The sequence below is a fragment of the Dermacentor variabilis genome, chromosome 5 (assembly GCF_050947875.1).
Source record: "Dermacentor variabilis isolate Ectoservices chromosome 5, ASM5094787v1, whole genome shotgun sequence".
Classification (NCBI taxonomy): Eukaryota; Metazoa; Arthropoda; class Arachnida; order Ixodida; family Ixodidae; genus Dermacentor; species Dermacentor variabilis.
The window spans coordinates 123,671,516-123,793,411 of NC_134572.1; the positions used below are offsets into that span (position 1 = coordinate 123,671,516).

At 44.0% G+C, this 121,896-nt stretch overlaps 3 protein-coding genes and 1 pseudogene across 7 annotated transcripts in view; 1 reads left to right on the top strand and 3 right to left on the bottom strand.

The window, feature by feature from the left end:
* Positions 1-16,743, bottom strand: part of LOC142583129 (hormone-sensitive lipase-like) — a 50,792-nt gene extending 34,049 nt beyond the window's left edge. Inside the window, exons 1-4 of one of the 2 annotated variants that reach the window (XM_075693458.1) lie at positions 16,010-16,742; positions 5,593-5,829; positions 4,810-4,995; positions 904-1,020 (exon numbers count right to left, since the gene is read on the bottom strand). In XM_075693458.1, coding sequence (XP_075549573.1) covers positions 904-1,020; positions 4,810-4,995; positions 5,593-5,829; positions 16,010-16,615 — 1,146 coding nt within the window. In that variant the 5' untranslated portion in view covers positions 16,616-16,742. Of the gene's footprint in view, positions 1-903; positions 1,021-4,809; positions 4,996-5,592; positions 5,830-16,009 lie in introns of both variants that reach the window. The other variant, XM_075693459.1, reaches the window with a different exon arrangement.
* Positions 16,744-22,948: 6,205 nt separating this feature from the next.
* Positions 22,949-54,598, bottom strand: Hsl (hormone-sensitive lipase). The gene is made up of 8 exons (XM_075693460.1): positions 53,627-54,598; positions 52,843-53,079; positions 41,497-41,679; positions 37,276-37,386; positions 32,008-32,152; positions 30,154-30,372; positions 29,015-29,685; positions 22,949-23,818 (listed from the first exon to the last, which is right to left on the bottom strand). The coding sequence occupies exons 1-8, from the start codon at positions 54,134-54,136 to the stop codon at positions 23,615-23,617; spliced, it is 2,280 nt and encodes a 759-aa protein (XP_075549575.1). The 5' UTR covers positions 54,137-54,598; the 3' UTR covers positions 22,949-23,614.
* Positions 54,599-54,701: 103 nt separating this feature from the next.
* Positions 54,702-117,719, top strand: LOC142583131 (DDB1- and CUL4-associated factor 8). Of its 4 annotated transcripts, none has more exons than XM_075693465.1 (14): positions 54,702-54,844; positions 55,973-56,329; positions 60,854-61,074; positions 62,965-63,315; positions 68,950-69,090; positions 80,988-81,082; positions 83,458-83,565; positions 83,713-83,779; positions 89,010-89,067; positions 99,407-99,514; positions 99,701-99,831; positions 101,608-101,727; positions 113,413-113,532; positions 116,993-117,132. In XM_075693465.1, the coding sequence occupies exons 2-14, from the start codon at positions 56,014-56,016 to the stop codon at positions 117,020-117,022; spliced, it is 1,866 nt and encodes a 621-aa protein (XP_075549580.1). In that variant the 5' UTR covers positions 54,702-54,844; positions 55,973-56,013; the 3' UTR covers positions 117,023-117,132. The 4 variants fall into 4 exon arrangements, with proteins under 4 accessions (XP_075549580.1, XP_075549577.1, XP_075549578.1 ...); XM_075693462.1 differs by having other exon boundaries at positions 54,703-54,844; positions 117,025-117,719; XM_075693463.1 differs by having other exon boundaries at positions 54,842-54,939; positions 117,025-117,719.
* LOC142583798 (U2 spliceosomal RNA) lies at positions 111,734-111,868 on the bottom strand (annotated as a pseudogene).
* Positions 117,720-121,896: the final 4,177 nt, after the last annotated feature.

Below are 121,896 nucleotides of genomic sequence, written 5' to 3' on the forward strand. Positions count from 1 at the left end.
AGTGAAACTAAAGCCATTCCCAATTATAATTTGAGGCGTATGTTAATAACAATGGTCATGCTCGCTTGGAGCTGGCTAACTTTTTTTTTTCATACTCCTGAGGAAATCGTACAGGCATATTTCTTATTGCTTCCAGAATGTATGTGCTAAATGAATGAAAAAGAAAACGAATCAGCAGAAAACTATACCAAAAGTACCAGTGATGGTAATGCTTCACACAAACCGTGTAGATCACTCTCTTAAGTAGCATCTCGTCACATTTGCAATTCAAAAGTGTTCTTCACTTGCAAGAGACCTTGCAAGAGACCTTGCAAGATGTACGCCAACCTCATGTATTCACATTCCCTGGTCTTTGCTGGTTTTTCTCCGACTAGTTCTCCTTGTGGACCCACAACCAGTGCTGCTCTAAGAAAGGTGAAATGGTGTTTTGTAAAATAGTGATGAACTGTGCCAGCCGATTATTTTTAACAATTCCTTATCGTGAGTCCTAAATAAGCCCGGCATGGTGCATAATGAGATGAATAATTGAACCACATGTGTTAAGCATTTTGGCTAGGTGTAGCACTTTGTCAACTAGGAGACACATCAAGTTATAGATTTTATATGCTCAGAAAAACGTTTTTCTTTGTTACGGTGTTAAACATCCCACCATAAATATTAAGAAGTAAGTTTCCCTTACGATAGTGAATAGGGCTAGAATTCTCTGCCTGTTCTCCTGTTACCTTTTTCTTCCCTTTTTTTTTTCAGAAGAGCATATTCTCTAAAGATTTCCTTCATGCTTTTCAGGTATTCTCTAGGGGTAGACACCTTGTTCTGATTATTCAGGTCAAAGATGCGACTCACAAAGAAATTTCAAGTCCTGCTGGACTGCATTCAGTCTTAATATGTAGTCTCTATACACACCTCGTGGGACTCAGCAGATTGGGCAATGAAGCCACCACCATGAAAGTGCAATATGAGACCATGAGAAGGTGGCAGGATATCAGACGAGCTGACGAGGTTGCTTGGCAGCAGTGATTGCTGAATGCAAAAGAGAAAAGGAAACAAAATTAAAGCAAACAAGAAAGAAACAAGGTTTTGGGCATGACCTTCAATTCCAGCCAAGCAAGCACTATTTATTGCAGCAACAAAAAAAAGCGAAAAGGCCATAAATAACAGCTCTTTCAAGCGCTAGCCTTGCCCTGGCTTGAACTAGAACCTCTTTAACAAAAAAAATGGTAGTAACCTATAACCAGGATAATTACGCTCGAACGCTTCTCTGTATGCTTCTGTCTGCTTTACAAGCTCTAAAAGTGCACAAAAAAAATGTATTTGTTTATTTGTACAAAAAATCATTTAGATAAGCTACTACATTCATGCATTTTACAAAAACAAGGCAAGAAATTATGTAAATTCCTTGCAATGTGAGAATCGATATTATGCAAAGCACTTTCCAGGAAGCTGCCTATCCAGAATCATTGGGGGTTTTACAAAGTTGTACCATGTGATCTAGCATGTTTGTGCAAGGTGTACAGTTGTGTGTTTGTGTTAATAGTGAGTGCTGACAGCGACAAGGCAATGATGGCGGTGACAACGATTGTGTGACGACGACAGCATGGTATGTACTCTGGCCACTCAACCTGACTTTATGACATGCCAAGTGTCGGGTTCTACGTAGTGGACGTTCACAAGCGAGAGAAGCGCAAATTGTGACATCATCTGCAACTAAGCGCTATGCAATCATGCCTACCTACATCTACGTCATGTCCTCTACATTAAAGCAACAATTGGATCTGTACTCCAGTGAAGAAACATTAAAACCTATTCAACCTGGAAGGCGGTGTAATGTCGTACAGCCTAATGAGCTGCTATAGTATTAGGACAGGACTGGAAATGTGGGCCAATGCCCAGGACAGTGCAGTCTAAGGCAGCATCTCAAAGCGCTAGCTGTCACAAGAATGTGAAATACTGGCATATGACACATGTGCCAAACACTTCAAATAGCTAAGTCAGCTTTGGCACGAGGGATGTATATGTGCAAATGTGGTCTAATGGTTACACTGCTGTGCTGGAAGACAAAGGTTCAATTCCAGCGTAGGTCATGCATTTATTTTTATTGAACATACTTGGAGTGTAGTGACGCAGAAAGCTACCTGCCCCAAATTGTCTCAATGAGGCAAAGAATGCTTCACTATAAGGAGTTTTAATTGAACTTAATTTTGGAGTTTAATGCGCCAAAACCACAATTTTATTATGACGCACGTCATAGTGGGGGGGATCAGGGTTAATTTTGACCACCAGGGGAGCTTTAACATGCCCCCAATGCATGGGACAAAAGAAAAGATTTTTTGCAAGCATCAGCTCTTTAGAATAGCAAGCTCTTGGGCTAGTTGGTCTGACATGGTTTTTGCAAAATTATGCGCAGAAGCATTGTGGAAAAATGGAGACCTGGACAGGAAAGACGCTTACTTGCAACAAAGTATATTTTCAGAAGCAAACCACCAGGAACATTGTTTACAGAATTTTTAAAATAAATTTTATACAATTTCTTAATAGAAAAATAGCAATTTTTTTTTCACATTTCTCGATGGCAGCGCATGCGCAATAACATTCTTGGTGGTTTGTTTTTGAAAAATATACTTAGTTGCAAGTGAGCATCTTTCCTGTCCAGGTCTCCTTTCTTCCGCAATGCTTCGCGCCCCCCTTTGCAAAAATCATCAGCGCTTTGTCATCAGCACTTCGTTATTGCTGCTTGCACTAACCTCTTTGACAAATGGTGAATTTATGCACACGTAAAATGCTTCACAAGAGCTACCCATGCTTGCGTCCAGCTAAGTGCACATGAGAGAAAATGAACAAAGCTTTGTCATTTATACTTCGTGGAAGGTTTCCACAGAAACTCATTCATGGAAAATTAGTTCTGTGGAAGCCCGCAAGGAGAAGGAAATAGGTTTCATTTGTCATGCTACAATTCGGGTAGATGTAAATTCTTCCCTTTCATGATACTCGAGTTGTCGGTTCATTTGCCCTCGCTTTGCGATCTGCTGATCTCCTGGTTAGCTCAGAGGGTAGAGCGACCACCCCGAAAAGGCGTTGGTCCCGGGTTCGAATCACGGACCACGACGAAGTTTCCTTAAACTATGAGGCCTCCTTTCCGTATGGGTTTCCTTTGTAGCTTCATGCTACAATTCAGATGCATGTCAATTTGTCACTTTCGGAAACTCATTTAGCAGAATGTTATGCAGCTGCCAGTTAGCCTTGAAGGTTGAACCCTTTATCTCCCATAGACGATTTTGCACACCATCTGCTGTGGACAAGCTGAGCTAATCCACGGTGGAAAGAGTGCCAATTTGTGGTAGCCCGAGCAAGTCCACACAGTTGGTTATGTTTTTCTGTCACAGATGGTGCTGCAAAAATTTGAAATCACGGTGGAAGCAGTTTTAAAATTGGCAATAAGAAAAGTGGTGTTGGCAGGCAGCACGCAAAGTAAAGCCATTAATACAGACCACACTAAATGAGGCTTTCCTATATGACTAAATGTGATCCCACGTGGCAGTCGGCTGTGCCACAACTCTCATGGAATTCGTTTCTGGGATGTTCACTTTTTTTTTGCTACATTATTGATGCTGTAAAAGCCAACTTCAAGCAGTGGGGTGTAGCCAACTTTCTTAAAGGGCCCCTCGCAAGGCCCCATAGCAAATTTTGGTTACACACTGGAAGTTGTTACACGTCCTCTGAGAAGCCTACTGCCGCAAAAAATTTTCCAAATCGCCTCATTAATAGCCAAGAGGAATATCTCGGTGCCGCGAACCCATAATTTCAGCAGGAGGGCTCCACTGCCAAGCAAGGCACTCTCTCCACTCGCCCCGTCTAGCCTACATAAGCAAAATGCGTTCTCCCATACCAGACCCGCCGTCACGAGCCCCGCCTTCTTCTTCTTCTTCTTTTCCTCTTTTTTTTTCTTGGCGCTACGCATTTGCACCAATGGCGTTGCGCACAAGCTGTTGTCTCGTTCGCACAGTGCACGATTTTGTGCACTGTACACAAGGAAACATGACTAGCAGTACATTCAGTGCTACACGAATACTGAGGCAGAACAAGTGGATCGCAGAGCATGATCACGCGCTGAAACACGGTAGAAAATGGCATAGTTTCGGTACCTGCGCACGGGACCGCACAACCGTGGGAACAAGCAGATCATGCAGAAGTACATTTCTCCTGCTTCGGTGCGAAGTAAAACAAAAATACACGCAGACATTCCGTTTCCGTGTTATATTATTTCTCTAAACTTCAATTTGTCAATTCAAGCAAAAGATTGCACAGATAACAGATGTTGTCTTGACTAATTCTCAAAGTCACGTGTCACCATGAGCGACGTCACACTGCGGACACGACTACATAGGCACAGGGGCACGACTACGTCCGGCCTGGACATCCGACTTGAAGCGCGGCGGCCGCGAGGAGAAGAAAAAAACGGTGTTTGGTTTGAAATTTCAAATATTTCCACGTCGCATAGCAATGTAATACATTGCAGACACGATAGTTGCCATGCAATGTATGCTCTGCGCTTGTCAGCTCAAAATGACCAGACCTGGTGAGGGGCCCTTTAAGCATTAAAAGAAACATTAATGTTGTTCTCCAAATAAATATATCGCTGTGAATTTGTTTTTGGCATTTATTTAATATGCCGATTCCATCAGGCATTTTTTTAAAATCAATAATGTGGTAACATTTTCTTCAAAAATAATTCAGGAGCCAAAGGGTTAAACACTTACTCACACTGCTACAACTCATTACGATGTTATGGCATATTAAGCAGTCACAGCTTACCATTCCATCTCTAACTGCAGATGACAGTAACCGGCATCGTACAGGAGCAGGGGGACCATGTGCTGAGGGAAATGGGATCTCTACAAGAGTGGACGGGTTGTCGATCTTTGGCAGGCCCAGACGTTCAATAGGAACCACCACATCGCAGCAAACTTGCAGCGATGAAGAAATAAACTTGTTCACTTTCTATAAGCAGGAAATAAAAGGCAGGTATGACACAGGGACAAGCTTCTTCCTTCTCTTGACAAATAAAAAAGTTCAAAGCTAGCGCAAATTGAACAAGGCAAACACTATAGTGAGAGTTTATTCTGTGCTGCCAAAGCCTTCTTGTCCTAGAGACACACTTCAAATGTTGCAAGTGACAACAATGTTTCTGTGCCTTGCATGATAGGCTCTCGTGCAATACTCTCGTATAAAAGATTCAAGGAAAGGGGCAAAGCTCGGCAGATGCACAATCTCACTGAAGGAGTAACATTGATTTACCTACATTGCATAATTAGAACACAACTTTAGAGTAAATTGCACTGGTCAACTTGCAGCAAATTTTTCCTACTTTATGGATGAAAATGAATACTTGTGTGATTGATTAGAAGTGCATTAAAACACTTAGTTTCCTATCCTACATAAGCTCTTAGATATTTTAAAATGATTAATAGACAAAGTATTTGCCAGAGTCAACTTTCTACTCAATTTAACTATCAAAGAGGGCAGTTGGAAGCAAAGGCTTAAAAGTAAAGTTGAAAGTAAAACGCAAAACTACTGGAGTGAGGTAGGAGCACATACCTTAAGAAGAACCTGCTCATTGAGTGACCACATAGATTTGAGAAAATCGGTGTGGACATTCTTGCGCATCTCCACCATCTGCTTGGCGCGTAGTTCTGAATCCATGCTGTACTTTCCGAACCTCCAGATCAATGTTGTGGTACTTCCAAAGTTGCTTCCAGTTTGGTAATAGTGGTCCCTGTAGGCTGACAAAACAGCATGGCCTTTGCGTAGTGTACGCCTGATAGCATCGCAAAACTGAAAGGGAGACAGAAGTCCAGCCTTAACACTGCTATATGCATCAGTGGGATTTGCACAGGATAAATGAATTCACAGATGACTTACTACAAAAGCTACAATATTAAAGGGACAAATTAACTGCCACCTCTCCTGCCCAATCCTCCAACACCCTCTAACCCCAACCCTTTCTTCCTGCCACAATGAAAAGCTTATCATAAAAAGCACTAAGTCCTCAGCTTCATGAGAAGCCAACAAACAATGACACCAAGGACCACATAGGGGAATTACTTGAACTTACTAATTGAATTAAACAAATTATACATTAATGGCAATGAAAGTGGATGAAACAACAACTTGCCACAGGTGGGGAACAATCCCACGTCTTCGCGTTACGCATGTGATGCTCTAACCAACCAAGCTACTGTGGCGTCGTTTCCCCATCCACTTTCTTGGGTATTTATGTGTTACTGCTAGAACTAACCTTGGGAGTGTTAGCCAACACCACCACTCACAAAACTTGGCGGCAGATGTGGAACATCCGCCGCCAAGGTTTCACAAATAGAAAACACAAGAACGGGCTTGAATGGAACACTGTGGCAACAAACAGAAGTACTACTTGTTTTGCTTGTTTCCCAGAAAATCAAACTGGCCAAAGTCACATTTACTGCCAGGTGTGTTTCTCAACTTCGCTTACTAAATTACACTGGTAGCCAGCAAGAAGATCATTACAGAGAAGCCCTATGATCCAACCATACAACCATATTATGGAGTAAGCTAAGGTAAGTAAGATGTTTCCAATACATGGCTGAGTACAACTACTATAGTTTATCGTATTGTTCATTGAAGTTCAATCAACAATGCTGCGTGTTTGCCTCACAACACTTCTTTAGAACAGTGACATTTTAACGACTTTTTTCAGCAGATATGCTACAACACACAGCGAAGTACGTGTTTTGCTAACATTAGATAATACTTGGGCAAGAACACTCAATGTGGGTAAACATCTCTGTTATATGAAACAATTAATTTTAAATATTTTGCAATTATTTTTTTCTACAGAGTGGTGGCACTCAGAGGCTAACTAAACTCAACACTTGAATACAACAAACTTGCAACAACAAATTCACTAAGAGGCTAAAAAAACGTCATGTCATGACCATCAACTTAATTTTTCGTTACAGCTAGAAATGTGCTCATTTTTGGTGCAATTGTGCAAGACGTAGTAGTCGCAATGTATACTGCAATGCATAAAATTACATCCTGATCACTGATGCTTTGAATGGATGCATAGCCGCAACAATTACTTGGACAATTCTTCAGAATTCTTATGTCAAACATCAGAGAAGCATCTAAAAGATAACAAATGAAAGCAATAATTTGCTATTTTTTAGTAGAAGTACTGAAAAACAAAATTGAAATATATAAAACATGCACCTGGTTCCTAGTTCCCAGCTTTTGTAAGTCAGATCGTGCAAATACGTTATTATGAACATTTATTGGCGTCAATACTAGCTGTACCCACTGTGGTTCTTTGGTGTTGACTGCTAAGCAAGAGGTCGCGAGATCAAATCCTGGCCATTTTGGCCACATTTTCATGAGGGCAAAATGCAAAAACACCTATTTAGATTTAGGTGCACATTAAAAAACCCCAAGTGGTCAAAATTATTCTGTAATCCCCCACTACACCCTGCCTCATAATCAGGTTGTGGTTTTGGCACGTAAATCCCCCTAATTTTTTTTTTTTTTTTAGTACTAGCCAGGCTGATGCTCATGCTATACAGGAAAGCAGCAGCTTCACAAATGTGAAAAGGAGCAAGTTCCTATTGTACAGGGAGCACTTGGTTTTACTCATAGCAGCAGGCAACTGGTTTGTTTTTCACTCCATTCTTCACGCTCGTGATGCAATGGTTGTCAGGTCAAGAAGCATGCAGAAGCCTCTTCATACTTGATACTTCAATATTTCTCATACTCCTCACACTTCAATCAGCATTTCTGTGCAAGCAAGGTGGTCTGGTGTGCATTTAACTGGCGTCGGAACCTCCACACGCGTTGTACAGTTCCTGCATACTTGTGGACAACTTTCTGTGGCAATGAAGGGAAAGCTACGGAGGCAAAGCGTGCACAAGTGAGAGCGCTTCTGAAAAGAGTCTCGTGTTTTCATCCACATTAGTTTAAGCTGGGGAAAAGAAAACAAAGACCTTATCAGTAACACTTAAGTAAGATAAAACACAGCACTGAATGTAAACGTTTACTTATTTTGCAGCTTTTCCCTTCCGCATCTGGGCAAATGCGAAACCATTGCACGTGGAATCTGCGTCGATTCAGCGTTTGTTCTGGACAACCAAAAGCACTGTCAAACGCTGGCGGACTACTTGGCAGAGTAAGACATGTGCAGTAGCTCCGCCCCCGTAGCTTTCCCTTCATAGCCACAGAAAGTTGTCCGCAAGTATAGAGGGCTGTACACTAATGCTGAGTTTTGCATGCTATTGTACAGTAATGAATAAGGGCCTTTGTACAGACAGGGTTCTATATGTAAGAGTACACAACTATAGTCAACCTTCAGTAAAAGGTCGGTCTGAAATCGACTGCTTGCTCTTGTGTGAGTGAAAACCCCACACAACAGGAACGATTGCTCCTAATAATTTGTACATTTGCTGCCTGAGCCCTGATAAATTAAAGCAACCCACACAGGGGAAATGAAGTTGCTCCTTGATATAAGTCGAACACAATCATCAAAATAGTACTCACTCATGAGATACCGCTGCTTTATACATAGAGCAGTTATACGTTTAATCGGAAAACTGACGACTCGAGAGAAGCTTCTATCTTCACTGCTGCTATCATTTAAAAATTATGTTGCCAAGTGGACCAAAGCACAAGTCTTGCATCTCTCTATTTAAGAAGTGCTAGGAGCACTGGAGGCTAGTTTCAACGATACCTCCAGTGAAAGCTTTATTTTTCCTTGACTACCCAATCTCCTACAAATTGTCAAATCTGACAAATGGGTAAAGTTATGTCATCATTACAGATGGTTTGTGATGTTGCTAACAACAGAATTCCAACAGAAATCTTTAGCAATGCGTAAAAGAACTGTTGATCAAATTGGTCGATTTCTATAGTCACGGTAACAAAAGAGTTGCTTAGTGCAGGACAAAGGCCACTCCCAGACACATGCAATTCTGCGTGCCATGCATTAAACCCACCCTACACCCTCAAATTTTCTTATGTATTTCAGTAGAGTCGAACCTCACTAAAAGGAAGTTGGATCGGACACAAATATACCTGTTATATTCACATATGTTATAAATATACAGACTGATATTGGAAAAAAAAAAAAAGAAAGTGACTGTGTCCAGGCAAGAGAAATGCTTTATGCCTTCGACAGGCCAGCAAACAGTGTTGACGGTGATGATGGCCCATCGGTGACTTGCTGAATTGATACGCAGCATGTGAACAACGCTAAATGGGAAACGTGTTCTGCAGCATTGTTAACACTCAACCATGTGATCAGTAGCATCCCACAGGATTGGCGCATAAGCAGAATGTGCCATTTCGAGTTGCTCTTGCTAGATATCTGCCATTTTTTGCTATTAGAATAACATACTTTGAGCTATAAGTGAACAAATAGCTGCCTTGCTGTAACCAATACCTCAGATCTTGAATTTTAGTTTTGTAATAGCAGTAGGATACTATGTGCAATTCCACATGACCAACCACATTCAAATTTTATGAAAATTTCATTATATCTGACAATTCGCTATATCCACATTAGCTCTATCGAGATTCGACTGTATGTCAAAATTCTTTACCACCCTGACCATTTCTCCCTTCCCTTGACACCTACTCTAATAAAGCACCTTTTCTTTTCCTTTATGCATGATCACCCACTTCCCAACAATTCGACCTAAAATATCACCAGCTCATATTTGATGTGTCATCCATAAAGCTGCCTTCATATCTGTTAGCATTAAGTCTAGTGCTTTCTTTTCAATCACCTGTATTGTGGTCCTTAGCTTGTTTTCAAGTTTCTGTTTAGTGCTGATAGCCATTTAGGAGATTTTAAACAGATTTAGGATTTGTAATGTTACAATAAAGGTGTACATATTTGGATAGATGATTCATATAAAAGAAGCTACCAATGTCAGTGACTACAGTGGCTACCTATAATGTTGAATGTAGCAGAAAGAATAAATTGCAATGAAAAAAACATAAACAAGGAAAACATGGAATGTGAAATGGTAAAGCACAACTGCAAGCATAAAGGCAAAGCACAACAATCAAAAGCTTAGCGAGAAAAGAAGTAGGCACAGACATGTTCAAAAGATGATAGGCTAATTAAAACCACAATAGAAAAAAAGGTTAATGTGTAATATATATAAAGAATAACTACAATAAGAGAGCAAAATATATTCCATGTCAATAAAACATGCAGCAGTTAAAACATTACTTCAGCCTCCATTATTAAAAGTTTCTTAGTTTTTTTAAATAAGTAAGCAGACCAATGATTTGATAGAGGAGGTAATAGGTTCCAAAAATAAAATAATGAAGGAGCTGTCTGCCGTGTTTAGCACTTATTTTTGGTAGAAAGATGTTATTAACTGAAGCAAGAACTTGTATTACCTATTAGTATTGGCCAGATATGCTGTTAGAATCAATGCAATTGAAACTTCATTCTTGAGCAATCTGAACGAAAGTATACCGAGACTGTAACTACCTAGCCTATCAACTGTAAGAATGTATTTGTCAGGGAGAAGTTGTTTACTGTTAGTATGGAAAGGATATGACATAAGCAACCTTACAGCGCCATTCTGTAAGGTTTGCAACAATATCAGCTGTGAGCTGTGTGTAAGGGGTATTCACAAAGTTTGTACTACCAGTACTATAAACAGTTATATAAATAAAGCACGCATACACGATAGGCATCAAAATAAGCACATGTCTAGTTTTAGCAGAATATAAAAATTGTGTTCTGTGTACAACGGAACGTTGTGAGTGTCTCTTGTATTTCATCAAAATCATATACCGTAATTAACATAAGAGTGAACAAAGGTGTAATAGAGATAAGCGTAGAGTGATTAAAAAAGGCCGAGCTTTGATGATGGCCTGGATGCCATACACTATGTTATCTTTTTTTTGTGTGTGTCATGTGACTGATACTTCAGATTACAATCCAGTTTAACACCAAGAAGTGTGCAGTGGATGTTTGCTGGCACACAGTCCATACTGAGAATATCCGTCTGCCAGTTTGTTCGTCATCAAAATTGTCACTGAGCAATAAACAGGTGTGTGTGCGTGCGTGCGTGTGTGTGTGCGTGTGTGCGTGCGTGTGTGCGTGCGTGTGTGTGTGCGTGTGTGTTACACACGCGTGCGCGCGTGTGTAATTGAACTAAAGGCATGATAAATTAATAGAAACAAAAATGGATCAAATAACAACTGGCCACAGTTGACCAGTTGCCTTCACCCAAAATGATCACATACTCGTGACACCTGCAGCAAAAAGGATGATCCGCTGCCAAGGTTTGCAAGTGATGACGTTGGCTAACACTCCCAGGGTTAGTTCTAGTAGTAAAACACAATTACCCCAGAAAGTGGATGGGAAAACGGCACTGCAATAGCTCAATTGGTAAAAGCATCGCACGCGTATTGCGAAGACGTGGGATAGGTCCCCACCTGCGGCCATTTGTTTTTTCATCCACTTTAATTTCTATTAATTTATCATTTCTTTAATTCAATTAGTAAGTACAAGTAATTTAATATATATATATATATATATAAATATATATATATATATATAAATATATATATATATATATATATATCTTCAGGCCTTGTTGTAAAATATTAAATTATGGGGTTTTACGTGCGAGAACAACAACCTGATGATGAGGCACACCATAGTGGGGGGACTCCGGATTAATTTTGACGACATGGAGTTCTTTAATGTGCACCTAAAACTAAGTGTTTTTGCATTTCGCCTTCACTGTAGTGTGGCCGCCGTGGCTGGGATTTGATCCCAGGACCACATGCTTAGCAGCGCAACACCAAGGCCACTAAGCAACCACGGTGGGTATAAACCTTGTTGAAATGAAATTGGATATAACAAAATAATGGAAATAATGAAGCAAGCAACAATTCTAATCCAACTCTGTTCCTTCCCACACTATGGCAGTGGACTGCACAGCACCTCTGCCAACATTACCACCGGGATTGACCAGTTGTGAGCAAATGATGATAAGCAAAGAATAGCATTGTCTCAAAAGGAACCCTTACATTATACCTGGCCTGGTGCTACAACAGTAGTAATGAAGTGATGCGACAATAGGAACAAACTTGGAAAGCATATTTAGCGCCAGCAAACAAGGACAGAAGGGAGACAACACCACAATGCGCTAGAGTTAGCACATTGTGGTGTCTTCTCCCTTCTGTCCTTGTTGGCTGGCGCTAAATATGCTTTCCAAGTCTAGTTTACCAACACGCCCAACAAATGGCAATGCTGAACGTGAACAAATATTATGCTGCTCAATACAAGTGCAGCGATGCAATTAAACTTGCCAATTTGTGGATGACTAGAGCCTGAACTTGAAAGCATGGGGAGATTATGTATGATCCAATGTGAGCATTTCACATGCTTTGCAGCACAGCTGATCAGATGGACCCTTTCGGGCATGCTTCGCAGGGGAGAGTATGGTGTTGCTGTCACAGCTGTAAGCACAGTGAAAAGGCAGCTTTCTCTGCTTGTGCAGCCTGATTCCTCGTGCAATGGATAATAAACAAGATACTTGTCAGGGGGTAATAACCATGAATGATCACATGTCATAGTACGGTGGCAACCAATTATTGTAAATAGAATAAATACGTCAAAAGCTTGTGCGAAGATATTTACCAGTGGAAAGCCAGGTCCCCTCAGCTATTGCCATTACATGTCATTTGCGCCCAAAAGCAAAGAGTCTTATGTTTCTTTAGCTTCCCATGTCTTTTCCCATTGGTCAGTGGTGGTAGAATACATCGATTATATATACTTTTCCTTTTAATATCAGGGAACTGCTTTTAATGACTTGAAGAATGTCCATTAAATGCACTCCAATGTATTTTTTTCTCCTGCGGGTTTCCAGCTCATGATCATGCAGGGTCACCTGTGACTACTTGGCCTATATAAGAGTTCTCTTTCACTACATCTAGAGGCTAACTACAAATTTTAAGTGGTGTTTCATAACAAGACTATTTCACATTAGTTTTTTCATATATAGATCTTCCAAACCTATCCTTAAATTTTGCCATTTCAGATACTCAACTGCTGTAAGGAATGTTGTTGTTGTTTTTTAACAGAACGATGTTATCTGTGAATTGCAGCTTGCCAAGACATTGTCAGTTGATCCTTACACCTAATCCATTCCCAATCTAGTATTTCAATTACTTCTTGCAAGCGGGTTGTGAATAAGACAGAGAGATTGTATCCCTCTGGACTGATATTCTTCCTCTATTTTGTGAAACTGTGCAATTCCTGGATATATAGTCTGAGACATTCCTACATTCCTCATCCATACCTTCACCACAAAATGCCTGCACAGTTCCTTTTATCTGTACTAAATGAAATCAATTTTTATAATCTACAAATGCCATACAATGGGATCCTTATCATATTCTGGAGATTTCTCAGCAATGTGATTAGGGACGTGAATTTGCTGCACAATGTACCTAAAAATCAGCCTGTCCTGTGTGCTCAGTGACATTAAATGGTACTCCAATTTTACTCAAAATTGTCTATCAATTTAGTGAATCTTATGGCTTCAATTTTTTACTTCTTTGACACACACTTTCTTTATGAATTATAATGTCAGCTCTTCATGTCTTTGCATGGTGCATTTGTAATCATGAGGTACCATGTACAAAATGTTGCATAGTGTTTGAACATAATACCCCTGTTGTTGCTGTTGTTTTTTTATCACTGTTACTCCCTGATCTCCTACTATTTTTACTCTGGACATATCTTGTAGGGCTATTCTATCTTAATCTTCAGTTACACTTGGGATTTCCATTTCATTCTTACAACTATTTCTTAAGAAATGTACTGCGTGTCATAACCTGTGCCAGTGTAACTACAATATCTATGTAACACACAGACGCTAGTTACAGGTTTCCATTTCTGGTACAAAGTTCCATAAGCACCCATGTCGTCAAGTTCCAGATACTCAAGCATGTTACAACTTCTCAAATTGTCATTAATGCGTTAGGTGCACATTTCTTGTGCTTTCGTTCAAATTTCGCTTTGATCATTTTGTTCATAAAAGTGCAATGCCTGAATTCAACTTCAGACATTTCCAGCATTAGGGAGAAAAGGAACATCTTATACCAGTGTCACACGAAGCACTTTCCACTGCTATCGAACTGAATCGGGATCGAATTTTTCTATCACAATTGGTTCCTTTGTGCAAGCTGCAGAAGGGAGCCAAGTGCAATCAAGAAATTAGATCCCTATCCCACTTACTTGCAATCAAAAGTGCCCCATGTGACTGAGGCATTACAAGAAAGAAAAGACAGGGCAGGAAGGATGCTGGTCTTCAGCTTATTTTACGGCCCCCAAAAATGCATTTAAAAAGTCCTGCAGCAAAACATGTCCTTCCTGCATTGTTGTCTTTTCTTACTTTATATAAGGCTTTTTTTTCTCCCCTAAGCATTGGAAACACCTCCAACGTCAAATGCCCACTAGCCTAGTTTCTGCCTTGAGGGCCTGAGCACATCTCTGAAAGAAAATAAAAAATCAAGAATGACACTTACATCTAAACATGCGATCTTTTACTTCATGAATATGTCTAAGTATATCATACAAATAATGATCTTAAACAAGTGCATATGTCTCCGCAATTGTGGTTTAATGTGTGATTTTTGTCATGAACTTGGGCATACAATGGCTAGTACAATGGCTAATGCCGAGTATACTGTGCAGGCAAGAGCTAGTCGACTACACAGTGAAATACAGGTGTACTCTCATTTGAGATTGTTTTAACTTACGACTACAACTCAGCAACACATGTAGTCACGAAACGTACAGCCGTAACACTTGACCTATGCATACGAAGTCTAGTATTGACAAAATATTTCATATTGGCCATTTTGGAAGCTCAATAGCCTCTGTAGAGTGTACAAGTGTCATTTTTAATGTTGAAAACTGTATTATCACACTGCAACCACTCTATCTTCAGTAAGTATAGTACTTCAGTATTGCTCTGCTGAGACAGGCAGGCAAAAGATAAAGGTAAGCTGACTTTCATAGAAAGGGAGAGAGGATGGAAGAAGCACATGATATCAAAGAAACATACAAGAAAAAGATGTGAACATAGTGGTACCACACATTTCCTCTGATAGTGTCACTCTCTTGCAATACAATGGATATCAAGTCGACAATACAAAATGCTAGCTTTGCAACGGCAATACCCGCTAGCCAATACACAGGCATGCAGTTATGAAAACTGCATGCTTGAATGCTACGGCTTGCATTTTATTGCACCTAAAGCAGCACAGGTGATACGTACAGCTGGCCCTTTATGGCTGCTGGACAAACAGAAATGAAAAGCCATTCATCACACAGTCTTGCACCAAACATAACAACCCGCACAAACTCTATACACATGAGGAAAGAGGAAAAAATCAATGAAGGAAAACTCTGCCCGAGTGCAGCAATAATGTGTTCTCCTCTGAATCACCTTGTTGTGTGGGTTTCTAACATGTGACTATCACTGAGTATATATATTTTTAACAGTATATAAAAACATTTCATAACTCAATAGGTATGCATCAAATATGTCTATATACACATAATGTACTAAGTTAAAAATTTACCTCTGCAAACTACACGCACCACAGGCATAATTATATTATATCACAGGTATAAATATATTTATTTGGCTGCGCTTTATGCCAGTGACCGTTAGTTTTCGTTCAGGGATGACGAATAAGAAAGCTCCAACAGGAGCCCAGATTTATGCATGAACAGAACAATTAGGCACAGTTGTTTACCTTCGGGTTTGTGACTCTGTGCGTGTGTCGCTGGCTGTGTCATTTACTTCGAACGAAGAATACAGCGAAGGCAAATCGAACCATGCCTGCTGTGATATACGCTTCTGTAAAATTCCTAGTGAGTATAAGTTCGACATATTCAGCTGGCCACTTAAGCTAATTAACGAAGAACTAATTCACTTACATAAAATCCCATGCAGCGGCCGTAGAAGCTTGTGGGGTCAAAATTGTCAAACTCCTTGAACAAGTCCTGAAATTTCATGTTTTCATCCACGAACAGACTGCCTTTATCTGTGTGCTCCATCATCTGCTCCAGTATGGACATGCCGACTTTCAGGCCGCGCAAGATGCCGACGTGGTCGTCTAATTCCTTCGCGAAACTCTCCCCTCGAAAAAACGGTGAACCGCGCTTCATTTGCAGCGCTCTGCATAGTTTGACAGCCAAGATGATGAACCGATCCGCGACTGTGATGATGCTTCGAAAGCCGTTCGCAGGCGTCTCCGAGTCGAAGTCAAACAGGTGCGCAGAACTCAAGATTCTGTAAGCAGAGTCTTCGACCCAATGCAGCAGTTCTTGCATCAAGTTCAGGTGCGCGAGTATTTTACTTCCCGTCTCCGTCTCTACTTCTCTGAAGTACTCGATGTTCGCACGGATCATTGTCGTCAGCATCTCGTAGAGGCCGGAGCCTGGCCTCCCGATACCTGACATGTTCACCAGACTGCAGTTTCCTGGCGCCGAGTCTGGCCTGCAGTCCTCAAGGCTTTCCGAATCGCTGCCACAGCACAACATTTGCTTGACATGACCAAGTTGCACGCAGCTCAAAATCCTGTTTCCTCCGACCGGAGACGGGGGGAAACGAAACGCACAGATAGAAAACGTGAGATGCGTAGAGAGGAAGGGGAAGAAAGATACAGAGAGTGAAAACGGAAAGGGCGGAGAGCGCGACAAGCTTCCCCCTCGCGGCAGTTTGCAAAACTAATCATAGAACTAATTCCTAAATGCATCGATCTCGCCTAGAAATAGCCCGGGCTGATGAGAAGGGGGGGGGGGGGGGCGGAAGAAAGAAAAAAAATAATAGCGCTTATTTCGCCGTGCTAATTGACTTTGCAGTGCCAGCCTGCCTGCAGCTCCGAGTTCTGGCGCCGAGTATCGTACATAAAAACAACCAAATTGTGCACAATTAGCGGGTTGGGACAACAAGCCCCCTGTAGCATGGGAAGTTTCTTGCACCCCTGTGTGCCTGGGACAAACCCACATAAATGCAAATAAAGTACTGGCATAGCAGTGGTCGAAACTTAATCCCCCCACAGCATATTAATTTTCTTACACTTAAGTTAATCAACAACACTCAAGCATTATTAACACTTTACCATTACCTGTGTGGGCACCATACATATAGTTACAACCACATGATGAGGAGGCTGGAAAATGAAGAAAATAAATTTTGTTTAAAAGGAACGCAAAGTAAGGTATAAAATATACACTGTCACAAAATGAATAATATGTAATGCATATGTAACATACATGCAGTGACCAGTCGATCGTTGCACCTAGATTGCTTTATCCAAAATGTCAGTTTATTTAATGCTTTTTGGAGTTCCTACACATGCAGGTGAAAATTTCCAACCGAGATCGAACTAGTCTCAACTGGAATCAACAGATTCCAGCTGGTAACCAACTGGTCCCAGTTGCACATCAACTTTGCAGAGCATGCATTTTAGTGAGATAACTTTATTTGGAATCCGGCGATTGGGAGGCCTGGGCTTGGGGCTGCCCAGACCTCTAATATTTAAAGCACAGTGACGCGGGACTCCACTCAGTAGTATGGAAGACGAAATGAGTAATCCACATGGGACTGCATGGTGCAGCATATATGTGGTGATCAGCCCTTTGTGTTTCTTCGTATCAACCTGGCAAGGACCACAGTGAAGGTCGCTCCACCAAGCAGCAGCAGCTCCTTGGGCTTAAATAAATGACGTGATGATAATTCACACAGGCAAAAGGCAACTGCTCACGAGCATAAGCAGAAGTTTTCCATTATCGTGTCCTTGTGCACTTCCGAGCGTTGATGTGTTCCAAAGGGGTGCACGAATAGTAATGTTTTTAGACCGAATCAAATCATGCCAGAGGTGAATCGAATTGCATATAAAATACATTTTGAATAATGAGCAGCCAAATTGTCACAACTAATGTAATTATGTTGATGTAGCTAGTTAGCTACAACAGCTAGTTAGCTAATTAGCAATGTAGCATAGCATTAGAAAGTTTATTAATTCAATTACAATTAAGCAGTCTGTAAGCATTCACAGGACTCTTCAAAGAATTCAAATGATCACTATAATGTCGGTCAAGTCTGGCTCCCTGAATATGATGTACCCTGCTCTACTATGCAAATTCTCAAGTACCAAAACTATAACGTTCTTGCTCCAATGTTATGTTTGATCATGCACAGTTGATGTAAATATTCTAAATGCATTCAAAAAAATATCGGTATAGTGACCATTCGATTCGAAGGCTGAATCGAATAGGACACTATCTATTGGTTATTTGTTAGCATTTGCACACCCTTATACTTACAAGCTCTTGCGCTGTTATAGTCCATGTGCTGCCTTACACATGAGTGATCTGCCCTACATCACAGTCTTACGACCCTTTCCTCATTTACCAAAATGCCACATATAACAAATAACATTTGCTATCACTGATGATATCATTAAAACAAGGGTTTGCTCAACACATACACAAAAGTGTACTTCGCAGTTCCATTGTCAAGAAGCAGAGTATGTGCCTTTGAGCGCTACACCTATTGGCCATAGGACTAGCATTTCTTTAAAACCTATTTTAAGAGTTAGTTGTCAAGCTTTAAAGTCTTTAGTTTGTACATACATTGCATCAGTCACCTAGTGCAATACATGTTTAAACTAAGTCATGGGAACTCTGTGTGTTCAAACAATGCAGTGTGCACTGCAGCTGCTCTTCCCATTCTCCTAAAGCTAAATAATTGAGGAGTCAAGAGTTTCTCTCTTCCATTCATTCTGCATTCATCTTCTGATAAAAGTAATATTGAAGCTGAATGTCGCAACTCTTCCTGGTTTACACACAACCAGTTTCAGTCACCTGGTCCCATGTACAATAAAAATGTTTTTTTCACATGGCTCCCGTACCTTGGAAACACATACTAAGCATGTTCAATGGCTTTTTGTGTTGACAATAATGTTTTGATAGTCACATCTGGTGGTCAGAAACTGGTTACTTCAAGCCAATAAATAATCAAGAAGCTTTGTAAGACAGAAGACAATAAACTACTTTGACAAGCTACCACATGCAGGGGAAATCCCTTGAGGCTGTACAGCTAAAATCAAATTTGACTGCCGTTGATATACTGCATCTTATATCGCAAAGCAGGCGCACAGACAACCAGCATACGCAGAAGGAAGGCATAATATCATGCTTTGTGTACATTCTGCACCGGCAAATTTACAGTCAATTATGCTGTTCATCATGAACCTTGCCCACCTTCTCACCTCATTCCTCTTTTCATGGCTGCTAACAATTAAGCAGACTTAGTATGAAAGCCTACATGTTATTCCAGCAACAATTGTCTCAGTTTGTGAAGGAACTTAAGTGACAATAATTTAATGAGAGAGAAAACTGTCATCCACCCGAGGAGGAGGAGATTTTCTGTTACAGAAAGCAATTAAAACAAATTTGCAGAAGGCAATGTCCACCTGTCTACACACGAGGCATGAAATTTTCTTCATAAGCCTCGTGCTATAAAGAAAACCCAGACGAGCTCTTTGCAGGTAAAAAAATAAAAATTCCTGCTGCTCAGGAAGGTTGAATCGAGGGTCACTATACATTTTCAGCACAGTCGCTTTCTAGCATACAGTAATGCAAGAGCAAATTGAACAGCAGCTCAATGGATGGAGGCAGTTTCTGTGATAAACAGCCGCCTTTTTTGAAATATTGGCTCTAGGCTTGTTTGGCTACTTTTGATCACTTTGTCTAGATTTTCACTTGAACCCTTCCTGCTTTTGTGAGCATTAAAGAACTTTGGACTAGGGTACCCAAGCATTGGGAGGTGCTAACTTTGTTGTAGGCCCTTTGCATTCTTTTGTACACCCGGCCGTTTACACCCCCAACGCTTCAGCAACCTAATCTAAAACTCTAATATCTAATTCGTGAAGCCTTGCAGAGCTTCACAGAGCTTATCTGCCAATTAAACATCAAGTTTTGCTGACCAAGACTTAAAGTAGCACTGGTGTATATTGGAACTGTGGAGTAACAGGCAATAAACTTGTTTATAAATGTGATGAGGTGGACTGTGGCGTGTGGGCGGGATAAGACAAAGCGTTGGAACAGCCAGCTTGGAGTGATGGTGATTGTGTGGCATCAAGAGGAGAATTAATGATGGCGATTACGGAAGAAGAAAGGAAGCGGCGTGCGAAGCGCATTACTGTGCGAGAGCGAGCAGGAGTCTTGCTGACCGGCGGTTGAGTCTCAGGTATTGGCGGCCGGGTGTCCTGCTACCGTGCAAACCTATCTCACTCACGGCTGTGCTCTCCTGCGCACCAGCGCATGCCTTTTATGTTACATCTTCTCAGATTTAAATATTAAAAGTGCAAAACAACAACAGAAACCTGAAAATGATGTAGATAATATTTTTTATGTGGCTGTGTACTCTCTGGGATCGGAACACGCAAGAGGCTACGTTTCTACCAGAAAGCGCATCTTCATGCATAGTGTTCGCCACCAACGTTTCCCAGTAAACATTACGGTTACATAAGCTGCAGCTGCCGGGAAGCGCAAGAAGTAGGTGGGGATCATTGAATGCTATTGCATTCCACTCTTAGAGGTGAAGCTTAAGCATCCTCCAAGTTTTTTTTACCCGCCGTGAGCCCATAGATAGCACGCAAATAAATGCGCACGAATGTCCAGGAGTGATCCCTGGGTACTTTAGCATGCTTGAATTGTAGCTGTTGCAATTAAACGTGTGTTTTTGTGCAACTCTGCATTATCTCCATCAGCAACACTGAAATAGGCACGAAATTGGTCTTTGACAGATCCGGCATACTCTGAACAACATGCGCCCCCATAAACAAACAAAAGAGGACCACATGAGTGCTACAGACTTCCCCAACAACTGTAAGATGCACTACATAGATAAAGCGAATCGCAATGCTAAAACTAGGAAATAAGCATGAGGTTGCGCAATCGAATCCAGGCCATGATGGCCTCATTTCGATTGGTGCAAAATGCGAAAACACCTGTGTGCTTAGATTTAGGTGCACATTAAAGAAACCTAGGTGGTCCAAATTTCCAGAGTCCACCACTATGGCATGCCTCAAAATCAGATCATGGTTATGGCACATAAAACCCTGTAATTCTTTTTTTTCTTTTTTTTACTGAAACTTATGTCAAACCAAAGTTGTTTCTGTGGGATGAAAGCTTCATGAGAAGTCAAGCCTCCACAATGAGGCATGGCCACTTTCCAGTTGACAGAACAACTAAAATGAAATAAATAAGTACAACTGCGAGTCGGCCTAGTTGGAACAGATTCATTTTTAAAAACACTTTGAGTGCAAAACAAACAGGGACGAAGAAAAGGAGCAACACAAGGACGAGCGCTTTCTAACAGCTGATTTTATTTTCGAAGAACCATCTGCTTAAATACCTACAGGTCTACATGATCCAGTCAACAGAACACGCCGATAGCGCATATAACAGCACTTTTGATAAGATGCCGCAGATCAGCACTACCCGGTCAACATAAAAACAGCTAAGCGTATAAAACAAGGTCTTAAGACGAAAATACGTTAAAGATATGATGACAGGAGCGAATTCTCTTTGTCTAACAATGAAACAGAAAGACAACTGATGCATTTTTCCTTTAGTTTTTCAATCCAGTGAGCTTCCACAATTTCTCTCGCGGTTTGATTTCCATGCCTAAACAGCATGTCAGTGCTTCTAAGACAAGGTGAGCACGTATGTTCTTGACAATGCATTGCCAAATGCGTACTAGGGCGACCTTTCAGACAAGGCAAGTGCTCCCTTAGTCTTGTTAATGCATCTCGCAGTCTGCCCTACGTACACATGACCACACGTCATTGGAATTTGATACACAACATTCTTTGCGCAATCGACAAATTGGTTCTTATGTGGATGTTTAATACTGTATTCTTTCTTTGCATCATCCTTACTTTCGAACTTACTTTTTACCCTAGAACACACACTACCTGTTTTGTTTTTAGCTGAAAACACCACTTTTACTTCACAACTCCCAGCCACCTTTCGAAGTCTGTGTGAAAGGCCGTGCACATACGGAATCACTGAAACCTTGGAAGCAAAATCTTTCTGCCTTTGATTCTTTGTGCATAGTTCTTTATCCTGTTCTAGTTTTTTTTCATTAGTCTAGTGCAGGACGCCAGCATCACAGCAAGTGGGTACCTAGCCTTTCTCAACCGATCAACCTCCTCAAGAAATGCAAAGTTTACAGTGTGGCAACATGACTTCAACAATGCTGACCGGAAACATGAAATGACTACCATTCTTCACAAGCCTGGAATGGTTTGAGGCATAGTCCATTAGCGATTTTCCAGCTTGGGGCGAGAATGACCAACACACGTTCTGGTAGTGTTGACGGGATCGCCCAGATCTGTGGGTATTTAAGCAGATGGTTCTTCGAAAATAAAATCAGTTGTTAGAAAGCACTCATCCTTGTGTTGCTCCTTTTCTTCATACCTGTTTTGCGCTCCAAAGTGCTTTTAAAAATAAATAAGTATGTTAGAAGTTGGGATACCCTTATTATACATTTTTTGAAAGCTATAAACATGCACTATCAAAAGAAGACAAAATAAAAAAATCTACATTTGGGACCAAATAGTCTCACCTGACCTTAATTCTAAGATAAGCAACACTGGCATCATGCTTTTATCACAGCACAAAGCCTGATTTTGTCACTTGATTAAAACTTCATCTATCTAATTAAACACATTTCAGCTCTACTTCTAAGACCACATGCCAGTGCAATCACATGACTCTTTTGATGTCCTGCTTCCAAATGCAATGTCAGTATCATATAGCACTCTAGTTATGAAAGAAAGCACCACAAACACGAAACACTTCATTAAAAGAAAATTTTATTTTTGTACCATTTTAATATAAAAGCAGCCGCGCCATTGTAGCTAGTGAGGTAGACAAAAGGTAGCAATGGGGCTTTTGTTGAATTCAGGGATGACATCAAAAAATGGTAATGTGCTTAACTAATCCGTAAAAATATATTTCTTCCAAGGAAAAGCGTATGAACATAAAAGAAGCCAAACAACCTTCTATTCAAACTAAATATGTCACTTGGCAGCTGTCACAACAGCTCTATATTTCCATAGAAACAGCCTCTCAATAAAAAATTCCCAACTTATGCTCAAAGAAACAAAACACCATATAGCAGGTTGTTCAGTTAAAATATGCTTAGAACTCTACATGATGTATAGAAAAATAAAAGTGTACCAAGAGCCAGCCTGGTATACTTGTGGTACATTGTACCTGTTCTTACTAGTAACATTAATATAATAGGTCATATGATAAATTAAAGTGATAGCTGCAGCCCATTAAACTAAATAAGAGGGAATGTTACACTCTGTAGAAAACTTGCATCACGCAGTATACAAAGCAACAACGCTATAGATCCATCTTGATCCCTGGGAATGCAAGAAGCAGAAGTCTGTAATGCACGCGACTGTACACCATTTTGTAGGATTACTGTGAGCTTAAGTTAAACATCACTGTACATTATGGCACTTTGATACAGAGCGCTTGCTTGATCATCTCAACACACTTCTTGGAACCTTCGTGAGCTTCTTTGCTAAAGGGCAGAAAATTCAGAAAAGCATGTGGGAGGTTGTCCAATATTTCAAGTTGTACATAGTTGTTTGCCGCCTTCAACCTTTTCGACAGCATGACAAGATCATCCAAGGTGGGGTCCAGGTGAAGGCCCTGTCCAAGAAAGCATTGAAACAAAAAAAATGTATATTATAGTGCATACTGATGATTAAAATGGAAAACAAACTGTATGCAAATGTGTAACACACACTAAAAAACGAACACATGCGCAGCTTGCACTAGTGGCGCAAGGCTGGAGTCAGCAGCGGAGCTTGTGGTCACCTAGCTTTTATGTGGCTTGCCTAAGTTTGTAGATTTTGCGAGGTTATGCTAGGTTTTGCTAAGTTGGCAGGCTTGGCTAAGTAATTTCTAGGTTTTGCAAGGTTATGGTAGGAAAAAGAACACAGCACAAAAAAGACAAGGACATGAGAGAGCAACACGCACCCTTTTTCCAATGAATCACCAACAAGCCCAAACTTCCATGCTAAGTTACTGTAGGCTTGGCTAAGTTGTTAGAGGTTTTGCGAGGTTATGCTAGGTTTTGCCAAGTTGTTGTCTCGGTGGGCTTGACGCAAAAAATCTTCAAGCAGTTGCAGGCCAGGATTGCTTTCTCAGAGATGTTGAGCATTCAGGCACCAACTCTCGCGTTCCCTGGACTGAAACTCGGGATCCTCGACTCGGCGTCGCCTCTTCTCAGCCGCAGCTTCGGCGTGGTGTTTCGGATCAACTCGGCGGCAACGCATCGTTTCTCGCTTGGCAGTACGGCGCTCTTCCTGGTAAGCCACTTCTTCTTCAGATGTCCGGACTTTCTTCGGTCTCCCCATGCCAGCAGCACGTACGCATGGAGTAGAGTAGGTGAGAGGTGTGTTGCTGTGCCAGCTGTTCTGAGCTTTTAGTCACCTGTAACATCACGACTCCGCCCTATGCGCATGGGGTGCGAGGAGGTCACGTGGCTCGGTGCTCTCGCAGGTGGTTGCTAGGCAATGCGAGGCGGTGCACAGCTGGGCTATTTTCTGGTAATACTCCACGGTGGAACTAAAAGCTTAAACAGCTCCACTGTTAAAAAAATGAGAACTGTATGGCTGTGCTAGCCAAATTTACATACCACCAAGTGAGAATGCCGAGCAAATCAATCACTTCTTTTCTTTGAGAATACAGTGGAAACTCGATGATACGAATCTCACGAGGTCTCGAAAAATATTCGTATTAGCCGAAATTCGTATCATTGAAACACAATTAAAACTAGCTAAATTAAAGAGTCAGAGGTGAACTCACTCAGGCACGTACGTAAAAAGCATTTATTTCTTGAAGAAAAAGTCTCTAATGTCCTTCTGCTTCTTTTTATTTGTCTGGCCACTTAGCAGACTTTCTTCAAATTCATAAAAACGCATGCACATGTCGTCGCTGATTTCATCCGCGGGCATAGCACGCCTCAGAACGGCGAGCATGTGCAGCATTTCAGCCGCCGGTGGTGATCCTTCACCATCACCCACGTCTATGTCATTGCTATCATTGCTACAATCAGCAGCCTCGCATTTGGCCTCTTTGACAATATCTTCTACCGTGCGCGCACCACAGGTGACGAGATTGTCATCTGCTGTGCAAAGGTCATCAGCTGTGCACTCAACATTAAGCCGTTCCCAATCCTCAATTGGATCTTCCGGCTCTGGGGGCACCTCTTCTGGACTCCCGAAGAAGCCGCATTTGCTGAAGCAGTTCACTACGGTAGCCAGAGTTACCTGATCCCATGCCATAGCTATAAAATGGATGGCATCCAAGAGGCTTATTCGCAGGCCGCCTTCATCCTTTTGATCAATTTTAGCAAGTAGGCGGCACACAAGAAGGCTCTTGAAATGGTGCTTTGCGTTCTTTATAATCCCAGCATCAAGGGGTTGCAGGTGCGTCATCGTGTTCGCGGGTAAAAAGACAAGTTTCACGTTTTGATGTGTTACTTGCCACTGGTGGGCGGTGCACTGGTCAAGAAACAGAACAATCTTCTGATTCTTGCAAGCCATCCACCTGTCAAGTAGAGACAGAAACTCTTCGAACAGCGCCGACATCATCCATGCCTTTTTGTTTACGTGATAGACGCACGGCAAATGACTCTTGCACTTGAAGCACTGGAACTTTTGAAACTTGCCAACTTCCGTGAGCTTAAGTTTCTCCAATTCGTCGGCGTTGCAGCATAAGAGAACCGTAACGCACTCTTTGCTTTTTTTTGCCTCCTTTGCATGCTTCACCTTTTAAACAGAGGCTTTTCTGGGGTTGCAGGTTAAAAAACAGACCTGCCTCATCAGCATTAAAAACATCACGAGGCTCATACTCCGCAATGAGTGACGGCAGCTTCGCTAGCCAGTCACTGACAATTGCTCTCGTCAGCTTTTTTCGCTTCGCTGCAAACGCTTTTATAAACGAGACTGTTCCTAGTCTTAAAACGCTGCAGCCACCCACCTGAGGCCTGGAATCCATCGATGTGCAGAGCAAGTGCAAACTTGTCGGCTCTCTCCCGCAAAGCTTTACCGTCAATATTTACACCAGCTGCGGTTACTTCTTTAAACCAAGTCAGGAGAGTCTCCTCAAGCTTCACGTGCTGAGCGGTCTTCACTTGCTTCGCGTTGACATTGAACGAAAGCACGCTTTTCATGATAGAGTCTCGCTATGCAACAATTGTGCTCAGTGTTGACGTTGCGAGGCCTAGCTCCTCAGCCAACTCCGTCCGCTTCCTCTTGGGATGCTCATCGACCTTTCGAAGAATGTCTAATTTCTCTTTAAAGGAGAGCGCTTTCCGCTGGCGAGACATAGCTCACTGCGACTAGGCAAAATGGGGTGAACGCAAAGAACGCGGCCCGAAGCACAGCAGCCACTCCGTCCGATGGCATGCGGAAAAGGAAGAAAAGCACAAAAGCAACAAAAGCACCACCGCTTCAAACTCTTCGCACCTAGTTGTGGCCTTCGCGCTGTCGGGCGCCGCATCCGCGCCTCAGCACCAAAAGAGAAAAGGAGAAATCGCGTGACTGCGCGCTGTTCTCTTTCACGGCCGTCAGTGGGGCGGCGTTTATTCGTATCAACTGACGCGGGTCGAAAATTGATTTGTAACAACCATTCTATAGCACGCTGCAAAGTAATGGGGCTTGGCCAGGACCACAGAAAAATTTGTATCATCCGAAAATCCGTATTAGCCATGATCCTATCATCGAGATTCCACTGTATGCACAGGCTGGTGTAATAATGTAGGTTGCATTAGTAACGTGTCTGCTTATCCTTTCAGCAGTAAACACCAGCTCTTTAATGGGGTGTGTACCGTATTTACTCAAATATAGGCCATTCGCAATTCTAGGCCGACCCCCAAGATTTGGAAGCTCAGAAAAAAAGAAGAAGAAGAAGAAAAAAACTTTCCTCAAATGTAAGCAGAACAGAAAATGGCATTCGGCTGCAAAAAAAGAACGTGCAAGCTCATCGAGATGTCATACTTTTGGAATGTATGCGTAATCAGATCAGCCAGAATTTTATCCCAAGCTGCGAGACCCAGTTCTACATTTGACTAAGCCAACTAGACATATCGATGCGGCACCTGAAACATTTGTGACTTTCTTCGCCTGATGATCTGCGTCATTATGGACATTCTCTCTTTTCTATGTGTGCTGATAAAATCATCAACAGTCGGTAGCTTTTGGCGGTTGCTGCCAAATCGCATCCTCGAATCTAAGGATGACTTCAGACTTTTGTACATTACTCTTCAAAGAAAAGTATTGGCCTACAATTGAGTAAGTACGGTAGTTGAATGCTGTACACATGCACATGTATTTGTCAAGCTTCGACCTACATATAAACTGAAAGTCAGATGTCATTCTGACTTTTTCTCTGTGTCCAAAATCTGAATCTGCAGAATCTTGTGTAAGGACCACACCTTTTTTTCCTTTCTTTTCTTTTTTAATTTTGGTCCAAATTTGTTTGGTACGGTCCATACACTAGTGAAAAGTAAATAAATGTGTAGTATACATTTCCTCAAGAATTGATATGCTCACCACTGTATGTGATGACATTGGGAACACTTATTTTACCTCTGAGAGCTACCTATCTCATTATTTAAAAACTTTTTGTGCGCAAACAGACAGGGACAAGGAAGAGGAGCAACACAAGGAAAGCGCTCATCCTTGTGTTGCTCCTTTTCTTTGTCCCTGTCTGTTTGCGCAAAAAAAGTTTTTAAATAATGAATCTGTTCCAACTAGGCCGACTCGCAGTTATGCTTCAGTTCATTTCTGTTTCATTGTTGCTGACACTTAACCACAGAACTGGAACAGCTGGAGTTCTGTTCACTGGAACCAAACTGTTTAAAGGTCAAGCTGTCGTCGGACACAAGTGCAGATGTCACATCACATGTAAGGTTGCACGATGAAAAAGGCACTAGAGTTTTCAGGCATGAAAAGTAAAAGGAATATTACAGTACACCACTATGCATCTCAGTTATTGCATTAGTGACGAAAGTTCCCTGCATAAACATACTTACAAAGCACTGAAAATCTGAGTGCATAGGATGTACATGCTCAGGGTGGCACATACAAAGACGTGTGTCCAGGAGAAAAGTGTAATGGGACACATCCAGTACCAGATACAGAAATGCAAAAAAGAGGAGGAGGGAGAATTCTAAGGCCAATAGCTCCTCGTAGAACTCCAATGATTTATATCTAACTGAAAGAGGCCCCTTTCCTCTAATGACAGAGATGGGGCCCTAGAACTGCACAATATTTAGCCCACACTTTAAATGCAGCAGCTGACAAGATCTGGCGCACTAAGATACTAGTTTCTTGATGGCACCAATGCTTAAAGTATATGAGTTTGCAATTATTAGCCCAGCTATACTGTAAAACCAACAAACAGATCAAACAAGCTAACAGAAACCAGATATAGCATGTGATCCACCTCTGTGAACTGTGCAGATACTGCAAGCAGATACCACAGCACAAGCCGCCCAGTCACAGATGACAAGTGCGGCTCATGTACAGAAAATTTCCGAAATGGTCCAAATTCGTGGTCTTTACACAACTTAGCACAAGAATTTGCCAGTACATGACTTATCACATCACAATCAACTCTACCACCAAGTTACACTGAACCATTACGTGCCCAATCGAAGAATGTTGTCCAAAGACTTAGCACAGAGATAGAGAGAGAAGAGTGGTAAAAAAAAAAAAAGGCAGAGAACTTAACTCTAGGCTGGGCCCTGTTAAGCTACTCTGCATCAGGGAAGGGCACAAGTGCAACAGAAAAGATGACTTGGTGCAGAATTAGAGCTTGACCATGGGTACCCACCACAAAGTAGCAAGGAGGCATCCTCTGGAGCATCCAGCCAGGGGCGAGGTAGGGCGAGATGAAGGGGTTACTGGCCAGAATCTTCATGGTCTGAAACTTGCGGTCAAAGCGTGAGGCCCTCCGGAACCACGGAACGGCCAGGCCTTTTCTCTTCTTGCCATTTTGGCCGCACAGCAGCTCCCAGTTGGCCAGCACATGCCTCTGGTACAGGTGGCTGGCACTGAGCACGGTCACCAGCGCCCGCACCCAGTGCGTAGCCGCACGACAGCACCGGTTACGCACCGGGAAAGTCAGGTCCACAGGCATATCTAGCACTATGTGTTCGTCCGCATGCTGGTCAGCTTGGCACGAAGTGTTTGTGTCGTTGCACTGAGATGCAAAGCGGCAGAGATACTGGCTAGGCAGTTCTCCCGCCACTTCGAGCTCCACCACATTCTTTGTGCGGGTCAAAGGCATCTTGGCCTTCGTCGCTGGTGAGGTGCTCATAGGGTTACTCATCTCTACCTCACTCTCCTGTGCAGGCTGAGTACTTGAAGCACAAACGCTGTCTGTGGGACTGTGACCGGAATCTGACATGCTGTTTTCTGTCACACTTTCCCTACGGGCCGGCTTCTCTGGAGGTGCTTTGGCACACAGTCTGATGTCTGCCTCAGTGGCACAGCCAATGTACGCTGCAAAAAGAGAGACTTTGTTACAAAGCATACTTAGCAGTACATAACTAGGCATGATTCATCAGCAATTTAAGTTGTCTGTGACAAACTGGCTCTCTCGCATAGCTGCGCCGGCAATCCTAGAAGGCATTGCCAGGCATTGCTGCATGTTTTGAGACAGAAGGCTACGCAGAGATGATACCAGAGTTCCTGTGTTGGCCAAACTGCATTTTCTTTTAACCTTTTTCTTGTCAGTTGAGTACTACTGAACACAAATATAAAGAAGCCAAATTAGTACCATCCCTAGATTTGGTATCACATTATTCTTCGCTGTGTTAGTCTTCTTTTTTCTCTTTCTCTTACAACACCACTGTTCTCAGACAATATAATGCTTTTTTTCAGTTTGACTTACATGTCACTTTAGCATCTCTTTAACAAACAAGATGCAATACTCCTTTAGCAGGTGAAGAGGAGATGTCTAGTGCCTACCATGAAGACAGGTCAGCATGAAGCCAAGAGGGAGCAGAGGATCCACAGCACACAGAATCCTTGAGGGAGACGGTGCCATGCTAAGCATGACAGGCGTGTATGCTGCAAACGCTCCGCTGGGTCGCCGAATGTTGAGCTCAATGGTCTTTAGGCAGAGGGCCAGCATCAGGTTTCCTCCGGCACTGTCACCAGCCACACAAATGTTTTCACCGGTCCAACCTACAGAAAGAAAGTGCGAAACAAATGCAAAAGAAAAGCAGGCCATATATATTTTGCTGAAATTAAGAAACTATACAAAATAATATAGTATGATATATAATAATAAATAACAAATTACTTTTGAAAGAACAGCATGGTATAGGGCAATTTAGGCAATATTATAAGGCTACAGATTTCGACGAAAGTTGTATGATCTCTCGAGCAATTTGGTCATTTCAGAGACAGGGTACGACTGAAAGTTTTGTAGTTTTTCTGCAAACTAATCCTAAAGACTGGTGTGTGCACACACAGCATGTACCCTGAAACAGATTTCTACTGACCCCCTGTCTTCACCTGTTGTGACATCAGCATGGAAGTAGCAATGGTGCTGTCACCTTGCAGACCTGTCTTCAAGCAAATTGTGCACAGGAATAATTGCTTTCCACTTATCTGCTAGTGCAAAGATTCTCAAGACAACTTAACCTTTATAAAGCAATCTTTCTATTTTTGTTTATTTATTTATTATTATTTCTGCAAGAGAAGCTGTATAATGTTTACAATTAACCATAGTTGAGGATACTGTCTCCAGATGTCATTATTCGCAGCCCTGTGCCCAGGATGTGTCTGTTCTAACATTATTTCGTGACAATCAGATGTCTGAGCTGTCAAGATGTTTCAGTTTTGATGAAGTGTTTCTCACTTGTCTAAAATTATCTCTGCATATTCACGCTAACTCAACTATCCATCATGAAGGCGAAGCACACACTTTGAATGAAGGGGATAAAGAAGAAGAGTAAAAGAAGAGGTCTGGTGGACGACCAACTTTCTGTTTTCTGGCATATCTTAAGGGTGACAGCAAACTCGGAGAAAATGAAACAACCACCTACCTGACATGATAAAGAATCACCAATGGCGCTCTTCAAAAAGGACCAGTTTCCAAGATGTTCGTCACAGCTAATTCCGCGCGATGAGCATGATGACAACCACCATTCAAAGCATGTTATGTTGTTCCATAGTAATAGGTAGACAACTAATGGCATTTTTGGATGGTCGCTGTGATCCTCTAAATCTAAGCAGACAGATTCTGGAGCCACTCTGTATCCAAGAAGAATATATTTTGTGCCAACCGAAGAGCTGGCTACTTTTCAGGACAGTGAGAAGGAAAGAAGTGAAGGGTGTGGGGAGCTTTCGCTAACGCAGACAGTGCCACCGCTGATGATAATTGTCGTCGCCCTGAACAGAGCCAGAGTCGCCTTTTGCAGTCCAACCACAGGAAAGGACAGGGTCACATGATCGAAAAGCAACCAGATTCCTCAGTTGCTCTGACAGCAACACTGGGAGAACCTGTGAGCACTCTGATCTGGAGTCGGGCGACCAGAAAGAACCATCCAAATGTAGCCAAGGCACCTATCTTCGATCATGTAAACAAGATTGACCTTTTGGGAGCACATTAGAGTGCTCAAAAATGAGCATCCAAAGATTCCATAAGGAAAGGCAGCATGCAGTAATAGCAGAAACGTGTACCAGAATGCAACAAAATGTATATAACAGCCACAGTGCTACAGAAAACATCTTGCAATGCTGCAATCAATCACGGCACCCTTCCTGTTGGACTCAACCCTAGAGAATGGCATCTAGCAGATGCAAACAACTTACCAAGCTTTTTATGGTTGATGAGAGCCCAGGCATAAACATGTAACACCTCCTCAAGGGCTCGAGGGAACGGTGCCTCTGGGGACAGGGAATAGTCCACTGTCAGGATGGGCACGTCAAGGTCCTTCGCCCAGTCCCTCAGGTAGATCTGGTGCAGTTCAAACAATGTGAGGAAGCAAAAACAGGGCACATTGTAAACGCTCTGCACTGTTTTATCCATAGTTATTCGCAGTGATCATTAAAGGTGCATGAATATTCAACATTTTTAATACGAATTGAATACAGTCGGGCGACCAGAAAGAACCATCCAAATGTAGCCAAGGCACCTCTCTTCAATCATGTAAACAAGATTGACCTTTTGGGAGCACATTAGAGTGCTCAAAAATGAGCATCCAAAGATTCCATAAGGAAAGGCAGCATGCAGTAATAGCATGCTCTTGTTACAACGGACCCTGATAATTCGACAAAAAAACGTCTGTTTTATCAGAAGTCTGTAATATCCGAAAATGCTCACTTCCGAAGCTTTCATTGCAATGTTTAACAACTTTATTGCAAAGAAAGAATAATGAACGTCCAAAGGGAAAAAGAAACAAAAAAGTCACAGTATTGCTCGAAAGGCGAAGCATCGATTGCAATAGCAAACCAAGCAAGATAAGTGCGGCAGCAGCAGCGAGCAAATTGACCTCCGTGCTGTTTCTCGCTTCAATGCAAACTAAATGCTGAAAGCACAGCCCATACAAAGCTACCGGCACTGGGCGCACTTTGTCCACATCGCAGATCGTTTTGAAGATGAGGCGGCTGTGCTGTAAGCAGCAGCCATCAGAGCATAACCCGCTCTCTCAGAGCAACTACGGGCTGTCCAGAGGGCCTGCGACAGGGCGGAGGACCACGGTCTTCCTACCCCGACGTGGGTGCGGCCCGCGACGGCTACGGGGACTCCCTGAAAAGGGAGGTACCCTAACGCTGTTCCTCAGGACCATTAGTAAAGTTCTTTGTCTGTCTGTCTGTCTCTCGCCTAGCCTCCCCCCCCCCCCGACACATGCCTCGCGGGCGAGAGAAGACAGCGCATTTTCGCCCTGCCTTCCCCCATTGCGTGTGTGATATTGAGTACCAATGGCTGGCTGACTCTCACAAGTCAGTTGTAAGCCCATTTTGCCACGGCCAAAGTCCACTTTATATGCCCGATTATGAAAATATTGCCGCTAATTTTGTCCGCTGTAGCGAGGTCTCCCAACGATTGTTTCCAAGGGCGCGAAACAGTTCGTGCCGCACGGCTTTTTGTTAGGTTAATAAAATAGGTAGACAAACTAATGCCAAAATATGGTCCATTAAATGCGAAAGCCTGTTGTACGCGGGTCCGTTGTAACGAGCGTAGACAAGCGTATACGAGCGTGTAACGAGCATAGACGTTGTAACGAGCGTCCCTGCTATGTGATTCACAATTGGTAGAGAAATCACTATTAGAAGTTGTCAAATATTCATTTAATTCGAATATAGCATTCTAAGGGGGACAGAAAAATGGGTGTGAGAACTGTTCAAAATGATTCTGCTGCAGGATAGCTACAGTTGTAGCACTCAGGTGCCAGTTCCTGAGTGAATGCGCAGGTCAGACTTCTGCTCAATAATCTACAGTCATTCATTAAGTGTGGCTCATGTTTTAGGCAACCTATATATGAATGTGTTCCAATTTATTATTGGGCCAGTCCCACTATGTCTGCAACGCTTTAAAACAATGTGCGGTGCTGTAGTGTAACACCTATCCTTAGTGAACACAACCCTGTAGTATGTGGTTATGTTATGTAGTATGCATGTAACATATTTGGTACATGCATCCCTTAATGTTTGATTACTGTCATTGTCATGGTCCCCAGATAGTTAAAGCAATTGCTTATCACCTACATGCTCCTCAGTTGTCCAGACATCTAATTGTGAACAGTATTACATGCACATGTGCATGTATATAAGCCTGATTTCTATTTTTACCAAATGGACTCCACCTGAACTTCATAATTCGTGTTGTTTAGAAATGAGAAAATTTTATGTTTGATTCGATACTCAGTAATCTTATCTTTCTATATTCTTATTCGATTCAATTAGTAAATTTCACTATTTGAACACCCCTAGTGATTATCTTCACCATGAAAGAAAATAGAAAAACAAGAAAGAACACTAACTTTTACCACAGCTAAGGATGTGACCAGCAAAGCCTCCTTTGCACATATACCTACAGATGTTTTTACTAACAGCTGCATAGCAATTTTATGTTCATTATTCAACACATCTTGATTCACTACCTTACTAACAGCTGTGCACAGGCACCATATCATGTATGACAAAATGAGTGACCAACTACCAGACCAGTTAAAAAGTTGGAGCACTTGAAAGCTAGCGAGATAAAGGAAATGGAAAAAGTTGCTGTAGATCCGCCATTGCCTTGACACCCCCAAAGCAGAATGTAGACAGTCATCGCAGTTCTGGAAATACTAGATATAGTGAACTCGAAGGAGATTGTGATATGATTCAATGTATCGATATTTGAGATATAAGATATGCTCATCTGAAGCTTACCTAGAAACACTGCCTGTCTTGGAACAGTCTTCTGAGATAGTAACAAGCAGAAGCTTACCGATTTCTTACTCCAAGGCTATGTCAAACTAATAGAACTACACTTATTTATTTTATTTTTTACATATGAATGTCGCAAGTAACTCGCACTGCGACACAATCTTCGATGCAACGCCAACTTTAAGAGCCTGCGTCACCAGCCACATGGGATCTCGGTGCATGTTGCATGTGACAATGTGATTGTTGTGCATTTCTATTTTGGATAAAGTAAACATGCACGCAGTAAGGATACAAACCAGCCTTCATGAATATGCACCATGCCTGAGTCAGTGCACCTGTACCACGAATGTGTGTGAATGTGCCAGGCATGCCTATTGCTTTATGCCGCTAGAAGTCACGTATCCGCAGAAAGCCGACCAGGTAGACGCTGATAGATACGAAAGTGGCTCTCAGTTTGTGCAGAACATCGGAGTAAATTCCAGGTCAAGCGAAACGCGACCACCATGCGATTCCAAATGAAATGTGTTCAGCGCCGCATTCGCACTGCTCGCTATTAATACAGTCGAACCCGACTATATCGAACCTGTTTACATCGAATTATTCTGTATATCAAACAATTTCTGAACACAGTATAGCTACAATGAGTATATATAGCAAAAATTACGTTTACATCGAACAAAAATAGCAGCAACTCCCGATATAATGAACGACAAGCGGCGCAAAAGTGCCCCCAAAAGTTGGCTTTCTCTCGCGGTGCAGCTTCATCCAACCGCTCTCCCTACCGTGACCGCGCTGCATCGGGCAAGCCGTCCCAACACACCCCTGCAAAAAATAATCCTGGCCCACCCGCAGCGCTTGCTCAGACAGCCAATCAGAGGCTCTTGCGCCCTCGTCATGCAAGATGGCGCAAGTGCGGGTTGTCTCGCTGCCTTTCTGGTTCGTTGTTTTTGCGCCTTGTGGGCCTTCTCCCGCAGTGTTGCCGTGATGAAGCGGCAGAATTTGATTTTCACCGTGATGCCTGAATTCATAAATCGGGTCGAATGCGGTGAGAAGTCGGATGACCCCGCAGTGTGCAAGATTCCGAGGAGCACTCTAAGCACAATCTTGAAGAATAAGGGGGAGATTAGGGCTAGAGCGGACAAACTCATGGCCCCGTGCCCGTGGTGCCTGACACGTACGCACAGCCATGTACAAGTGGTTCATCAAAAACTGCTTCAGGCGTGCCGGCTTCCGTGTGCGCGGTGGTAACTGTAAATTCTGATTAGTGCGACGAAGCCGTTGCCGATGTTGCCGAAGTTTGCAGCAAGCTGTCAAAATTTTCGGAAGCTGTTGATGAGTCAACGGCTGACGAGTTTGTGAGTGAAAATGATGGTGTCGTGACCATGGGAGCGCCTGAAAACGAAGACTACATTGCTGACATCGTACCGAGTACAAGTGAAAGCGGGCACAAAGAGGAAAGCAACGATAGTCCTTTGCCCACATCCTCCGAGGTGATTGGTGCACTCGCACTAGTCCGGTGCTTCTGCACAAATGTGGAAGGTTGCAGCCTCAGCCACTACGACTCTTTAGACAATGTGGAGAAGTGCGTGCGTCGCAGGCAGCGAAATTGTCCAAGCAGAAGAAAATACAGAACTATTTCATGCAAAACTAAGCTAGTTCCATCAATAAAGTGGTTTTATAAATGATATGTGCTCTTATGATGTCCAATTCTTTAGCAGGCTTATATTGAATTACGCCCTATATCGAACTTATCGGCGCTTTTTTGCAAGTTCGATATAGCTGGGTTCGACTGTATAAACATTCATTGACATGTCCACGTTTCATATACCGGAGATTTACTGCATAATAGTTTATTCTTTCCTTATTAATTTCTTTATTCATATATTTCCCCACTTTTCCCAAAGGCGCTGCTACAGCAGGGGGGTTACAATCTTGAAAAACATACATCTTCGTTCGCACTGCACACATCCTCAGACGTCAGTCGATTCCACTGAGCAATAGTTTTTACAAAAAAAGAATTTGCATACAGGTTCGCCCTGACCTGGTATGTATTCCCTAATTTTGTACTTGTGGTCAGTCTGTCAGTTGCGCAAGCTCTGGCTGAAATCAGCATCGAAAGATGGTGCCAACAGCCTTACTGCTAGTGTCTGCTATTGATGTTTCCTAAACGATATTACCTATGCAGACAGGCTAAAACTCTTAAGTCACAGAATTTCTTAACGAACTCTTTCATCACTTCACTAAAGCCTACATACATTCATTCAACTCTTTGCCTACCAGTGACAATTGTTGCCATTACTGTAGGTAACTTTGACAAAGCTTAGCATGACAGTTTTGGGATCATTTTTGCACTTTCTTGCTAATCCAAATTATTTTCAAGCTTGTGGAACAACTCTACTATCAGACGCCTGACAGGCGCTTCTTGGGAAACTAGATATTTCATTACCTTGACATGGTTAAAAAACTTCCGGAGTTGCCCTTTAAAGAAACATGCAACCTTGTTTCCCTTCATAAATATATAAAAGAAATGAGAGACGAAAATCAGTGTTTTCAGTGGCATCCTTATGGGAAACAAAGGATTATTATCATAAATATTTATACTTTAACAACGACATTCTTCTTTACTTCAACCTGGTAACAGCAATTCTCAGCTGCACAGTACCACTGAGGAGCAGCTATGACAGGCATAGCCCAGCAAGCACTCACCTCATGAGAGTCGGGAGTTTGGGACACAAACCCACCACCATGGCAATGAAGTAGCAAGCCCTCAGATGGAGGGGATGGACTAGAAAACCACCGGCTCCCTGTGACAGCCTCCTGCAAACAAAAGCATCACACAGCAACATCAGAATAAAGATTTAACAGCAACACAAAACAAAGCTGCAATCCTAGTTTGTTTCCTCATCAGGGTATGAAGTTTGAGCTCGGAAAAAACAAGGAGACAGTTTTTTTGAAAAGAAGCACCTTAGTGCACTATTGACTAAGGGCACTTTTAAAATGGCCATGTTTACAATTCACAAACATTTTATTCGGTAGCTCCCTTGGCCAATGGCAAAATACTGTGATCAACAGCACAGCAAAAATTTCCAGACCTCCACATTCACTCAGCATGTTCTCTTCTTTGCAGGGAAACAGTAGGCTTGAGAAATATCTGAAACTTGGTAACTACACAAATTAAAATAGTTGCCATTTCTCTGTGGTGGTCCTGAAAAGAAAATTTGGCAGCAGCTATCCAAGCAATGTGTAGTCAAGCAAACTTTTGACGCTTCTGCTTAATAACAGATATTCAAACAACGCAATCAAATTCAATAGAATATGGCTATTTAGATAATGCAGGCTTTTTATAGAGTACTGAATATGAAACATTTTCTTCCTTCCAAAGATAATAATAATAATAATAATAATAATAATAATAATAATAATAATAATAATAATAATAATAATAATAATAATAATAATAATAATAATAATAATAAAACACGGGGAGAAATTTTAGTACAAAAATTGGCAGTTTTACTCGAAGGGCAAAGTATTGACAGCCATAGCAAGGTTTGGAATTGTGTGTTATGCTTAAGCTGCTCAGACAGCATCCTAGTAATACATGCGGGTGGCATGTTGGCACATCTGAGCATGCAAGGCGACCACCGCTGAGCGGCAGAAACAATGCTACTCTGGCTCCGCTGCAGAGTTTACTGAGCTAAGCACGATGACGCATCCACTTAGCTTCATAGTTTCTGCAGCCAGGCATGCTGCATGTTTCCAGAGACATTCTAAACCTCCGCACAGTCAATAACCACAGCTTCTCAGCTTGAAAAGGGGGAAGGCGGGAGATGTAAATTCAAGACGAGTAAAATGAGAGCAAGGTGAAAGCAGGAGCCAACGTTTCAACAAGTGGACTTGTCTTTTTCAAGGCCTTGAAGAGGACAAGTCCACTTGTCGAAACGCTGGCTCTTGCTTTCACCAAGCCTTGAAGAAGACAAGTAGACAAGTCCACTTGTCCAGACATTGGCTCCTGCTTTCACTTTGTTCTCGTTTTGCTCAGCTTCTCAGCTTGCAACTCATGCTTCATGTAGCCAATGGGCCATTTGACCGAGCCTTTTTTTTTTTCATGGCAGGAAGGCTCTGGTTGCTCCAGTAACTCAATACCCAGCCATAACCCCATATTCGACAGAATTGAATGCGTATCAAACTAGTGAATTGAGTAGGCTCTTTTTGAAAAAGGGTAGTACTATTTGGCTAGTAGGTATGTAAATTTCCGACATTCAGGCACCCCTATATGAAACCAGCTGTGAGGACCACTTGACCTCTCCTGCATCCGCTTACATTCAACTTCCTCACATAAATCCCATGTCTCAAGACGTTTGGCTTCCCCGTATGATGCATATGCGATGGTAGGGTGGGCACTAGTGCTGCACTCGCGCAGCTATGGGAGACGGCACAAATGTTCTGAGGCAAGCGCTAACTTAGGGAATTGATAATGTGGGCGTGAGAGAAACCTGTTTCCTTGACTTTGGCTTTGAGATGTAGGCGCATATGGACTGACCGCACACCTTTCAGTGCTCCCTGCGGGACTACCTATGAAAGGCTTCCCATTCAGTTTCGGAGTGCAGCACCAGCATGGGCAATCACAATAGCATGTGCTTCGGTTCACAGAACAGCATTCGTGAATTACTGATGCAGTGATGCGTAGGTAAACATCTGCTTGGCAACCTTGCGTGGCGAGTCCAACTTCCTTGACTTTTCAGTGATATCAGGAAATATTCCTTGAATGGATTTCAGCTAGCTGGCACTGTTGTGTAGAATAAGCAATAAGTACCTTTTTTTTTTTGGATTGCTTGCACTGGCTTGTGCCCTGTCCTTCATTACTAGGGGCACTGCAATACCGCAAGTTAACAGGTATTTAGCACGAAAGTACTCACAACAGTGGTGGTACTAAAATGGGCAAAGCCTAGAAGTGAAAACCATCAACTCCTACACTTATAGTACTTCTTTCAGTAACTAAGAGCTGTGCTATCACTCCACCCAGAAGTCTGCAGTGGTGAGAAACCCTAGCAGAACACGTGAGATATGCCTTTGAATGATCTTGTGGCCATGCTGCAGCCCACATTCATGAAGATCCTCTTATCTGCAGGTTTTCATGTGGTTCCATTTGCTCTGCAGTTTTTCTCTAGCAGAATCAAATAAAGTGTCACACATATTATTGTTATTAGAGTTGTACACAGAATACCTTTAAAAAAAATTGTTATTTCTTACAATTCTTTATCTTTTTTTTTTTAGTACCACATTATTAAGAACTCCCGCACCTCTTCCTTCAGCAAAAAAATCCCATGGATCTGAGTGAGAGATCTGAATGAAACTGAGTGAGAAAACCTGAAGAGCCGAAAAGGTGTCAAAGAACAAAGTTTCTCAGCAACTTTTTCTTTTTGTGCATTCTTTTATATATAACATGATAAAGCTTTAAACAAGGAAGTTTTCGAACTTGTTTCATCATCAATACACTTGTAATAATATCCTACTTACATTTTGTGCAAGCGTGCATATTGTTTTACTTCAACATATTATTGAGGCCAGAAATGAAGCTTGCAGCACAAAACTTCAACTTTCCAGCTCATTTCAAGACCTCCATATACCAGCATAAATGAAAAAAAAAAATGGGGCTTTGATACTTTTTACAGTCTGCTCGTTTTCGTCATGGCAAGAAAACACAAGATTCAGAACTGTAAATTGTGCCATCAGAGCCATTTTACCATGCAACATGCCACTACACAGCAACTGTGAGTTTATTTTGATTGGGCACATCTTACAAATGTTGGTGGCAAACATCTGAAAATATAAGGACGTTAGTGTTAGTTTGTATGACAAGTTGTTCTATAATTACTACTGCAAAGTGAGAAAGCATAGAAAGTTAGAAATCGAGAACGATTAGAAAAGTGACCAGGCCATTATATTGAACTGTTAATATACCAGCCACATCTCAGTGCGCCCCCACCCATCTCCTTTATGTTGTTCCTATTGCACTAAAAGCTGTGCTGCTATGCCAATGCACTGCTCCAACACATCCTTGTGCTAAACTCTGGTATTTGGATGGCCTCTGAGATTAGGCGATGTGATGACCTGAGATTGGAAGCCATTTCAGATAGTATTGTCCTCCACCACTACACAGTTCTCCACCACCTTATCAGTAATGACATTTTCTCATTTTCGGTCCTGCCAAGAGGTGCTCTCTCAATCATGACAGCTCAAGGATTCCAGCCTATAGCTATCATACTTATTGGTCTATCAGAATGTGCACGCAAGGTGCCGGGGATTTCGAGAAGTTTAAAGAATGGGTGGCTGGTCTTTTGACCAGAACTGCAGGCACCCTGCTCCTTGTACTGGAATAAATATTTAGCTCAGATGTGCATAAGTGCATCACCTACCAAATAGGCAAGCTTACTTGCCCCATTCAAAAAGTGCTGACGCATACTTTCAATGTTTTAGAAACTCTACCACACTCTTCTTGCACATCGAAAAATTGAGCTTAGCAAGTATGAAGGTAGAGAAATATTTATTTGATAATAAAGTTGGCCATGAAATGCGAGACCTACTGTCATGAATATTACTGCGACGTCGTGACACAGAGCAGAGTTCTCTGATGTCATGTAGCAATAAGGCTAGGTAGGTACGATGATGTTGCTTATGTGTGGGTGCCTCTTTTGGCTGTGCTTGTATTTGTCACTCATGACACATCCACCTCCTGGGTACTGGAATTGAGGCTGGTTTGTAGGAACCAGCATTATGGCAAATTATTTGGGGTGCTCCGACACTTATCATTATTTTTCTTTTCAGGATTAAGAAGGCTTGTACTTTCTTTGAACGCAAGTAAATGACAAGTTGAAAATGTCACTTAGGTACTCCTTCGAGGAGCAGGCAACAGACAAAACTCGCCTGTCCTTTCCTCCACCGATAGGAGAGCAGCCGACAGCGAATAGGAGCCCTTGGCAGATGAGAAGAGGGCACAGGGATGTCGACCCAGGCCAGTCCATTTTCAGTGGGCAATGTCTGCATCTTTTCAGGCACGGTCACCACTTCGCACACCTCCAATGAGGGACAGATCCACTGGGGCACCCGCTGCAGTGAGACAAATGTGCGAGTATAGCAGGTGGATCAGCAAGGCTTCTTTCTGGGCAAGGTCATTAACTACAATTACGAAAGATCAGTGAGAAAAAAAAGGGCAATTATGCTGATCACACACAATGTAGAAATCAATGTTATACAAAGCATTAGCAATGAGGACATGGGGCTGCAAAACCCACTGGCAACTAAATCACAAGTGAATCCCGCCGCCCACAGAGCAATGTTTCCAAGTGTCTGGGAAATTTGACCATGACTTGTAGCCAGAAAGCCAGACTCAAGAAACTGGTGTGTGCATGTGCGTGCGTGCGTGCATGTGTGTGTGTGTGTGTGTGTGTGTGTGTGTGTGTGTGTGTGTGTGTGTGTGTGTGTGTGTGTGTGTGTGTGTGTGTGCGTGCGTGTGCGTGCGTGTGTGTGTGTCCTTTCACTAGGATCATCACACTTAAGCTATTTCCTTTGCCTCTGAACTCATTCACTATAACAGCAGCAGGTTCTCACAGTAGACACCACTATCTTCTCAAGACCTTCTGGTTTGCGATGTACACATACCATTATTAGTGGCACTATTACCTGGTGTGGCCTCTGAGATACATGCCCACACACCATCACCCTATCCTAATCTAAACATGTCCTCCTATCTAACTACATGTAAAAGGAGAATTCATTTTCTTTTTGGCAACCACTGTGCCAAATTTGGTGAGGTTTGTTGCATTTAAAAGAAATTAAAATCTAGAGACAGTTGGTTTCCAATTTTTTATTTAGGCCATCAATATTTTATTAAATATTGGCAAAAATTTTAAATTTTCATAGAACGACACTAGCAAGTTTACAGTTCTGTAACTCAGCAATGAAAAATGATATCACAATTCTGTAAATTGGATCTAATAGTACATCTAAAGCGGACAAAATGGATATGTTACACATGAATCTCAAAAAATTTTGTATTATGAAAATACAGCTCTTGCAGAACACTTGTACACAACGTAACAAATTCAGGTAAGATATAAAATGACGTATTGAATTGTCTGCTTTCAATGATCTAATGGGTGCCATTTACAGAACCGCGATATCTGTTCTTGATGCAGAGCTATTCATTTGTAAACTTTGTGCTTCTATTTTTTTTCAATCTTGCGAATTTTTGAAATTCTTTATAATATTCAGGCCCTAAACTGAAATTCTGCTTCCAACAGTCACTAGAATTAAACTTTCTGTTTCAACTGCAACAAATTTCATTAAAATCAGTCCAAGGGTTATCTCAGGAAAACATTTTTTTGTTTTACACGTATTTGAATAGGCTGCGTCGGACTTGGGCTCGAGCTAAAGCTTCCTCTTAAAGCCATTACCATTAAGAAAGAAAGAGAAGAAACACGATGTAGAACAACTCTATATGAATGCACGCATGTCGTTAGAAAATGCGTCTTGACACGGTTGTTGAGTACCAGATTGTGTCCTTGTTCATGTTTCGCTTGAATGAGAAGCTGTGTTTTCACTTTCCTGTCCTTGCAACAACAGCCTATCGGGAATGACAAATCGACAGAGGGACGGACACAAACAGTTCGATTTTGGGCTTTCAACTGCTGGTCACAGCAAAAGGAAAGAAAGAAAAAAAGAAAGAAAGGAAGAAAGAGAAAAATTGACAAGAGAGGAGATGAACAAGAAAAGAGAAGGAAAGTGCGTGCAGAAGGAGATAGAGCCAAGTGCAGCTATCTGCGGCAAGAGATGCATGTATATGCGGCAACAGATTTGGGTATCAGTTCTTCTGTTGGGAATGGTATTTTTCTGTCTAGCAACAGGCAGCTACAAGTGAGCTCATGGTAATCATAGTAATCATGGTAATCATGAACTCATGGTAATCTCCTTTCTTGTGTGTGGTCATCATATTTTAATGCAGAGTTCCTTAGCTACTTGACTACCTATTTTTGCAAGACCTTAAGTAAGGTTAGGGTGACTACCCTAGTCAGAATGTTTGCTATATTTTCAATTTCCAGATCAGAACAATGTCTTTCTTTATCTATGAAGTTTATTCTAGAGGTCTATGTATGGGTTCCCTTTGCAGCATTATGCTGAAATCAAATCAACACCAAGCTTTCCTTTTATCGAGCCATTTAAAAAGCTTCCTTCTTAGACTAAGAATTTTGGTTATGTTATCAACAATACACTTAAGTGTACTTAAAAGCTATTCCGTGCATATTAAAAAAATGTAGTAATGTCGAACTGCGTGAAAACAAAATTACAATACAGTTCTGTAGCTCTTCCACCTTACTCTGTTATGCAGAAAAAATGAGTAAATATTACACATATTTTGCTTCTTGCTCATCATTATATTGCAACTTACATGAAAAGCATACTCAATAGAGGCATGGAAGCTCCTCTTAAAGAGGCCCTGAAACACTTTCCTAACTAATCATAGAATGATAGAACTACTCAATTATGTCCCCTCACGAATTTCCTGCTGCAAAAATTATCTGAATCCTTCAATCACAAGCGAAGTTAGACATAGTTATCGGACTGTTCAGTGGCTTTCTGTCTCCATTTCCACTGGTGCGCTGGAAATCACACCGGAGAGACGGCAAGGGAGCACACAGGGGAAATGCTCCACTGGCCCTGGCCGAAGGTGGAACACGCGATGGCTTGTGCCGGCACTCCATGGCGGTCTCAGTATCTACGGTGATCTCAGCAATGTGTAACTGCAGTGTTTAGGCCAGCAGTGCAAATAGGGAAATGTTTCCTCTGTTTTTTGAGATTGCAGACATATATTTTTCATTAATTTAACTCGAATGAGCAACAACTGTATTCCTGAGAGCGTTCTCACGATCACGAAATCAGCTAACAGTTGTTGCGAGTCCAGCCGCTTGCGATGACACTGCATGACGACATCGTGGAAATGAGAGAAAGGGATCTTTCGCTGCTTTTGAAACGAGATCGTAAATTCTCTACTGCATGCAGTGCAATAATATTTGGCTCCCATGTTCACAGGAGCCTCATTACAAGATCGCCAAGGTATAGTTGTGATGTCCAAAAAAATAAATGCATCTAAACAAAAAAGTAAATTAATTTGTTGTATCTTTCACGCACTCTCAATCAACGCAAGAGCAATGTACGCTACTGCAGCCGATTATGTCTTTGTGTCGTGCTACCTCTTGCCATTAAGTGCCAGCCACTTGCAAGCTCTTACGCACAATAGCTAACTGTAATGGAAAAAAAAAAGCAAATCCAACTGCTAAATTATTCAAGTATGTTTCTCCAGTGAAAGCTCAGTGTGTGCTTCCCCAGCCAAAAGGCACATTTAGCACAGTGCTACTAAACACTTAAACCTCACCCCAGCCAGCTGCACATGCCATAAAAATAAAAGTTAAGCTGCTCAATCAGTAAACCTCTTTACACAGCAATGACATGCTAAAAACTAGCACCACAACCAATGCCAGAAAGTGAGAGAAGGAAAACAATGTAGAAGTACGTGAATGCAAGCATGTTGTCAGGAAATACAATGTGACATTGTCACAGAGGTCAGAGAATATCAGGAGTGTCCTTACTTATACATCACTTGAAACTGAAATGTATTCATGTCCACCAGTCAGCCAACATCACAGTCTGCTTATACAGTTTTATTATTCTCTATGCCTTCACGTACAATACATGTATGCTTCACTCCCGTTGAGCATACACCTTTTGTCAAAAGTTTCCAATCTCTTGCACAAGCAAAAAGTTTTGCTGCCAGGCCCTGTTGTAGGCCTCCAGTAGCATGGCTGGTTACAAAGCTCAGGAGACTGAAGAGCATCTGTCCGATTCAATCTCCTTACAGGTTCATCTTCCCACACACACAAAAAAAAATTACAGAAAGGCAAGACAAAACACAAAAAGGACACAAGAGCAGGAAGAACACAACATGAGTACGCAGCACATGTTTTCGTGTTGTGTCCTTGCTGTCCTTGTGTTGCGTCCTTTGTCGCAATCAAATTGCTAGCTTTGTGTTGTGCCTTCACATTCTGTTCTTTTGTTGTTTCTGTCTATCCGCCTTTCTTTCTTTTTTAATGGTGCTATAAGTCTGTAAAAATGTCATGCTGACAAGGTCAAACCTCAAACATTTAATTTCTGATTTTGGAGGGAAGCTTTACAGGGTCCTCAATGCACAGCATAATAAAAAATCAAGAGCATTGCTTGAGCACTCATGAAAGTGAAATGTGCTGAAAGGCATCAGAATCGGAAAAAGGCATCACAACAAAATCACATTCCTTACGAAGGCTCACTCATTCCATCCCTCTGGGCCTCTGTTCTATGATGCATTATTTACCTTGCACACGTTGCTGCTACTGCATACAATGTTTCTTGTTGATTTGTTGATTTTTCCCTTTCCGCATTCAAAATGCATTAGGAGCACACTTCAAGCCAAAAGTAAGGTCATGAGACGTCACGATTTAGGCGGGACATGTCCTGTGTTTCCGCCATGGCCCCATTGTCCCATAGCTCACTTATGGGATAGTGTTTTGTACTGCTTTTCCCTCTCCAAACCCTGAAATGCCTGCCCTGTGGTGCCAAATTGGCTGTTGATTTTCTCAGGTGTGGCATCTCTACCTCGAAAAGTACTCGTGAGGTGAGTGGCAAAGTGAAACACGGCCAAAATTGAGGCAGCAGCACATATAGTATTAAAAAGGTTCGGAAATTGAACTGCTCGCTTTCTGAATTAAAATAAGATCGCACCTCTCCAGCACGTACGACCACTTATGCCTCGTATGCTTTCTCAACCAAACTGCAACGAAATTCGCAATGCACTGGCTAACGAACTCCACTCACCCCACTCACCCTCACCCCACTCACCCTCACCCCACTCATACTGACCCCACTATCTTGCTTGTCATGTATGTAATGTTGGAAGCACATGAAATAACATTGAAACTCAAGTACAAATTTACTGAATAGCTTTAAAAAGAGCTTTCCTTCCAATAAATAAAACTTGGAATAAACATTGCATATCATTTCCAACTTTGCCCTCCGAGAAATCTGGTCGCATTAGCCAAAAGACAAGTTGGTGGTCTCAAAATGGATTAACATTTCCTGGCTGACCAAATGAACTTTATGTTGACCTCACGCAACAATAAGCAACCACAGGACACTGCTGGTTTCAGAAGTATGGTACAATGCGTGAAGGACTATAGTTGCAATCCACAAATTCACCATAAATTTCCAGGAAAGAAAAGCATAAAAGTGTTAAAAAGAATTTTAAACAAACAAAACTATTCTCAAGTCACTCTTTCCCTCACAGCAGAGACGCTAAGGTGAAAATAGCAAGCCAGTGATAAGCTATGTGCACCCCGCACACGAGGCGTCACTTGTTTTCGAATGGAGAAGGAGCTGTGGCGTAATACCAGGCCTGACGTACAAGGCTGGTGATAATGTCTACACCCTATGTGGTGACGGCGGCACGCGACACAAGTTTGTTTAGACGATAAGGAAATCCATTGGCGCAGCATATCAGAAAGGCAGGTTTCCAAGTTCGCAATCAGCACAAGGTAGTGTCGGGCAAAAACAAAGAATGATTAGAAGCTCGTGATACCCAGCAAGGGCCTTCCCCGAGCTAAACAAGAAATAAATTTGTAGGACGATCTTGCTATTTAACATGTAGATGCTGTTCGGAACAATGAACGAGTGCAAAGTTTCCATGTCAAAGATAATTGGCAATAAAGCTGTTCAAGAAAGTATGTCACCTGGCCCTACGTACGAGATTTGACAAGGCCAAATGCCACAAACTTTCATAACGCACTCTCCAGATCACTCGTGCAAGCTGGACAGCTCCCTGTTATCTTTCCTGCTCATTTTCCATGTTCCGATTGTTCTCTCCTACAGGTTTCAGCTGGTTTGTGTTGAAATCGAAAGTGTAAAAGACCTATCTCGTGTCGGGCAACTGAGGGCTGAAGTACAGCCTGATATGCATGGCATTGTCTGCAGTTGAGAATAGAAGAGTGTTACTATGCATATGAAGGTTCAACCTTTGCGTTTTCCAGCTTCTTAGCTCTAATGAACGGCAATCAGAATAAAAATATTTCCAAGTAAACCTTCACAGGGTGTCTACCAAGTTGACATTTCCAAATTCCCTGAGTTTTCCAGGTTTTCCCTGAGTGAATTTCCAATATTCCCAGAGGGAGATAGAACTTTGTTTTATGTCAAGACAGGCTCCTTACATCATGTCGCCTAATGGAATCACTCTCTAGTACTAGCATGTTAAAAAATAAAAAGAACAACGTAGTCCAGTTTGAATAGTGAGGGGTAGTGTTTATTTTATTCAAAAAGAAAACAGAAAGGAGGGGTTAGTAAAATGCACAGCGAATAAAATATCTTCTAAAGAAATAGTAAAAACCATTGCAAATCGAGTCAAACATTCTCAAATACGAATAAGAAAGAGATGCATGCAGAATATTTATGAATATGAGCCATTTCCATCAACTGATGGCAAGCATGGTATGAGACCCGAACTCGCAAGTGATCGAGATATCTCGCAACAGCTGGTAAGTCAACCTCAACTGTCCTGACATACTCTCAGCCTGCACACACCGCCTCAGTGTTGCATTTCACTGTTTTAAAGAGTTTTTTTGCTTGGATGAGGGACATCTGCATCTCGGCAACAGCCAACACTTTGCTTATAGCGTGGAAGCTCCTTCAAAAAAGTGGTCGCATGCTTCCTTTCCTGTTCATTTCTGAATGCATGGGTCCTTGTCTTCTTGTTCTCCTTCGGCTGCGTGTTCGCCACACGGACTATTTGAAGCATCCTACTGGACAACTGTACAGTCAGCATCCGATTTTTCGGACTCCCTAGGGGCCGCGAAAACGTCCGAAAAAATGAATGCATGTCTTCTACAGCCCTTAAGGGTTCAAATCGCCACAGCCATGTCCAAAAAAGCTCTGAAGGCCGGCTAGTACACTTATTATGCATATCGGTACTTGTACTGTGACAGGAGATGGCGGGTGCACGCGTGTATAATTAAGGAATACATACTAGCTGTGTCCCGTGACAGCTGCCCCTTCCCACATTTGTTATGCTTCACAGCGTAACATTACTGTAATGAGGCGAAGCTGACTTTCGGGAAACGGCATTATGCAACGCGCTGTGCTTTCCGAACTTCGCAGCCAACCGCGATGAAAGGCGGTATCGATGCCATTTCTGACAGCGACGAATTCTTTCAATGAAAAACACGGTACAGAACGGCAAGAAGCTCAATACTGAACCTCGAAGCAGCTAGGCCTAGCATTGCCGCGGTGGTGGCTACGGCTGCAGGCGGATGTGCGTGCGAGTGTGCCGGCTCAAGGCGGCGAGGTTATCAAAATGACGGCGGTGGTGGTTTTGATTAAGGTCGTTTCGGACCTGCGGTCACAGCAAAAAGTCCGGAAAATAGGACGGCGAAGCGTTCTTGTCGAAGACGTCCTAGTTATCTGGCGTCCGGAAAGTCAGTCGTTGACTGTGCAACTCCTCCAGCCGATGCGGCGTCAAAGACCATTAGTTACGATTCTTCTCTGTTGCTCGAGCCAGCATTACTGCGACTTTCGTTCCCTTTCTATGCAATTACAGCTAATTTTCCCTGATAGAAGCAAAAATTCCCTGAGTTTTCCTTGAGTTTTTCCAGACTACTCAAAATCCCTGAGAATTCCCGGTTTTCCCGGTAGGTTGACATCCTGTTTATTTATCATTTTTTTATGAATATTTCCTCGCTCGTGCTATTACTTGTTAAACTTAAAAGCTTGCCATTCCAATCCTAACTTTGAATTATCAATAAACATAGTGCACCTTCATTTTTTTTTATGTAGCACAATGTTTTCACAATAACCACAACTGCAAAATAAGATATTTTGCTGTTGTCTTTTCAGAGGGCCAAGTTTGTATCACGACAGAAACAATATTTCCTACTGTGAGCAGAACCTCAATTAAAGGAGCAAGCATTAATTCCATACAATGACCCGGTCAATAATTGGAGACATGAATGATACATAACACAGTAGAATAAGATGTGTTACATTAACAAGCGTAATCAGAGATGTGACGGCTTGGAAGAAAGATGCAATTTTGAACAAAATCTGCAGGGTGTTTTTCTTTTCCTTCCTTATTTTGTAAGGGGGGGGGGGGGGGGCATAAAAGACACAAAATAAAACAATGGGTCATAAATTATCCTATAAAATCAAGCAGATTGATGTAACTCTTCTAAAACAAGACTGGGACTGCAGTGCGAGTACAAACATTCATGCCATACAACATTTCATCCAGTTTGAGTGAAGATATTTTTACACTGTGCTGTGTGCTACCTCTCCACTGTCTGTTTCCTTGAGTGGCAGCATCAACATACATCCCACTTGTTGAGGGACATAGGATCAGACAGTGTACCTATGAAAAGCATCAGGGTGGATGGTCCTGGTAATGTTTTCATTCATGCTGTTGTTTCCCTGCAATGAGCTGTCTTCCTACACAACTCGAATTGACAAAGTCCTAAAGCGAGGTCATGTTCTTGGGCAAGTTGCTGTTTAGGTTTGCTATAGCACATTATTCTGTTTGGCTTAATGTTGAGCAACTTGAAGCAGGGAGAGCAGTCCTCTATTTCTATTTTTTTTCTATTTTGAATTGCTTATGTAGTGCCAAGAAAATATGATGTGTGTAAATTTTGAACAGTATGCTTCCAACAAGTCATTTTGTTTGCTTAACTTCATGCAAGGCAGATGACATCTTTAAATGTGCAATCGCAAATGGGTAAACTATTTATTGCTGGTCCGTTGCTACTATTCTGTACGCTAAAGATGCCCATACACACGACCTCACTTTCACAATGATGAAGACACAACATAGAATTGACACACATGGAAAAACACACTACAGCCACCAGAAAACTGCTAAAAGAAACTAAGCCTCAACGAACATGCAGGCAGTCTGCCAGCCTCCCCTCCTTAAGAAGAAAGATAATTTTGCATGGTCAGTAGATGTAAATTTAGAAAGCTACCAGGAATTTCTGAGTGAATAAAAAGAGAGGTAACTGTTATATCATGTCGATATACTAGTGTAAAACATATTTCTGCATGAACAACTGTCTGTAGTTCCTTTTATTCCACTACGCTAAAATAGTTCAGAATATTTTCTGAAAAATAAATATATATCCACATGGTATCCAATGCACATGTTGGAATTCAAATGAAGCAACCCTTCAGTGAAGCTGTTAAATATGAGGGCGAATCAGAGTGTCCTCGGCCCCTATATTTTTAGCCAAATTACAGCTGTAAACGCAAATTCAACATATCCATTTGCAGCGGTAGACCTTCCTTGAACCGGCTCGGCCTTATCTGTCGGTAGCTCCGTGGTATGGCACTGCTGTCAGTTGTTGAAGATGGTGGTTGTGCTTCACATGTGTACGGCGTATGATCAACAAAGTGCGATTCCTTTTCTATGGAGCGAGGGACGAACGCCCATCAAAATCCACAGGGAAATGCAGTCCACGTATGAGGAAAGGTGTCTTGCCTTGAGAAGTATGAGGTGGTGGGTTTGTGAGTTCGCAAATGGCCATGAAGACTTGCATGACAATGAGCATTTGGGGATGCCGCATGCGTCGCTGACTGACCACAGGGGCATTACAAATTTAGTGCTGCGGGGGGACAAATGTATGAACCGGTTCGAGGACTATGTGGAAAAATAGCATACGGTACGTAGAACAGTACATATATTCGCAATTGCCTGTATGTACCTTATTTTGGCCAATAAAAAAATAGGGGCAGAAACTTTCTGATTCACCCTTGCATATGCTATACAACTAATGGAAATGCATACCAATGTGTTTATTTTCATCCCGTGTAATGCATAATCTAATGCCACTTTTATATTCATGCCCTACACTGCTCACAAGCTATGCCAAATGCAAAACCAAATCAGGTGGATGCACAGTGTGAGGCATCTATGCAGTGATGCATGTCTCGAGGACGAAGGCAATGTATGATACTTTTAGAAGGAGGAATGGTGTTGATAGGGGTATGCACAGAAAAGTATGGCGCCCATCTAAATATTTTTAACGGTTCTGTACTTGGCAAGAATAGGCACACACCCTCTGGCACATGTAGAATGTCTAAATTAAGAGAAAACCAGGTAAATCAAAGAGGTCATTAAACATCGCATGCTATTCCATTAAGGCCTATGTGCTTTAGAGGTACCCATCTGCTCACATTACTATATACACAGATTTTATGTTCTGACTTATAGTTTGACTAAGCAGAACAGAGATGCACTAACTAGCACTATTTTTCCAGTCAGAATACAGGGCTTATATAAGCCTGTTTTCTGGAGGTTGCATTTGGTGCACATGGATGTACATATATCCAGTGAAATACCGATCAGACCAGCAGCAAGAGACATGTAAAACTATGGGGGTTAGGCAAAGAAAGAAAACTATGCTACTTTTCTTTTTTAATGCCTTCAATGCAATCAAACCCGGATATATTGAGTCAGAAGGATCACAAAAAAGTTCTACATATAGGTAATTCAATATATAAAAGACATTCTATACAAAAATTTTCAAGGGGATTTTACAGCTGTTCGATATGCGCAATAATTTGTACATTTGGGTTCGACTGTATTTCCACAAATTTTACATCTCAACCAGTAACAGACAGTTTGCGAAATTCTGTAAATAAGCTGCCTTGGAAGCCTTTGCTTTAACTAGAATGTCGTCCACAGACTGTTACTACCACAAGTACATAGAGCTTCGGGCCAAGCAGAAAGTGTGATTATGAGGATGCTGGCCAACAGTGCAAGTATAATTACTTTCTAAATTTCTTTACTTAGAAACAGGCTTTTGTCTCGGTACTACACCTGTGCTTCAGAATGAGATGACTTACTTGATGCAAAGCCAAATTCAAACTACTCTGCTCCACACAGCCCTCACAATATATATATATATATATATATATATATAGAGAGAGAGAGAGCATGTGGAATCTTACATCCACATTTCATTTTTTAAATGAGAAAGAATAGTTGGTCTGTGGATCAGATTTCATGGTTGTAAGAGTGCTTTGCAAGACTGCCAGCTTTCAGATTTTTACACCCTGTCCACTCAAGAAACAAGATAACTGACATTTGATGACAGAACTACATCCATGTAATGTGGTAGAAGTGGTCATAAAAAAGGAGAGAAGGTGGCATGCCTTGAGAAGTTCTCCTTCATTGAGGCTCCAGAAAGCCTTGAGGAAGTCCAGAGATGCATTCTGGGTAACGTCCACAATGTGGTTGGCTCTTGCCTCTGGGTTCAAGGTGTACTTGCCACAGTTGATGAGTGAGGCTGCAGCATGGGCAAGTGCTCCTCCAGACTGGCGGTACTGATCACTGAATGAAGCCATGACTATGTTGAGTCCAGTAATGATGCGGCGCATTGACTCACAGAACTGAAAGGAATCAATATATGTAATTTAGCAAATTTGCACAATGAAACTTGCATTCATAATGATAGATTTCATGCCACATGAGCGCATCAATCTCCTTTTTGTCATCACAGACATTGCTGGTTTCATAAGTACCATTATGTATATAAGAAACATTCTTTTTATTCCTGCCTCTATTTCCCAACAAGCTTTGAAACTATTGCCTGCGGTGCTTTCCTGTAAAGTCATTGATGTTTCTTGCATAGTAATAGTGATACATAGATGTGTTAATTATGCGATCTATAAAGTGTGAGGAAAAAGAGTAAGAAATAGAATCTTGCAAGGACTATCCAGCAATGTGCTCTAAAAAGTGCACACATGTACATACTTCTGCATCTGCAAAACCGACCAAGTTTTAAATCGCTGCAATTTTTGGGGGTTCACAGTTTCATACGTATAGGTTGCTCATTTTCTTATGACAGAAACTCTTTGGCGCGAAACGTCCCAATTGCCGTATCGAGCAGCACTAATCGTGAGAATAGATCTTATCAGCAGTGGAAACTTAACTTACATAAAAGCCAGCCAGTCTTCCATAGAAGCCGACTTGAGGAAGCGACCCGTACTCTTCTAGAAGTTCCTTAATGCTCAGCTTCTCACCAACAAACAAGTCGCCCGCTGTTCCAACGTCGAGCATCCGGCGTAAAAACTGGGCGCTCACTTGCATTCCCGCGACCACGCTCAGATGGGCCTCCAGCTCTTTCTGATAAAACTCTGCCCTGAAGAACATCGAGTCCCTGCTAGCTATGACATGTCGGCAGAGCTTAATGCAGATGGGAAGAAACCTGTTCACTATGATCAGGCACGTCCTGTATCCATTCCCGGGTGTCTCGGCATCAAAATCGTAGAGGTGGGCCTTTCGAGCGATCAACGCGCAGTCGTCACGAAGTTGCATGACCGCGTCGTGAAGATCGCCGAACTGGTTGGAGAAGCGTCGTCCCATGTCCGATTGCAGTGCGCTCTCGAAATAATCCCCATTGTCTTCGATGAGCGACAGCAGCTCCGAGCACTTTCCTTCATCCATTGTCGTCAATGCAAACGAGCTTTCGACCTGCTGCTGATCATGCGCGCGTCATATTGCGAAATGCGAGAACGATGCGTCTTATCGGGCCGAACGAAAGACAGCTGAGCAAACTTTTTTTTTTTTCTGCTGAATACTCGGCGACAAAGAAAGCGGATCTGGTAATGCAGACGAGAGTTTCAGACGTCCCAGCCGCCGCTGACGCACACAATCGGAAAAACTCAAGCTTCTCCTTGAACTATGCGGGGAATTCTGACAGCTGAATCAATGCATTACACTATAAGCAGGCACAGTTCAGCATTGTTCACATTTTCACGCATTCCGAGACCTTGGTAGATTTGGCTGCGGCATCACGAAATCTCCGCCTCTTCGGGCATCAACATCCATCCGCTCCAGAAAAACAAAGGCGACTGAGCTCTCCGACCACCGGTAACGCAAGGACGCAAGCGGATAACAAATCAGCACAAAACTAAGAAAAACACTAGGGAATCCTAAACTTACAAGCAAAAAATAAGCAAAATAAAGCGGAAACAGCGCGTGCCCTCTGGCGTTCGTCATCAAAGGCGTATACCTGAGTTGCTGGTGCTTTCGCTCGGCGTTCACGTAACGTAATGCGCATACGTGATTTATAATACACTGAAAAAAGATCTCCTTGACATGTTCTTGGAGAGGTTTGCTTGTGACTGCGCATATGGAGCGGTACATAGAGCGGTATGTATAGCGTCTACGTCAGAACAACAAGCGTCAGCTGTGTCGGTTCTAAACACTGCGCGAAGCGCAACGCGAGGTGGAAGGGTATCGTGAAGGTTCGTAGTGGCGTGCTTTACAGCTAGCATCTTATTTGCGTAGGTGCAGCAACGGGAACGTTATAAAAACAATACATTGTTCAACGATTAAGTTCGTCCGTACCTGCAGACATAGTGCGTAGGAGTCAAAATAGCGCTTAGCTTCTCGTATCTCTAGGCTTAACCTTGCGAAAAATGGCAGTCGTGCGTTTGCCTCTTGTTTTCAACTGATGAATTATGCGCGTGTGCCAAGTAGCACACACAAAAGCGTAGCTAATCTTAGTTCTCTGTGTTTGCAGCGATCTCTGAGTTTCTGTTCTGCGCAGCAGGTGTATTGTGTTGAGGCCCTAAACTAGACGTTATGTAATTTTGTTCGGGTACGGATAAACGCGCATCACAGGAGTAAGTTAGCCGTGGCTCGTCAGAACGCTACAGATGAGTGCGATTTTCGCAAGGACGTGCATGGGGGATAGCAGGGATTAAGAAAAATGCAGTTGTTTCATTTGGGTGCTGTACTGCACAAAAGAAAGCGTGGTCGTAAAAAAGAACCTGCATTTAATCGGTCGTATGCCGCCTCCTCCTTTCCCTGCCAATATGTCAGTTAACGTAGCAATAAATTAAGACGCTTGTATCTTCAAGCCAGTTACGTCGTTGTTATCACGGCGCTTTACGAAGTTTGCTTTGATAGTGTTGGCAGCGAAGATCACAGGAGTGTCACGCAGGATATGTGCACTTTAATTGTTGCATTGATCGTACTTTTTTAACGAGGGCCTCGAATTTTCACTTCAAAAATTTGGTGTATTTGGACTACTGGGTGTATATGTTCATATTCAGTTGCCGCTGTACAAGCAGTCACTTTATGAGAGATGTACGAAGACTCGTGGATTCGTCTCTGTGTTCCCCCTCTTTTCAACTTTTTTGTCTCACGTTGAGTTTAGCTGTAAACAGTTGCACCGATCCCATCTTTCATTGAACGGACGTAATTTGCAAAGGTGCACTCGCTCTTTTTCATATAGTAATGTATTGATGCCATATGTGTTATTCTAATTTCTAGATGAAACGTATTGGAGCTGCCAAGAAGACCTTGCTGTGAAGATGAGTGCTGACAGTGGTGCGAGTGGTCACTGTGATGAGGCCGCCCTCGGTAAAGAGGCTGATACCGAGGAGCAAGCTAAAGATAGCAAGAGTCCGGGGGACTTGGATGGTAGATTGATGAGGAAAGACGACAGTGGCATTGGTAGTGAACCTGCTGATGACCGGCCAGAGGCGTGTGCCCATGCAGCAAATGGAGGGCAGGAGAGCCCGGACTCTGGAAGCCAGGACTGCGCTGAGGCTGGAGCATCTGAGCATCAGGAGGCGCCTGGCACGGCTGAGAAAAGACCCACAACGGAAACTGAAGACGACAGCGATGGTAAGTGGCATTGCAGAAACAGGCATGGGGAAAGCTTGCAGGACAAGTTGGTACATCCAACCATATAGTGACCCTGTAATGGCTACCAGTAGGGGGTTGACATTATTCAATAAACACGGGATGATGTACTTGCTCTTTTTTTCTTTTGCTTTAATTTGATCATTTGCCCTACAGCATAAATATGATGTGGCACGTCAGATGGCCTTAGGATCAAGTTCTTTTGTTTTTTTAAGTATGAAAAACAACAGTCCGAAAGAAGGGCTTGCACTGAAGTGTCACCAACATTGAACAAGCCAACTAACAAAACCAGACCAGACCAAAACATGTCTCACAGCAAACTCCAATTCATAAGGAGAAGAAAAGTGCAACCAAGCACTTTCCAGGACAAATTTTTCTGACAATGTGCATATGCTTTGATGCATTTTTTTTCTTTTTGCATTGCATTTCTATTATAGTTGAATTGATTACTGAAGTGTGGAGTGCACGCAGTTGAGGCAGGGCATCAATGCACAAGCACTGAACCTTGATCGTGAAGCGCACACATGGAAATCTATCGCATCCTTGTATGAAGCACGAGCATTCTCTGCAATTTGGTGATGTGCTCATCTCTTTAAAAGCAAAAAATGCAGCCAGAAATGGAGATGTCATTCAGACAATTACACTTCAAACACTTCAGACAATTACAAACAGACTCTTACAGAAACCCTAGACTCATGCACGCCATGTATGTACACTACCCGCTTCGAGTCAAGGTCTCGGAACCGCGTCCGCGGCGGGTGCCCAGACCCACTAAAAGGACGCCGGACTCAAATCTTGATTTGAAATAAAAGTTTACGCTCTCTCTCCACAAAAATTGGCCCTGAAGAGTGGATGCGTGACCTTCACTGCTGTTGAGAGACAAAAAATTATTTCTTTGTAGGCATGGTCCTTCACCACTGTGGCGGATACTTTCACTTTTGCGAGGCTTCACAAGACTACTGCTGGATGTGTCGGCGTCTGCGGGTAACAGGGTTTCTGGCATGTTGCAGACTGTGCTGTCTTGGGGCACAGAGCCAATACCGCTGTCACTCCTAAGTGGCGATGTGTCCTGTGCTAGCCATGCGAAATCTTGCAAAAGTGAAACTATCTCCTAAAGCAATCAATTACCGAGACTACTACCACACCCATTATGTGCCCATATATACAAGTTTTTTTTTTTAAGTTGCATCGTGGCTTGTTTCACTACACGAGTGGTGAGTGAGGTTCTGCCATAACATAACACAATATGGAAGTTGGTACACTTAAAAGTTTTGCTTGGGCACACCGAGTAGGACTTGCTCATTAATCTTTAAAACAAATGAAATGTTAATTTCTTTCTAAGCACATATGCGGCTACGTTGCACTAGCACCATGTAGATTTTTTCGCCGCCATAGCTATAACCCACATGTGAATCGGAGACATAGTGCTTGCAGTGGCAGGCATAAAGAGCCATTTGGTATGCATCCTGAGGCGATCATTTTGGCGAATGCACTTTGCCAGAAAAAGTTGTCAAAAAAATCTGTTCTCTGTACTGATGGCAACATTTTATATTCAGTTTTTTTTTTCTCCTTTTTTGCTTTATTAGATAGCTGCCAACTTCATAACTATAGTATAGGTGCTAGAATTCCTTGAATCCTCAACAATTTATTATTAAATATAGCATTTTTTTAAAGCAACCATTTCAAAGCAAAGCAAAAGCCATGCACAGTAGCACAGGGTGTCTTGAACAGGACTCGTTTATTCTCCCGAGACTTGAAGACATCTTGGGGACATAAGTGCACTTCAAATTGGTTCGTATTATCGACTGGTATGTTAGAATGTGAAGACCCCCCCTCCATTTTTATAAATAATCAAGTAAGATGCTGAATATAGCATCTCCCTTGTACATAGAGGTGTAACATCGTGTGATAGGTGAAACATTGTGTGAAAGGCACTCTCTTCACCTGGGTAACACGAAATTTGTGAGTTGAAACATTGTCATGCAAAAGAATGCCTTTGGTCACAAATCCTTGTCATTTTTTTCATAATGGCCACACACAGTGCTTAAAGGGTCCCTTCACCAGGCCACATAGCCAATTTTGGTTATACGTTGGAAGTTGTTACGGCCCTCTACCACAATACGGTTCTACCACAATAATTTTTCAAATTGGCCCATTAATAGCAGAGAGAGAAATATTGCCACGAGCCCATGATTTCAGGAGGCGAGCTTCACTGTCAGCAAAGACACTCTTTCCACTTGCCCCCCTCTAGCCTCCACTAGCGAAATTCCTTCCCTACGGGACTGGAGGATTGCTTGTTGCATATGTAACGAGACCTGCCCTCATTTTTCTCTTGTGTTTTTGCTGCCTGGTGCACTTCCAGTGACGGTCTCTCACGAGAGCTGTTGAGTTTGTCTTGTATAGTGCAGTGCACGATTTTGTGCGCCGTGCAGGAGAACACCTGACTAGTGGTATAAGTCAGGGCTACGCGAGCAGTGAGGCAGACGCAAGCAGATCAAAGAGCACAATCATGTGCTCTGAACCCAGTAGAAAATGCCAAATAGTTTTTGTTTTCTGCGCGTGGAAACGACGTGGGAACAAGCAGACGAAACGGATGTCGCCCTTGCTATGGCATGGAGTAAAACAGACTCACAGACATTTGGTTTGTAGGTTTTATTATTTCTCTAAACTTTAAATTGTCTATTGAAGCAACAGATCAGACAACTAACTGATGCGGCCTTTAATAATTCTCGAAGTCACATGTCACTGAATAATGTGCTGCCATTTACCTAAGTGCATTTGTACGATTGACGTTGGCTCTCCGACTGGGGGCGCAGAACCCTCAAGGAGAAGGGTGCACAGCATTTGGTTTGGAATTTCTGCTTTTTGCACGGCGCATAGCAGTGTAATACTTTGCAGGCATGATCGTTAGCATGTGTTGTATGCGCTATGCTTGTAAGTTCAACTTTTAATACAAACGTGCCAACTCTCCCAAGTTCTTGCTTAAAGTTTACTAACTCAGTGTTCTATGATTTTGCGGGTGCATTGTCAAGTTTTACGAAAAATCCATTCTGTTTATGATAAAGTTTCACTTGTTGATCTCCAACCATAGTCTTGGCAGTCTCCTGATTGTTAAAGGACCCCAAAGGGGGCACTTGATTGGAGCAAGTTTATTCTGGCAATTTGCTTGTGTTGCAACTGTGTAGACTGTTGCTTTGTTTATGGGTCTCTCTAGTAATGCTGCATACTATCCCCAGTCATAATGTGAGTAAGTAACTGGGTTGCTTTCATAGAGGCTCAATAACTCTCTTTGGATGCAAGCATAGTGTTGATTGCAGGGTGTTGATCTTCCATAGGTAGGTTTTCGTGGCACTTAAAGTGATCAGACTTTGGTGGCTGAGTAGTGATGAGCACCTATGTTCGTTGCTGAAGCCAGCCTAGCCATGGATGCAGGCCGGATGATCGTAGGCTGAAGGAAATTATGTGATGGCGATCATCCAGTCAGGCGCTGCGCATGTTCTCACAAGCAAGGCAAACTTCGGCCTTGTCATCACCACAGTTATGGTGGCGCTAGAAGACCTTTGACCACTGGCAGATCCAGAGGGGGCACCCTTTCCCACCCCCTCTTTAAGACGTGCAAGTGAACACCCTCCCCCCATTCCCCGTTCTCCATATATTTTGGTGATAGTGCCCCCCTTTCAAGGCTACCTTGGATTCATCCCCTCATTTGACATGGCCAAAACAACATAAATGATTGTGTGCACAGTCCAGCCATATAAAATGCTCAATTCTGTAACAGCTTGGAACACCTTAATTTGATGATTATTGTTGATGAGGATCTGGTTGCATTATGTGATGTGAAGTGAATTTCTTGCATTAAGTGATATGCATCGAGTGATACTAGAATTTATAATTTTTTTTTTTTGCATTTGAGGAATTGAGGCCTCATACAATAGGCCCACAGCTGTAACATAGCAAAAAAAAATTCCAAGACGAATTTTGTGTCAGTAGTCTCTTGAGGGTCATCTCCGCTAACAGTGACAGCTCTATGGCCATGCTTTGGAATATACATACCTGCCAACTCTCCCACCAACTCTCCCGAAATTTTCTTTAACGTTTACGAACTTTTGCTTGTTCTACAATGTTACAAATGTTGCGTCGCATTTCAGGAAAAATTAATACTGTTCTCAAAAATCACTTTTTGGACTTCGACGAAATGTTGAAAGTCTTCCAATGGTAAAAGGATTCCAGAGGGGTACTTAATTCAAGCACATCTAACAGACAAGTTCCTAAAGCAGTCAAAATCAAAAGCAACAAATTCACTGAAAAAATGAGGGAGGTCTTAAAACAGTGTTTGCTTGTCAGTCTTTGCTATTTGAAGTTTGCTGCGGCTTTTGTTCTGCATACAATCCTAAGTTGTTGTTAATAAACTGCGTGTGTATCTATGAAAAGGTGTGCGTCTCGTCTGGCTTAATATTTCGTAACCTTCGCACTAGCTAAGACTTGATTTTTCTTCATTTTTCCTAGGCTTTCCAGAGGAGAAGAAGCAGAAAACAGAGGAAAAGAAAAAGCGCAGGCTGCTCAACCTGCTGGGTCGGACACGAAGGTCTGGCTCAACCTCTGAAGACACCAGTGGTGACACAACCAGAGGAGGTGGAAGCAGCAGCTTTTTCACCGAAGACTCTGATGACAATATCTCCATAAACAGTGATGACACTTTCCACATGAGCCAAGATGACAGAGAGGAGGTATGATTGTCATGGGGGTATCATTTTTGGAACGTCTCGTGTGTGTATATTTGCTTATTTCTTTTTTGCTTTTAGTTGATATTTTGTGCAGTTACATACATTGCTCATTACATCTAAGCTGATGTGTGTTAATAACTGTATGAACTGATGAAGCTGATCAAAGGCAATGATTACTCCTGCTGTGTTCTATTTTTGTAGATCTATAAAAAACACTCAGTAGCACTATCTTTTATTTGTAAATACTAGTTGCCGTTTTTTTTAACGGCAACCTAGTCTTTATGTATGATAGAAGTCTAATAGTCTAATGATGTCTGATATTCTAATGTATGATAGAAGGATCAGGGGGGCTGTGCTAAAAGTACATTAAAAATAAAAATGCACGAGAACACCTGCATTCCTTCTAAGTTTGATCCACATTTTAACTGTATTTCCCATAAAGTTGTGACTTATGAACTAAAGGGCTTCGTGATTTCACTTCTTGTGCCACTCATGGTTTCTTAACCTCACACACACTAATTCAGGTTCACGAAGCTTGCAGCACACACTTCATTTGCCAACTCATTCTTTTTGTATTTATATAGTATATGTACAGATTGTTTTCTTTTTTTAGACCATACAGATTTTTATAAAAAAGCATAGAGCACAGCCAACGGGGTGTTCATCACTTTCTTGAAGACGAGTTCATTACGTTCTTGAAGACAAGTTCCTAGGTGAGGCAGACACCTGTTGCCACTAATAATGTTAACTTCAGAAGACCAATTAACAAGAAATAATTCATTAAGTTTCTTTATTGGTGCCTTGGGGTCCATTGTCTAAATGGCAAATTTGGAGGCAGCGACATTTTCATGCACAGCCATCTCTTAAATATCTTGAATATCGCACTTAATTCTAGAGATATTTGTCGTCAAATTCCAAAGCTCAATCAATGCAATATCGAGACTGTGTCCCGCTGCACATCAGAAGGCAAGGAGTGTGGGGTGAAGTTTGAATTATGGCATGTTGTGGGAAACCCTGACACAGCTGCTCATGCTAGCCAGGCAGAGCGTGCCGTGTAAGTAGCTGCTGCGACTGGCTGAGATGTTTCGTTTTAGACTTCCTCGAGCATGTTGTCACAGGCCATTTCGGTGTGATATGATAGCTGGGGCCACCTTTTCTGCACTCCCGTGGCGCATGGTTTTGATATTGCCTGGATTTACTGTTGAAATTTGATGATAAATATCACGAATTACGTGGCACTTTCAAGATGTTCAAAAATTGAGGGTGTGACTGCCTTCGAATTTGCCAAACTGCCCCTATGGCATTAATAAAAATGTAAATAAATAAATGTTTCTTTGTCTTCTGAAGCTCACATTATTAGCGGCAAAGTATGCCCACCCCTATTAGGAACACCTCAAAGAATGCCACATTCGCTGTGTTTATAGCCTATTTATAAAAAATCTGTATTGTTTAAAAAAAAAGCACCCTGTATACTCTCACTTCAGAAATCTGTATAGTGCAATCAACCACTCTATATGACTTTCATGGAGTATGAAAAGGCATTTGATTCAGTAGACATACCAGCAGTCGGAATCTGCTAGCCCAAGATAGGGGCAATGGGAGATGGCTGGTAGAGCCCTTCGTCCTGCAGTGGACAGGAAAATATGATGATGATGATGATGATGATGATGATGATGATGATGATGATGATGATGATGATGATGCTCTCACTTGGTACCAGTTTGGTCAAAGTAAAATTTCATTGCATTTTGCCTTTAATGGTTAACAATGCTTTGCAGACTGTCTTGGCATGTTTACCATGTAGGCAGGTTAGAGGACGCACTACCAAATACACTTCATAGAAACTCTGCGAGCTTTGCCTGGCAGTCACCGCAGCTTTCGTGTCGTGTGCAGGATGCAGAGAGCTTGGAGGGCAATTACGACCCAACGCCAAACACCCCTGCACCTGCGTACAAGTGGCTGGTCTGGGACGCCCTGACGCAACGCGAGTATGGCCGGCCGGCTGCCACGTCACATGTGGACAAGTTTCGCCTGGACTGTTACGGCAGCCGGCGCATAGTGGAGCGACTGGAGCTCATGTACAAGATGCACGCCCACGATGGGTGCGTCAATGCCCTGCACTTCAACTCAACAGGCACTCGTCTGGCCAGTGGATCGGATGACCTCAGCGTCGTCATCTGGGATTGGGCGACCGGTGAACCCGTGCTCAAGTACGACAGTGGCCACCGAAGCAATGTGTTTCAGGTGCGAGGAGAGGCTGTGCTTGGTGTGGTAAACCCCCCACCCCCCTCATTAGCAGCGTGAATTGTGTGCCAACATTATGCTCCGAGTGTAACAGGATCTGGCATCACATTGCTATATTCATTCTTCGGGGGGCTTGAATTTACAGCAGATACTTTGCATGCACTAAGAGGCAGTGCTTGTGTTGTGCTAACTTAGCTTGCCTTGGCAGCGCACGTTTATGCTTAAACTAGTCTGGCATCTTTGGGTGTTTTCAGAAGACAGGTAAATCGTATCAGCCTCTTACGGGGCTAATGTGTGGTGTGGAAAGTCAAAGTCAAGAAAATGATGAGGATAGAATGGGTACGTTGCGAAAAAAATAAATAAAGAAAGAAAATGATGTTTTTTCTGCATGCAAGCAGGCCATTCATAAAGTGGCAAAATACCCATGATAAAGTTGGCTCATCATAAGTCAAAAAGCCACTGTTGCTTATGACTGGCTAAAATCATCGAGATCCATTGAGGTGTTAACTAGATGCCCTAATCCAGACTTGACGTATCTCCAGCAAATGCACGGTGTTCTGTGGCATCAAATGCACTCAAATATTTCGGGTTGCACACTGGCTAATTTGGATGATTCGTGGACCGCAGTAACTGTAGAGAACCTCGAATAAAAAGAAATTGCACAACATAAAAGCAGCACTAAGGTCCAAACAAAACGAAGTGGTGGAGTATGCATCGGCATGATCATGACTTTGAAACTGCCGTATGTGCTTACTCTTTTCTGTCCCGATAGTTTTACAAATTGCAATTTGTATGTGCTTCAAAATCAAGAATGGAGTCAACCAATGGAGTAGCACACTGTGGTATAAAGGTTATAAACAGGGATAGGACTTATCTTCGTCAAAGGCCTTTGACGAAGATAGGTCCTCCTAGTGAAACGTTGGCCAGCCTTTCTGAGGTGCCTCATCCCCGTTTATAATCTTATATGCAGTGAACCCTTGTTAAGCCATAGTTGGCTGGAGCTCAGAAAAGTACATACTATACGGTAGTACTGCTTAACCGAAATAGCATGAGATCACCCACTTACCTGTCTAAAATGAAACTAAGAGAGAGTGCGATGAAAAGGCAAAAACATAGTTTTATTCACGTCGCGCAACAAAAGTGTTATTTTCATTTGATGCCGCCGTGGCCTAGCAGCAACGACAGCGTCCTCAAACCTACTGAAGCTGCAAGCCAGCTTTTCTGCCAGACCCTATTTCTCGGCAAACACTCGCATGGCAGATTCCTCGTTGGCATTGCATATTTCTGGTCACGGGCACGGTAGCGCTGCAGAAGTCGCGGGGTGCCTTTTTAATTGCGAGTTACTGTTCTCGTTGCGACGATTGCATTCATGAGGCTGATGTAATGCGCAGCTTCTGCCACTGTCGGGCTTGAATCTCCCGTGCTGTCGCTTTCCGTGTTGTCCTCGTCACTGTCGTTAGGTGACACTTCGGCAACAACAGAGCCAACGATGGCAAAAAGTCTAACCTCGTAGCCATCTCTTCACGGTTGCAGCAGCGCTGCCGAGCAACTTCTTCACATTCCAAATGCCACACACCGTAGTCAGCGGTAGATGTCCAGCTGTCGCGTGCCAGTGCCGACTTCTTCGTGCCACGTTCGATAGCATGAACGATGTCCAATTTTTCTTCTATGCTGAGCACCCAGTGTTTTTCATCTGAGTTTTGGCATGACGCGAGTTTTAGCTTGCACGACACCACAACACTCTCTGGCAAGGTGCCCAAATGATGTTGATGTTGTGGCTTAATGCGCAAATGCACAGGGCACTTGGAGGCCGTTGTTCTGACCTCTGAGGCTTGTTGTTCTGCCAGGCCGCCCGATGGGAACGACGCACCATCGTGATTGCGCGACGAAAAGTGGAAACATTATGTGTTAATCGATACATAAGGAATAAGCTGGTACGGTTTATCCGAATACAGAACGCCTTATGGTCAATGACCGCTGAGTCAGGGATTTGACTTTACTACTTTTAAAATGAAACTACTGTGTTTAAGCAGGTGCAGTTTAACGAGGTTGTACCGTACCCAATCTGTATGTGGGACTTGTAATGGTGGGGCAGCTGTGGGTGACAAGGTGGACTAGGCTGAAGTACTAAGTGTTCTTGTTTAGGACTGCTGCTAAAAGACAGCTCACACAGAAAAGAAACGGACAGGGAGCTGGTCCTAACCACAAGTACAAAGCTTCTTGCACAGCTTTGTTGTTGTTACAACTTAACCACTAAGCAACGCGACATGACGTGGACGGACATTTATTGTGTGTTGGTGATGGGGAGTTGAGTATGACGACATGCCAGGGAGCATTCGCAAGATTTATGCATAGTCGTTTCAGGGAAAGTTATTTTGTGGGGAGGAACTACATGTGACATGGCATGCAAAGGTGGTAATGTATACAGTAAGACAGCATTGCATAACTGCAACAGTGCAGCTGCAATAGACAGATTTCACCACACTCACGGAGCATGGGCAGAAGCTGAGCCAGCACCTTTCTGGTGAACTTTCTCCAGTACAACTTTCACATAACCACAGGAATAGGATGTACCCTAATACCCACTTTTCTTTTTTTAATGGAATCTTGGCAATATGCAGATCTTACACAAGCTGGGCATGTGAGTACTCAGGAATGGTGTACACAGTAATTTTAACATTGGCTACATACTACATTCAGATTTAGCTTAAGTTCCACTTAATTTTTCATTACTCCCACTCTCAACGTCATTCCCATCGTCACTGGAGCTTACAACCTTATTGGAACGCTCCCAAAGATGATCGTTCTCTGTGCCATTCATGCTGTTAGGCATTTCAATAACTTTAAAACACTCGGCAACAGTATCAACTGATACCAAATGCAATTTGTTCAAGCCGCAATATTTTTTTCCCCTTCCTCCTCCACTTCTTAGTCTTCAACCTTGAAGAAAGTTGGGGATGTGGATGTTATGCGAGAGTGTCTTACACAATTAAATACTACAACAGCTGGGAAGACTCAGGACTATACATAAGTGTGCTGAATGTCCTGCTATCATGAGTGGGATGGAGATCCAGCGACCTTATACGTAATTGGGAATTTGTAAGGCTTTACTGCACGTAGGTCTTGGGCACTCTGAAATGAAGAGGTAGTTGTGTGCTTGTATCATGCCCTCTCTTTTTTTTTCTTTCTTCTTTTCCATACAAGCATGGACTTGAAGGTGTGTACCGGACCTGAAATTATTATGGTTGAAGTGCCCAGACAGCCACATCTTATCTTCTTATCCTTGAATGAAAGCTCCTCTTGCAAAGAGAGATATAAGTGACCCGACTCATTCTTTATGAAGTGGCTTTTTCTTCTGTGATGCTGCCTCCTTTTCATTCTTCTGAAACTATAACGGTGCAGTTATTTGCTCCGGCGTCGCACACCAAATGGGCTTGTTTACAGTCAGCCTGTACTTTTTCAGTTCCTCAGTCGAAGAGCACAAGCTGTGGTGCTAACGATTTAGTGTGTTAGGAACTTACACAACCTCCGAGATAATGAACACTTTGATGAACTGCAGTGTCATGTCTACCAAACTAGTGAGACAAATTTGTTGAGAATGATCAGCAGAAAAGGGACTTTAAGGCAAAATGCCTATTTTTTCCCTTATGTTTCTATCATGCCTTCTTGATATATAAGCATGAATTAAGTCATTCTAGGCACTTTAAATGCAATTTAATTGTGCCCTAAGTGCTTATTTCAGCATTCACTCCTAATTTGGTTCTAGGGCCTAAAAATGCTGTTTACAGTCGCCGACCGATTTTCCGGACTCCAAAAATTCGGACATGCCCGATTATTCGGTCAGCTTCGCGGCACCGCCATTCTCCCCATAGACCATAATGTATAACAACTGCCGAAAGTTCGGACACCTTGCAACCTCTCGTCTGATTTTTCGGACACTCCTTTAGCCAACTCGGTCGAGAGCACCATGCACTGACTCTGACCGGTGCATGGTTCGACTTGCTGAACGCCATTTTTGTTTTGAATGGAGCTTCCTTGCTGCCCCACGAAGTGGCGCTACTGGAAATCCCCGCTCATCATCATCGTTTCTGCCTGGTTAGATAGAGCGGCTCTGCAGCAGTTCCGGTTTCAGCTTAGTAAGCCATGTCAAGACAATCCAGCAGCTGATTTGTTTCTTCGCGCAAGAGGCATTGACGCTGCGAGCAGGCCGCGTTTTTCGTTTGTGCGACTGGTGTCGGCACTGTGGTGTTTGCTTTGTGTGCTGTGTCGAGGTTTCGGTGATCCAACACGGCATACGTAAACATCGCGTCAAGGGTCTAATGGCGCCGACAGTGCCCGTGCAGACTGCGCTGGGGAATGCCGGCAAGCGGGTGCCGGGAGGATTTGTCGCCTTCCGATGTGCTCCCTACTGACGCGGAAAATGTTCTGCCAAGACCTGCGCAGTGGTGGCATTGCGATTCCGGACACCGTCTCACTTGACAGTTTCATAGGTGCTGACACTGCTGTATTGACATGCGCAGAACTCGACGACGGCAAGATCATTCGTCAGGTTTCTGCTGCACCGCCGGACGATGACTGAGTCGGAAGATGACGCACCATGTGCTGCGCTGCCGTCGCATGCGGAGCGTGTACAAGCAGTGACTGTACTTTCAGCCGCCAATAGTGACCGTACGACCCTCTCTGAGATTCAGGCTTATCTGATTGCGCGTAAACGGAACAGCGTGCAACGGCGCATTCACGATTTCTTCCAAGCCTACTGCCGAGCCCGAATAAGTGCGTGGAAATAAAGGATTTCATTTTTTTTTCTTAATCTGCTTTTTCGGACACCTGTTTATTCGGACATTTTCGCAGTCCCCGTGAGGTCCGAATAAACGGTCGGCGACTGTACCATGTTTTGTTTTGGTTTCACTTTGTTAGCTGAAGGCAAGAACACGAAACCTTTTTTTAGTGAGCTGAAAGCCTCTTAAGAAAACAAATAGTGAGACGATGGCATACTTTGTCAATGCTTCGTTGTAGTCGCTTTATTCATCTGTAATTGTCGACAGCAAGGTCTTGCTGGTGTACACTGATGCAGCACCTTATGTGCACAAGACGGCCTCTTTTCGTTTCTGCACTCAAGTGCTACACGTCATGTGCCTGGCTCACGGGTTACATCATGTTTGTGAGGAAGTCCGAAAGGCATCCAATGATGTGAATGGGCTCATCGCTGCAGGAAAAACTGTTCCTAAAGGCACCTTCTCACGTTTGCACTTTCAAAAAACAGTTGCCGGAACTACCTCTTCCGCTTGAGTCATGCTGGGGGGCTACGAGCAATCGAATACTACCACAGGCATTTTGGGGGCATGAAGGCTGTCGGCTATGGTTTTGCAGCAAATGAGAGTGCGGCGAGGAGAAAGGCTCAGACTGCACTGGGCGAGGAGGCCTTGGAGGGAAAGCTTGGCGTATCTGTGTGGCTGCTTCACATTTTTGGCTGATAAGATCCACACGAAGTGCTTCATGAGTCCTGTGCCCCTTCTTTATGTTCGGGTCTGCTGGCGCAAAAACCACTTTGCAAGGCTTGAAGCAGCTCCACTTGCTGAGCAGCCAGGGTGCTTGAACTTGTTGTGTTCCCTCTCCTTTCCCTTCCCTGTACAGGCCAAGTTTGTTCCCATGACTGGCGACTGTTACATAGTGAGCTGTGCCCGTGATGGCCTGGTTCGGTTGGCGGAACTATCCTCGACGGGTGTCTGCAAGACAACCAGGAGACTTGCTCAGCACAGGGCTACTGCCCACAAGGTAAAGGCTCGTTGCAGAATGTGCCACACATAGTTGCGTGCCCCATATTATAGAAAGATTCATGGGAAGATATTCTGGGACTGTATTCACTTTTGAGTATACGCTCACTTTCACTAGATCTTGCGTAACCCAGCACCGGACATGTCAACGTATATGGCTGACAGCGTTCTTGGCTCTGTGCCAACCTTGCCGTCTTCTCTCAATGCCAGGAAGGCTGTTGACCATATACTTCGTCATGTCTGGTGACGAGTTGCACAAAATCTAGTGAAAGTAATTGTATCCCCGAAAGTGATCGCCTGAGAATACTTCCCTCTGGTTTACTAGGTGTGCTGTACGGTCCACTGTTGAAGGCAACACGCATTTAGTACTTCGCTAACAATTACAAGTGAATTACAGCATGAAGGTATGCAGACCATTTTTTAATGCATGAGTGTCCGCCTAATGTGTCCTATTAGCCACATCTTTCTCTTGATAAAGCAGAAGTGGTTCAGTTATATTGGCTTTATTACCAGGTGCAGTTAAAGCTCGATCTTGCGAAACCCGATTTTACGAAGTTCCCTACGTTAAAAAGAAATTTCCATTCCCTGGCAGGTACCCATAGGGTTCAGTGTTACCATCAACCCGAATTAACAAACTTGGCCGAACTTGATTTAACTAAGTTTTTCCTGAAATAAATGAGTTAAAAGAAGTGGTGGTTTCTTTCTAATTTTGACGCAGACAGGTTCTTTGAGCTTGTGCTCTAAAGCTATTGCATTAAAACATCTAGGCGTCATGGTCACCTCCCTAGCTTTATTTTGTGAAAATGCCGGCGCTCTCTCGGTCGGTCTCCCATTCCAGTACCAGCAGATTTCCTCCCTGGTCATCGCACACCGCATTCACGGCTACCTCCTCCAACCCTATTGCAATAAGCATCTTCACCTATCTGTTTCACAGATAGGTGAAGACGGGTGTCTGTGCCCATGGAAGCATGCTGCGCACTTTATTTAAGTCGATAACACAAATGTGCTGCTGTTCCCTGCTTCAGGCGGCGCAAAGTGGGAGTCCTGTTTCACTATGGCACCATTATAGGCATTGCAATTCGGCACCACTCACCAGCTTTGATTTCGTTAAGGTAAAATAAATGCTGGGATTTTACGTGCCAAAACCACGATGTGATTACGAGGCATGCTGTATGGTAGATTCTGATTAATTTTGACCACTGAGGTTTCTTTAACTTGCACCCAATGCACATGGAAAGCAGTACAATGCACATGCAAGGACAAAGAAGCATACATGCTGCACTCACTGTTCTATATGTGTGCACTGCTTTGTCTTTCTGTGGGTCTTGTAATACATAGCACAGTTTTTATGGCCCTGTATGTGCATCTTCATCACATATTAGTTCAATACACCCATAGTCTGAGTTCTTAAGAGGTTAAAAACATTTTGAACGTGTCCCTCTATTAACTGTGGGCATCGCAAATTCCGTAACTTTCTCTGTGAGTTACCCTCATTTTTCTGTGTTAGGTGTGCATGCCTCTAGCCTTTTTCGTGGGTCGTTCCCACAGCCATGTGCAATCTAAAAATGTGGGCCAATCTCAAAGATACTGCAGTAAAAAAATTTAAACAGCCCAATGCTCCTGCTCTCCTCACATGGGGGGGGACATGACAGTGCTGTGCACAGAGACTCTGCCTCATTTGCGCCCCCAGCTTACTCAGGAAGGTATTCTCTTGGATCGTCTTCAATAGAGGTCAATTCGATTTCCAACATAAAAAAAAAAATTGCCACTAGGGAACCTTTCGAGTTAAGCAGCTTAATTTCTTACATTCTGCAGCTTAAAAAAAGAAGGCATTGCTGACTTTATAAAAGCACAGACAGGTGATTGTCTGTTTATCTTTATATATGGTCAGTGTTGCCTTTTTGTTTTGACAATGACTTTCCCACACCAATTGAGCTATAGAAACTTGTCACAGTTGACTACTGTTCATATCACCTTTATACAGTAGAACCTCGTTAATTCGAAGTCCGTCAAATCGCGAAAAATCATCTAATTAACCGGGTTTTCGAATTATCAAAAATGGACGAAAAACGAGAAATAAACCTACGAAATGTGGCTGTATCAACACTGCATCTTTATTTCGCCTGAAAAACGGTCACTTGAAGTACCGTATTTACACTATTGTAAGACGACTCGAATGTAAGTCGACCCCACCCCCCTGCATATCGCGTGACAGGAAAAAAAAAAGGAGAGCATACTTGAGGGCGCATTATAACGAAAATTTATTAGTAGCTGACATGGTCACTGGACTACTCGTCTTCACTAGTGCTGCCATTCTCATCGTTGCTACGGTCCCACAGCGCGTCGTCGTCTCGAGAAATTTCACATTTGGCAAACCACCGCACCACATCTTGTGGAACAGCAGCCCACGCCGAATGCACCCAACCACACGCAGCCGTCAGGGAGGCTCTTTTGACAGGTCCGGTTGGTGTAATTTCGCGGTCATCTGCCGCTAGCCACAAGTACTCACAGCGGAGCAGGTCCTTAAAGGCGAAGATCCAGGCTTGTTTCATGACCATGTCGCACTTCACTGGCAGGGACCGATTGCGCATTTCAGCGACGTACGCGGCAAGCTTAGCTCACAGCTCTGGAAAGCATCCAGACTTCGGCACGTAAAAAATTACTCACTTGCCGTCACAGGTGAAAATTTCGCTTCGCTGCGGTCGCCACTCTCGCACCACCTGTTCAGAAACATCGAACTTCCGGCCCGCTGCGCAGTGATTTGTTTCTTCGGCGTAAAGGATGGCAGCCCTCTTGAACGCTACTGTGAACGAGTGCCGAATGATTAGTGGGCCGGGAGCACTCATGACGACTGAGGAAGCATAGGAGTAGCACGTAGCCGGCAGTCAAGTGGAACGCGTCAAACAGATGCCTTTAGTCAAGAAAGCTAAGTGCAAGAGGCAAAGAGAAACCCGCGAGCAGTGCTCTTCCATGAACTACCGATACTCCCTGGAAGCGCCGCCATTCTGAGGGTGCCGCCGTGAATGGAACAGCGGCGCTTCCATCAACTATCGACACCCCCTCATGAGTGTTGTGTGCTCTGTAAAAATCTCAAAAATGTTGAAAAACCCTTCCGAAAAGCGAAAAAACGCGCGGAATAGCGAAAAGCTACGAGTAGGGCCATAGAGCAAACAAAATTCTAACTACATTGTAGCTCCCGTTGATCTCGCTTTTTTGGCAGTGCCATGTTTTGGTTTCGATTGTAAGTCGACCCCTCCCCCCTTCACATCAGATTTTCAAATTTAAAAAAGTGGTCGACTTACAATCGTGTAAATACAGTAGTCATCAATGCATGGCTTGGCGCGGTAGTTAGCCGCACCGTTGGCGGCGTCCTCCAGTCTGCTTACAGTGCGCAGCAATTCACTGTTACCGCTGCGGATCACGGAGGCACGGAAAAATCATGGAGGACATGGTTTAAACTGACGTAGTATCTGGATATGGGCATGCTGGCTGTTCAAATTATCCGGCAAAATTTGCATGCAAACTGTTGGGACCGCCGAAAACCTTTGAATTACGCGGGATTTCGAATAAACAGAGTTCGAATTAACAAGGTTTTACTGTAGTAGCACCAAAATGACTTGTTGAATTATCTGACACTGGAATTAAAGGAAGGACATGAAAGCATCCCAATTTGTTGTCGCTTTACTTGCTATGTAATCTGCAATGGCTGACATCTCAATTAAAAACACTTGGGATAGAATGATGTGCAAACACTGTGATACAAACACCTCTTCAGTATTGGCCTTGGGTTGGACCCATTATGTGGCATATCAAGCTTCTGTTATGTTCGAGCACAATTGCCCTCATGTCTCGTTGCCGATTGCAGTTGTACCTAATGCAGTTGGTACTTGTCATGGGGCTGCACAATCTCGATAAAAATGGCGACTGTGAGAAGCAGCAGATGTTTTGTGACAAAATCCGAATGCTTCAGCGATCTCTTCTTAGCACATGTGGTGGTCATATTCTCATCAATGCGAAAATTGTGTCCTTTGTTTAAGCACACTCTTATTTTTTATCTCCATAGAGATGGATCTCAAAGGAACACATTGACCTTGTCAAAGCAAGTGCCAAACAACAGTTTTGACCATACATTTACATTTGACCATACAGCTGGTCAACAATATTTCTGATCTATAATATCACACTTAGTTTTTAGAGAAATACTTAAATATTTCATTTTATATTTATTTGAGCAATATGAAGAAGAAGAAAAAGAATAAAGACATTCTACACGAAGTCTATCTTATCTAGCTAGTTCAGGGGCTTTAATGGCATTAGCCGCTGCTCTGTCAAGATAAGTTTCCTAATACCCTCTGCCATATGCTCCTCTGCTGCTTGTTTCCGTCTATTTTATTTCTGAGGGATGGTCATAAAATTCTTACACAGTCGAACCTCGATATATTGAAGAGTGCAGTGATCGCGATATAGTTCGATGTAGCCAGAATTCAATATATGAAATCACGTAAAAAATGCGTCAAAAACTGCTGCAAATCAATCGATGAACCAAGGGTGCAATCGGGGATGGTTGTTCGGAGCACGCATTCTGTTGTGCCACGTGCATTTGGCCTAGGCCGCGCCAACTTCGTCAGCAGGGAGCACGCATTTGATTGGGCCGCACGCAATCAGCCTAGGTCGCGCCAACTTTGTCAGCCGCGTGAAGTCGGCATGGCCTAGGCTAATCACGCGTGGCGGAAGCGAATGCACACTCCAAACAACAATCCCCGATCACACCCCAATTGTGGCACAGTAAATGCAGTCGAATCCACTTATAATGATACCGGTTTTAACAATATATTAGTTATAACAATGAAAAGCTGCTGCACCGTCAACTTTTGTATGTTTTCTATGGAGAAATAACCCACTTACTACAATGTCCCCATGGTGCATTATCACTTATAACAATAATGCAGCTTGGCAATGAGTCTGGCTGCTAAGTGTCCGTGCCAAAAGGTTATGGAATGCAAAATCCTTGAAAAGAAAAACGAAAAAGTGAAATGCGGGCCGCCGCACACTTCTCTCCATGAGATATCCACGCCAGCTTTGCGCGCATCTCTGCCGTCACCCTTCCACCCCTCCAAAACACGAATTGACTGCCACGACTGCACTGACTAGACTACCGACATAAAATGCTGGCGCTGCTTCCCGATTGCTCGGTAGGCCTCTATGGCTGGGCCCTCATTCTGCGCAATTATGCTAACGGATGAAGTCGCTGGTGCTTGTCTTTGTTCGTTGCATCAAAGTCGTTCCTGTCCACATAGTTTCTCGGCCTCATTTGACTCACCGCCAAAACAGAACATGGCTGATCCACCCGCTGATCAGCTGCAATGCACAATGTTGCCGGTGAAAAGAAAGCGCAACGAAGTGCTTCTAACCAATGAGGTGATTGTCATGAACGTGCTTGCAACAGATAGCAACAGTGATGGCCACAATGGCAGTGCTGATGCGGTAGGGCTAGGTAGGGCAGGCTACCTCAACATTGTACCCGCGGGAGGTCTTGTAGATAATTCAATCCCTCATGGGCTTATTTTCGCAAGGGGTACCTTCCGCTTCACCATGTGAAGCACCTGGATGCCTTGAAGAAGGATGTTGGCAAGCTTCACATAAATCAAGCAAGGCTGACGGACATGCGGTTTTCTCATGCAAGCCAGTGGAAAGTATGTGGCGAGATGGTTGTGACGATCAGCCGCGGCAACATTCCCACATCTTTTAAAAGACGCCTTTTGATACCATCAAAGTGATGCCTCTGCGGAGCTCGTATGTCACTAGCTGCCCATGACCCCTGTTTGCAGTTGTTATAGCAGTGCCATTCTTGAACGCCGACAGCTGCGGCTTGTTAACAACACGCGATTGCAGTGGACAGGAAACAGAGTTAAAGAGTTAAACGAGTTGACACAGTCAAAAGACGGACGGATGAAGGTGGTGGGGAGAACTGGCCTCCCCACCATTATAGTTCTCGGAACAGCTATCCATCCCCCATTTTGATTTCTTTTTTAAATGCAACCCAGTTATAACAATGGAATTTTCGTGGCACTTGAATATTGTTATAAGTGACTTTGACTGACTGTACTAACTTGAAGCTTTTCACAAAGTATTTATTTCTTTGGCTTAAAGTACTGCAGCAGTGCAGCCTGCTTTTTGTTGACAGCCCCATGCTTAAACATGGAGTCCTCAACAAAAGTACTGCAGCAGTGCAGCCTGCTTTTTTGTTGACAGCCCCATGCTTAAACATGGAGTCCTCAACATACTCTAAACGATCCACAAGCGATAGGCTGATGCCCTCTATTGCACCGCAGTAGTGGCGAGGAAGGGCCTAAGCAGCTACAGCCCCAGTTGAAGTCGGGAGTGGGGCAACATCAGCGCTTGCGATATCAACCTCGGCAGCGTCTTCGTTTGGCTGCTACTTCTGCTGCAATCTCCACGTCCGTCAATCGAAGCATTTTGAAACACTGTCACTAACAAAGTATGAAGTGGCGTCTGCCAAGGCATCTATGAGTGAGCCCAGTGAGCGCGCGCCGTCACACGTCATTGTGGATGCAAACCGTCAGTTCTCACGAGGCTCGGCAGGCACAGAGCGCGGCACCGAGAAGGAGTCAGTGCGACAAATGCAATGCAGCGTTGATGTGGTCGAACTAGCCAAGCTGCCGCGTGCGTACACCACTACGTTCAAATGACGCCCTCAGTGTGATCGATCTGTGCAGCTGCGGTTTGCAGCAGTCGGAAATGCCAGTCGCGCCACCGCTATCTTTGAGGGTGTTGTGGGAAAGTTCACCGCCTGTCAACACCGTGCACGTGATCCTGGGTGGTGCCTTTCAATATATCCATTCTACGTCCGACCGAAATAAAAAATTTAAAATGCATCCTATTTTCCAGGTGATATAGAAAGTGTTCAATATACGCAATAATTCGATATATCTGTGTTTGATATATTGAGGTTTGACTGTAGCTCTACTCTAAAGGGATACTAAAGGCAAAAATTATTTAGCTGCATTAATTACCTTTCTACTATACCATAAAGAAAGCCGCTTACTATGAGAGGAGGCATAAGCCAGGCAAGACGTAAATATTCGACATATAATGTTGTCTTGAAGCTCCCACACGAGCTCGCCATGAGGTGGTATATTTTCGTGGCAGAGTATTCAGGTTTATTGAACATCAAAAATTTAGAAATAACCCTCTCAAAATTCAGGTTGATGCAAGACATCTGCTGCATCCCGAGATTTTTTTCTTGTAGGACACTTAAGCAGCCCCCGTAGGGATAAGGGGTTGCCAACGGCACTACGCCTCGGCACACTGCACATTGTGGTTGGCACATCTGCTAACCAACCACAGTCTGATACAAGCTGAAGGAAACAGTAGTGAACAACCATATTTACTATAGCATTTATTAGGATTGCAGCTCGCGATTCAGGGCAGCCAGCAGGCACGTACCCAGGGGGGGGCCCGGGGGGGGCCCGGGGGGGCCCGGGGGGGCCCGGGGGGGCCCGGGGGGGCCCGGGGGGGCCCGCCCCCCCCCCCCCCCCCCCCCCCCCCCCCCGAAATCAAGTGGCATAACCCCCCCCCTCTCCCCACTCACGCCACCACTCCTTCCACATTCCTAAAGCGCCGCCAGATCAATGTTGAGACTTCGCAGCTGTTCATCGGTCAGCATTGTGATGACTTTTTCACTCCTTTTAGATGGCGGTAGTTATCGGCATCTCTTGTAATGTGAAGGACAGTTTTCTCGTAGATTCCGCACCCGCACGATTAACTCGAGAAGCGTTTCGTTGTCACCATCTATTCAACCGTCACGCCCATAGCTGTTGCTTTGTTAGTTCAACCTTCTTTGTTTAGGCTGATCCTGGGACCAGGAGGGGGATGCGGCTGTTACTCAGCTGGTCTGTACTCTCATGGAACGAGTTGCGGCCGGAGAAAACGCCAATTGCGTTTAACTTATCCCTATGCTTCATTGTTTCCTTGAGTTAACGGCTCGCCGCGACGCTGGCAGATGCCCGGAACCATATACACGTGATATGGGTTAGATAAGGTGGGAAATAAAGTAATATGGAAGAGTGTCCATCGTGAAACCCTGCAATAACCCTTAAACCCATAAGCAAGATGACTGTCGCCCATTACCTCGTCTGTTTTTCCCTAACTGTATAGCACTTTATGTGCAAAATTGGCAACTGGAAATAAAAATCGCAACACCCGCCGTGGTTGCTCAGTGGCTATGGTGTTGGGCTGCTGAGCACAAGGTCGCGGGATCGAATCCCAGCCATGGCGGCCGCATTTCGATGGGGGCGAAATGCGAAAACACCCGTGTACTTAGATTTAGGTGCACGTTAAAGAACCCCAGGTGGTCGAAAATTTCCGGAGTCCTCCACTACGGCGTGCCTCATAATCAGAAAGTGGTTTTGGCACGTAAAACCCCAAATATTATTATTATTATTGATAAAAATCGCAAGGAGTTGAGAAATTAAGCGATCTACTAAGGAAGAGAGCCAAGGCAACAACCAAACTGCAAGCAAAAGCGAATAATAAAAAAGTTAAACGTTGTTTATGAGAATATTTATGGATCAACATCTTTTTATTTAAAAAGGAAGTAGAGAAAACGCCGCCGGAAGTGGAGAACAATTACTTGTTTTGAATGACGCTTCTACAGTTATCGGTCGAACCGCCTCACGTAGCCACTTCTCTGCTGTGCTTATGTGGGTGTTTTTCTAACTTTGCGCAGTGAGCGCAGTACATCTAGAATCGTAGAGTCCTGCGCTCTACGCGGTTGTATGGGACTGGCGGCCGCACAGCGTTACACAATTCGCGGAACTGTCAAAACTGATCAACAAGGCGAAAATAACTGATATTCGAAACTATAACATGAGAAAGACTGAAGAAGCCGTAAAAAATGAACGCAGCCTGAAATCAGTAAAAAAGAAACCTGGCATAGGACAGATCACGATGTATGCACTAAAAGATGAGAAGGATAATATCATCAGCAATCTCGAAGATATAGTAAAAGCAGCGGAAAAATTCTAAGCTGACCTGTATACAGTACCCACAGGAGTCACGATAGTTCATTTAGAAACAGTAATGAACAGGATACAGAAACTCTCCTATAACTAGCGATGAGGTCAGAAGGGCCCTGCAAGACATGAAACGATGAAGAGAGGGAGGATAAGGTGGAATAACAGTCGATTTAATCAAAGATGGAGGAGACATAATGCTTGGAAAACTGGTGGCTCTTTATACGAAGTGTCTATCGACTGCAAGGGTCCCAGAAAACTGGAAGAATGCAGACATTATACTAATCCACGCAAAAAAGGAGACGTTAAAGAATTCAACAATTATGGGACCATTAGCTTGCTCCCAGTATTATATAAAATATTTACCAAATAATCTCCAATAGAACAAGGTTAACACTGGATTTTGTCAACCAAGGGAACAGGCTGGCTTTAGGAAGAGATACGTTACAATGGATCACATCCATGTCATCAACCAGGTTATCGCGAAATCTGCAGAGTACAATAAGCCTCTCTATGTGGCTTATATCGATTACGAAAAGGCATTTGATTCAGTAGAGATACCAGCAATCGTAGAGGCACTACGTAATCAAGGAGTACAGAACGCTTACGTAAAAAGCTTGGAAATTATTGCTACATGCGTGAGGTATTTGTTTGTTTGAACGAGGCGCGTAGGCGCCATCACTCCAGAAAAGAGGAGGAAGAACGAACTGAGCTCGCGCTGTGAATCTAACCGGTCAGCGCTGCAACCGTTGTTGTAAATATAATCTGTAAATAGTTTCTCGTCTTACTGACTCGTCTTTCGCGTTAGAATATCTACAGAGGTTCTACAGCTACCTTAATTCTACACAAGAAAAGCAGGGAGATACCTATAGAGAAAGGGGTCAGACAGGGAGACACAATTTCTCCAAAGCTATTTTCTGCGTGCTTAGACGAATTCAAGCTATTAAACTGGGAAGGCTTAGGAGTAAAGATCGACGGCAAATATCTCAGCAACCTTCGGTTTGCCGATTACATTGTTCTATTCAACAACAATGCAGACGAGTTACAACAAATGATTGGAGACCTTAACAGATAGAGTGTAAGAGTGGGGTTGAATATTATTAGGCAGAAGATGAAGATAATGATAAATAGCCGGGCAAAGGAACAAGAGATCAGGATGGCCAGTCGGCCACTAGAGACTGTGAAGGAGTACGTTTACCTAGGTCAATTAATCAGAGGGAACCCTGGTCATGAGAAGGAAATTCACAGAAGAATAAAAATAGATTGGATCGCATACGGCAGACATTGCCAGCTCCTGACTGGAAGCTTACCATTATTATTGAAAAGTAAGGTGTGCAATCAGCGCATTTTGCCAGTGCAATATGTCCAGTGCCAATGCATTTGCCAGTGCATTTGCCAGTGCATTTCCCAGTGCATTTTGCCACTGCATATGGAGCAGAGACTTGAGAGCAAGTTAAGGACCACGCAAGGAGCAATCGAACGAAGATTGCTAGGCATAACGTTAAGAGAGAAAGAGAGTGGTTTGGATCAGAGAGCGAACGGCTATAGATGATATTCTAATTGACATCAAGAGGAAAAAATGTAGCTGGGCAGGTCGTGTAATGCGCCGGTTAGATAACCGTTGGAGCATTAGGGTTACAGAATGGGTACCAAGAGAAGGGAAACGCAATCGAGGACGACAAAACACTAGGTGGAGCGATGAAATTAGGAAATTCGCGGGCGCTAGTTGGAATTGGTTGGCGCAGGACAGGGGTAATTGGAGATCGCAGGGAGAGGCCTTCGTCCTGCAGTGGGCATAAAACAGGCTGATGATGATGATGATGATGATGATGATGATGATGATGATGATGATGATGGAGGTGGAGGTGGTTCCCCCCCCCCCCCCCCCCGAAAAAATATCCTGGGTACGTGCCTGGCAGCCAGCTATAGTTTACATCGCCAAAGCTCCTCTCAAAAAACGAAAGAGGCTCGGGCAATGTCGGAGCGATTTCATGTGAAAGACCTCGCGCTTGCAATTACCGTGCTGTGCCCACGAAAGGAAAGCTTCCCTCCTCTCCTCAAACCTGCTGGTGCTTGTGCCCAACGTGATGTTTTCCACACGTGCAACTGTCATAGGACACGAGGATTCCCACACCTCTCACCAGGCCCCACTGGAAGTTGCAGAGTGTCATCTAGGGAGTATTTTACTGCAAGAATTTGTCAGAATGGTTCTTTATTAGAGAAGACTGAAGAAATTGAAGTCTTGCGTTTTCATGCTGCCCAGAGGCGAGTTTCGCTGCCAATGCTATGCTTCGGCCTCGACTAACATCCGCAGGTGACATTTCTTCCCTGCCTTCTCCTACGCACGAGATAAAGTATCGTGTCGTGATTACATCACAAATCCCACCTCTTTTTTTAACCTGTTTCTCTTTGCTGCACCGTGCACTCCCAGTGGAAGTATTGCACACATTGCACTGAATTATTTACCAAAGTCGCGTGCCATAACTGTTGATGTTACTGGCAGGGGATCTCACGTAGAGGTATTTGTGCATGTCGCCTTAACTCTCTGGCAGAAAGTGGGGCTTTCTCAGGAGGAAGGGAGCACAGGCTTTTATTTCACATTTATGCTATCTTTGACGCCATACGGCCCTTCGAAAAATTTTGCTGACATGATCATCAGCACATGATCTACGCTTGCCAGTTTGCAATGCCCAAACCTGGTGAGAGGCCCTTTAAAGGCAGGACTTTATAAAGCAGTAAGAATGCCTCCACACAGTGGCAAAGTGCATACCAAATTCACTGCGTCATCCCTATGTGCATGTTATCAGTTTCCGGCTTAGTAAAACGTTTAAGTAGTCACTGCCATCTATGTTCTCTACTGCAGCTTGCCATTGAAAACGACTCACCCCACACGGTTCTCAGCTGTGGCGAAGACGCTTACGTTTTTGGCATTGATCTGCGGAAAAGCACCCCCGACAAGTAAGCTTCTTAAGTTGATGTCATGCTCCTGTCTAGTTTTGCGACTTTGCCAACAAGCTTGGTGTAGAAAATAGCCGATTAACCATGCCTGGGCCAGTAACCACGGTAGGAATTGTACTCCTTTACAAGGGATATCGCACATGTAAAAGAACAAAGGTCAACACTAACCTTAGTAATCAGAGGCCGGGCAACTCCAATTGTATAATTTATGTAAACTTAGTGCTGCAGATTTTGTTACGAGATTAAAAAAAAAAGTCCATGTGTTTTCACAAGCCGAGATTGGGCATCATAGTTGCAACTTTGGAGGCTGCCACCTAAGGTCTGTAAATTGTCCTAGGTATGGCATGAAAACAATCTTTGAATAATTAGTGCTCTTGCGATTGAAATATAGAATTTAGACGCTCCACGATCACCTCGCATGATACTGAATTTGTGACAGATGGCTCTCGCATATCACAAAAAGCCGCTCTGTAATCATTTTTTTTTCTATTTTTCTCTAAGCCCTTGTGGTTACCTCTTAATTGCATATTTAATTATATTTGTTTAATAACTGTTATTGTCTGTTGTCCTTTTCTCATTAAATACATAGAATGCATTGAACATCAATATAATGAACACTGATATATTGAATTATTGGATATGCATGTGATCCCGCATATATAGAACTCAAAGAGGATCGCTAAATAGTTCATTATATCGATAATTCAAATGTAAAATATGCCTGTCTGAAGGTCATCTTAGATCTCCGAACATTTTAGACTGTTTCTCGAAGTTGTGAAAAGTGGGAACTTGCTGATTAGCTTATCCAAGGCCGTTTCGAATGCCTAAAAGGTTACTTTCTTGCTCACAAATGTTGCAAGTTGCTCGCTCTGTGGAATGGTATTCACAACGCTAACCCTAAAAGCCTGCGTTGCCCTGACCCGAGGCTGCGGTGCGCCTCGTGCACGTTACAGTGCTCGTTGCATGCATTTATTCAAGATAAGGTAGAAATCGACGCACTGCAGAAGCAAACCGGCCTGTATAGATACGCACTGTGCTGCTATCAGTACACTTGCGCAGTGAATCGAGTGTAAATGTGCCCGGCCGATTGTCATACGGGGGCAACAAGCCAGGAGGACTCTTATTGGTTTTCCAAGCTGACTTCCTGTGGGAACCAGTTGATCGCGCTCCTTGACCACCCGAAAAAGTCGCCGTGTAGCTTCTTGCGTGCTGCTCAGCGCTTTGGCACCTCGCAGCCTGAACGTCCCCTTGTTTTCTGCACTTCCCCTCTGGCCCCTGTGTCAGCGACTGCCAAACGTACATAAACGTTTGTAGTTTTGAAAGTGGATTTGAGCTTGCAGAATGTCTGAATCCATTCACACTGACGTGTAACCATGCGAGCATGGATGAAACGCGTGCATTTGTGCAGCGATGAGTCTTTTGCGCCGCTGCTGCTATGGAAGGGGCATCTTTCTGCAAAGTGTGGATATTGTGTGCAGTGGTTTTGTTAAACTAAAGCTGTAACATAATGATCTGTGCAAGTGGAGGTCAGGGTTGGATTTGTTTTGGCCACTCGCGGAATCCTAAAGTTCTGTTTGCAGAAAACCTTTATCTACAAAAAGACAAACCCAGCAGCGCAGTACTTCCAGTTCAACACCTCATGCCCAGTGCCAGTCGATGAAAAAATTAAGTGTCGTCCTCGCTTTCTTGTGGAATGCATATCGGACCAGAAGGCCATTCGCTTCCTTGAAGCAGAGTGGTGATCTGCTCTTGCTAATAATGAACGTCTGCACTTTGCACAGATTATTCATAGTGCATCGAGCAAAACTGAGAGCAGCCTGCTAATTATTCCTCCGTGCCATGTAATGTCCTTCAGATTCCATCTCCTGTTTGACAGCATCTGCCAAAGCAGGGCCGTTTCAAATTTGTTGGCATTAAGTATTTCTGAACACGTGAGAAGTGGTTGTGTCTCCGTTGGGAGAAGCGCAATTCCAGAGGCACGATGCGGTGAAGCGTTCAATATGTTGGATGTGGTGGCGAGTGGGAGTGCGATGTATGCGTAGGACATTACTTTTTTTTTTTCATGGGATTTTCAATGGGATTTTACAACTGCTCTATATAGAGAAGAATTCTATATATCAAAGTTTGATATATCTGGGATTGACTATAATGAAACAAATCTAAATGTTCTTGCTAATATCAGTGTGTGACGAATATATGCTTATTACGATTATCGGATAAAATATTTTCATGTTGGATGCAGCTGCGTTATAGCACGGTCCAACTTAAAAAAAAAGATGGACCAGGAAGGGTTTAAACTTTAAAGTTGTGGTGTTGCATTATGTTTGGCAATAAGTACTCATTAACTAATCACTACTTCTCCCTCTGTTTTTCAGACTAGTCTTAGTAAAGGAAAATGACAAGAAAGTTCCCCTTTACACAATATTTATTAACCCAGCCAACCCAAACGAGTATGCCGTTGGAGGTCGAGACCACTATGTCAGGTATGGATGCAGTGTTCATTTTAACAGCTGAGTCAACACTGCTTCTCTCGTTTCTCTCATTTTGTGTTTTATCCACGCTGATAATGAAAGCCCATGCTTTCCAAGAGTTTGAAACTTGGTGGTGCATCGTGGCATTTTATTTTTCAGAGTTTACGATCGGAGGCTCACAAGAGAAGATTCTAATCCAATGAAGAAATTTTGTCCACATCATTTGGTCAGTAGCTTTTAAGCATCCGCTTAGTTTGCTGATGAACATTGTGATCTGTCACAGGAAAACGGACAATGCAGAAGTATTCTTGCTTTCTGAACTGCCACTAGAGGAGTGTACCCATTGAACCTTCAGGACGGTATTTTTGCTGCACAAGAAGGTGACCGTTTGTTGCCTGTGATAAAAATCACTGAGGTACACCTTGATTCGATTTAAGTACAGTCGAATCTCAATAATTTGCACTCGAAGGGGTGCAAAAGTTTGTTCGAAATAAAAGAAGTTCGAATTAAAGGAAGCTAATTGAATGGAGGACTTACCTGCAGTCGCACATGTAGTGCACTGAGCTAACACATATGTGGGAAGTTCCACAAGATTTATTCACACATATTTACAAATTACTGTCTGTTATTAATAGTATAATCAAAATGGGGGTGATGGTGGTGGCTTTGATTAATGCCATTTCGGACCTGCGGTCATGGCAAAAAGTCTGGAAAGTCGGACAGCGAAGGTTTCTTGCATCCGAAATTTCAGACGTTCTTATACTTCGGGGGTCCATCTATGAAGTACATCTATAGGGTACATCTATGAGGTGCATGGCAGTGTCACGAAACTAACAGAAGTCATTAACCCATCACGAACAGAAGTAATCGTCTGCACATTCCTGCGCATAAATTTCCGTCACAGCCTTTTTTTTATTTATTTTTTTTTTCTTCGAGTGCGGCATTGAAAAGGCTCTCCTAAAATTTGCCTCTGTGGCAGGGTCAGAGGAATGCTAGTCGGAAGTGCCACCGCATGATTTGGTACTCTGTGGGGAGCATTGTCGGAGCACAGTGTGTTCAAATCAACCGTCGCAAATGCTTGTGCGTTAGAATTACCAGGCATTTTCACCCATTGTAATACACACAGCTTTGACCACAGGGTCAGTTCGAATAAACCAAAAGTTCAAATTAAATGTGTTCAAATTAACAAGATTCGACTGTAATTTATCATAATGCTACTTCTACATCTGACTTCCGATTTCACTGCCTGAGAGAACAAATAGGGCGGTACGATGGGGTGTGTTTAGTGATGCAATGCTGAAATACTCCATGTCACACATTGAACACGCTGTCTTGCATATTGGCTTTTATCTCCAAAAGTTAGTATAACGTGCCAGTACCCTTTTAAATGTGCAACTCTTTAACAGGAGTTAATATTATTGAATAATAATGTTAGAATAGAAAGAAACATCAGTTACAGTCATAGTGGTAGTCGTATACAAGGAGGCATCTGTCACAGAGCTTTTTTAGTTTGTGAGCGTTTGTAGTGTGAGCGCTAATTATTCAGAGATTGTTTTCCATGCCATACCTAGGACAATGTCTTGCTAAGACATTGCTGTCTGCTAAGACACTGCTTTCTTTTCTCGCGGAAGACACCCTAGCAATGTGAAGTTAATTCACCATTGTGGTTTGGACCTCATTGGATTAAGTGCAGTTATAAGCAAAGTATAAATTACATTTTTAATATCTTTTGGCTGTCAAGCACAATTCATGCATGCGCATCATGCATGCGCATCATATGCCAGTCTGAAAGGGAACAGTTAATTTGTGCTAGAGCAACAATCAATGAAGGTGTGGCTTTGGAATCCACTTGCTAATGCTTGCTAATCAGCCTCTAGATTTCAATGCAACAGACGGACGTTTCATGCCCTAAATGTGAATCTAGTGTTTTCTTTCACATTGGTCCCTAGTACACAGCACCCGCTGTGGTGGCTTAGTGGCTACGCTGTTGTGCTGTTAAGCACGAGGTCGCGGGATCAAATCCCAGCCACGGCGGCTGCATTTCGATAGGAGCGAAATGCAAAAACGTCCATGTCCCTGCATTGGGAGCACGTTAAAGATCCCCGAGTGGTCAAAATTAATCCATAGTCCCACGCTACAGCCTGCCTCATGACGAAATCTTGGTTTTGGCATGTAAAACCCTAGAATTCCTACTATACAGCCGCTAATGAATTTTTTAGAACAGAGCTATGGAAGCCTGCAAAAGAAAAAAAAAAAAGATCAGATCGTCAAACTCGGCAAATCCAGCAAAGAAAAGAACATATTATTGTTCTTTGTTATATATTTACTCCTATAAAACCTGGATTTTATTTTTAAATGATATTGGTAAGCACATTCATTGAAAAAGTTGGAACACAGCCGTCCTGACGATGAAGAGAGTCGTGTGCGAGCGGTTAGCTAAACTGGCTGGCGTTTCAATCCACTGTGTAAATACATTGTGTACAGTCTTCCGTGTCATCAGTGCTTCATTCACGTAACATTTTACTGGTGGTGGACAGTGTGCGCATCCTTCATAAGGCAGGTTTACTACTCTACACTTCACACTGTGCAGCTAATCCTATGCCAGAATCTAAAACCTCTCATTCCCTACAGGTAATCTTTTATTCAGTATTTTTAGCATCTTCTACTCTTGCAATTGCCCAGGTTAAGCTGCTGGTGCTGGAGTTCTTGCGGAGAGCTGTTTGGTAAAAAATTCTTCAACATTTTTAGCTTCAAGATGGGGTGATGGGCCTTACACAACAAAGTATGGTACTCATACAGCATTTGGAAAGCTCACTAATGCACTTTTTCTCAGTCCTGTGATTCAATGTGGTGATATCTGCTTGAAACATATGATAATAATGCATTTTACATTCAAAAGACGCAATCCAACATGCCACCTGTTAGAATATGGTTACGTGCAGGTGTTCATAAGGGGCTAGCTACATTGAGGGCATGGCACTAACTTAGTTGGGGCTCTTATGCGAAGCTTGTCTAATTCACTTTGTGGCAACACAGGCAAAAGTTATGGGGATCAGGTAGTCAGTGTTGACTGTAGGTCGGCTGGCTGGGGAGCGGAACACCGCTTCTAATGAGCTGACATCATTCAAGAGTGTGTGCACAATATTCTGTTCAGATGTCGCTGCTACCATGTCAACAGTGCAGGTGGAACCTTGCATTGTAGAATAATTTCAATCTCCGTGGCCTTCGCTGCTTTCTATGCTCCTCCCGTCAGTTTTCTTCCCAATGCTCTTTCCCAAAAGGTGGGTGAAAGGCCATAGGCTTTTCACTTGAACCGACCTCTCTCTCTCTTGCTTGCAATAAAGTCCTTCTGCCTCTCTCTGACCTGCTCCACCTTGAAGGCTGTCTTTCATTTGGACATAGCATTAGCAGGAGAAAGATGTTAGGCCCAGTGGCCAGACATTGCACAGATTGGGGAAACTTTGTTTACACCAGGGATATTTACAATGCTGCATTCCACTGAGATTGCATTTGGAAAGTTGTTTCATTCTCATTATAAATTGTCTCCATGCATTATCATGCTGCAGTGAAGTGCGAATAAGAGAAAGCAGCTTCTTTAAGTATTAGCGTGGCAAGATGAGGACAAAGGCAAGAATGAGCCAATGGGACATGCACTGTACAGTCGGTTCACTTTGCCTTGTTCTTGTCTTGTCGTGCTATCTAAGACAACCGCAAGTCTACTCCAACTTTCCCACACCATCCCGTCATTTTACATGAGAAGACAACATAGATGTACGGTCTAACCCACTTATAACGATACCGGTTTTAACAATATATCGGTCATAATAATGAAAAAATGCTGCACCGTCAACATTGTTTTGTATGGGGAAATAACCTGCTTACTACAATGTCCCCATGCCGCATTATCAGTTATAACGATGAAGTCTGGCTGCTGGGTGTCCGTGCCAGAAGGTAATGGAATGCAAAATCCTTGAAAAGAAAAAAGAAAAAGTGAAATGCGAGCCGCTGCACGATCACCCGCCACTCCAAGTGCTGTCGTGCGCTTCTCTTCACGAGAGATGGATGCCAGCCTCGCACACATCTCTCGCATCGCCATTCCACCCCTCTGAACTTGAATGTGCTGCGCCAACTGCGCTGACAACGCTGCCGGCGCTGCATAGCGCTGCTCCCAAATTGCTCGCTGAACCCTCACAGTTGGTTCATTATTCTATGGCCCTCAATCTGCGCAGTTCCGCTAACAGATTAAGTTGCTTGTGCTTGTCTTTGTTCGTTACGTCGAAATCGTTCCGGGCCACATTGTTTCTCAGCCTCGTTTTTACTCGCCGCCGAAACGGAAGATGGCTGATCTGCTGGCTGATCATCGGCAACGTCGTGCATTGCCGGTGAAAAGAAAGCGCACTGCTATAGATTAGGAAACGAAGTGCTTCTAACCGATAAGGCGATCGTCGCGAACGTGCTTGCATCGAATAGCGACAGTGACAGCGACGACGACAGCGCTGACGCGGTAGGGCAAGCTGCCTCATCGTTGTCCCTGCAAGAGGCCCTGTTGATGATTCAGTCCCTCATGGGCTTGTTTTCTTGACGGACCTTCCGTTTCATTACGTGGAGCACCCAGATGCCTTATAGAAGGGTGTTGGCAAGCTTCGCGTAAAGCAAGCAAGGCTGACGGACAGGCGGTTCTCTCATGCAAGCCAGTGAGAATTATGTGGCCAATTGCTTGTGGCAGTCACGTCCCAGCATTTCTTCTGGATTTCTCAAGCTGAGATGCTGCTGTGGCAACATTCCCGCATTTTTTAAAAGGCGCCTTTAGGGGCCATCAAAGCGCGCAAGAAGCAGAGTTAAACAGTTAAACGAGTCAACACAATAAGAAGCCGGATGGAGGAAGGTGGTGGGGAGAACTGGCCTCCCCGCCATTATAGTTTTCTCGGAACTACACCAACCCCCATTTTGATTTTTTTTTTTTCATGTGATCCAGTTATAACAATTATCGGTTCTAACGATGGAATTTTTGTGGCACTTGAATATTGTTATAAGTGGGTTCAACTGTAGTTCTCTTTCTGCATTCGCCAGTCTGTTTGTGATGCTGGTATGGTTCAGTCACATATGCTTAGAGAAATAATGTATGTTTAATGCCCAGTTATGCTGCAAATCATGCACCACAATTTCGAGTAAACAGGTGCACGTGATGTTCCACTCTGTTCCCATTTACAACTCATTTCAGCATGACAGCCCTTGCGGTGCTGCGATGGTGAGCAGCAGCCCCCCCCCCCCCCCCCCCCGCCCAAAAAAAATTGTTCAGTGACTATCCTATGAAATCGCTTAAAGCGTAGGAATAGTGTTCTGTGCTTTCTTTCTTTTTTTTTTCCCTTAGAAATTTGTCAATGTTTTATGAAATGACATTTTTTTTTTTGCGCATTATTGAATTCACTTTACCACAAGGTTTCTGTTTCTTGCAGCTGAACTGTGAAGTGCGAGCCAGTGTTTCTTGTTTAGTGTACAACTATGATGGCTCAGGTATGGATCCACTTTTTTTCTTTCCTCTTACTTTGCGACAGTTATTTCTTGCTGTGCATGCGGCATAAATTTTCAAATGGGCACATTGGAACAGTTTACAGTACTTGTGCTTAACAACAGAACTGCCACAAGTAGTTTATTTTGAAGGGGCTCTCTCATTGTCTCAGAAGGTGAAAGTAAGATGGCAATTCCAACTAATGGTGCATGGTTTTGAGCAACTTAATTGCTGGCGTGTCTCTGCTGTTCTTTTTTTTTCTTTCATTATCTGGATAGTTGCAACACGTCTTGCATGTGTTTTGCTTGTGTAACATTATTGCCAGCTTAAAATGGGCAGAGTACTGTCATGTCCCATATCCTGCAGTAGCTTGCTCTTACATCGGACCTCTTGCACCCACCACGTGAACATTCTAACATGACCAAGACACGTAGCACCACATTGCCAGATTTACATAGATCAGGATAACTGTGCTAACTGATAACACACATCAGGATAAATATCCCAGTGTAACACATAGGCTGTGAGATGTACCACTGTTGGAATGCTCTGGATTATAAAGTTGAGAGTCTGGCGAAATCTCATCTGGTCAGGAAGAATCATGAAAAATGCAGATGCCGACCCAGATCAAAATGTTAGTCAAAATTTAACGTTTCAGCCCCTCACGATTATGAACAGATTGTGAACAAGGCTTCCATATGGGGGCCGTAACCTTAGGTTTTGTTAATTTCTTTATCTTCTTCATCATCTGTTTTATTTTTCTTCAGGCTCTGGATTAATTTCAACCATTTGAGGCTTTTAACATGCAGCTCAATGTACATACGCAAACGTTTCTTGCATTCCGCCATCATCAGAGTAGGGCGACCACCACAGGCAGGTATCGATCGAACCTGTTACCGTGTGCTCAGCCGTATCTCGGCAGAAGCCGTAACGTCACATATGGGTCATCCCATTAGTGGATCAGGCTGTTAAAAACATTGTCCAATATCATCAATGTAGGTCAGCTCCTTGCCTGGCAGATTAGGTAATGGAGTGCCAACACAAATGTGCAGTGTAATGTACACCTAAGGATTATGCACTGCCCAGAATGTAGTACTGCATAAAGCAGCGGGAAAAGGCAAGGTTTCTCTACATTATGAATGAAAAATTCCCTGAAATGATCATTTAGGCATTGGGCATGTTTGAAAAATAGGGTGTTGACTGTATTCACAACTGCAGCATTATAAGCGGTCTATGCTGTATGTGGTGATGTCTTTGCCTTGGGTCTTGGATATATATATTTTGGGTATATTTCGGGCAGTGACAAACCAGACCCCAGCAATGAAGGGTGTGAGAACTGTCTTATACACCTTCGCTGTTTTTTTTATGTATGGGTTGCTCGGATTTGCATACACATCAGTCAGTCAAAAACTTCAGTGAAGACCTGAGGAGTTTTAAGCCGTTAGAGATCCCATGCGGGGAGCTCCTCGGGCCGAAACCGTAGGTGACGCCCAAGTTGGGACGGGAACGTGGTGACGCTCCGCCAGTTCTTGGGCCCTCTGGACGGCCTTGAGCTGGAGTTTGAGGTCTGGGCCTTTGAGGGCTTCCTCCCATTCGGGCTCACGGGAGAGAGGGCCCTTTGTTAATGCGGTACATTGCCAAGGCATGTCCGAAAGTGAGCAGTAGAGTTTTTGGCAGTCTGGGCAATTAGCCGGGATGTCTGAGTTATAGTGACTCAGTAGGCCTCGTGACGGATACGAGTCCGTTTGTAGCATTCGAAACGCGGCCGCCTGCGCACGTTCGAGTTTGGAGTGCGGGAGCAGGTATTTCATTCTGCCTTTTCGATAGTGTGAGGTGATTTCGTGATAAGTGAGTAGCGGGTCATTAAACTGAATGTCCAGCCCCTCGGAGGCCGTGGGACCGTCGCGGCGGGCAAGTTCTCGCGCACGGTCGTGGGCCGTTTCATTGAGGTTGTTTTCGTGGATGAATGTCTTTCTCCATGTGAGCGGGGAACCAGGAGAGGTTTCGTTTGCTCTCCTTTGAGCTCGCTAGTAGTATATATGCTACTTCTTTACATACGTTGCCGCTTTCGTAGGCTCGAATTGCGGCACGCGAGTCCGTGAGGACATGGGTAAATGTGGGGTCTGCCATGGCGATGGCTACGGCTATCTGTTCTGCTTTAGCGCTGGTGGTCGTTTTAACCGATGCGGATGATCGTAAGGTTCCGTTACCGTCCACAACTGCTATCGCGAAAGTGGATGTGTTGCCGTACTGGGCCGTGTCCACAAATGCGGTGGCTTCACGATCCGCGTCGGTGCGGTCGAGAATCGCGCGGGCGCGAGCCCGGCGCCTGCCCACGTTGTGTTGTGGGTGGACGTTTCTGGGAAATGGTGAAACTTTGTAGTTGTCTCTAATTTCGCTCGGTAGGGTAATCGCGTGCTCAAGATTGGGAGATGGGGAAATATCAGCTTCGTTTAGGATTAGTCTACCGGCTTTGGACGAGGATAGGCGTAGTATTTGCGCCATAGTCTGAGCCTCGATCACTTCTTCGATGTTGTTGTGCATGCCTAGCTGGTCAACCTTTGCTGTACTTGCTCTTTGTGGAATGCCCAAGACCTGTTTGATGCTCTTGCGAATGAGTGTGTTTAGTTTCGTCTTTTCTATTTTCGTCCAGTTGTGGGCAGAGGCGACGTAATTACCGTATTTACACGATTGTAAGTCGACTCGAATGTAAGTCGACCCCCCCATATCGCTTGACCAAAAAAAAACCGAGGGCGCATTCGATAACGAAAATTTATTAGTAGCTGACATGGTCATTGGACTACTCGTCTTCACTAGTGCTGCCATCGTCATCGTTGCTGCGGTCCCACAGCGCGTCGTAGTCCAGCGAAATTTCAAATTTGGCAAACGACCGCACCAGGACATCTTGCAGAACAGCAGCCCACGCCAAATGCACCCAACCACACGCAGCCGTCTGGGAGGCTCTTTTGACAGGTCCGGTTGGCGTAATTTCGCAGTCTTCTGCCGCCAGCCACTCGTTGTACTCACGGCGGAGCAGAACCTTAAAATTAAGGCGGAGGTCCGGGCTTATTTCATGACCACGTCGCACTTCACTGGCAGGGTCCGATCATGCATTTCAGCGACGTACGCCGCAAGCTTAGCCTACAGCTCCGCAAAGTGTCCATACTTCGGCACGTGGGAATTTCTCACTTGCCGCCACACAGGTGAAAATTTCGCTTCGCTGCAGTCGCCACTCTCGCACCACCCGTTTAGAAACATCGAAATTGCGGCCCGCTGCGCAGTGATTTGTTTCTTCGGCGTAACGGATGGCAGCCCTCTTGAACGCTGCTGTGAACGAGTGCCGAAAGATTAGTGGGCCTGCAGCACTCATGACGACTGGGGAAGCGTAGAAGTAGCGCGTAGCCGAAGTGGAGCGCGTCAAGAAGTTAGTCAAACCAATACCAATGCCTTTAAACAGAGAAAAAGAAACCCGCGAGTGGTGTCTGCTCTTCCATGAACTACCGATACTCCCCGCAAGCGCCGCCGTTCTGAGGGTGCCGCCGCAAATGGGAACAGTGGCGCTTCCATCAACTATCGACACCCCCCCCCCCTCGTGTTGCATGCACTGTAAGACTCTCAAAAATGTTGAAAAACCCTTCCGAAATGCGAACAAACACGCGGGATAGCAAAAAGATACGGGTAGGGCCATAGAGCAAACATAAAATTGTAACTACGTTGTAGCTCTCGTTGGTACGGCTTTTTTTGGCGGGGCCATGTTTTTGGTTTCGATTGTAAGTCGACCCCCCCAACTTCAGACTTTCAGATTTTAAAAAAGGGGTCGACTTACAATCGTGTAAATACGGTAATGTGGCTCATAAGAAATGCATGGCATACGCGCAAAAGGTTATCTTCGCAGAGACCCTTCCTGCACCCCGAGACTGTGGATGAGCCTGATCATGTTTTCAGTTTTGGCGGTTAAATGTTTGATCGTGTGTCCGTGGCATCCGGTGGCTGCGATTAGGAGCCCAAGAATGCGTATGTGGTCGACTCGCGGAATCTGATGTCCGTCTCTTGTGTGTAGTGCGATCGGAAGTTCGTCTAGAGGTGTTAGATAGCGGACTCCTTGGCAAGACTTGAGAAATAGTAAGAGTTCTGATTTCTTGGAGGATAGTTTCATTCCTGTGTCTAGTAGGTAGTCTTCCGTGGCATCTAGGGCAGACGTTAATGCCGTGTAGCCTCCCGGGTTCCAAATGGTGATGTCATCTGCGTATAAAGCGCAGGGTTGGAAGTGGTGCGCCATTTGCGCCATCCTGCTCCAAACTGCTTTCCCTGCGCCATCCTGCTCTAAAACACAATTTTGCGCCATAACTCCGCCGCGCCGGCCACTTCGATGTTTTACCGTCAAATTTAGCGAAGCCTATGGGTTATTTTTCCTCTCACTGTGGGCTAGCCAATCTGATCCAATCCGATCCGATCCGATACTTCGTGCGAAGCTGTTTGGTGTTGTGTTTGTAAGCTGCTGCCGTTGGATGCTGGTCGCCTGCAAGCTTGGACATGAGCAAAAGTAAGTGTATTGAAGCTACCGAATCTAGAAAATGCTACATTATAGCAGTTATGTAACTTAAATGCTCAGCCTTGAGGGCAGCGCAGACAGGATTGTCTAAAAGCGAAGCTGGGTGGTCATGCCTTGTAGCTGCAGTGGACGAAAATGTGGCGCCATTGTTTGATTTTTCGTGATATATGGTATGCAGTAGGAAACAAGCTAGTGCCACTTGTATTTGTTGGTCCTCGCTTGTCATCAGGTCAGGTTGTCGAGCATACTAAATTCTCTATTATTTGACCCCCGTTTTCTCATATAATTCGAAATAGCAGCGCGGTCCCAAAGCCTATGGTGTCGGACGCTCGCTAGTTCGCACATGAGAAGGTTCGCACTGGTTAATTATGGCGGGGCCGCTTCGAAGTACCACCCGCGACGTCAGTGATTGACCTAATAGACCTCACCGAACCTGTGTAGGGAACAGTGATGCCCGCACACCACAGGCGCGTGTGCTATGGCAGGCGCGACGTGCACGACTCCTTTTTGTTCAGAATGCCGCCCAGCTCTTTGACAAGTTTCAAACCTTGTTTCAGAGCAAAGAGCCTCTTCTTCATTTATTTTATGATGAAATAGTTGCTGTGGTCAAACAGCTGATGGGCAGATTTTTGCGGCAGGAGTCGTTTGTAGATGTAACTGGTTTCCATTTGAAGAATGTTCAAGTTGAATCGCAAGCTAACTGGAAAGTGAAACCTGAGCTTGGCTTAGATACTGAGAAAGAAATGGAGCTTTGGACACCAACTCAGAAAAAGGCTTTCTATGTCAAGACCAGAGCTTTCTATATATCCTGCACAAAGTACCTCGTCTCAAGGTTACCTTTGGACAACAAAGTGCTGTTCCACAGTAGATTTTTGAAGCCTGGTGTAGTAGGAGACCACTACACAACGTCACTGCGCTACATCGCGAATGCCCTGCCACAAGTCATGCCACCCAGCGAAGTATCATCTCTAACTGATGAGTGCTTGCGCCTTTGCTGCGAAATTTCTGACTGGGATGTTTCAACAAATGTTGTTGAACACTGGGTTAATGTGTTTGCACTAAAAATGCCCACTGGCGAACCCAAATACCCAAGACTGGGAAGGCTCGTAAGGGCTGTTCTTTCCTTGCCGCATGGCAACGCAGACTGCGAGAGAGGATTCAGCGAAAACAAGCAGGCGCTTCACCATCGAGCCTCTTTGTCAATAACAAGTGTGTCAAGCCTTCGTCAAACGAAAGCATACTTGAAGCGTTATGGGGGTGACGTCACAAAGGTGCCAATCACTAGAGATCTCCTGAAGTGTGTTGGAAAGTCGTACAGTGGTTATCGCAAACGCGTTGAAATGGAAGAAGAATCAAAATCACGCAAACGGAAATGTGACGAGCCACTGACAGAAAGCAGCGAAGAAAAAAAGCTGAAAGAGGAAAAGGCCACCCTGCAGTGCCGTCTATCCACCCTGAAGGCATTACTTACCAGTGCCGAGGAACTCATCAGCACAGGAGTAAAATCGAAGGACATGGACAAAGTGGAAACTGGAAACGTTTTGCTCGTTGATGTGAATTCCAAATTGCCGGCGGTGCTTGAGCGCATTAGAATGATAGATTCCATGCTGGAATCTAACAAGTAATTCTAACAAGCAAATTGAATGCTGAATAAAATGATTTTCTTTGCGTTTTTTTGTATGTCAGTGTGAAGTTGCAATTATTACAAGTACTTTACTCTAGAAACATGCTCCAAAACACAATTTTTGTGCTCCAAAACATAACTTTCGTGCTCCAAAGCTGCTCCGGAATGGCATTATTACTGCTCCATGAGCTGCTCCAAAATGCTCAAGCCTGCTTCCACCCCTGAAAGCGCGTTTTACGTTCGGGATGTCTCATAGTTTGTCTGCGGGTCCCTTCATCACTATGTTAAATAGTAATGGAGAGATGACTGAGCCTTGAGGTGTTCCGATGGAGCCCAGCGTGTAAGGGTCCGACTTAAGTTCTAAGACTCGCAGTCGGGCTTCTCTGTCTTTTAGGAAGGAGCGTACGTACTCCTGAAATCTCGGCCGAGGCCGAGGCCTGCCACAGACTCCAGTACGAAGTGGTGCGAGACGGTATCGAATGCTTTCGTGAGATCGAGGGCGAGGATGCCTCGAACGTCTCTTGTTTTAACGTCGAAGATCTGTCTCTTTAGGAGTAACATGACATCTTGAGTGGATAGGTGGGGTCGAAACCCTATCATGTTGTATGGGAGGAGTTCGTGTTCCTCAATGTAGTGTGACACTCTGTTGTGAATGACGTGCTCCGCTACTTTACCCACGCATGAAGTAAGAGAGATGGGTCATAAATTGTCCAGGTTAAGGGGTTCGCCGGGTTTGGGAATGAGGACCACTGTGGCAGCGCGCCATTGCGTTGGTACCTCTCCTGTGTCCCACACGTGGTTGATGTCTTCCGTGAGTAATGTAATGGATTGGTCGTCTAAGTTACGTAACATTCGCTTGGTTACCCCGTCAGGTCCTGAGGCCGACCTGCTGTTTAGGTTGTGTAGCGCCTCTCGGACTTCTGCTTCTGTGAAGGCAGCATCTAGTTCGGGAGTGGATTCGCACTTTATGCTCGGGTAATCGTTGTGGTGAGCGTTGCCTAACAAAAGGTATTGTTTGGCAATTTCTTCCACGAAAGACTACTCCGTTCCCCCTTTCTCTTTATGTGAGTGTAAAAGTCGGTCTAGCGCGTGGCTTTGATTATCCTTCGTTTGGCTGTTGTCTAACATGCGTTTCAGGAGGTTCCACTTACCTCCGGTCCGCATGCGGCCGTCGACCGCCTCACAGAGTTCGTGCCATTGGAGTCTTGTGAGTTCCGTACAGTACTGGTCGATGTGTTGGTTGAGGATCGCGATGCGTTTGCAAGAGGCATCTGTTTAGACGTTGCTTTCTCCATCGCCCAGGTATCGAGGCCTTGGCTTCGAGTAAGTGTGCGAGGTGAAGGTCAACCCTTGGGACCTCCAGTTCCGTTTGTATGGTTTTCGTGGCTCTAGTTACATCGCCCTTTATCGCAGAGAGGAGTTCCGCAAAGGAGTTGTACGTGTTCGTGTCTTCCTTCCGTAACTCACGGAAGGTATCCCAGTCTGTGAGGGTGAAAGTTTGGGGTGGGGCGGTCGTGTTTGGTATTTCTGTGCGTATAATGAAGTGATCGCTGCCCAGGTTCTCTTGCATGTTTGTCCATGTGTAGTTTGCTACATTTCGGAGTAACGTGAGGTCCGGTGTAGTATTGCGTCGCGTCAACGTACCCAATCTGGTGGGGAACCTGTGGTCCGTCACCAGGGTGAGGGACAGGTCGTCTATTGCGCGCGAGAGGTTGTTGCCGCTAGGCTTGATTGTGGGGTAGCCCCACGACGGGTGGGGGGCGTTGAAGTCACCTGCGATGATGAGCGGTGAGTTTCGTGCCAATGATGTGACTTTAGTAAGGATCGCGTGGAAGGATTGTTTGTAGTGCACAGGGGAGCTGTAGACGTTTAGTACAAAAATGGTTTGTTTTAAGAGTCGGTTAGGTACAAGCTCGATTAGGATCGCCTCGATGCGACTGTTTTTTAGTAGGACGGCATGAACGATGTACGCGAATTTTCTATTAACAAGCGTGGCGATGCCTCTCCTGGCGTCCCCTCCTCTTTGGGAGACGGGGCTGTACCCTGCGAGCGTGAGGGTTTCGCATAGAGTTTCTTGTAATAGTATTACGTGCAGCTTTTTGGGTTGAATTTTGAGGTGCTGTTGCAGCGAGGATTTGCGTTTCACGTAGCTAGCGCAATTCCATTGCCAAATTTCTAAGGTATCCCGTGTCGTGTTAGCCATGATGGTTTTGCGGGGGATTTATTGGTGATGAAGGGTGCATCGTCATGTCCATCTGTTGTGGCTGACTAGCTTTGTTTTTAATTTTTATGGCGACTTTGTTTTCGATCACCTCTACACGGTTTGCTAGGGTACGAATACTTTCTAGGTTCTCTCGCGTGAGGCGCAGAATTTCGCCTAGGGTGTCTTGCAGTGCGTGACTCTCTTCTTCCAACTCTGGGAGCGGAGGGGGTTTGCGTTTGGCTGTGCTTACTTTTACGTTTGTCTCTTGGGGTGATGCTTGTTTGGGAGCTTTAAGGCTTTGAATCTGCTGTTTCGCGTCATTAAGCTGCTTTGTAAGCACTTGTATGGTGGCTCGGAGACCCGCTAGTTCCTGTCGTAGGGCTGTTACTATCTCGCTTTCATGCTCGGGCAATGAAGACCGCGTTACCTGTCTGGTAGATGAGGCGTTCCGTTGCTGCTGCTGTTGTTTCCCTCTTACTCGGTTGGCCCACATCAGTTCTGTGTGGCCGGATGTAGGGCACCCCCTGGAGCGGGAGCGGCTGCTACGGAGGGCACTGTGGCGCTCGGGTGTCGGCGTGACCGAGCGACTCCTTGTGGTCGGTATGGAAATTCCCGAGGTGGCGCTCAAGTCGCTGTGACTGGCGCCGCTCGGTCCTCGGGAGCGGCTGCAGCCGCGTTGGTTGCGTCTGCGGCGGCGTCTCTGTCGCACGATGTAAGGGACTTGAAACTTGTGTTTGCAGTCCTTGTCAGTGGTTGGGTGTGGTCCGCCACACAGGGTGCAGTGAGTACACTGGTGATCTTCTGGTGGCGTTTTGAGGCCACACTTCCGGCACCACGTGGTGTTGGGGTTAGGGCATACATCCGCGCGGTGACCGGTGTTGCCACAGTTGTAGCAAACTTCCGTGTGTCTGCGAAAGAGCGTGCATCGAGCAATGCTTGCTCCGCAGTAGATGTAACTTGGTACTTGCATTCCTTGGAAAAGGATTGTCACGGCTGTGGTGTTTTTTATTCTCTTCACCTCCAAGGCATTGGGGTTGCATTTCGTGATGATCAGTTCTCGGAGTTGGGGGTCAGTGAGCTTGAGGTCAATGCCTCGGACTACGCCTTTGCATGTGTTATCGGGTGGGGCCGAGTATACTGCGACCCGATATGTGGTATCTTTCATGCGAATCTTTTGCACCGTGGCGTATGCTCTTGCATTACGTTAGCTGGGAGTGCAGATGATGAAGATATTCTGAGTTACTTTGGGGCAGATGGAGTCTTCCGTGAGGTCTTGAGGAGCCAGGGCTGCCGCCATTGCAAGGGCTTGCTCAGCCTGCACTGGTGTAGATTTGGCCACGTTAAGACCATCTTGGGGTCTCACGATGATACGGAACGTGTCCCTCGGTAGTTGAGGGAGTCTCGAGGTAGCGACGAGGCGCTGGTATGCGCTGTTCGGTCCGGCGGTGCGATCGCCGTCCCTTCGTCTGCCACGTGTACTTGACGAACTTGGTCCTTGATGTTGACTTGCCTTGCCCTTGCGGGGTTTGCGGTTATATGCCGCGATCCAGCCCGGGTCATTCGTGTCTTCCGGTGATATCGTCTCACCGGTGACGATTTCCATGGCGGTAATGAGTGACTTGCGGTGTTAGGCTTAGGTTTGCCCACCTTTGCACGCCGAGGTTGAAAATTCGAATTCACAAAATGTTGTGAAAGAGTGCACCCACCGAAATAAATCTGGTATCCCCGGAATCCGTGTAACTTGCTGCTTTCGCTGGTACGCAATTCACGTCGATTTGGGGTGAATAACCTCGTGAAATCATTGATGATATCGGGAGCCGATGTTTTCGCGTCCGCACTAGTCGGCACCCCACTACATTCCTTCAGCATACATATGTGAAGGTTTTTTTTTTACACATGCATACCTTGGCATACATTGGAACGTACCTTGTTTACTCGCACTCCTTTATACTTATTTTTTCGCAGAGATACTGGCTTCATACAATGATGAGGACATTTACATTTTCAACTCTAAACACTCTGATGGAGCTGAGTTTGTGCACAGATACAAAGGCCACAGAAACAGCCAGACAGGTGAGTTTTGCTTGCTTCTTTTGCCTGTTAGGGAGTTTTAGAATTAGCACACCCAAGTGTCTTGGTATACCTAAAGCCTCGTGCCCTGCTTGCGTTTTGTGCACCTTCTTTACATGCAAGAAGCATGCAGTAGAGTTTCTACAACTTCAAAAATATGTCAATACTGCTGATGGTTCTCACCCACAGTGAAAGGTGTCAACTACATGGGTCTCCGGAGTGAATATGTCGTCAGCGGCAGTGACTGCGGCTACATCTACCTTTGGGACAAGGAGAGTGAGCACATTATTCACTCCATGCATGGAGATGAAGAAGGCGTGGTGAGTACATTCAAGGGAACTGCAGTGAGCAGTTTTGCAAGCCGTTCGTGTCAGCAGTTAGCAGTTTTGTGTGGAAAGACGCACACTTTGTCTGTCTGTCTGGTGCAAGAGCATGAGCAGTAGGACAGGAGGGGTAGGCACAGGTTGTGGGGTTTGCTACACTACTCTGTGCAAAGAAGGAAACAAAATGAGACAAGAGTGTTACACAAACACTGACTACCTGTTGAAACTTTATTTGGGCATGCATTGGGTATAATGTGCAGGTGTTATTGAAAACTGGCAAATGATACGTGTGGCAACATTGGCAGAGTAACAACCAAGATCGATTGGGCTTAGCAGGCAAGAACCACAAAAAGAAAAAGATATTGTCAGGTAGTCAAGATTGCAGAGCACATTGATTCACACAAAGAAATTCTTTTTCAGTACTGGGCTACCGAAGGTTGACTTATGGTGTTGTCACCGAATTTCCTGGTACGCTGTGCTTCTGATGTTTTACCTGTGCACAGGTAGTGCAGAGGATATAAAGCGGACGTGTCAACGGTGCTAACATTCGTGCTATTGCGAAAAAAGTTGCTCTTTCGGATTAATGTGCTTTGCGCTCTTGGCTGCTAAGGTAATCATAGAGCAAGACTGCCCACATCAAATCCAAGAGCTACACAGAGGGTGCCTGGCTTCAACAGTTAAACCCATTTATAACGAACTTGATAGTTCCACAAAAAGTGCTCATTGTATCAGTAGTTCATGTGGAAAAATTACCAACACTGAAGCTGCCGTCGGCACCACTTCAATATTCACATTGAATGGTTCCACATGAATATTGACAGCAACGATAATATAGCAACACTTGAGCAGCGGCTGGTCCAAACTGATCTAAACCGTCGTAATAGGCATGGTGGTTGGAGAACTGCACAAAGAGTGTCATTGCCATGGCCTCCGAGAAAGTACCAGCGTGCGCACCCGTGCCATTCCAGGCCACTGCCGCCGTACGCTGTACTTCTTTGCCCTGGAAGCATGCTGGAGGCATGCCTTGAAAGCATTATTACTCTAGCATGGTTGAAAGTGACTTTTCTTGTACCTTCTAAAATCTGTTTTGCAGCGCTCGCATATCTCGGCTGTCATATCTGTGTCACGGTTATAAAGAAGATCTGTTAAGTCATGAGAGCTGGTATGCTGCAGTTTCCGAATGGCTGCATCAGTCTCGTTGCACCATTGTGTCACTTTCTCATTTCTGAAAGCTGTGTTATTGGTCAGTGTTGCACTTCAAACATCTTGAGATCTATAACTAGTCTATAACTTTATCTCAAGATATTATTTGTTTTGCTGTCCCTTCACTGTTCAGGATAATGTTGCCCCCTGTTCAGTCTTGTCATTTTTTTTAACCTGCCAACAGCTCTTCCCAACACGTTCCCTCACGTCAATACCCATTTCCATGTCTTGACCGTGTCAGTGGACGAGCAGTTGCTTGACTGTGGTGATGTTGCAAAGCCTACCTAAGCTGACCGCCTTGCCCACAACCCTGCACAATAGCACAGTGTCTATAGTGTTGCGCTTCTGAGCACAGTGGTGCAGGTTTGATCCCAGCCGCAGCTGCCACATTTTGATGGGGGCGCAGTGCAAGAGCCCTCGGGTACTTACATTTAGGCGCACGTTAAGGAACCCCAGGTGGTCGAAAGTAATCCCAGTACTCCCACTATGGTCTGCCTCATAACTGGATCATTTAGCACATAAAACTACAGAATTTATTTATGATTATTTTTTCCCCTATTGTCGTTGTAGGTGAACTGCTTGGAGCCTCATCCCAGCTGCCCTATACTTGCCACAAGCGGGCTTGACGAAGATGTCAAAATATGGGTGCCTTCTTGTGAGGACCCTCCAGACATGTCAGACTTGAAGACGGTGAGCACCCGAGTCTGTAATGCCACATGATTTTCGTACAGTCTCAATCGTTTGCCTTCGTTGTATGACTTTGTCATCACACGCCTTTTATCACTCGAAGAACACATCTTCGGTATCGGTGAACGGATCAGTCTTGCAGTCATTCTTTCCAGGAAGACAGGCCCATTGTATCAGTTTGTAGGCACGTAATAGATGATTGCGGCATGCCCTAGAATTTTGCTTGCCATCGAGAGTGCATCGGAAATTAAATTATGCATGTATTAGAGTGGCCAGATGGGAGCATTTGGTTCGATCACTGTATATGGCGCCTGCTGCTATTGCTGCCACCGAGTCGTTTATTCTTTGCTTTCTTTGGGGGGCGCATTAGTTCACCAGGTAAATTGTTTACAGTTTATCAAAGGTGTTCTTCGCTACCTGCCTGCGTACTATCACCACTACATAACAATATGGTTCCCCTGGTGACGCATTCAACCAATGCTAACTATCAGTACTCGTTGCTGGGGTAGTTGGGTCATGCTTGGTTATGGTGCAAAAGAAGTGAAAGGGATGTCAAAAAATAACAGGACAGAACAGAATGCTCTTTCCTGTCCTGTTGTTTCTTCACATTTTTTTCACCTCTTGTGCACCATAATGAAACAATGAGCAGTGAGGCATAAACTTGAAGGACAGCCAAGCTTGTGAAGAAGCTAAGGAGTGTGCGATGAGCATTGGAATGGAAAATAGCAAGTGTAACATTAATGGCCAGGAAGAGGCAGTGTGGATTAAAGAGTAAAGATTAAGGTTGGTCGATATTCTGGTTGAGATTTAGAGGAGTGACAGAGTTGAGTTAGCCAGGTGACAAAGCAGATAACCAGCTTGAGTAGCAAAATAGGTGCCAAGGGAAGAGAACAGTACCGTATATACCCGCGTAACGAACACTTTTTTTCCCAGTACAGCTAAACTGTGATATAACAAAGTAAATAAAATAGGTTATATTGAAGTTTCGTTGTATTGAAATTCGACCTTTAATGCAAATAAGTACAGTCGCTGATAGTTTTGTTCTTACATGGAAAGGGGCCGCAGAATTTTCCGAATTACCGAGCAATCGAACAAAGCAAAATTGAATGAGAAAACAATTCAATTTGATAAATTTGGGAGTCTGCGATAAATGATACGGTTTCATGCCGTGTATGTCGACTACATCTTCTCTATGCTACGAATTAAGCGAAGCCCCAGCCATGCTTTCCCGCTGTCGCCCGCACTGGGACGATGCTATCGGGAAAAGTGCTGGCAGCAGGGAGCCAATGCTTTGTCTACCTCTTGCTCCAGTGGGTGACCGAAACTCAAAATTGTGCAACCTCCAATACAGAATTCGTGGTAAGACAGCTTGCGTGGCTATGCACTCAGCCATGCGCAGTCATGCATAGCCACGGCGGAGAAGAGATGCGCGCCAACTTACCCCCCCGCCCTGCCCCCTCGCACGCGCTTGATGGCATTACAGCAAGCTCTCTTCCCTCTCCTTTGCTTGCGTGGGAAAGTATCTCTCTTGTCTCACCCTCACACACTTTCACTCGCACCTAAAGCACACAGTACGCAGGGTGCTATCAGATCTTATCGCACTTGTACTGTATGGAACATGGTGCTGCTCCACTTCGGGGGTCACTTGTCGCAAGGCATGCAATTAGAAAGTTGCGTTTGCAAGCAGATTCAGTCATTTGACCATCTGTGTCCACGGAAGTTTCCATTTATTGTCTTGGCATTCTTTTGCGGCAGCAGTGAAATTTCGTTATTAAGGTTCTAAATACATGGTGTTTTTTTGGACAAGAGGTTGTGAAAAGTTTAATAATTCTTTATATTGAGAATTTCGTATATTGAAATTCCTTATATGGAGGTTTAACTGTATACCGAAGCGAAGTTGGGGGGGGGGGGGGTACGTTCATTATGCCGGGTAAATTTCATGGAGGCATTTTCGAAACAGCAAAAATTGAAAAGTAAGATGGTAATGATTTAGAACATGCATAAGAAGACTTATCTTTGCAGTGAAATACAGTCTAGCCCGGTTATAACGAAGTCCGCGGGAATCGGAAATCACTTCGCTGTATCCACTATTTCGTAATGTGTCGACTATGAAAAAAAAAATGCAAACATGGGCATACCATTGAAGTGCTGGCGCTCGCGAGGCTCGACATTGCAGAGAAATGAAGTCAGTTCTAAGAAAGGGGACAGCTAAGTAGGTCCGCTGAGGCGAAGTGGTCACGAAATATAAAAAGAAGCGGAACAAGACAGGAAACTGTAATGGCGTCAGTGCGTGCGTCAATGCAGGCAGAAAACAAGTGACAATTGCGTCAAACGCGATCTCGGTAGCGTTCGCCCTGCTCCCAACCTGGAACAGTGCGACACTGCGCTCAGTTGTCCGTTCACCAGCTAGATCAAGTCAAATAACTCTGTCTTAATAAACAGCATACAACGATCCGCGAAAACGATGAAAATGAGCCGCGCTTCCAACATGCACAATGCTGCCGCGCTTTCTCCCTGCCTTGCGCACCGCAGCACCGACATAAAACAAAGCGCGTGCTGCCACACCTCCTGCAGACTGCCCGGGAGAAATAGAGAACCACGATTGGCCAAGACTGCTGCTCTCCGCGACGTCATAAAAAAAAGAAAAGAAAATTGACTCTTTTCTTTTTTACATTTTTTTCCTGTGCGGCGTGCTCTACCGCTCTACGCCGTGACGCCATTCAAGGACGGCGCAACACGAGACTGGCGTGCCATGCAATGCGGTGAAGCAACCTTTCGCTCCGTGGGAGAGCAGACGACGCCACGAAAGGACGCCGTCAGCCGAATTTTGCTCTTATTTTCGCGGAAAAAATCGCCTCAAAGACGCAAAAATGTGTTGATTGACAAATTATTTTTCGGTTGGTATTAAATCTCTTCGTTATATCCGCTGACGCGCTCTTATTTACTTCGTTAAAACCGGACCCAAAATGTATTGAAAATGCAAAAATGGGAATGGGAAATTGAAATCCCTTCATTATAACCGCTATTTCGCTATAAGTGGCTTCGTTATAACCGGGCTAGACTGTACAACATGTATACCATTCGCAAACCGTAACTAAACTCTGCATCGGAACCTCCAGACCTGCCGTTCAGGTTGCTGGCCGCTTCATCCACATCGTAGTTTCACCATAGAATAAAGAACCAACGGGCCAGCCACGCAAAGTCGGCGCAGCCAAGGGAAACTGCACACAGCGATTTCCGATCATGCCCCAGCTTATCTTCACAGCCGCTTTCAGCCGTCTGCCATTATCACAAGCATCACGTTAAAGCGCGCACCTATTTTGACAAGCACACTGTCTGCGTCTCTTTCCTCGACTGTCCTGCTCATCGGCATGTCAGTTTATTGGTGTCTGATCAGCGTTTCCGTATTGTGAGCAGATAAACTCTATGTCCCGCAGCAGGCGTATAACTCCACTTACGGTAAGAGGAAGCTTTAGCTCGGGTGTTGTTATCTAAATACATGTAAAACAAGAATTCGTTTTTCTCGGCAACCACACCACCAAATTTGACGAGGTTTGTTGCATGTAAAAGAAAAACTTAGTCTAGTACTGTTGGTTTCGAATTTTTGAGTTAGGTTGTCAATTTTTTGTTAAAAATTGGCAGAAATCGAAAATTTTCAAGAAACGAAACTATCAAGTTTACAACTCTGTAGCTCAACAAAGAAAAATGATAATACAATTCTGTAAATCGCATCTAATACTGCATCTAAAGCGGCCAAAATTGAGATGTTACACATGAATATAAAAAAAATTTATTATATGCAAATACAGTTTTTGCAGAACCCTTGTAACCAACGTAACAAATTCACGTAAATGGCCTAACGGACGCCGTTTACAGAACTGCGATATCTGCTCTTGATGCAGAGCTATGAATTTGTAAACTTCGTGCTTCTATTTTTTTCAAACGGTCGAATATTTGAAAATCTTTTTAATAAAATTAAAGCCCTAAATCGAAATTCCGCTTCCAACAATCACTAGAATTTAACTTTCTCTCTCAAATGCAACAAATTTCATTAAAATCTGTTCGTGGGTTATCTCAGAAAAACGTTTTTGCATTTTACATGTACAGTCGAACCCGGCTATATCGAACTCGCAAAAGAACGCCTATCAGTTCGATATAGAGCATAATTCGATATAAGCCTGCTGAATAATTGGATGTCATAAACGCACATACCATTTATAAAATCACTTTATTAATGAAAATAGCTTAGTTTCGCATGAAATAGCCCTGCATTTCTTTCTGCTTGGGCAATTTCGCTGCCTGCGACGCACGCACTTCTCCACATTGTCTAAGGAGTCGATAGCAGCTGAGGCCGCAACCTTCCGCATTCGCGTAGAAGCACCGGACTAGTGCGAGCGCACTAATCACTTCGGAGGATCTAGGCGAAGCTCCGTCGTTTTTTTTCCTCATTGTGCCCACTTTCACTTGTGCTCAGTGCAATGTTGGCAATGTAGTCTTCGTTTTCGGGCTCTCCCGTGGTCGCGACACCATTATTTTCACTCACAAACTCGTCCACTGTTGATTCGTCAACAGCTTCCGGAAATTCTGACAGCTCGCTCCAAGTTTCGGCAAACCGGCAACTGCTGCGTCGCATTCGTCAGAATTTACAGTCGTCACCGAGCACGCGGAAGCCGGCACGGCTGAAGCAATTTCGGATGAACTACTCGTACACGGCCGTGCGTACGCATCGGGCGCCTCGGGCACCGGGGCAAAAGTTTGGCCGCTTTAGCCCTAATTTCCCCCTTATTCTTCAAGATTGTCCTGAGAGTGTTCGTCAGAATCATTCACGCTGCGGGGATACATCCGACTTCTCACCGCGTTCGACCCTATTTACGATTTCGAGCTTCACGACAAAAGGCAAATTCTGCCGCATCATCACGGCAACACTGCAGGAGAAGGCCCACAAGGCACACACACAATGGACCTGAATAGCACCGAGACAACTCGCACTTTCACCATTTTGCATGACGAGGGCACAAGAGCCTCGATTGGCTGTCTGAGCAAGCGCTGCGGCTGCGCTAGGATCATTTTTTGCAGGGGGGTGTCGACGGCTCGTCCGAAGCAGCGCAGTCACGGTAGGGCGAGCAGTTGGATGGAGCCGCGCCGTTGGGTTTCCCCGCAACCGCGAGGGAAAGCCAACTTCTGGGGGCACTTTTCCGCCGCTCGATGTTCGATATATCGGGAGTCACTGCTATTTTTGTTCGATGTAAACGTAATTTTTGCTATATATACTCATTGTAACTATACCGTGCCCAGAAATTGTTCGATGTATAGAATAATTCTATGTAAACGGGTTCGATGTAGTCGGGTTCGACTGTATTTGAATAGACTGCGTCGGAGTTGTGCCCGAGCTAATGCTTCCTCTTAAGGCCCATCACACGTGTCGAAACCCAAGGCAGGCAGAAAGGCGAGCCACAGACTCCCGAATTCAACACTACACTCGACTATGACCACTATGCCAATCAAGTGCCGGCTATTCCTTTTAGACTCTCCCGTGCACCACGGCCGGCTGTCCATCCTGCGTGCGCACTCTTTTACGTCACCGTAAAGTCCGTAAACTACGTATGCTGCAGAGAGCCAGTTGCGCTTTTTCTCTCTTGAATCATCTAGATGCTTTTGCGCCGACACTAGCGGAAAGGATACGTTGAGCATTAAGTGCGCTTGCTTTAAACTCGTGCGCAAGGGTCAAAGATTGTAGTCTCACCAAGAAAACTAAGGCACAGGCGTTCAATCATGGGACTGCACAGTAGCAAAGTGCAATGTTGGGGTTGTGTTCATTACACGAGGGAAAAAAAAAAATTCCAGATTTTTCGCAACACTTACGCGAGTAAATACGGTACTGAAGGATGGCAGACAGATGATGGTCAAGGGGATGCCAGCTTGGTGTAATGTAGACGTTGTGATTATTATTACTACCATATTTACTTGCATAAAGATCGCACTCGCGTATTGATCGCACCCCTGAATTTTGTCGTCAAAATTAGATGTTTCTTTCCCGTGTAATGATCGCACCCCGAACTTGCAGCAGCGATATTTTGTATGCAAAGTCTAGCTCGTGATGATCGTGCTTGCCATCTGTCGAATGTCACGCGAACGACTCGTCAAGACATACCAAGCGGTCTGCACGCACCAAACATTCTTAAAGGGACACTAAAGGTTACTATTAAGTCAACGTGGACTGTTGAAATACCATCACAGAAACCTCGAAACGCTCGTTTCGTGCCAAGGAGAGACTTATTTTAAGAGAAAATGCATTCTGAAGCGTCCGCGTAGCTCTAGCGCAGTTCAAATCGCCCGCCCTCCGATCTAGGAGTACTGACATCATGGTCTCATAGTGACGTTGCGCCATCGGTGAGTAGAACGGCGTCCGCAGACGGCGCTACGGCTTTTCTGCGCAAAACGCAAACGCGCGGCCAGAAACAGAGCCAAGACAGAGCCGACAGCAGAGCGAAAGCGGGAGTATGGTGGCTAGCGGAAGGAGAAACGAATTACATCCCACGGCACACGGAGAGTCCGTTTTCGTTAAACTATAGGCTGCGGCGAGCTCACAGCGTGGTCGGCGTGGTCTGTGAGCCTTTTCGCACTCGCAACAGGGCATAAAAAGTGCGAATCGACGCAAGACTCGGCCTAGAAACGTGCTTCGCCACAGCCAAGCTGGCATGACCCAGATGTCGTTTCCTGCGCCGCCACCAGGCGCCGCTACTATACCTCAAACTCCAGCGCAAGACGCCCATAAGCTGGTACTTCATTCTATGACGCAAACTTCGACGCTCGTCGCAATGGACCCTGACACCGACAGATTGGCTCGCAATGGTGGGCTCAACTTCAGCGATTTGAGCACCGACGAGCGCGACCTGCTGCTGAGGGCTCGCACTGCCGGCGTCGTTGCGTACTACGACAGCGGCCTCGACACCGGCTCTCCGGAGCGGGAAAGCAACGAGGGCTTCCCACGACATCACATGGACGTGGCATTCTCGCTGCTTGTTCCAAATGAAAGTTTCGCGAGCCAGCAGAACCCTCACAGCACGACGCGATAGCGAAAGTACTGAAACTCCAAAGCGTGCGCGGCGCAGAGTCGAGCGCGCAGAGTCGAGCGAAAACTAAAAACTTTCGAACACCCATATTACTGAAGGGCAACGTCAAAATGTTATTTTTTCTTAGAATAGACATAGAATCGAATAGACATAGACAAGTAGCATTTTTTTCCGTCTTATAATGGAATGAAATGATATTTTTAATACGAGTAGTTGAGTATTAGTAACACAAATTATGAGGAGTCCTTTCGTCATCGGGCTAGTACCAGAATGTCGCTGGGGGGTCTCAAATCGTGTCATGCATTTACCTCAATTTCTCGGTTACTAAAGCTCTGTTCGCGATTAAATTGACGCCTTAGACGTTCTAGAACATTGCTCTACCACTTTAACTTGAGTTTCTGGTAACCTTTAGTGTCCCTTTAAGCAGATGCCCCATTTTATTCCTTTTATTGCTTTCCACACTTCCATGAAAAAAAAAAAAAGAAGCTATAACCAAACTTGCCCTGGCTTTATTATTTGTAGGCTTTGTAATGGCTGTGGTCAACAACAACAACAAAGAAGGCATCTTTTGATTCTTCTCGTCTGCACTCGTGGGCACGCAACAAATCGTGAGCTGCAATGGTAGTAGCCGCATTTACACTCATACGTTAGAAGTGTACCCTATTCATACACAGACGCCTGTAACACGGCTAAGATATTCGCCCACCCTTAGCTGAAACGTGCCATATTAGGATAGTAGTGAAGACAAATGCCACAGTTTTCGCAGCATGCACGCCATGTGTTTCTATGTCAATGGCAGCTAAGCACGCCCATTTCTGTTACTGTCCCCTCAAAGTGGACATGACTATGTTATTGCCACAGACTTGCCAATATTAACGATATTATTCCTTACTGATACGGAAGAAACTGTTTTGATATGCGTAATGTACTAACGAAAAGAAAAGTCTCGTTCAGCGCGTTCAGCTTGCTCCACCGGCCACCATTTTTGTTTTGGTGTCTGGCACTGTTACAGCAGCAGCCGCCTGTTTGTTGACCTGTTGTCATGTAGCAAATGCAAACGCGGGGTGATGCAGCAGCAAATGCGGGATAAAAAAATTTTTTTCTTTTCGCGGAAAATGTAACCCGCATAATGATAGCACCCCTGAATTTCTGGCAATTTTTTTTTCTTTTTTACAAAAAGTGTGATCATTATGTAAGTAGATACGGTGTATTATTATTAAATTGGAGGCACACTTGGCACCCGCTGTGGTGCAGCAAAGGCTTGGTTCCTTGCTCTGTCGACCTGGGAACTGCAGCCTGAGCCACATCTGCGTTCATCAAGTCCCCTAGAGGAAGTCTGGTTGATAGATGGATAAGGGACACAAAGAATATGAAAAACAGTGGTTGATGCTGATGATTTGATACTTCTTTTATGTGTTGGTTGTCCTTCCAGCTGACTTCTCTGAGATAGACACATACCAACTAGTATACCAGCTCTTGTTGCACATACTGAAGACCTGGCTGAGTGGCTGTGGTGTCCTGCTGCTAACATGAGGTCCCTTGTTCGATTCCCAGCTGTGGCGGCCATATTTCAATCTGTGAAATGCAAAAACCCTCCAGTACGGCATCCCTCATAGGCCCAAAGTGGGTTTGGGATGTGTGTGCATCATACAGTCACCTGCTACACCTTTGTGCAACTTAGAGGCCTCCCATGTAATTGATGCTATGTAATATTTACATTATGTGGCAAATTCTGCTTGGTTAATGCCAGTGGGAACATTTTTCTGACATTGAACATCAGCTAGTGAAAACACCTGGATAAATTTTTTATGGCGAAGCTGTACAGTCACCGACCGTTTATTCGGACTTCACGGGGACTGCGGAAATGTCCGAATAAACAGGTGTCCGAAAAAGCAGATTAAGAAAAAAAAAATGAAATCCTTTATTTCCACGCGCTTATTCGGGCTCGGCAGTAGGCTTGAAGAAATCGTGAATGCGCCGTTGCACGCTGTTCCGTTTACGCGCCGTCAGATAAGCCTGAATCTCGGAGAGGGTCGTACGGTCACTGTTTGTGTACGCTCCGCATGCGACGGCAGCGTAGCACATTGTGCGTCATCTTCCGACTCGGAGTCATCGTCCGGCAGTGCAGCAGAAACCTGACGAATGATCTCGCCGTCGTTGAGTTCTGCGCATGTCGGTACTGCAGTGTCGGCACCTGTGAAACTGTCAAATGAGACGGTGTCCGGAATCGCAATGCAACCACTGCGCACGTCTCGGCAGAACATTTTCCACGTCAGTAGGGAGCACATCGGAAGGCGACAAATCTTAGGCCTCCTGGCACCCGCTTGCCAGCATTCCCCAGCGAAGTCTGCGCGGGTACTGTCGGCGCCATTAGACACTTGACGTGATGTTTCCGTACGCCGCGTTGGATCACCGAAACCTCGACACAGCACACAAAGCAAACACCACCGTGCCGACACCAGTCGCACAAACGAAAAACATAGCCTGCTCGCAGCGTCGTGCGCGAAGAAACAAATCAGCTGCTGGATTGTCTTGACTGTCTGACTAAGCTGAAACTGGAACTGCTGTAGAGCCACTCTATCGAACCAGGCAGAAACGATGATGATGAGCGGGGATTTTCAGTGGCGCCACTTCGTGGGGCAGCAAGGAGGCTCTGTTCAAAACAAAAATGGCGTTCAGCAAGTCGAACTATGCGCCGGTCATAGTCGGTGCATGATGCTCTCAATCGAGTTGGCTCAAGGAGTGTCCGAAAAATCAGACGAGAGGTTGCAACATGTCCGAACTTTCGGCAGTTGTTATACATTATGGTCTATGGGGGGAATGGCGGTGCCGCGAAGCTGACCGAATAATCGGGCATGTCCGAATTTTTGGAGTCCGGAAAATCGGTCGGCGACTGTATATGGTTACTTTCCAGCACATCGATGTCCATAGACCAAAAACTGTAGGTCGATCTCGAAGATAGTGCAATACCAAGCTGACCCGCAGCAGAGGTGGAGCAGGCTTCAAGCACTCCGCCAACTTGCAAAAATAAGTTTAATATCTTGGGACCAGACACAGCCCGTGTCAGATATTAAAGGGACACTAAAGGCAAACACTAAGTAGACGTAGACTGTTTGAATACGATTCCAGAAACCTCGTAATGTTCGTTTCATGCCAAGAAAAGACTTTAGTTCATGAAAAGAATTGCATCTGAAGGGTCTGATTACCTTTTTCGAAATTCAAATCTCCTGCCACTCAACCGGGGGTGTGGTGACATTTCATATGCCATCCTACCCTTTGCTGCCGTCGGTGAGTAAAATGGTGCCCGACATGTGGCGGTACCTAGCCAAGACAGAGTGGTGGATTTTCCGCTGCAGCTGCTTTCTGGTCAAGTGGCGCAGACCGTTCGGGCATCCTGTGACATCACATGGAAGTTGAATTCTCTCCTGTTTGCAGTTTGTGCAAGTTTTGCAAGCCAACAAAACCAGCATGGGCGGCGCAGAGTCTTGCGAAAACGAAACCTTTCGATCGCCCGCATTGTTGTCAAGGGTAACTTCAGTGAGATCTATCTAAAAATGACATAGAACTGGAGAAGTAGCATTTTATTTCATCTTACAATACAAGGATGTTTTTTGCAACTAGTAGAGTACTAGTGACAGAATTTAACTGAATGCTTTCGTCGTTGAGCAAGTGCTTGAATGTCCCGGGGAAGTCTCTAATCATGTCCTACATTTACCTCAATTTCTCTATTATTAGGGCTCTGTTGGCAATAATATTGACACCTTAGAGATTCTTGAGCGGTAATCTATCACTTTAGCATGACCTGATATTTGCCTTTAGTGTCCCTTTAAGCATGCAAAACGAACAGTGCCCATGAACCCACAGTGCGCCTGTCTGCCCTGCGTGCCTCCAAGCTCCGAAGCCTATTTCCCGCGAAATGACTACAATTATTTTTTGAAATCTGTGCTTTTTGTATGATATCCAACTGCACAAAACTGTAACGTCGCTTTATTGTCATTGCAAACATAAAAGCAATGTGCAGCATTCTGTAGGCTAGTATGCCGTCAAACAAGTGAAGCACACGCGAAACGTCATATTTGCGTAAGCATATGTACATGGCCTTTATGCACTTTCAGCAGTGTATGTCGTCATTGCTTGTCCATGCTTGAAGGCATTGTTAATTGGGAAAGCTGCAAAGTACATGTTCCTTAAAAAGAAGGCAGCTAAAGAAAAGGAAAGAAGAAAAAATCCTCCAGCTATTTCTTTTATGAAACTTCCTTCAGCTCATGGATCTCTACATGACTCATTTGATAAATGAAATTAATCATACTTTGATAATTGTTTTTGCCAAAGCATGTCATGCTTGTGCCTATACGAAAAGAACTTTAAAAATATTTAATGTGGTGATAGAAATCCAAAGGCATCTTTTTCCTGTTGCTCTCCTGGCATTGTGATTGAATTGTGTAGATTGATTGATTGTAAATTACTTTACAATACTTAAGAGCTACTAGGAACTGTGGTCGTTATGTGTTGTGCTCTGACACTTTTGTCAGGGCCGAATGATGTTCTGTGAAATGAAAAAAATAAATAGCTTGTTTGCAAGTTGAGTATGTGTTTTGTCCTTCTTCACTTGCAGAGGGTGTGCAAGAACATGAAAGAGCGAGAAGAGGAGAGGAAACGTGAAGGGCACGAAGCCATTGACAGCCAAATGTTGTGGTATCTCATGCAGCAACTGCACCGATCAGCCCAGAGTCGAGTAAGATGTTTTCCTAATGAGGAACAAACACAACATGATTTTAGTTGCTAGCCCGAGGAGTGCATTGTTAAACTTATTATTTTTATTTGGGCAACGACAATCTGTGCTGACAAGGAGTGCACAGAGCACCCTTTGTTGACTTTTGAGCTCTGTTAGCTATTCATCCTTGAACTTGCATCTGAGGAAGCCGTTCAAACTCTCTTGTGTCCTGTGGCATATAGATTTTAACGTGAAAATATTTCTATGTGTTGATGTCTCTTAATCTCTCCAGATTTATTGGGAAATGTTCGTGTAAATAGCAGAAACGAAGGCAGACTGTTTCTTCACAAGCACTTTCAAAGAAATATTACGAACGCTATGGCATGCTCAATATCCTACTTCTCTTCAGATCATCAAAGCTAAACAGTAGTGGGCTCAGTCAGTCCTCGGGAAGGTAAACCACCTGGGAAGACCAAAGGTTGTTGTCTTCCCAACTGCAACAAAATTTCACTTGCTAAATTTCTTATGAGCGGTACAGTGGAACGTAGTCAGCACAATCTTGTTTCATGCGATTTCCCGGCTCCAGCATTCATGATCAATCCATTTGAATAATTGACCCAATACAGTTACATTTCTTTTTTACGGGCTAATGCATTCCCAGAAAACCATCTTTCGGCACCAAAGTCCACACATCGCCAAACTGCGGTGGTATCACATGTTTTCATGGTGGTAGATCCCGTGTAACCAAGAAAAGGCGCGCACAATTGAGAGCAGTAGGCATCCACCGTGGCAGCTTCCCCGCAGTACTCACTCACTCAACCGTGTCGTGTAAATGCCAGCGTGCACTCAGTTTCTTCTTCCGGTACCAGCAAGCCTCCTTGCAAATCATAGCACGCGGCAATTACTGCTATCGTAACCAGCACTGTTGCTATAAGCATCTTCACCTTGCCTGTGTGTAGTTACGCATGTCTCAGGCAGCACTGGTTCCATGGCTGCGTATATTAGTGTGTTCATGCACCAGCAGCTTTTCCAGAAAATCCGTTCCGTCATCTGTGGGGTTCTCGCGGCTTGTTGTGGCTCGTGCGGTGCTGTTGTTTGCGCCTGGTGCAGGTGTTCTGGTCGCCATGCGGATTGTCTTCTTCATTGGCACGGCCAGTGCAGCTGTGGCCACTACCCCACTCTTTGGTAGGCTTTGCACAGCGTGCACATCTTCTTGAGATGACATCGATGCCAAAAATGGTCCAAGGTCCCCAAAAATGGTATCCCTGGGTTCCCTCTCGCATTTCTGCTTCTTCGGTAGCGAGGAAATTTCCCCACTAAGCACACGAAAATTACAGAGCGCAACGCGAGCGCGTCTGCACTTCTCGGCATTGGCATCACTTCCGCTTGTTTCTATTTCTTACAAAATCAGTTCAGTTCAGTACAAAATCAGAAGCCGCAGTGCTCGTCATCTTGTGACTGATTATTGATCACAGCGGCGAGGGCCTTAAGACTTCCTTTGCAGTGTGGCCTATTTGGCCGTACTTGGATGAAGACCCGCGGCATGCCTTTCACTACCGTGCACGCATCCCGATTATTTTTTTTGCCATTGAGCCGGTCGGCAACAGATCGTTCATTCATTGCCATGTAGCCACTGCTTTTATGCCAGTGTTCGGGCCGCAGTAAAATCAGTCATCGACCTCGACAATTTCCGCCGTGTTTCTGAAATTGTGCATGCATTGCACTGACTGAAAAATGGAATAACTGTTCGCCACAGCCGCTGTGGACAAAACTGCGGTCGCTATCGATGCGATCTTACATGCTGACTCTGCTGTTCTGAAGGCACACGACCAACACACACACTGCATCAAAATGGAACTACTGTTTCCTGTAGATGCTGCTGATGAAACCGTGGCCTTTACCGATGCAATCAGGGATGATGACTAAGCAACTCTGAAGGCAGGTGCAGCCAATGCGGTGTCGTCTGGTGGTAAATGCATAAACGCACAAATAGACATGAAGCATTCGGCATTTCTGTTGTTCCGATACAGTTTCTGGTGATGGCTGTGGCAATGTGGACTCCGCTGCTTCATTTGAATAGCTCACTAACACCACTTTTAACCAGTGTGTGGCCAAATACGCTGGAATTAACGAGAGTGAGACCATGCCAAGCCATGCCTGTAACATGGTGTTACGAGCCACCCTGTTTGCTATGCTGCAAACATGCTTGCCATGAACAAAGTTTTCCTCATTAGACTCTACCACCATGTCAACTGGCATGAAATCACAACTTTGATTGCGAAGTCTCATCGAAGTGGTGCTGGTTAGGCTTAGCGGCCTGGGTTGTTCGATTGAAGGCACTTCTGGTCGGTGAAAAGCCGTTGCGGGAAGATTGCCGCCAATATTTTTGCACCTCTATAACTCATCAGCGATCGAGCGTGAGATCAGACGTAAGGGCTAGACTGATGGCTGTAGTAGCAGAGTATACATCCATGTGTGGTCCCCTCCGTGTCCGAAAAGTCTGTCGGTGGAGTGCGCGTTTTGGTCAGTGGCTTGACTTGGTTGAGCCGCAGCTGGCAAGCCAACGTGCTCCGACATGATAACACAGATCGCAGGTTGCGTAATCGCAGCGGTACAGAGCGCATGTATGTAGTTTCTTGTTCCTCTTATCGGAATGGCAAGATGTCGATGGGTCATCAAAATTCACAGGAGACCCATTGCTGGCCCATCGGAGGCATTTATTTCACTTGTGTTTCTTTCTCCTAGACATGACCACAATCTTCCTTTCTTTTTTTTTTCTGTCCGATGTCTGCATGCACACTTATAAGGAATGTTAAATACGATTGGTATAACGAAGGTATTTTCGTGTCCAACGCGTTTTTTTTTAACAAAGTTTGACTGTACTAAGGCTTTGAAGCACATTGAAGGAGCCAGCAGCCATATTAGGAAACAGTAAAAAAATAGCAGTGCTTTTTCTATTGATCTCTTTGTTCCACTTATCAGCAGAAGCTTGCTTTTTATTTGTTTGGTTGTTTGCTCATGCAGTCCAGACAGTGCTGTGAGAACCTGAAATTTACAAGGAATGCAAAAGGAAAATTGCAGAGGCTCCCACCTTGTCGTCTTACTTAAGATGACCACTTCGCCAACCAATAGGCTGTTTGACGATTTTCTCAGAAAACACCAATAAAATATGTCACAGTGAACTGTTGTGTTTACCTACTCAGTGCAAGTTTAAAGTAATTAGGCTGATCTGCACTCTTCCCCATATATATTTGCTTTGTTCTTTAAAAGCTGTTGAGCTAGCAGCACGACATTCTACTAACTAAACAATTCTGAAAACAAGTATGCAGGAGGTTTCTGTTGGGCTTGCTGTTGCTGATTCTATAGGCCACCTTCTTTTTTTTTCTCCCAAGGATTAAATTTCTAGCAGTTTGGAATTGAAAGTGTCATGTTTTCTTATGCTTAGGCAGTTACACGTTTGTGCTTGCTGTCTCTCTTTCAGCAATATAACATTCTCTTTTTGAACCCTTGAAGGCGCGCAGCGACAGAGGTGGGGGCGCAGACAGCAGCACCGACAGCGACAACAGTGACGACGACGACGACATGGACACTCAGCACTCTGTGCAGTGCGTACAGTCGTGATGTGCGCGAGGGAATGGGCGCTGTCCCGAGCCACCAGCGAAGATTTTTGTCGTGTGATGAAACAAGAAGACTGTGTGCAATGAACACTTCCTCGCAAGCGTGATTTGCTTTGTCGTTAAGTAAACGAATAGTGCTGTGTGTGGTTCCCCGTGCTTACATGGAGGAAGTGATTATTTCATCAAAGGGTTGCACAGCCGCCCACTTCTTTTGTACTAGCGTAGGAGCGCTGCACAAAATGTGAATACTTATATATATAAAAATGTGTCTCTGTACAAAATAACAGCTCAGATTTGAATTATGTGAGCGTCGATTCGCACATCATTTACAGTTCACAGGTGTCGTGAGTAAGACTTTCTTTTTGATTTGAGTTGCGAAGGCAAGAGTTTTTATTGTAGCCACCAGTACAGGGGATGTTGGTTGCAGCTGTAATAAGGTTACGGCATTGCAACACTGAACATGTAGAAGTGGCTTCTAGAGTATGGATGCAAGAAAAAAGTGTTATCAGCCCTGGAGAGTACTAAGTGCAGTTCTTTCTGTAAAGGAGTGTTAGTTGAATAAAGTGGTTCTTGAGGTTGTTGCCAATTGAATTGGTCTAGTTTCCCAGTTATTCTTGGATTTTTTTTTCTGCACATTTGTTCTTTGATATTAAACTTACTCTTCTGTGAATGCGGCCTTAGTCATGCATTCTTGAAACAAGTACTTATAGCTTTTATTTAATAAAGTGATAGTATTAAAGCCCAATTACATAGCTAAAAAAAAAGTTAGGTTCGATTTGTCATATTCAGCTTTAGAAGTTTATCTTGCTGCAAAGTTTATATCTTCTGTGAGGGTTGCTAATACGTCTTTTGCTTTACCCTGATAATTGTCTACTGATAATTTCAAGGATTCTTCTATAAAAGGTAAATGTTAGAACGATGTAATTTTTTTTTACTCCAGCCCACTATTACACCAGACCGTAAGGCTTGGGAGAGGGCTAGTTGGTATTTCATAATGAATAATGATGAAGTGCGAAAGCCCTTTTCTGTCTCATATTTTTTACGCTTCATTTCCACTCATTTTCTTAGCAGTGAAGCGGAAAATTCGGCAATCTATTGTTGCCTTAGGCAAACGACTTCATGCTGTGGTGAAAATTCTGTCTGAAAAAGGAACTTGGACCAAGGATATTTTTTGGCCTTTATTGGCTGCAGTGGTGAAATATGCCCCTTTCTTGTGCAGTAGTAAAACAGCACAGGGTCAGCTACGGACCAGCTTTACAACCACTAAAAATAGAATGTTGTTGCAGCTCTGTGAAAGTTGCCACATTGAAATATGTAAACAGTACTCGTGACATCATGCTTTTGCTAAATGGAATACTGGCTAATCGCATGGCAGCAGGAATTCTGTCTTGTTGCAGAAATCTGCTGATTACACTTTGACTAATGTACTGGACAGAAACAATATTTTATTTGACAAGTGCACTCGTACGCTTCAATGCTAGTAAAAAAGAAAAAAGTGCACATAGCAGTTTCTCAGGTTCTTCAGCATTTTCTAGCATATCGGTTGGGCTGGTGTGAATTAGCGATTCACACTTGCAATGCTCGCACACTGTGTGTGCGAGCATGCTTTACTTAATGTTGCAGCACCCCAGTGAAGTGGTTAGCCAGTCTAGCTCTCAGAAACAACGTATACAGTAAACTCTCAGTTGTGCGAACGCCGGTTTAATGAACATTTCAGAATAAAGAACTTTTAGAAAATCCCCGGCAGTTTTCCTACGTTTTCTATGCAAAATATCTTTCAGTTAAACAAATTTCTGAATAGCGAATATTTCAGCTGAATGAACTTGATCAGTGGACCCAGGCTCATTTTTTAAATCAGTTCAACGAAGTTTTACCCTCTGCAGCGCTGGCATAGCCGATGCTACTCCATATTGGGTGGAAATATGGGGAGGCACCTCACTTCTGATGTTTGTGCAATTTACAATGTCTATAGATGGGTCACTTATGATGTTGCCCAAGCTTTATATGCATGTTGTCTCAGCATCATGCACGAAAAGTGACACGTGTTAATGTACACAAAATGGACATCATAAGCCATATGCAGGCAACTTTTTAAGTTGTGCGGTTTGACTGCAGGCAATTGAAATTCTTTTTGCGAATGCTCAAAAGAGGCAGCCTCGCTGGAAATTGGGTTTCGACTCTGCAAGGTCACGCAAGCCTACTGTGCTTTTTGGTCAGTTTAGTCTGCAGTTGCTGTTGCAGTAGCCAAATAAAAAGAAAGACCTTAACAAATGGTCATTGCTGGATAGTGCTGTTGCATGCACATGAATGTGTGCACCTACGATGCCTACAGAGGCCGCGCATGGCACGCACCCAGCGCAGTTGAAAGAACGTGTTGCGTGTACACAGAATGATAATTCATTTCGCTCCATTGTTGCTTCAATTCTCCAGGGGTGGCTGCATGAGGGACATTTTAATGCAATAGCATTAAGGAGCCCGTGTCGCAGAAAATCTGGCGTCTGGCGTTGGATGCTGCCTCAGCGAAAAGAATTTCGAACCAAATTCCAAACCACACATACTCAACCACTTCTCTACCACCAAAGTTGCTCATGTCTTTCATTCTTTACAAAGTTATTCCTCGGAATTTTGAGAACGACAGCCCACAAACCAATGTAATGGAAAAAACACCGACAGCGCGTCTCCTTTATGTCGGTTCTCCTCAGACTAAAATATTGAAAGTGCATAACAATAACGGCATCGACCCACGCAAAAGGCTGCATTTCTACCAGAAAGCTTGCCTTCGTGCATAGCGTTTGCAGCCAGCGTTTCCCGGTAAGCATTACAGTTACATAAGCTGCAGTTGCCGGGAAGCATGAAAAGCAGTAAGTGTCCTTGAACACTATCGCTTTCCACTCTTAAAGGCGAAGCTTAAGCGTCCTCCAAATTTTTGTAAGGCTGCCATATCAGCATGACCAATACTGTCATATGACCTAGCTGCTTTAGAACTCGTACTAACTGAATTATCGTAACAACAAACGTATCGAGGCACAAGTCCTACGGATTGAATGTCAGCATCTTAATGGACAATTTGCAAAAACCAGACATGGAAGCGTGTTGCATTGCAAAGCTGTTTTCCAGCTGAAAAATCTCTTCCACACAGACCACGTTTCTACCCTTGGTGTGTGCAGAGTTCTTTTGGATAAGGTGCAGTCAGGAGGGCACTGGAGTGTGGCATATATAAAATGTCTTACCCTTGGTTAGGTTTTGCCCCTTTTGAAAACTAGCCTGAAAATTTGGTTGTGTCACTTTTCCCATCTGCATAGTAAGGTGAAATGTGATGTTCCTATTCAAGGTTCACACCACATAAATCTCCATCCCAATTCAGCTTCCATGCTTGGTTGTGCCAGGCAGTGGCAATGCAACTTAGCTATAATGGTTGAAAAGGGGATCAAAGGGGAAATTTGGCTTATGGTCCACAGACTAGAGTATTTGGTTGCAAAGCAGTTTTCCTTGAAAGCTGGCATTACGGCGAATTTTACAAATTGCCCATAGACCACCAACGTAAGTTGGCCAAATGTTAGTACTTCCAAGGCTAAATCCAATAATTAGCGCACACATAGGACAGGTATTTTCATCCCATGCACACATTCTCCTAAACCACATTACAACCTTATAGCTGTGACTAATGGACCGCTATCCCAGGATCTGCACTTCCACTCTTGTGGCTAATTCTGGTGCGGCTCATATGCAGTGCTCTGAGCCTTGCGCAGATGATGTGAATCCTGGAACTATGCTCATTGCTTGTGCAGTATAGCAACAGCTGGAGACCATTTGAGTCGACCATGAACAAGAACAAGATTGTTGGGCTCTCATTTTGTCTGCTGCTAATTTTCAATACACATCACTGGCAGAATGGAAAGACTAGAAGGAGTAATGTTGCACAGTTGGCAAGTACTCTGCCTCCCTGTAAGCCATGCAGCTGGTTTTAATTTGGTTTGCACAACAAAGCGTGCACTACAAATAGTATCAGCTTTTCATGCTGTCATAAATGAAACTGGCACCACAGCCCCAGTACTATTTCCATTGATATGTATACAAGGTCGTATGGAAATAGTAATTTGATTGAAAACGGAAGAAGGCCTCAGTAGGGAACAGTCTGAGGAGGAATAAGACCTAGAGGTTGAGAGCGCGGACACAGGAATGCATGCTCCATCTCGCGATGTAGAGCCACAGCCGCAACCAGGATTGCAGTATCATATGCGTGATCGTGAGAAAGAAATTTACAGAATAAAAATAGGCAGCTTCAGAAGCAGCAATTGAAGTGGGAGGTAATGCACCAAGGCAACCATTAGGTAAGCTCTCCCAAGTAACAAAGGACCTAATAAAGAAATGAGAAATAATTAAAGTGTCCAACTCAAGAGATCAGATGTAATTTGCGGAACTGTCAAAATTGATCAACAAGGAGAAAAAAGGGTATATTCGAAATTGTAACATAAGAAAGACTGAGGAAGCAGTAAAAGATGGACACAGCATTAAATCAGTGAGAATAAAACTTGGCCTAGGACAAGCCAAGATATATGCATTGAAAGAAAAAAAAATTATGGGGTTTTACGTGCCAAAACCACTTTCTGATTATGAGGCACGTCGTAGTGGAGGACTCCGGAAATTTCGACCACCTGGGGGTCTTTAACGTGCACCTAAATCTAAGTACACGGGTGTTTTCGCATTTCGCCCCCATCAAAATGCAGCCGCCGTGGCCGGGATTCGATCCCGCGACCTTGTGCTCAGC

Coding starts and splice junctions, on each gene's coding strand:
- LOC142583131 (XM_075693462.1), top strand. CDS start 56,014: ATGAGTGCTGACAGTGGTGCGAGTGGTCACTGTGATGAGGCCGCCCTC. Junction 81,083..83,457: donor CGGAAAAGCACCCCCGACAA/GTAAGCTTCTTA, acceptor TCTGTTTTTCAG/ACTAGTCTTAGTAAAGGAAA. Junction 101,728..113,412: donor ACATGTCAGACTTGAAGACG/GTGAGCACCCGA, acceptor CTTCACTTGCAG/AGGGTGTGCAAGAACATGAA.
- Hsl (XM_075693460.1), bottom strand. CDS start 54,136: ATGGATGAAGGAAAGTGCTCGGAGCTGCTGTCGCTCATCGAAGACAAT. Junction 53,080..53,626: donor GAAGACTGGCTGGCTTTTAT/GTAAGTTAAGTT, acceptor GATTCCTTTCAG/TTCTGTGAGTCAATGCGCCG. Junction 37,387..41,496: donor ATCGGTGGAGGAAAGGACAG/GCGAGTTTTGTC, acceptor TTTTGTTTGCAG/GAGGCTGTCACAGGGAGCCG.